Raw genomic sequence first — 144,179 nt, 5'->3', positions numbered from 1 at the left:
GTAGTAGCCAAGTAGTAGTATTTTGACTGGAATAGCTGCTTGTATATATATGGTTGAATTTTGAACTCTGCTTAACCAACACAGGAAACCACTGAAAAAGAATTAATATTTAAATTAAAGTAAAATTGGTAATTATACAAAAAATATTGAGTATTGTTGCGTATGCCAAGAAAAAATGCACACACGTACGTGTGTACAATTCCAAATCCCCAAATTTCCCAATGGAAAATTCCCGGCACATTTCCAGAGCCATACCTGACAATTTTCCGGCCTCTTTGCTAAACTAATGTAATTTAATTATTCCTTCATGCTCTTCCCTGTGAGGGGTACAAACATTAGGAGCAGGAAATTGCAGATGAAAAGACACACATAGGAGTTAAAAAAGATAGCTTGTGTGTGTGTGTGTGTTTTTTTTTTGGCAGAGGAGAGAATAATATGGAGGCAAAATTGTGAAAATAAGAGAAAAAAAGAGGGGAGGGGGGCGATGTATTGATTTTTGGTGGAGCCAGGGAAAGAAAAGAGAGAGAATAAAGAAGTGCTCTTTGGCCGATGTGTCCAAATGAAGTCTCACGGGAGGCTCTTAATGGTGGGGGGGTTGGGGTTAAGGGGGGTGAGGTGGGGCGAAGGGGAGGGGGTGATGGGGGCAGGTGCCTACCCCTGACTAAGGCATGGAGCTGCCCTAAGGCTAGGGCTAATGGTATTGGCTGAGCTTGCTTTAAGCAGGCTCCTTTCCTAATGGCCGCGTATGAGCGTGCCACAGGACGGACAGCTATTGATTGGCTCAAATGCTCTCTACTTGACAACAAGTCCAAAAAGTCCCTCAAGCATATACAATCATCTCGCCGTAAATGATGTCAGATGCTAAATAAGGTGATTAAAAACACACAGTCACTCATGAAATGCAAAATGCAATGTATTAAACTATTTCATGAAGGAAAAAGAGCACTCGACAATTGTACTTTATCTAAAAAAAAGAAAAAAGAAAAAAAGAAAGAAAAACAAATAGATAAATACAAAATAGTCTTAACATGATTAAATAGAATGTAAAAAGGAAAAAAAAGTTTGGGCATTATTTAAAGCTGCAGTCCACTTGGCTCTTGCTGGTGTGTGTATACTTTGGCCATCGGTAGGTAGTACTTTATAAAGTCATGCAGACACACAGAAGAAGAATATTATACACTAGAATAGCAACTACTGCAATTCAGTAAAATGTTTAAAAAAAAAAAAGTCATTTTATTACAAATACAGTGGGGCAAATAAGTATTTAGTCAACCACCAATTGTGCAAGTTCTCCTACTTGAAAAGATTAGAGAGGCCTGTAATTGTCAACATGGGTAAACCTCAACCATGAGAGACAGAATGTGGAAAAAAAAAACAGAAAATCACATTGTTTGATTTTTAAAGAATTTATTTCCAAATTACAGTGGAAAATAAGTATTTGGTCACCTACAAACAAGCAAGATTTCTGGCTGTCAAAGAGGTCTAACTTCTTTTAACGAGGCCTAACGAGGCTCCACTCGTTACCTGTATTAATGGCACCTGTTTTAACTCATTATCTGTATAAAAGACACCTGTCCTCAACCTCAGTTGGTCACACTCCAAACTCAACTATGGCCAAGACCAAAGAGCTGTCGAAGGACACCAGAGACAAAATTGTAGACCTGCACCAGGCTGGGAAGACTGAATCTGCAATAGGTAAAACGCTTGGTGTAAAGAAATCAACTGTGGGGGCAATTATTAGAAAATGGAAGAGATACAAGACCACTGATAATCTCCCTTCATCTGGGGCTCCATGCAAGATCTCAACCGGTGGTGTCATAATAATAACAAGAACAGTGAGCAAAAATCCCAGAACCACACGAGGGGACCTAGTGAATGACCTACAGAGAGCTGGGACCACAGTAATAAAGGCTACTATCAGTAACACGATGTGTGCTAGGGACTCAAATCCTGCACTGCCAGACGTGTCCACATGCTGAAGCCAGTACACGCCCGTCAGCCGTTCGCTAGAGAGTATTTGGAGGATCCAGAAGATGACTGGGAGAATGTGTTATGAACTTTTTGGTAGAAACACAGGTTCTCGTGTTTGGAGGAGAAAGAATAATGAATTGCATCCGAAGAACACCATACACACTGTGAAGCATGGGGGTGGAAACATCATGCTTTGGGGCTGTTTTTCTGCAAAGGGACCAGGATGACTGATCTGTGTAAAGGAAAGAATGAATGGGGCCATGTATCGAAAGATTTTGAGTGAAAATCTCCATCCATTAGCAAGGCCATTGAAGATGAGATGTGGCTGGGTCTTTCAGCATGACAATGATCCCAAACACACAGCCAAGATAACAAAGGAATGGCTTCGTAAGAAGCATTTCAAGGTCCTGGAGTGGCCTAGCCAGTCTCCAGATCTCAACCCCATAGAAAATCTGTGGAAGGAGTTGAAAGTCTGTGTTGCCCAATGACAGCCCCAAACCATCACTGCTCTAGAAGAGATCTGCATGGAGGAATGGGCCAAAATACCAGCAACAGTGTGTGAAAAGCTTGGGAAGAGTTAAAGAAAATGTTTGACCTCCGTTATTGCCAACAAAGGGTACATAAGAAAGTATTGAGATGAACTTTTGGTATTGACCAAATACTTATTTTCCACCATGATTTGCAAATACATTCTTTAAAAAAATCAAAGAATGTGATTTTCATTTTTTTTTTCCACATTCTGTCTCTCATGGTTGAGGTTTACCCATGTTGACAATTACAGGCCTCTAATATTTTCAAATGGGAGAACATGCACAATTAGTGGTTGACTAAATACTTATTTTCCCCACTGTATATGACCCTGATTACTGTCAATATATAACTTGCCTATATGTGTAGCTTTTAAAATGTTAAATGATGATAACCAACCAAACCTACGCCTTAAGCTAAACTGACTTTCCTAATCCTATAGACTACCACAAGATTGCTTTGAATACATACTATTACTTATTGTATTACTTATACTTATTTTCTGATGTCAGTTTGATATGGGTTGTGCGGTGGCAGAGTGGCTAGCATGTCCGCCTCACAGTTCTGAGATCAAGGGTTCAAACCCGGGCTTCGGCCTTCCGTGTGGAGTTTGCATGTTCTCTCCATGCCTGCATGGGTTGTCTGGGCTTTCTACCTCCATGGTAGGCTGATCGAACACTATAAATTGTCTCCACATATGAGTGTGTGCTGGTGTATATATATGGTTGTGTGTGGTTGTTTGTCTCCTTGTGCCCTGCGATTGGTTGGCAACCGATGCAGGGTGTACCCTGCCTACTGCCCATAGTTAGCTGGGATTGGCTCCAGCACCCTCGTGGGGATGAGCGGCTCGGAAAATAAATGTATGAATGAATTGTTTGATAGGAATGACAAGTTACAGCCTCTTTATAAAAGCGTGTTCACTACTGGCTAACTGCTGTTTATTGTGACGTGAGTTGAGCTGAGTTGAGTACACTACAACCACACCAGAGGTGGGTAGAGTAGCCAAAAATTTGACTCAAGTATGAGTACCGTTACTTCAAAATAATATTATAAAAGTAAAAGTAGTCATCCAAAAAATATAGTCAAGTACAAGTAAAAAAGTATTTGGTGAAAAGAATACTCAAGTAATGAGTAACATTGTGAGTAACTGCTTAAGATGTTAGATTTTTTTTTTTTTTTAAACAAACGTTTTTTCTCAGCACAAAGTTGTCTATATGAACTGTTATTATTATACTGTAGTATAACATATTACATAACCACACTAAGCCAAACAAATACAAAAAAAAAGTGAGAGTAAAAAATCAACTGAAATGAAGCATTATTTAGGCAATGAGCATGAGTGCCCTCCTTGTGGAGAAAAGATATTTCCTATTATGAAATTCAAAGGACCCTATCTCTGGTTTTTCGTGGTCAGTCGGGGCCAAATAAAAACTGGAAGAGGTCAAATCTGCACTTTCTAGTCATGTTGACGACGGTGCTCTGTCAAATACTTAATTTTTTACACTGCTTTGCTTTAAAGACACTATATGATTGAACAAGCCAGCATGATCATAGAATGGCAAACTTGAGTCTGATTGGTACAATGAAGTCATGCGATTTTAATTGCGACATCTCATTGGTGAAACTGGTAGAGCCAATTGTTGGCGTCTCCGGAAAAGCAAAAGTAAAATCTAACTTGTAGAATAATGAGGAAAAATGACTAGTGTAGCTCCAAGTAGCAGAGTAAGAGTAGAGTTTATTCTACACAATTCTACTCAAGTAAAAGTAAAAAGTATGGCTTGGTAAAACTACCCTTAGAAGCACATTTTTCTCAAAAAGTTACTCAAGTAAATGTGATGGAGTAAATGTAACGTGTCACTACCCACCTCTGCACCACATAGCACTTGCATCGCGTTTGCGTTCATAAATCATAGCAAAAAAAAAAAAAAAAAAAAAAATCATAGCACTCATTTTGTAAGTGTTCAACAAAACCCCTCTGTGATGTCTGATAGAGCTTCAAACAGCTTTTACTTAAAACGCAAAACAGAAGTAAAACAAATCTTCCTCTGAACTACAGCGTAGTACAAAACTGTAAGCTCTCGGCTCAAAAACTGGAATTTTCTCTTAACACACCAGGAAAAAAAATACACGACCACTTTAAAAGCTGTGCGATACGATATTGACTGTATTTCCTGTCTTTGTTCACGCTTGTGTGTTGATGCAGCGTGAAATTGTCACTTTGCATACATGAATACGAGTCATGGTGTCAGTCAAAAGTGCAAAAAGGTGCTTTCCTTTCCCGCCGCGGAGATTGCAGTCAAACAGTGTGACACATGCCTCGTATTGTCTTTTCAAAAAGGTGCAGCGTTGGGAGAACAATGCCATATATTTGCTTTGTTGTCATGCCCCGCCTTTCTACAACACAATACACACACACGCGAAATTTTTTTTGCTGCGTACAAGATTTTCTCTTATTCACAAGGGGCGCTTTTCTAGACCGCTCCAGGCATCTGCTTTGATTGCGTAATTCCCTGGGGAGCAACAACACAAAACAAAAATACTGACTGAATTCAGACTTATAATATAGCGAACAAATAACATAGCAGCTCCACTCTTCAAAACACACACAAAAAAACACAACATAGTTCTACCAAGAAAAGGAATTGGGGAGTAAATTCAGAGTTGAAAGCTGGAGAAAGTGCAGGAACAAGACAGCACTCTGAAAACAATCAAATAAAGTCACTAGAAGTCAGCAATACAACACAGGAATGTTAATAGATAACAACATAGTTGTAATATTACAAGAAAAATATAGTAACTTTACTGTGACTAGAAAAAAATGTTTTTTGGGGGGGAAATGCAATCGTATGTTAAAAGACTCCCCCAAATTAATAATTGTACGGGTATAATGTCATAAACTGTATGACCAAGAAACAATCTGGAATTCTCTGACAATTAGAAAAATTAGTAATAAAGGGTAAAATAACCCCCCCCCCCCAAAAAAAATCACAATAAATAACTGCTAATTTTTTTTTTTTTTTTACAAGGGTGAGGTCTCAAAAACAAGAAGTAAATAATATTTTTTAGTATTTTTTAAAATTATTATTAATAATTGTTTTTTATTTAAAAATAAAATACTAATATTAAATGTAACTGTAATGTAACATGTCCTAAGAAATGGAAAATATTCATATTATTTCAAAAGTCACTCCATGGAAAAGTATTGTGCTATTAAAGAAAAAAAAAACATTTGTACTTTTAAAAAATTAGGACATGGAATTTGGCCCCATTTTTTTTTTTTTTTACTATAAAACACTTATGTAACAAAAAATATCATAAATAGGAGTGGAAAAAAATGTTGTAATAACAAAAGATTAAAATTCAAGGTAAATTCATCAAGTAAGAATATGTTTAATGAAATCCTTTCCAGTGTCACTAAAAAGAAGGGAGAAAATAAAAACTGATTTTATTTTGACAATATGTCATTTTAGAAACAAAACTCTCTAATTTTATGAGAATGAAGTCGTAATAGAGCATAACGATACAAAACCATAGACTTCACTATCAGTTGACGGGACACAGGGCTTGGGGCCGTTCGGTATGGGGCCTATTTTCAAAAACTTAAAATTCAAATATTTTCAAAACTAAAGCCACTAGCGACCTAAAACCAAAACAGGCACGTCCCTTAGGCATATATGAGTCTCCGTGAGCAGCGACATAAAAAAAGAAAATCAAAGTCATTCCCTAATAAAATCCCGGTTAATTGTTTTTTATGCAAGCTTAAAGCTTAAAATGGCTATAAAATTCTCAAATTTTACGCTATATGCACAAACATCACCAAATGCAGTGATAGTCACCTATATTTTTAGGATCAAAAGCAATATTTAACATATCTTATAAGTTTTTGCCCAAAATAGCAACTTGAAAATTATTCTAATTTAGTGAAAGTTTTCAACTGCTAATAAACCACTCAATTTTCACATCAGAAACTTAATACTTGAGGAAAGCATGCGGAATCATCTTAATTTTACCCAACAAAAGCAAAATTAGCATTTTTTCTATATACAATCACAACTTATTAAGGTTGAATTCCGCCATTGTGTGGAGATACAAAATCCAACTTGGCAGCTGTCACAAATCAAAGAGCTTTTTAAGTTGAAAATTCTTGTAAATAAATGCTTAAATCGCTGAATTTCTATGTATATGGATGTAAAACAGTTTAGATTCTTGGCTAAAAGCAAACTACGGGCAGTTATCGTTCATTTTACCTAAATATTTCAAGCCAAAGTTACGGTATTGTGTAATCCAACGTGGCTCCCGTCACAAAACAAAGAGATTTTTAAGTTGAAAATTCTTATAAATAAATGCTTAAATCACAGAATTTCTAGAGATATGATATCCATTGATTTTTTTTTCACAACATTTCAAAGTACATGCATGGTGTTATTTAATATAATAATTACCTTGAATCCTCGACCAAATCACTCTTGACATACTCCTGCCTGCTTGTATGCAGTACCACCTTTGTCCTATTTCCACCGAAATCCGGCGTTGGAATGCAGCATGTGTTTGAATTTATCACAGAGAAAGCTAGCTCAACATTCTGCCTGGGTTGGCCCCCTACGGGAAGGCGTGGCGCAATGTCTGTGGGAGCTGTCTTGTCAACTGATGGTGGAGTCTATGATAAAACCTAATGAGAATTTCGAGAACAGTTTTGATTTGAAAAGATCACCTCATGATGTAAACATTTGTATTACTGGAAAAAGCCACATGACAGCTCTTATCTTGAAAAATGTCTAAGTTACATCCATTTGAAAACAGCACGACTTACAGTGTATCACAAAAGTGAGTACACCCCTCGCATTTCTACAGATATTTAGGTATATCTTTTCATTGGACAACACTGACAAAATGACACTTTGACACAATGAAAAGTAGTCTGTGTGCAGCTTATATAAGAGTTAATTTATTTCCCCCTCAAAATAACTGAAAATATAGCCATTAATATCTAAACCCCTGGCAACAAAAGTGAGTACACTCCTTGGAAAAAACGTACATCCCTAAATGTCCAAATTGAATACTGCTAGTCATTTTCCCTCCAAAATGTAATGTGACTCGTTACTGGAGTGCTGTCAGCATTGCTGCAGAGATTGAAAAGGTTGGGGCTCAGCCTGATAATGCTCAGACCATACGCCGCACTCTACATCAAATTGGTATGCATGGCTGTCACCCCAGGAGGAAGCCTCTTCTGAAGACGGTAGACAAGAAAGCCCGCACGTCTCATCAGACCATAAGATATGGTTCCAGTAATCCATGTGCTTTGTTGACATGTCTTCAGCAAACTGTTCGCGGGCTTTCTTGTGTACCATCTTCAGAAGAGGCTTCCTCCTGTTGTGACAGCCATGCACACCAATTTGATATAGAGTGCGGCGTATGATCGGCACACTAACAGGCTGACCCCCCACCTCTTCAATATCTGCAGCAATGCTGATAGCACTCCTGTAACGAGTCTCATGACATTTTGGAGGGAAAATGACAAGCAGTACTCAATTTGGATATTTAGGAATGTATGTATTTACCAAGGGGTGTACTCACTTTTGTTGCCAGGGGTTTGGATATTAATGGCTATATTTTGAGTTATTTTGAGGGGAAAACAAATTAATTCTATTATATAAGCTGCACACAGACTACTTACTTTTCATTGTGTCAAAGTATCATTTTTTTAGTGTTGTCCCATGAAAAGATATACTTAAATACCGTAATTTCCTGAATATAAGGCACACCGTGTATAATATGCACCCCAAATTTGTAAAATCTAGGGAAAATTATTGTACCCGTTTATAACGCGCACCCTAATTTTAGCACCAATAAATAGAAGAATACAAGAAAACAGTGCTCGTGTACAGATACACAAATGTCATTTTACTGACTGGTGAAACACAGCACAAGCATAGCACATTGGTAGTTCAAAACATTACCATAAACTGACAATATTTACGGTAATAATATGATTTGACAACTTCTCCAACTTACTAGGATCTAGGAGAAAACAAAACAGATGTGACTTTTCTTTTAAAGGCTGCTGTATAACTTGCTCGTTTCATCATGATGAATAAATGTTTCTTCCATGGATTGATACGGTAAAATGAAAGTGAGAACAGAAGTCGGAAATCCGTGAGAGCTCATCGCTGTCAATACGACAGTAACAATAGGAACTATTGTTATTTGGGTTTGAGTTTCCCGAGGGACAGATATAGTTGACAGACACAGGAAGTCTGTGTGCTTACGTTTGTTATGGTCCGAGTTGCGGAGCTGCAATAAACGTAGACTCTAATGAGTTCAAGAAACTAAATTCGGTGCTTTATGAAGAGTGAAAAAAGCTGAATTTAAAACAGACAAAATTATTCGGCCGATTAGAGTGAAGTATTACCGAAACAAAATGGTGACGTCACGTACCGTAATGGTCGGCAATGGGTCGCCGCATACATTTCTTCACCACAACGTGGCCGTGTCAAAAAAAAAAATTGGTTTATATATATATGTAATATATATACACTCACCGGCCACTTTATTAGGTACACCTGTCCAACTGCTCGTTAACACTTAATTTCTAATCAGCCAATCACATGGCAGCAACTCAGTGCATTTAGGCATGTAGACATGGTTTAAGACAATCTCCTGCAGTTCAAACCGAGCATCAGTATGGGGAAGAAAGGTGATTTGAGTGACTTTGAACGTGGCATGGTTGTTGGTGCCAGAAGGGCTGGTCTGAGTATTTCAGAAACTGCTGATCTACTGGGATTTTCACGCACAACCATCTCTAGGGTTTACAGAGAATGGTCCGAAAAAGAAAAAATATCCAGTGAGCGGCAGTTGTGTGGGCGGAAATGCCTTGTTGATGCCAGAGGTCAGAGAAGAATGGCCATACTGGTTCGAGCTGATAGAAAGGCAACAGTGACTCAAATAACCACCCGTTACAACCAAGGTAGGCAGAAGAACATCTCTGAACGCACAGTACGTCGAACTTTTAGGCAGATGGGCTACAGCAGCAGAAGACCACGCCGGGTGCCACTCCTTTCAGCTAAGAACAGGAAACTGAGTCTACAATTTGAACAAGCTCATCAAAATTGGACAATAGAAGATTGGAAAAACGTTGCCTGGTCTGATGAGTCTCGATTTCTGCTGCGACATTCGGATGGTAGGGTCAGAATTTAGTGTCAACAACATGAAACCATGGAGCCATCCTGCCTTGTATCAACAGTTCAGGCTGGTGGTGGTGGTGGTGTAATGGTGTGGGGAATATTTTCTTGGCACTCTTTGGTACCAATTGAGCATCGTTAGAACGCCACAGCCTACCTGTGTATTGTTGCTGACCATGTCCATCCCTTTATGACCACAATGTCCCCAACTTCTGATGGCTACTTTCAGCAGGATAATGCGCCATGTCATAAAGCTGGAATCATCTCAGACTGGTTTCTTGAACATGACAATGAGTTCACTGAACTCAAATGGCCTCCACAGTCACCAGATCTCAATCCAGTAGAGCATCTTTGGGATGTGGTGGAACGGGATATTTGCATCATGGATGTGCAGCCGACAAATCTGCACCAACTGTGTGATGCCATCATGTCAATATGGACCAAACTCTCTGAGGAATGCTTCCAGCACCTTGTTGAATCTATGCCACGAAGAATTGAGGCACTTCTGAAGGCAAAAGGGGGTCCAACCCATTACTAGCATGGTGTACCTAATAAAGTGGCCGGTGAGTGTATATTTCTGTCTCCATCCATGTGCCCGTTTATAATGCGCACCAAGATTTTACAAGTTGATTTTGGGGAAAAAAGTGCGCGTTATATTCGGGAAATTACGGTATCTGCAGAAATGCGAGGGGTGTATTCACTTTTGTGATACACTGTAAAACAAAGGTATGAACTGGCTCCTAATACACTGTAAAACAAAGGTATGAGCTGGCTCCTAATAACACTCCAAAGTTGTTGTTTTTTTTTTTTAATTTTCTTATTCGATTCGCCTGCCTTTGAGTACAATATATGTCCAATTCATTTAAACTGGGAGAGTTGGTTGTACATGCTCATCTGTCAATGCCATTGATGTTGCTTGATGTCCAATCAATTTTGATGAGGAGGACTGACAGCGATCATTCGTAGCCAGCCTCTCCTGGTCAAATAGATTGGATGTCCAGCAGAGTCAGTGGCAGCCAATGAGTTGAATGTGTGCTCTCTACGTTACTAAATGTTTGGAATGAACTCCAAGTTGTGTTTGACCGTCAAAGTTTTTTTTAATTCCAAAGCGTTCACCTTTGGGGACGTATGACATCATCGGCGAGCCATTGAGAACATTATTTGGGCATCCAAAATGTTGAGGAGGCATTTGATTATTTGACTAATACAACAAGCGTCATCTGCTGCTTTGTCAAGTGTAGCACGACCATTCCTAGCAAAGTAAACAGTGCAGAACCAATGAAAGTTGAACTGAATGACTGCTCCTTTCCCTCCAATAAAAAATATCCGCATTTTTTCTGGCGTCCAAACTGGCAAAAAAGCTCGCGCTCAGTGTGTTTTTCTTTTCTTTTCGATTAAATGCTCTTTCTCTGGCTGTTTGTGCTCTACAGTTGGAGTGTGCTACATCGCTACTTTCTTCTCTACAGGGGCCCCTGGGCTCCCCAAGCAATAGGAGTAAATTAGAGTGCACCTGTTCCAGCTCCAAGATAAGCCATCTCCAGAGGATTTCCTCTGAGTAAAATGAAGTGAGTGAAGAATAAACAGAATATCACAGCATTACTCCGCCAAGGTGAAGTCGGCTACTGCTCTGGGGACACCGGCTTGCTCGTTTTTTCTTTTTTTTTTTCCAACACCCAACAAACTATCTTGTGTAAACCTCTGCATGTGAGACTGGAGGAATGTTTTTTTTTTCTCTGTACAGAACCAAAAAGCAGTCAGATACATGTTCTCCCGACTGTATTTCAACTCACAACCTTGACTTGAAAAGTTCTTGCTCGTGTTCGGCCTGCTGTGGGTTGCCTTGTACTTTTTACTCCCTCCGACTATGTTTTGAGACCTTTTGAGTGCTCGTAAAAAAACAACAACATAAGATTAATAATACATTTTTATTATCATTTTCAGGTAGCACGGTGAACTCACAGTTAGCAGCACTGCATCCCAGTTCTGTGGTTTGGGCGTCGAATCACAACTTCAGCAATCCTTTGCGAACTTTTTTGAAGGTTAACCTTCAATCAATATATTGATACAGTTGTATCAATATATCTACACTGTTGGCCAAAAGTATTGGCATCTTTGCAATTCTGTCAGATAATGCTCAAGTTCTCCCAGAAAATGATTGCAATTACAAATGCTTTGGTAGTAATATCTTCATTAATTTTGTTTGCAATGAAAAAACACAACAGAGAATGAAAATCAAATTAAATCATTATCATTTTACACGAAAACTCCAAAAATGGGCCGGACAAAAGTATTGGCACCATCAGCCTTTAGACAAAATAACTGCGAACAACCGCTTCCGGTATCCATCAGTGAGTTTCTTGCAATGCTCTGCTGGAATTTTAGACCATTCTTCTTTGGCCAACTGCTCCAGGTCTCTGAGATTTGAAGGATGCCTTCTCCAAACTGCCATTTTCAGATATCTCCAGAGGTGTTCTATGGAATTCAGGTCTGGACTTATTGCTGGTCACTTAAGAAGTCTCCAGTGCTTTCTCTCAAACCATGATCTAGTGCTTTTTGAAGTGCGTTTAGGGTCATTGTCCTGCTGGAAGACCCATGACCTCTGAGGAACGCCAAGCTTTCTCAAACTGGGCCCTACATTATGCTGCAAAATGTGTTGGTAGTCTTCAGACTTCATAATGCCATGCAGTCAAGCAGTCCAGATCCAGAGGCAGCAAAGCAACCCCAAAACATCTTTAACCTCCGCCATGTTTGACTGTGGGGACAGTCTTCTTTTCTTTGAAGGCCTTGTTTTCTTTTTCCTGTAAACTCTGTTGATGCCTTTTTCCAGAAAACTCTACTTTTGTCTCATCTGACGAGACAACATTCTTCCAAAACGTGTTTGGCTTTCTCAGGTAAGTTTTGGCAAACTCCAGCCTGACTTTTTTATGTCTCAGGGTGAGAAGTGGGGTCTTCCTGGGTATCCTACCATAGAGCCGCTTTTCATTCAGACGCCGAAGGATAGTACGGGTTGACACTGTTGTACCCTCGGACTGCAGGACAGCTTTAACATGTTTGGATATTAGTCAAGGTTCTTTATCCACCATCCGCACAATCTTTCGTTGAAATCTCTCATCAATTTCTTTTCACTTTTCTTTTCCGTCCACATCTAGGGAGGTTAGCCACAATGCCATGGGCTTTACTAGCCTGGTACTCCAGACTCACCGCTGTTCCAGCTATTGAGTCTGGCCACCATTAAGCGGATAAAATTTCCAGGGCGGAGCAAGCCACAGCAAACAGACAGCGGAGTGGACCAATCATCGACGGGCGGGACGAGGGACTTGCGCGCGGAAGTAAACATACGAGGAGAGCGGAGTTTATTCAACATGGCTAGCGCGAGACAGACTGTTGTCAATGACTTGTGTCGATGTGTTTTTGGTAATTTAAAACTGATTTTTACCGTGGATTGGAACATATTCTCGGCTCTCCTGTTTGCCATCTGTGTTGTTGTGGAGACGACTTCCGATGCGGAAGAATGACTTTGCTCGTTAAGAACACGTCACGCAAATAAACAAATCTGATTTGTCGATTGATTTTGTACTTGCTCAAGAGGCCGTTAATTGGCTTGGTCCCAGACTATACTCTCAGTGTTTGAAAAACACAGGGAGAACAGTCTGGTCGTGCCAGGCAAGGGCTTTACACTTTTTGATGACACTGCGCACGGTAGACACAGGAACATTCAGGTCTTTGGAGATTGACTTGTAGCCTTGAGCTTGCCCGAGCTTCCTCACAATTTTGCTTCTCAAGTCCTCAGACAGTTCTCTGTTGTTATTTCTTTTCTCCATGCTCAATGTGGTACACATAAGGAAACAGGACAGAGGTTGAGTCAACTTTTATCAGTTTTAACTGGCTGCAAGTGTGATTTAGTTATTACCACCACCTGTTATGTGCCACAGGTAAGTAACAGGTGCTGTTAATTGCACAAATTATAGAAGCATCACATGATTTTTTTTCACAGGACTTTTGTCCATTTTTTGCCCATTTTTGGAGTTTCGTATAATGATTCCCCCCCCCATTCTGGGTGTTTTGTCGCCCTCTGCTGGCGCTTGGGTGCGACTGATTTTATGGGTTTCAGCAGCATGACATCAACAATGGCGAGCTACTAGTTTATTTTTTTATTGAAAATTTTTACAAATTTTATTAAAACGAAACATTAAGAGGGGTTTTAATATAAAATTTCTATAACTTGTACTAACATTTATCTTTTAAGAATTACATGTCTTTCTATCCATGGATCGCTTTAACAGAATGTTAATCATGTTAATGCCATCTTGTTGATTTACTGTTATAATAAACAAATACAGTACTTATGTACCGTATGTTGAATGTATATCTCTGTCTTGTGTCTTATCTTTCCATTCCAACAACAATTTACAGAAAAATATGGCATATTTTATAGATGGTTTGAATTGTGATGAATTATGATTAATTAATTTTTAAGCTGTAATTAACTCAATTAAAAATGTTAATCGTTCGACAGCCCGAATATATATATATATATATATATATATATATATATATATATATATATATATATATATATATATATAAACACTTAATTTCTAATCAGCCAATGACATGGCGGCAACTCAGTGCATTTAGGCATGTAGACATGGTTTAAGACCATCTCGTGCAGTTCAAACCGAGCATCAGTATGGGGAAGAAAGGTGATTTGAGTGACTTTGAATGCGGCATGGTTGTTGGTGCAAAAAGGGCTGGTCTGACTATTTCAGAAACTGCTGATCTCCTGGGATTTTCACGCACAACCATCTCTAGGGTTTACAGAGAATGGTCCAAAAAAGAAAAAATATACAGTGAGCGGCAGTTCTGTGGGTGGAAATGCCTTGTTGGTGCCAGAGGTCAGAGGAGAATGGCCAGACTGGTTCGAGCTGATAGAAAGGCAACAGTGACTCAAATAACCACCCATTACAACCAAGGTAGGCAGAAGAACATCTCTGAATGCACAGTACGTCGAACTTTGAGGCAGATGGGCTACAGCAGCAGAAGACCACGTCGGGTGCCACTCCTTTCAGCTAAGAACAGGAAACTGAGGCTACAATTTGCACAAGCTCATCGAAATTGGACAATAGAAGATTGGAAAAACGTTGCCTGGTCTGATGAGTCTCGATTTCTGCTGCGACATTCGGATGGTAGGGTCAGAATTTGGCGTCAACAACATGAAAGCATGGATCCATCCTGCCTTGTATCAACGGTTCAGGCTGGTGGTGGTGGTGTAATGGTGTGGGGAATATTTTCTTGGCACTCTTTGGTACCAATTGAGCATCGTTGGAATGCCACAGCCTACCTGAGTATTGTTGCTGACCATGTCCATCCCTTTATGACCACAATTTACCCAACTTCTGATGGCTACTTTCAGCAGGATAATGCGCCATGTCATAAAGCTGGAATCATCTCAGACTGGTTTCTTGAACATGACAATGAGTTCACTGTACTCAAATGGCCTCCACAGTCACCAGATCTCAATATACAGTGCCTTGCAAAAGAATTCGGCCCCCTTGAACCTTGCAACCTTTCGCCACATTTCAGGCTTCAAACATAAAGATATAAAATTGTAATTTTTTGTCAGGAATCAACAACAAGTGGGACACAATCGTGAAGTGGAACAAAATTAATTGGATAATTTAAACTTTTTTAACAAATAAAAAACTGAAAAGTGGGGCGTACAATATTATTCGGCCCCCTTGCGTTAATGCTTTGTAGCGCCACCTTTTGCTCCAATTACAGCTGCAAGTCGCTTGGGGTATGTTTCTATCAGTTTTGCACATCGAGAGACTGACATTCTTGCCCATTCTTCCTTGCAAAACAGCTCGAGCTCAGTGAGGTTGGATGGAGAGTGTTTGTGAACAGCAGTCTTGAGCTCTTTCCACAGATTCTCGATTGGATTCAGGTCTGAACTTTGACTTGGCCATTCTAACACCTGGATACGTTTATTTTTTAACCATTCTATTGTAGATTTGGCTTTATGTTTTGGATCATTGTCCTATTGGATTGGATTGTGCCAGCCATACAAGATGTTCAACATCATTAGAATCTTCCTCGTGCCTTTCTTTAACAATTATGTTGAATTATGTTGATATATTACCATATTTATTGTAAATTTTAAAAAGTACATTTATTTGTTAAGTACAATGTGTGGTGTTTCAATCCTGTCATGTTCATGAGACTGGTTGAAAACAGTTCGCTGGTATTGAAATGCTACATGACGGTATTGGATAACATGTCCGAGGGGTTCAAATCAGTTGCATGTATTTGGGAGCAACATATTACACTATTCATTTTCATGGGCCACCCCAGGCTTTGTTGTTTTAATGGCCTTTTTCACAGCAGTCATGTTGACACAGTAAAACAGTAAATAGGACACATACCGTTAGAAGGATTAGTATGGTGGATCTGTTTGCCTTTAGATGTCAGGACAGTTTTTTTCTCAGATTAGAAATGCAGTCTGACAGAAGATCGTTTCAAAGGGGACAAAAGGAGAGAAAAGAATAGAATAACAGCATAATGGTAGTAAACGACAGCAACAACATGAGATAGTTTTACATACTGTATTAGGATTTTACATATTGTTGGACTGGGAAGGCACTGTGACAAGGACAGGATGGCACAAGACAGGACAGTAGTAATGAGATGCATTCTAATTTTAATACAGTCATATCGATTCCTCAAACATTCATCACTGGAAATTGCTGAACATTTGTGAACAGGACAGTTGTAGTAGTGAGTCAGACATTGGATTCTACATAAATGTAGAATTTGACAACAATTGTACAGCAAATTGGACAACAATTGTACAGCAAATTGGACAGGACGACACTGGACAGGTGTTTGTTTGTTTGGTTTTTAAGGAAAACCAGTTGTAGACTACTCAATGGCTCCCATTGATGGTGATAAGGCCCAAGCAATTTGAACTGGGTGAGGCTGGCAGCGAATTATTGCAATCCTACAAAAATTAGTAAGAATGGCATTACAAGTATGTCAGAGCGTTACGACGTACCTGATTTCGACTTCACGACGCTGGAGTATCGTCCGCCATTTTGTCTGCAGTCGTTTTTGTTGTTGTTGTTGTAGTCGCGTAACAGGACCTTATTCTTCCTCCATAGACTTCATAATATATTGACGGGGCGCAGGGCCCATTAATAGGGGGCTCATCTCAGTCAAACCTGACCGAGTGGAAACACAGACAAAGAGCTTTTTACGTTGAAAATTCTTGTGAATAAATGCTTAAATCCCTGAATTCTTTATAGATATGGACGTAAAACAGTCTTGATTCTTGGTTAAAAGAAAAAAAAAAACATATACAGTGGGGCAAATAAGTATTTAGTCAACCGCTAATTGTGCAAGTTCTCCCACTTGAAAATATTAGAGAGGCCTGTAATTGTCAACATAGGTGAACCTCATGCATGACAGACAGAATGTGAAAGAAAAAAAAAAAAAAAACAGAAAATCACATTGTTTGATTTTTAAAGAATGTATTTGCAACGGAGGCCAAAACGTTTTCTGTAACTCTCCACAAGTTTTTCACACACTGTTGCTGCTATTTTGGCCCATTCCTCCATGCAGATCTCTTCTAGAGCAGTGATGTTTTGGGGCTGTCATTGGGCAACACGGACTTTCAAGTCCCTCCACAGATTTTCTATGGGGTTGAGATCTGGAGACTGGCTAGGCCACCCCAGGACCGTGAAATGTTTCTTACGAAGCCACTCCTTTGTTGCCCTGGCTGTGTGTTTGGGATGATTGTCATGCTGTAAGACCCAACTATGACTTATCTTCAATATCCTTGCTGATGGAAGGAGATTTTCACTCAAAATCTCTCGATACATGGCTCCATTCATTCTTCCCCTTACACAGATCAGTCGTTCTGGTCCCTTGGCAGAAAAACAGCCCCAAAGCATGAGGTTTCCACCCCCATGCTTCAGAGTGGGTATGGTGGTCTTCGGATGCAATTAAGTATTCTTTCTCCTCCAGACACGAGAACCTGAGTTTCTACCAAAAAGTTCTATTTTGGTTTCATCTGACCATAACATATTCTCCCAGTCCTCTTCTGGATCATCCAAATGCTCTCTAGCGAACCGCAGACGGGCCTGGATGTGTACTGGCTTCAGCAGGGGGACACGTCTGGCAGTGCAGGATTTGAGCCCCTCATGGTGCATTGTGTTACTGACAGTGACCTTTCTTATTGTGGTCCCAGCTCTCTGTAGGTCATTCACTAGGTCCCCCCGTGTGATTCTGGGATTTTTGCTGGTTTGGTGACCTTCGAAAGCTGTTTGATCTTGGCCATAGTCGAGTTTGGAGTGTGACTGACTGAGATTTTGGACAGGTGTCTTTCATACCAAAAATGAGTTAAAACAGGTGCCATTGATATGGGTAAAGAGTGGAGCCTCCTTAGACCTCGTTAGAAGAAGTTAGACCTCTTTGACAGCCAGAAATCTTGCTTGTTTGACCAAATACTTATTTTCCACTCTAACTTGGAAACATATTCTTTAAAAATCAAATAATGTGATTGTCAACATGGTTTACCCATATTGACAATTACAGGCCTCTCTAATCTTTTCAAGTAGAACTTGCACAATTGGCGGTTGACTAAATACTTATTTGCCCCACTGTATATGTCGAATGTGCTGCTAGTCTTGAAGCCATTTTGGCGCCACCTTATCACAACGAAGAACTTTTTACGTTGAAAATCCTTGTGAATAAATGCTTAAATCCCTGAATTATTTATATATATATATATATATATATATATATATATATATATATATATATATATATATATATACATTAGGGCTGTCAAAATTAACGCGTTAACGCGCGATAATTAATTTTTTAAATTAATCACATTAAAATATTTGACGCAATTAACGCACATGTCCCTCTCAGACAGTATTCTGCCTTTTGGTAAGTTTTACAGCAAGGCGTTTTGTGCTGTCTAACAGCGAACTCTTGTGGTCGCTTTGCGACATGGTTTATTTTTTTCTTGCTAGTTCAATATGGCTGCACGACGTCTCTGTTGTGCTTATATGATCCTTGGAAAAGATTTGTCTGTAAGTATGGTTGTTGTAAAGAATGTACATATTATGTTAATAAGCGAAATGTTATATTTTTTGTATGAGACGCTTTTTGTTTATGTTTAGTCAACCTGTATAGCGTGGTAAGCTAACGTTGTTGCTAATGCAGTGCTTGTTTACTTTTTTTTTGTAGTTTTACGTAAACGGTCTAAAGAGGACAATGGTTTGAGGCCATTTTATTAATAAATCAGATGAAAAAGGAAGAAGTCTAATTATTAAGGCGTCGTTCACTAGCTGTCTAGCTTTGGAAAAAGTAGACGCTTCGGAGTGAGGACAGCATAGACAGATTTAAAAAAAACAAAAAAACAAAACAAAAAAAACAAAAAAAACAGGCAGTTACCATTTACGTAAATATGTCGAATGTGTTGCTAGTCTTTAAGCCACTGTGGTGCCGCCTTGTCACCACGAAGAGCTTTTTACGTTGAAAATTCTTGTAAATAAATGTTTAGATCCCTGAATTCTTTTATATGGACGTAAAACAGTTTCGATTCTTTGTAAAAAGAGTAAAGAGCATATATTTTACATAAATATATCGAATATGCTGCTAGTCTTTAAGCCACTGAAGCGGCAGCCTTACAGCAAGAGCTTTTAACGTTGAAAATTCTTGTGAATAAATGCCTAAATCCCTGAATTCTTAATAAATATGAACGTAAAACACTCTTTATTCTTGGTTAAAAGCAAAAAAAAATTGGCAGTTAGCATTTATTTTACGTAAATATTCATGTCAATGTTCATTTCTCCCATTGATTTTTTTTCACAACGTTTCAAAATGCAAGCATGGTATGAAAAATATGATCATTACCTTGAATCTTCGAACAAATTACTCCTGAGACAATCCTTCCTGTTTGAATGCGGTACAGGTTTCGTACATTTTCATCCTAAATCTGGCGTTGGACCGCTGCATGTGTTGAATAACTGCGGCCGACTGAGAATAACTGAAGCGGAGTGTGGGACGGCCCTCTGTTTGAAGGCATGGCGCAGTGTCTGTGGAATGTGTCCCATCAATATAATTATGAAGTCTATGGAACCTCACAGTATCTTTTTTTTAACTTATTTTATCAATATGACTGTTCTGCCCATTGGTGAAAATTGTATTTGATTGTAATGTTGTCCTTTGTTTTGTGATGCATGCCTTTATTTTGGCAGAGGAAGCGCAGAGCAGGTAGTATTTCCACACGCGAGTAAGAGCACATGTACACACGAAGAAGAATGTATTTGCGCACACGAAGAACAGCGCACGCACACACACGCGGAAGAGCGCATTTGCTCCCACGAAGAAGTCACCCAACCGAGAGAGAGAGAGGGGAAACATTTTAGCTTCAACATCTTGGCGAGGACAGTACAATGACATATAATTAGGGCTGTCAAACGATTAAATTTTTTAATCCAGTTAATTACAGCTTAAAAATTAATTAATCGTAATTAATCGCAATTCAAACCATCTATAAAATATGCCATATTTTTCTGTAAATTATTGTTGGAATGGAAAGATAAGACACAAGATGGATATATACATTCAACATACGGTACATAAGGACTGTATTTGTTTATTATAACAATAAATCAACAAGATGGCATTAGCATTATTAACATTGTTAAATCGATCCATGGATAGAAAGACTTGTAGTTCCTAAAAGATAAATGTTAGTACAAGTTATAGAAAATTTATATTAAAACCCCTCTTAATGTTTTCGTTTTAATAAAATTTGTAAAATTTTCAATCAAAAAATAAACTAGTAGCCCGCCATTGTTGATGTCAATAATTACTTACACAATGCTCATGGGTGCTGAAGCCTATAAAATCAGTCGCAGCCAAGCGCCAGCAGAGGGCGGCAAAACTCCATAAAACACAATAATGCGCGATAATTTTGACAGCCCTACACATAATACATGTTTTTGGATAGTTATTTTGAGATTTAGGGCTTATTTAGGGGTACTTAAAGAGTTCATTCCAATTCACGCGGAAATTCGGGTTACGTCACCAGCGTAGGAACGGAAATCATTTGTCACCCGAGAACTACCTGTATCTCAATGTGCCTTCATAAGTAAGATCTACCCACGCTGCTTGTGGCCTTATTGGCTTTTGAAAAAAACAGTTCAACCGAAAGGACAGACCTCGAATTATTAAAGTATGCAAATGGAAAATTTCTTAGACATTTGGTAAGGGAGAAAAGTAATATTTAAACACAAAATGTGACACTATATTTGAGCGCAGCCCATTGTATTACATCATTCATATTTATTTAGATACAATTTTATTGACTCGACCGTAGGTGCATTTGATAATGAGTATTAATGACATCCAAAGTAGAGGCGGGCAATCTGAAATATTTACATTTGATCAGTTAAAAAAGTACCAGCATTGATAAAATGTCAGCATGTCAGGAAGCCGCTTTCCTGGAATTTTTGGCTTTATTTACGTTTGTATGACATCATTAGATAAAATTTTATTGACTCAACCAAAGGTGCATTTGACAATGAGTACTAATGACATCCCGAGGAGAAGCGGGCAATGTGAAATATTTACTTTTGATTAGATAAAAAAGTATCAGCATTGATAAAATGTCCCCATGTCAGGAAGCCACTTTCCTGAAAATTCTGGCTTTATTTACATATATTCCACTATTACATATTTAAACAAACAAACAAAAATCTTTTTTTCCCGATATGTCTTAAAACAGATTTTCCCCCCTGATATGCATACTGTATGATAAAGGTTTTGTCTATACCTTCAAAACTATTACTAGTGACCTCAAATTTTAGAATCCATGACTTTCCAATAGCCCTTACCGTTTTGTGAGTAGGGCATACAGTGATCCCTCGTTTTTCGCGGTTAATAGGGACCAGAACCCACCGCGATAAGCGAAAAACCGCGAAGTAGCGCCCCCCCAAAAGAATTTTTTTTTTTTTTTTTTTTAAACTGTCCTGTTCAGCTGCTTGGATACAGGATAATTTTATTTTATGTATATTACATTCTTTATATATATTTTTTGTATATACAGTACACTAGTTAGAAAAGTAAATGCAATATTAATATACAATAACATGCATAAGATGAATAAAATGTACTCACCACACTGATGATCTTGATAAATGAAGAAAAAAACTCCAGAACAATGGATATGAAGGTAAAAATGATTTATTGAGAAGCTTGAGAGTCACGCAATCTTTGCGGGCCTTAAAGCCTCGCCTCTTCACTTCTTCCTTGAAAAGGAACGTCCTGGATGGCATGAAAAGGAACGTCCTGGATGGCATCTTCTTCCAAAAAAGGCCAGTCTCGTCCATGTTAAACACCTGCTCTGGGAGATTGCCATCCTCTTCAATTAATTTGGGAAATTGGTCCTCAACTTAACAAACACCTGCGTCATGGTCCACCGAGGAGGCCTCCCCATGCAACGTAATGCTGCGAAGTCCCAACCTCTTTTTAAAATTTTTCGAACCAGCCCTTGCTGGCAACAAAACCACAATTTTTTTTCACCTGAAGCACTGGTAATAGTCTGTGGTTCATCTTCGTTGTAGTCGGCATCACCACCACCTTCATTCAACTCTCCTTCAGGAAAGAGGCTATCATTCAGCGCTTTGGCTTTTGCCCGAATTATGTTTGTGTCGAGACTCACCTTCTTTTCCCGACAGTCCGATATCCACACGCTTAGTGCCTTTTTACATTTTTATAATCGTCTTGTTGCGAGGAGTCACGACTCGCTTAGTGTCCCTGGAAAACGACATTGAGGTGGTCTTTCGGATTTTGGCCTCGTCTTTTTTTATGTAACGAACGGTTGATTCGTTTAGTCCGTAATGGCGTGCAACAGACACATAGCCATGTCCAACTTTAAGCATGTCCAGTAATTCAACTTTCTCGTGCACCGTCATCATTTTTCTTTTCTTCTTGGGTTCGCTAGAGGATTGAGCAGGCGGAAGACGCTTTGGAGCCATTTTCCTTCGATAATAGCAAGGTTAAACATCTTGGCCAATCAGCTTGCCATATTCCCGAGTGACGCTGGCCAGCGAATCAGAGCGGTGGAATATGAGTTGGGCGGGCTCTCCTTGCCCTCTATTAGAGAACGGGCAGATTTTACACCATACTTTCTCCATTATCTTAATTTTATTATGCATGTACTGTAAATATATTTTTTTTGACTGAAAAAAATCCGCGATAGACTGAAACTGCGAAATTCGATGAGCGAAGTGCCGAGGGATCACTGTATTTAGCTTGTATTATTTAGCTTGGCCCCCTATACATCAAAGTTTTCAAACAGTTTCGTCGAGGCCGAAGTTGACAGACGCTCCAGTTAAATATGCTCACAAAAAAGGGCATATTTGACAATGAACAAACATTTGTGTCTAATCAACTTGCAGAATAAATGTTGCCGGGCACTCAGCATGACCATCTTCTTGCACGCTTTTTCTTCATCTTTGAGGAAATAAAAGCGTTCACCTCAGTGTGAGGCCCAAAGACCACTGACTGGAGTTGACTTGAATTCAAAACTCTCTCCGTCGGTTGTCACATGAAAGTGTTGGGTAATTAGAGAGGGGGAAATATGTAATTCTTTGCCCATTTGATCATCTTTCTGATTCAGTCTTCTATCTGTTCAAATGTGCCGCTCCCCTACCATTAGCACCCCACTACCCGTCACAATGCCAGTCTGTTTTAGCTTCTTTGTTCCCCCAACAACACATTATCGTTATTGCGGCTAATTGCATGCCGCTCACCGTTGGCGGGGCCTTTTCGCTGCTACTAATTGCCATTTGGGTGAGGACGAAGCACGCTACCACGCCGCGACCGGCCGGACCATCCTCAAACGTGGGTTGCTTGGGTTGTGTCGCGCAAGGGGTGGCGGAAAAGGGGTGGGCCAAAGGCGTTGCGTGGCGGCGGCGAGGAGGGAGGGTCTGTCGTTAGATGGAGGTCAGCGGGAGTGGAGGGCCCTGAAGATTACAGTTGGCTAGGCGCGACCCCTCTCTGACAGGATCTGAGCCCGCCTTCCCAGCAGAGGCGGACCATCGCGTCGGGCCAAGCTGCCCATTAGCCAGGCTAATATTGTTCACAGGCGCAGTGCTAGCTGCGAATCAAAGCTGGCGTGCTAGTTAATATGCTCGAAAATGACCGGAGAGGGTCTTTAAATGATTCTTAATAAGACGGTAGCGCTGTGAAGGAACCTTCGTCTTAATATTTCTGCTTTTATGATCTTTTTTTATTGTCTTTGTTTATTAAAAAAGCTGAAGACAGTTGCTCATTTGACATTAATGCTGCCGCATTTGTGTAGGTGGATGCTGGCCTTGAAGTTGAATTTAATAGGAATTTAACAATAAGGAAAAGGTTGATTTGAATTTTATATTTAAAATATATCAGGGATGGCACTAATCGGTTTAATCATGGTGTAGTTGTTTTATTAGCAGTGCTTTCATGGTCAAAAAGGCTTTAATTAAAGTTGAATTTGTTAGTAATTTAGCAGTTAAGACATATATTTTTGTTTGTTTGTTTTTGTACGTGTAATACAATAAAGGCACACTTCTGTATCCAAAAATAACTTTTTTTGGTTTTTTTTTGCTGTTCCCTAACCAGTGCCAAGATGCATGGTGGCCTTTACCAGTCGAAGGGTCTTTTGCTTACATTGAAGTTGTTTGTGTTTTCTTTTATTATTATTTTTGTTCATTAAAGGAGCAGAAAGCGAGGGATCTTTAAATGATTCTTAATTAGACACACGTGCTGTGAAGGAACCTTCATTTTAATATTCCTATTTTTATGATCTTTTTTTTAATGATCTTTGTTTATTAAAGCATAACTCGACTCTGTAATTGGCAGATTGGCACAAGCTCGACTGATTTCCCTCAATCCCAATGGAAGTTTTATGACACAATATCAACTTCCAACTTTCTGTTGTGGTTTGTTTCAACTGATGTTTTTGATCTTCTGAGTTTTGCAGTAAAACTTGCACTATATTACTTGTATGGAGGAAGTCGGCGTGATGTCACGATGACGTCACCTCGCTTAACAACGTGTCGCCATTTTGTGAAGGGGGTACGCACAGCTTAACATTCCATAGACAGACGTCTGAAATTCATATATTTCATGTGTATTTTGCGTCTTTTTTTCCTAAAAGCGTCTTAATCGTGGCTTACTATTATCACGAGTCACTGCCGACAGACGCGAGGAGGCGATGCAATTTAAAATTAGCGTTTATTGGCGTACAAAGCTGCCGATACAAAGTCGCAGCTGATAGCTGGATAAACAAAGGAATGGCCTGCAGTGGAGTTCAGAAACATCTACAACTACCTCATAAGGTCACCCAGTAAGTTGACCTTTATCATTTACGTGGAATATGTACTGTGTGGAACTGAGAAAATTGGTAGTATATACGAAGTGATTATTTCTGCCGTTACCGGTAATTCGCCTCCAAGCTTTATTTAGCCGTCAACACGTCACGGCAAAAAAAACAATTCCCACCAGGCCAATAATATACTGATTGACTAATCAGAGCAGTTCACGGCAAAAGAAAAAAAAACGCTTTGCGAGTTGCCTGTTAAGGTAAAAATAACCACTGCCTAGTCTATGGAATCGTAGCAGTTAATTGGGGCAAAATATAATCGATTAAACTCACCAGTAATAAAATGTCGGCTGCAAACATAAATGTGCTTGGATTTAGGTTCCCACAGGCGAAAACAGTAATTGCGCTCAGCCATTTGTTACTCCTTTTTTTCTCACGTGGAAGAATGAAGAACTTCAAATACGGCTCCGAACTCTTCCTTGTGTGACAACCCGCAACACAGCAACTTTTAGCCATTCCGACGGAAAAAAGACGGCAAATAAGACGAAAGTTCAATGCGTTTCTATTATAAGTGACTGGTATTTTACCCCATTGTCAATATGGCGACGCTTTGTTGTGGCTGGTGACGTCATTAAATGCCCGGATGTCCGTCTGCCTCTATAGTGACTTTTGATTCAATTCATTCACTGACATTGATGGTGAAAGCCGTCCCATCTATTTGAACTGGCTTTTAACTGGAGTCCAAATGGATTGTCTATCACTGTCAATTACAGCTAATGAGTTAATGACTTTAAAATTGGCAGATTTGCGTCTTTTCTGTTAGTTTCCCTCAATCCCAGTGGGAGTTTTGCACCACAGTACTGACTTCCGACTTCAAAAAGGAGCCCCCTGCTCCGCAAACGCGACTTAACCGACGACAAAGCCTACGTCGCCACCAGTGAAAGTTGAAGAATGTTGGCTTCCTTTGTCTGGAAAAAAGATAATGCATATATATGCCCGCACTTGTGGCTTGTTCAAAAGACCAAACGAAAAGAAACGGTGTCATTATTCCGGGAAGCGGGCGACTCTATCTATTTGCTAACAAACTGCATGTGTGACAATGAGAACGAGAAGAAGAACCCATTTCCACAACACAAAACATACTTCCGGGCCCTTTAGCAAGCTCTCTTCCTCGCATAACTTTTGAGACGTAGCCATCAAAACACAGCTGTATTCATTCATATTTCATACCTCCTCCTTTACCCTTCGCTTTAACGCTGTTCTTTTTCGATCAAAGCCGTGCACAACAGGAAGCATTCCTGCCAGCACTGAGAAGAAGAAGAAGAATCAGCAAGGCCTACTGTACGCGCTGAAAACTTCACTCAAAAACTTGATGGCACTTTTTCTGATCACCAAACTATACCAAATACTTTCTAGTAGCAGCAGTACAGCTTTTTAGGTGATGTATTGAAGTCTTTGTTAGATTTGGGAAGGGGTGGTGATGAGGGGGTTTCCATCATGTTTGCTTCCTGCAAGTGATGGAATGAATGAGGAGGCAGCCAGTTGGCATGAAAAGCTCAAGAGTGACACCATGTGGTAGCAGAGTGGCGTGCAGTTGACAAAGTAAGGAGCTCAACTCTTCTTTTTTTTTTTCAAATACTGAATTAAAATTCCGCCACTAACAACAAGTCTTATAAGACGTACAGTAGTACCTTCCAAAGACCTCCCCGACATTTTAGACGCTCTCTGAAGATGACTTTGCCTTCCACTATATCCGTAGCCTGCGGGAATGGAGTAAGAGTCACACTTGGCGGCCATTGATATGCGGCGGGTGCCACCCCTCCAGGGGAAAATTATCATTCAGTTGGTAACAGGAGCCACAACAATGCCTGGAAAATGACTTTATTACGCACCGCACTTCAATAAAACTTTGCGATATGACCCGTTGAAAAGTAGATTATGCAGATGAGAGGATGCCGCGTTGATTGACGGCCTTGCTAATGTCGTCTTGGATGGACCAACGAATCGAAAGGCGCTTGTCACAAAAACCTGGCTCCTTAGAAAAATTAAATTGAGATATTTTGACTGAAAGGTTGCAGTATGTGTCATTATCTTAAATGTGCCGACATTTGGGTACATTATTTGCTTAAGGTAATAAAGTAAATATGTAACGTGTGTAGTCTTAGGGTTTAAAGCAAAGGCGTAGGTTTGATCTCAACATTGGTATAGGGACTGTATAACAGCATAACCTGCATGTACACCTTTTGCTGGGGGCGGGACATTAATAAAACCAAACAGATTGGGTGAACAGGGTTCAGGGCTACATTTCTCACAAATATGAACCTGATTAATTGATAGGCTAAATGATCAATGCAAAAATAAATATGTATGGACTTATACCAACTTTCATGTGTATTGGTCAGGTCATACACTGTTTGATTCAAACTTTTGTTTTCAAAAACTACGAAAGAAACATTTTGAAAACTTCCAGAATAATAAATGTCTGGATTTTATCAGCAAATTTAAATTGCAATATTTCAACATAAATTATATTAACATTACATACATACCTTATACCTTGACTGTGAATAATGTATGATTTTCTGAAAAAAATGTCTGGATGGGCTGCAAATAAAAACATTTTAAAATAAGTAATGTGAAAATTAAATAAATACATTTTAAATAAATGCATCAGTCAATCAAACGTGCATTTGAGGGGGAAAAAATGGACCGGCACATTCAGCATGTGACAAAAGGTAAATGTAATTCTTAACATAATGAGAATAATTCACTTCTTAATGGTAGGGTCAATTCTTTCCTTACAGCTTTTGGGAAAACAAAATTACACAAAATTATCTAAATAACTGAACTCATTATTATATGCATATAAGGTTGCTTAAAAGTTGGTGGGGACAATTTGAGTATCCTAATAAGTTTGTAGTGTTATGTCCCTACAGTCCCTATGCAAACATACGCCCTTGATTTAAAGGAGAAAAGTATTGATTTACTAGAATGTTATAAGAAAAATGGTCATACCATTATTTATTTAAAAAAAAGAGTAATAACTTTAACCCTTAAAATGTAGTGATGCATCACATTAAAAGAACTATATTTTTTTAAAAGTTACAATAAAAAGCAGAATTGAACAGCAATATATATATATATATATATATATACATATATATATATATATATATATATATATATATATATATTTTTTTTTAATTTATTATTTTTTTGATGGCTGACCCTTCATAACCAAATGTGATTATTTTAAAACTGTCTGCAGTTTTTATCAACAGCAACAACAAAAAAATGTTTCAGGTGGAAAGGGTTGGAAAAAATAATGGAAACACCTAACATTTTGGCATCCTAATCAATGAATATAATTCTTAATGAATGGCATGAGGAACATTCTAATGAAGTTTAGCATCTTGTATGGCCGGCCCAGTCCCCAGACCTCAACATTATTGAGCATTTATGGTCAGGTTTGGAGATTCAATTAAGATGCCGATTTCCACCGCCATTGTCTCTAAAAGAGTTAGAGGGTATTCTGACTGAACAATGGCTTAAAATTCCTTTGGAAACAATTCGAAAGTTGTATGAATCTGTACTTGGAAAATGGATGCTGTAATTGTCACAAAAGGTGACCCTACACAATATTAAATTAGTTTTTATTGATTTTTTTAAAGGTGTTTCCATTATTTTGTCCAACCCCTGTATATGGCGGAAAACACTCAGGTGACTTGAAGTTCCGCTCTGAGACCCTCAATTTGGCCAACTTTCAAAATTGTCCAATATGCATGTGCGTTACATCATTGGAAAGCTTCAAATCTCAATTTTCAAAGGGGAAGAACAATTTTGAACAGGAGGGCATTTAAAAAAAAATTTAAACCGCAAAATCCTATCTGGAAGTGAGAGCATGAAAGAACAGAATTAAAGAAGCCATGACTTTCACGAGATATTATCGCGTACTCACCTTGTTTCGATCCAAAAACTCCATGTAGCATGTATCACTGAGTGTCAAGACACAGCTGTGAATGGCCACAGCTGTATTTTTTAGGGGATTTTATGGGTGAAACATGCTAATATAACAAGGGTCGCGATGCAGAAATCGCAGACATCATGGAGTGGTCGAGATGTTCTTTTTCATATATTTACCCTTTTAAACGTTTTTTTTTTTTCTTTTCTTTGTTTGGATCGATTATTTACCATCTAACATATCGGAGAAAATGCGACAGTAACAACAACAACAACAACAAAAAATACAGTTAAGCGATAGTTATGAGGTACTGTAGATCTCTGTGAATAACTTTTTAAAGTAATTTTTAAAAAACAAATTATTAGACATCAAATGATAATTCTAAGCTAAATATGACATACATCTTGACGAATAAATATAATTCATTACCTCCATTTTATGGCTGGGTTGAAACAAAAGCGGTTGCGCGACGTCTGTAAACGGGGGTTTCCAGGGTAAAACGGACAAATTAAAAATAGTTTGGGGGCTTGATGCGCCATGAATCTTCTATGGCAGCATATAGACATACTGTTTTATCAAGCACAACAGTTGTTTTGGCTTAAAATACAGCAGTTTCTTTTAAAGAGGAGAGGAGTGCAAGAGCAGAAACGGCTTTTTCAGTCTTGTCTGTGTTTTCTGCCATATATGTATATATGTATATACAGTATATATACATACATTTTAACCTAACAAGTACCAATGTGGGGGAAAACTTGTAATATGAAAAATAAATGTTAAAATCAATGAAGTAATTCAACAATAATCCAACGTACTGTTGAAGTCAGCTCAGCAAAGTGAAAAATAATCATTTAGCAACCAGTTAGTTTGTTGTAACTTGAAGAGTATAAAGAAAAATCTAAAATTTTAACTTTCAAAGTGTCAAACAGCACTAAAATGAAACAAATTAACACCTCGCCCTCCGTAAACGGAATTCCCTTTGAGCAAGGACACGTAACAATGGGCCATTCTAGGCTTCCCGGTCCCTTTTCCATCGCCAATGGACGTGACCTCGGCGTGGGGGAACAATGGGGGCGAGCCCGGAACTTTTGGCTTGTCGCCACCACACGCTTTGTTGTTATATTTAAGGATGACATGCTCGCCCGCCATTGTCTTGGCCGCGATTATTCCCCGCCGCTGTCTTTTGGCCCCAGTTGTGGCTCTTTGATGAAAAAGGTCGCCCGCTCAATTGGAAAACAGTCATTAAAATGCGCTGGGTAGTATTCACCAGTGTGCTTTGGAGGGGTTGGAGGGGTGGGGGACCAACTCAACTGAGCTGGTTAATCAAAAGTTAATTATATAATTTTCATGCAGATGAGGGGAACATTCAAATGAATCCCAACCCTACAATCATTAGAAAAAATAAATAAAGAAAACGGGGGCCTAAAACGCTATAAAATGTTCAGGGACCGAGAGGCTGTAAACAATATGAAGTTTAATTTGAGGTAAACAAAGTGAATATCCACCAGGGGGGTCCGGGCGAAGGAGAAAGTGAGGTTAAATCAAATTTGGAAACACAGATAGCGGCAGGTTTTTGTTTGCGTCCTGTCGGTACGTGCAATTAAACCGAACCTTGAAAAGAATGGCAGGCTTATCTGTAAACAGGAATTAACCTCTCCTACGTGCTCCAAATTGCAATCATCAAACCTATTTATTTATTTATTTTAAATTACCTTTTAAAACTCTCATCATGAATCTGAGAGGGGGAAAAACCTGGACATCATTTTCCGCTTTAAAGAAGTTTCTTTGGAATGAAAACGCAAATTGCCAGCATGAATATTAAAGCCAGGTCGAATACATAACGAAAGAGCAAAAAGCATTGTGCTTTCAATTGCAATGGAATGTGGCTTAATTCCACTCGCTTCTTCTTTTCCCTCCGCGACGTTCACCTTTTCCCAGTAGCGCCGCTAGTTCATTGGTGTGCGTTACGACAATGCGAGTGCCTCATGAATGGCGGCCCCCTCACGCACGGGCGATTAGCGCGGGGGCTCCGTCTGTGGGGGTTTTGCCGCCAAATGAGTTCTCTTTAAAACATATGCCCCCCGCTGATACGTTTCCTCTCCCGATATGAAAATTCCACGTTTTTGTAATGAAGCCCGGCAATTTGCTCGATGGAGACGAGGGGAGGGGTTGAGGGAAAAGGGGATTCGGGAGCGTTCACCGCAAGTTACGCTCGAGTTGTAAAAGATTCGTCGAGGGAAGTTCGGTGGATAGTTCAACCCTTGGATTTTATTATAAAATCACACGAAAAGAATGAAGAAAATGTGAGAAAGTCGGTTAAGGACCTTCATGTAGTGCTTGACTACCATCATGTGGCTTCTTCAAGCGTCAAGTTCTTTTGTTAGCAGCTATGCTAGTATGCATACCTGTCAACCCGAGGCCGTTGGAAATAGTGACGTATGCCCTTACAAATTGGTGACTCATCGTACAACGTCATACAATATGAAACAACAATAAAACTCATTTTTAAAAATAATATGAATAGATTGTTAACATTGTAACATATAACCTGGTGCAATCAAAGAACAATCAATATCTTCAGCTACATCATCATTACTAAAATTTAACAGTGACTTTTGTTATAATTGTATGTAGCACTTCTGTCTTTTAAAGGCTGCACTTCGCAATTCAGTTTTACCTGAAGGTAGTTCGTTAGTGTGTCCAATTATAGATTTAAAAGGTCAATTGATAAAATTAACTTACCAATGCAACCTTTGAGTCAGGGAACATTTCTTTTGCTAATTCTGAGAAGTGATTAGCAATAGTTGCGGGCAAATTGTGTTCGGCAACAAATTGGCAGAATAAAATCTCAGTCACTTTTCATTCTGCAGACTTCATCTTTATCACCAGTGTTGTTAATCTTACTTTTAAAAAGTAAATAATTACAGTTAAAAATTACTTCTCCCAAAAAGTTATTGAGTTAGAAACTCAGTTACCTGAATGTAAGAGTAATTAGTTACTTGGCAAAGTAACTGGTGTTACCTTTCATGTTTTTTTTGGTTTGTTTCCCCCCCCCCCAAAAAACAAAAAACATAGCAAGTTATTTAATGTTGTGAATCAACCGTTAAAATTGCTCCCGTTTTTGCATTAGTTCCCTTCTGTCTACTTTCGACGTGAAAGCTTTTAAACTTTCATCAATTAAAGATAGATTCAAGTCAAGATTTTGCCGATTTAGGAATATTTTAGTTAAAAGTTACTTAGGTTAGCTAGGAAGGTTCACTACAACAGAGCCTTTCTGAGAAGTCTACTGCTTTAAAATGTCGGCTGTTTACCAACGCCGCCTGTCATTTCGCATGTAGTTCTATATGTGTGTGATATCTAGGCGTAGATTGTAGGCTGTTGGCTACAGTCAGGAAATATTGGAGCCACCTAGCCTAGCATCGTGTTTGCTACAGCGTCACACCAAACACTCTTCTCTTTCCGTGACTCTGACTTTTCTCGTGTCATTCAACCAACATAACGCATAATAACGCATGTTGTTTCGTTGCCAGAACGGTGACAAAATCCGAATGGAGAAAAAAAACCCGTAATGCACGGAAAACGTACAGATCTTGAATGTACGGCGTACACATTTAAAAATCAGTGCTCACTTGTACAAACTATGCCGAAACCGTACAACTTGACAGGTATGAGTATGCACTCAAAAGAATCAGGCAGCTTGTAAAGTTTACTAAAAGACAGTGTGCATTTTCAGCAAGAAAACATCATGTTTCCAAGGTGAACATGATTGAATCATGCAGTCTCTACATAAACATGAACAGTGAATGAGGAGCTAGATTAGATCATGTTGATGCAACACAATGTTAACGTGCCTTTCCAACCAATTGCAATAGTCTTGTCATTTGTCGCGAGATTTAAAAGTAGGGTTGCCAACTCCCTGAAAAAATAAGTGACACCTCATTGGTAGAGCCGGCCGGCCCAATAACCGTCACTATTTAATTATTATTTTGTTTGTGAAAAGTGTTTTTTGTTGTTGTTGTTTTTTTTTTATTAGATGGGGCTTTGCAAGGCACAGGCCTAGCCAGTAAAATTCCTCAACTTTATTTTTATTTCTTTCTTTCATAATCTCATTATCCACATTTTTTAGGCTCACTGGAGACTCCAAACCGTTCGACCAACCGACTAAATATTGCCATGTAGTGTATTTGTTGAGCTTTCAGTAAAAGATAATGTAGTGACAAATCTGTTCTGCCCAAAAGCATGATGGGAAGTGGGTAACCCTGACTGTGTGTAGCGGCTGCAAATACTATATCGTGTCTGTGTTGTGTTCAATGTAAGGTGATAAGAAAAAGATCAATTCATGTTAGTTTACCCAACGTTGCTTTCCTCAAAAGTTAGTATTGTTGTGGAAGACATGTCAAAGCTTTAGATAAGTAAAAGCATGGTCAAAATGAATGCCTGCATCCACTTAACTCACTTGTCACTGCCTCTTAACTCTATATGCGTCGAATGGCGCCATTGTAATCTGTTTGCGGCAATGCATGAATGGGTCGCTCCGTGCATGCGTTAAATATTTTAACATGATTAATTAAAAAATTTAATTACTGCCCGTTAACGCGATAAATTTGACAGCCCTAGTTGTGCCTTATGTTGGTTGAACATGTGTGCTTTATGTTAAAAGAACACAATTGCTTAATACTGAAGGAAAGCAATTTCATCAGGTGCAAATTATGTATTTCTTTAATGTCGGTTCAACATGTATTTTGGGGTGAACATGAGTGCCTTATGTTGGCTCAACAAGACTGCGTTATGTTCGCGCAACATAAGTGCCTAATGTTGGCGAGACGTGTGCTTTATGTTAAAAGGACACGATTGCTAAATGCTGAGGGAAAGCAATATTATCATGTGCAAATTCTTTCCATAATTTTTTTATGTCAGTTCAACACCCCATTTTTTTGAGTGTGAAATACAAGAATGACAGAAAAATCCCAACTTTCCGATTCTGTTCATAGTGACATTTTGCCGTCACAATGGACATGCAAGCCTCGTAAGAATAAAATCATTTTATCAAGAAAGGGAAAAAAAAGCTATGAGTGTATTAACTAAACAAGAAAAGTGTTTGATTTTGGTAAAATAATATAATAGTACATACTTAAAGGAAAGTCGTAACTTTATGAGAATAAAGTTGCAATGTTACAAGAGAGTTAAGTTTTAAGATTTAAGTTTAAAGGTGCAGCAAAAAAAAAGGTGTTGTTGCCAAATTTAGGAATCTGAAAGTTTTGAGTTACTGAGTATTATGAACTGAAAATTTTATGTAACGTGAAAATACTAATACATGAAGGAAACTAAAAGCGCGTTCTTTTCAATATAGACCTTTGTACTTGGGAGGCGGATACAGTAAATATTTCCTTTTTCTACCTTTCCCAACCTATTTATTGTGTAAATTCTATACATTTTGCCATGCATGTTTTAACTTTAGCCCAGAGATCAGATGGTGTCAATGACAATGGAATTTGGCCAAGTGTAACACGTGGAGTGATGTCATTGATTTGTGATAAATTATCTTAATCAACAGCTGCTGTCTCACTAGGATCGCCGCCGTCACGGCTTCGTCATGCTTGTCGGTCGCGGCTGCCTGACAAAAAAAAAAAACCCAAAGACAAAACAAAAAAAACAACAACAGCAATTTCGTCCACTTAAGGGGTGTCAAAGGTTATTTATTTCCCCCCTTTCTTTTATTACACACTTGTAATGGGCACGTGACAGCCAGGCTTGGCTTCAGGAACTCAAATTAAATAAGTAAGTTGATGAGGTCTCAAAAAGAGTTTATTACAGTTTCACATGGATTTGACTGAGACAGACATGCCTATCAATGACACTGGTGCAATAAATGCGTCGCCCTCGGGGGAATCCGTCCCTGCTGTAGATAATCATGTAAATTGTCTTTTTCCCCCCGTTTTCATTTATATGAGAACCTTTTCTTTCGCTCAAAATGATGGGAATCATCATCCATCTGCAGAGATTGGAATGAGATCTCTTTAATATTTCATTTAATTTGTCGTAAGCACTTCAAACAGAGCATATTTGCAAAAGCGTCCGTCAATGTCGGCGAAGAAAAAAGCCATGCATATATTTAACGATGCAAAAAAGAGACAAGGAAAAATGACATTTAAAAAACAAGGTAATTGAGCATTTTGTATATTGTCGCAGCTGCTCATGGAGCATGGCGGCGCAGCTCTGCTGCGGTGTACATTAATATTGCACAATTGAGGGAGACATCCGCCATCAATTATGTATAATAAACACTTACTACATTGTATGGTCGACGTCTCTCATGGGTTTGGGCACTCGCCTCTTCGGGAAGAGACACCACGCCCCCTGTACCCATCATCTAAAGTGCAAGATGGTGGAGACAACATTTAAAACCGAACATCTACTAAGCTCTTAAAAAAATCTACTAAAATTACATCTATATTTTTCAAGACAAACACTGTCAAAGAGGCTTCAATGAGTTATTTGATGATGCATCATTGGCTGTGGAAGACCACAAATACTCAAAAGGAGACACAGGGGAAAGTAGCATTTTACTATTGATCATTCATTAAATATTAGAACAGAAAAGAAACAAAGAAGGGAAAAATTTGAGAAATAAATCTCAAAATACTATTGAAAATGAAAAATAAAATCAATGAAGAAAAATGTCGCAAAATATTTTGGAAAAAGAGCTCCAAGAAAAATGTGAAGGTTTTACATGCAGGTTTTATTTAACATCAATATAAAATCAGACAAAAAAAAAAAAAAAAATGCAAATATCTAATATACTGTAACAACATGTGGTACATTATCAAATAGTACATATCATTAAAAACTAAAATACATTAATTTTTAAAATACCTTTTAGTTTTATGTATATATTTTAATGAATATATACATATATGTACAGTATATATGTATATATATATTTATGAATTTGGAAAATAATGCAATGTAAAAATAAAGATTTTTTTCAATTGTGAAATATCATCAAAAATGAAAAATAAAGTAAGTATATTTAAAATCTGCAACACAACAAAAAATATATAATATACAGTACAGGCCAAATGTTTGGACACACCTCATTCAATGCAATTTAAATGAAGGTTCCAACTCCATTGATAAAGCAATAAATCCCACTAATCAACCCTGAAAAGGCATACCTGTAAAGTCAAAAGCCATTTTAGGTGACTCCCTCTTGAAGCTCATGAAGAGAATGGCACGAGTGTGCAAAAAGGAATCAAAGCAAAGGGTGGCTACTTTGAAGATAGTAGAATATTGCATACATGTTTTTAGTTATTTCACCTTTTTTTCGCTAAGTACATAATTCCACACGTGTTCATTTATAATTTTATTACCTTCAGTGAGAATTTGCGTTGCAATTAGTCATGAAAATAAAGAAAATGCATAATGAGTAGGTGTGTCCAAACTGTTGGCCTGTACTCTATATAATATTGTATAATGGTTATTAAAGTATGAAACAGGGAAATTGCAATAATCTAAACCAAAAATTAAAACTATGTACAGTATATGGCGGAAAACACTCAGTTGACTTGAAGTTCCGCTCTGAGACCCCCAATTTGGCCAAATTTCAAAATTGCCCAATATGCATGTGTGATACACCATTGGAAAGCTTAAAATCTCAACTTTTCTGTGGGAAGAAAAATTTTGAACAGGAGGACATTAAAAAAAAAAAAAAAAAAATCATTAAACTCCTACACCCTAACTCAAGGTGAGAGCATGAGAGAGAGCATAATTAAAGACACCATGATTTTAACAAGATATTATCGCGTATGTACCTTGTTTCGATCCAAAAACTCCGTGTAGCATGTCTTACCAAGTGTCAAGACACAGCTGTGAATGGCCACAGCCGGACTTTTTCTTAATATATCAAGAGTCAGAATGCAGAAATCGCAGACATCACAGACTGGTCGAGATTTTCTTTTTACCCTTTTAAACGTTTTTTTTCCTTCAATTTTTCTTTGTTTGGATCGATTATTTATCATCTAAAATATCGGGTAAAATGTGACAGTAACAAACAAAGATACAATTAAGCAATAGTTATGCGGTAGATATCCGTGACCTATTGACAGACACTATTTTTTTTTCATTGTGACGTAATTTGTTTAAAACCTTAAAACATGCGAATTAATAATTTTATAAAGTCGTTTTTTTATAAACTAAATATTAGACATCAATTAATGATTCTAAGCTAAAAACGATAGACATTTCGAATAATGAATATAATTGCTTACCTTCTTTTTATGGCTTGGTTGAAACAAAAGCGGTTGCGCTGTGTCTGTAAATGGCGGTCTCCAGGGTAAAACGGACAAATTAAAAATAGTTCGGGGGCTTAATGCGCTATGAAACTGCTATGGCAGCATATAGACATATTGCTATATCAAACACAACAGTTCTTTTGGCTTAAAATACAGCAGTTTATTATAGAGTGAGTGGTGCAAAACCAGAAACTGCTTTTTCAGCCTTGTCTGTGTTTTCCGCCACTTATATACATACATACACATATATATTATATATATATGGCGGAAAACACAGACATGACTGAAAAAGCATTTTCTGCTCTTGCACTCCTCTTTAAAAGAAACTGCTGTATTTTAAGCCAAAACAACTGTTGTGTTTGATAGAACAATATGTCTATATGCTGCCATAGCAGATTCATGGCACATTAAGCCCACAAACTATTTTTAATTTGTCCATTTTACCCTGAAAACCCCTGTTTACAGATGTCGCGCAACCGTTTTTGTTTCAACCCAGCCATGAAAACAAGGTAATTATATTTATTATTCAAAATGTCTTTCATTTTTTAGCTTTAAAATCATTAATTGATGTCTAAAATTTTGTTTAAAAAAAAAAAAAAAAACTTAAAAAAATTATTCACTCGCATATTTTAAACTTTTAAACATATTACGTCACAATGAAAAAAATGGGGTCTGTAAAAAAGTCACGGATAGCTACCTCATAACTATATATATAATCGCGTGCTCTCACCTCCAGATAGAGTTTTGATATTTAAAAAGCATTCTTTTTTTAAAAAATGCCCTCCTGTTCAAAAATTTTCTTCCCCCAGAAAATTGAGATTTTAAGCTTTCCAATGATGTATCACACATGCATATCAGACAATTTTGAAAGTTGGCCAAATTGGGGGTCTTAGAGCGGAACTTCAAGTCACCTGAGTGTTTTCCGCCATATATATATTCAACTACAATGAATACAAAATTTAAAAAATGAATTATTGAAAAAACAAACACCGTCAAGAATTGCCAACTCACCCTAATGGTCGCCTCAAGCTCTCCCACACTTCTCTTCCCACCCGGCAACCACCCGTATGACCAGTGCTGAGCCACGGCCGCCTGAACCAGCAAGGCCAACACTAACACGTGCACCGCTGCTTTACAGCTGGACTCCATCTACAAGTTTTGGAATCAAAACAATCAACCACATCATCATCAATACAGAACTCGCCAAAGAAATCACCTGATTGTGCACGCCACTCACCTCTGTATGGGCCTAGTTAGCATGTGTTGCATCAAGGAAGAAACATTTTTTTTTATAGGTGTCAGGATTATAATCCCCTCTCTGCAGGTGTGACACATTCACACACTAATGGTACCCCCGATGCCGCTAATGGAGGATCCTAAGTGCTCCAGAACGCCGTCGTCGCCGTCACCTTGAGGATTCAAGCAGCATGAGACCTGCATTATATTTGTGTGCTTGTGCACCTGTTGGGAGCAAGACAAACAGCGCAGACATTTCTCTCCCATGTATTATTTATTAGAATCAACTTTGTACAAGAGACTCCAAAAAGGCAGAAAGTTCATGGAAACAACTTTTTTTGTAGCAGCTTACAAGGCCTCAAAGCTAGTACACTTATATTGAACAATAAAGCTTGGTGACGAGCACAACACACAAAATGACTTACCTAGAAACGCAGTGGTACAAAGTTCTTCCTAGCTTACTACACGTTAAATGTAAGCAGGAGTCTTACCATTGCAAAAATAGACATTTTTTTGCAGAAAGGTGAAGCATTCCCTGTTTGGTTATATGCAAAACTAAATTATAAATGCTTTTGTTTTTGCTCCCATTTTTAAATCTAAGACTTTGTTCATACGCAAACAACTTGGTTCTTTCAAGCAGAGATCTAAACCATTTGTGTAAATTAGGGCTGTCAAAATTATCACGTTAACGGGCGTTAATTATTTTTTAAAATTAATCACCTTAAAATATTTGACGCAATTAACGCAGACGTTCAGACAGATTTAAATGACAGTACAGTGAACGCTCACTTGATGTGTTTTATGGAGTTTTGCCGCCCTCTGCTGGCGCTTGGGTGCGACTGATTTTATAGGCTTCAGCACCCATGAGCATTGTGTAAGTAATTATTGACATCAACAATGGCGGGCTACTAGTTTATTTTTTGATTGAAAATTTTACCAATTTTATTAAAACAAAAACATTAAGAGGGGTTTTAATATAAAATTTCTATAACTTGTACTAACATTTTTCTTTTAAGAACTACAAGTCCCTTTATCCATGGATGGCTTTAACAGAATGTTAATAAAGTTAATGCCATTTTGTTGATTTATTGTTCTAATAAACAAATACAGTCCTTATGTACCGTATGTTGAATGTATATATCCATCTTGTGTCTTATCTTTCCATTCCAACAATAATTTACAGAAAAATATGGCATATTTTATAGATGGTTTGAATTGCGATTAATTGCGATTAATTACGATTAATTAATTTTTAAGCTGTAATTAACTCGATTAAAAATTTTAATTGTTTGACAGCCCTAGTGTAAATAGAAAAAGTTTGATCTTTGAGTTAAGCTCATGAAAAATGGAAGCAAAAACAAAAGTGTTATTTTTATTTTTTCTTCAGTGAAGAACAAAACTATTTACTGTTGTCAAAATGTGTGGAAAATTGCAGTTCAGATATTTCCTAAAACCCTTATTTGTCCGTTATCAAGCACATCCGTTATAATAGTCGTTAAATTATTCACCGAAAAACATCATACACACTACGTGGTTGCTTAACTATTAAACCGCTGATTTAAAAGCAGTAAAAGTTCAAAATGTCTGCCGGTTGTCGTTAAAAACTAAACAGCGTGTCACTTGGTGACAAATATTTCACGATTAGAAGTGGTTTTCTCAGCCTCTAATCAAACATGCATGCTGGAGAAATGACAAGCGCGCTTAAAAAAAAAAAAAGCGAAATATGATACTTGGCAGCTAAAGAAAAAAAAAAGAGGTTTGAATGACATGTTTGCCTTGGAGTGATTGGACATTATTTTCAATATGGGTTAATGGCATTTTGCAGTGTCAGGCACCCAAGCACTAAGTAACATGGCCACGGGCAAGAGAAGAAAGTTGGTGGCGTTGAATCAAACCACAACAGACAGCGGCTGTTAACTTATTCATACCAATCCGAGTGAAGACTTTTACCCACAGAATGGAATTGTTTGAAAGACGAGGTCCTTAAATGACACCTTTACAAATGTTAACCTACTAACACATGTGAATGTATTTGCTAAAAAGTGAAAGTATGAGCGTGAAGAAAAGGCATTGTGGTTGATAAGTAAGGAAAGCAGGAATAGTTGAGAATGCAATTCAATAGTGATGCCAGAATTTTAGGTAGGAGCTAGAAGGTAAGCAATTCAATAACTACAAATACAAGTGCCTCTTAATGAGTTACAATTTTGTGAAAAATTCCGTTAACTTTTGCACAATATTAAAAATTATGATGTCATTGGCTGCCATTGACGGCATTGGACATCCAATCCATTTTGACTGGCAGGGTTGACAGCAATTATTCGCCGCCAGCCTCTCCCAATCAAAATGGACTGGAAGTTTGTCGCCATCAGTGGTAGCCAATGAGTATAGATGCACACGTTTACAGTGCTGCCTTGAGATAAGAGTTTAACATTTTCCATGCCCTCTTAAGTCCGGACAGCGGTACCTCAGGAACCACTATAAGCACATATTGAAAATAAGAGCATATTTTCAAGTAAACTGTTATTCTAAGACTTTCGCAAAAGGACAGATATGTTTGCCTATTTTACAGTATGATACAAAATGTAAAACTTTAGAAAATGTACATTCAACAAACCAAGAAAGAACACTCATTTGCATAAGATAATTGCGAAGCAGACGGGAGAATGAGCGCGTTATTTAAAGTTGGCGTAGTCGGAGAAGATGTCGACAAAATCCTGCACCACTCGGTAGCAGAAGTCGTACTGCTCCTGGAAAACAAACCCAAACAAAAAATAAACATCGCATTAAGACGGGCGGCGTTAACATGCGCGACGCAAACTCGGCGAGTGGGTTTTGTTGTGTTTGTGTCTCATTGGCAAACATTACCACAGTCTGCACCATATGCGGACGCTGCATGCGTAAACTCTTGACGGTCTGGAAGACGTCCAGAAGGCCCTCAGCCTTCACGCGCTCCAGAATGTTGCTGAGGGCGATGAAGGTGCCCGTCCGACCCGCGCCGGCGCTAAACATGATGAGATGGGAAACCGTGTCACACTTGGGGACGCTGGATGATGGAGTCAAGATAAGGGGCTGTTGAGAATTTCCCATTTCACCCCAAAAAAGGTCAGATTTAGATTTGTGCCGAGGGAGTTTTGAAGTCAATATTTAATTTGTGAGTCTTTTGTCAAACACATATGATTTAGAGCAGGTAGGACTGCTCATACTGTCTCTTAACGTGCCTATGACAACAAAAAGCATGTTTATTTCCAAGCTGTATGAATGAAATGGACCGCTCGGATGTGTGAGGAAGCGATCGTTTCATTTGTTCAATTTCTTAAATCCCGCGCCATGAAAATGAGTGACTTCCGGCTCCAGTCTCGGGTTGAGGACGAATGCGAGTGTGACGTCACCCGTGTCAGCATCTTACAATACAGCACTGCTTTATAGCAAGCAGTCCATTCAGCTGATTTTGCGGATTAATTTGTTTATTTTTCGCATCATGCCAGCCAAATGTGCTGCAGGGTTTTGTTGCTGCACCAGAGAGAGGCATGTAAGCCTATTAGGGTTTCAAAAAGTTCCCGTTCACCCCTAGATTGGCCAAAACAAGTCCGACAACTGTGGGACCATTGGACTTATGAGGAAGGAGTAAACATCGTGTTTTATATTATGTCAAACACTGGGATTATGACACACGTTTTAATACGAAGGTGGCTTGCATTTTGTGGCTGACAATGCTCCTTGTCCACCGAGAATGCCACTCGGCCAACGACCGACGGCTTGTCGGACACCCCCTTCAGTCCTCTTCGCGTGCCCGCCGGGAGAGCACTATACTCGGCCTATGCTCACGCGGTTCTCCATATCATCCAGCCCCCTCTGTCCTCTTCGTGTGCCCAGCAATAGACCACTAGCCTTGGGTCGGGCAGCTACGCGCTTCTCTGACCTCGGCCGGTTTGTCCGGTGGTTATTCTCCAGCTGATTCCCCGGCAAGCAAGCTCTTGGCCTGCAGCAGGGGAACAACGAGCTGTAACTTGCTCGCCGCCGGCGGGGTTGCCGATCCGTGAAGACAATCGACAACCCCGCCACCATGTGGCATGATCCGGGCTAGTTTTGTGTGATTTTTCACTTCGAAAGGCGAGAATAAGACTTTGAAATGCCGCTCGGTTCAGGTTAGCATGTCGGCTAGCTGTAAGCCTCCTGGTTTGTGTACGCTTTCCGAAGCTGGTGCAGGGAAATGACAAATCCGAACTAACTCTGGTGGCGTAAAATATTGTTTGGGAGGTGCAAGAAGTCGACAATTTTGACCATTATGGAGTAATTTTGCTATGTCGTACTGGATAAATGCATTTTTAATATTCCATGTTCCATTTAGCACAAGACTGTTCATTGTCATGACCATACAATTGATTTAGCAATTGGGGAAAAATACGTAGATAAAAAGAATATGCTGTAAAAATATTTAAGTAGACAGATTGAAACAATGACATTTTGCTGCTCTCTTTGTCACATTTTCCTTCTTCTGAATAATTCCACTTCAATGGGCTGAATTCTAAATCAGATGAAATCGTGACCCTTCGGACGTCATCCTCCAGCTGGGGATGCTAGAGCGCTATAATGACAGGCAGAGGATAAATGGCAGATTGAAAGACTAATTTCTCGTCATCTGCACTTTGCCAAATTATTGTATATCGTCGAATCTTCACAAAATATGATTCTAATTCACATAAAAACTAGGGCTGTCAAACGATTAAAATTTTTAATCGAGTTAATTACAGCTTAAAAATTAATTAATCGTAATTAATCGCAATTAATCACAATTCAAACCATCTATAAAATATGCCATATTTTTCTGTAAATTATTGTTGGAATGGAAAGATAAGACACAAGATGGTTATATACATTCAACATACGGTACATAAGGACTATATTTGTTTATTATAGCAATAAATCAACAAGATGGCATTAACATTATTAACATTCTGTTAAAGCGATCCATGGATAAAAAGACTAAATGTTAGTACAAGTTATAGAAATTTTATATTAAAACCCCTCTTAGTGTTTTCGTTTTAATAAAATTTGTAAAATTTTCTATCAAAAAGTAGCCCGACCTTGTTGATGTCAATAATTACTTACACAATGCTCATGGGTGCTGAAGCCTATAAAATCAGTTGCACCTAAGCGCCATCAGAGGGCGGCAAAACTCCATAAAACACAATTAACAAGTGGGCATTTCACTGTACTATCATTTAAATCTGTCTGAGCGGGGCATATGCGTTAATTGCGTCAAATATTTTAACGTGATTAATTAAAAAAAATTAATTACCGCTCGTTAACGCGATAGTTTTGACAGCCCTAATAAAAACGTTATTTAAGATTTTTTTATGCTGTCGTGGGGACTTTAAATACAGTTTTGGGTCATTCCAAAATTTGAGGACATGTGAGCTTCAAAATTCTTGAAAAAAAATCTTGGCTTTTACTGATTTTCTGCTACATAGTGACACCAGAAATGCTGTTGGATGGGTCAAGTGACCCACGGCCTATTAAAGGCTTCATTAGCTCACCTTACAGATTAATGGTGAAATTGATATTGCATGATTTATTGGGTATTAACAATACTTCACAGTCATAGGGTTCCAAAGCCGTTCTAATGTTAGTTTTTTTCTTCTAAGCTAGCTGTTTAGCTACCTGTTATTGCTGACCCAGAGGGCAAACTTGTAGTAAAGAAAATATAAAATGATGTTATTCTGAGTAAGTGCATAACAGGGTTGCATGACGTAAAGAGAGAAATTTCATCAAGGCTAACTATTTGATGAAAAATAGAAGCAAGGACATAAATTAGCTCTTCCCATTCGTTTGGAAAACTTTTTGTTGCGATATACAGTTTTTTTGTACCCCAATTCTCGTCCATTTGTTTTTCTTGGAAGTTGCAGGCTTTTCTGTCTCATTTTTGGCCTCTTCCTCCTTTCGAAGTAGCTGTCCAAACATGTTTGTTTTTTTATTGACTATTTTTGGAAGCTCACAGACTTACTTTTCTTCCACTGAGATGTAAGCGTTTTAACAGAAGCACAAGTGGATGCACCTGATTTTCCTACTACCGCTTCTTTCAGACGTTCATGAACAGTAAAACATTTCAGTGTATTCTGAGATGATAAAAAAACACAATGAATGGTTGCTGCTAGCTGCAACCAAAGCCAAAAAACTATGTGTAGCCTGAACCATCTGTCTTACACATTGACACACATGTTCCGTTTTCCTGTTGCATTTGCCTCCACTCCTTGACATACTCATCCAATCCAGAAACCATCAATAACTTGCATGTACTGTAGCTGGAACTTACCAGAGGTGGGTAGAGTAGCCAAAAATTTTACTCAAGTAAGAGTGGCGTTGCTTCAAAATAATATTACTCAAGTAAAAGTAAAAGTGGTCGTCCAAAAAATGTACTCAAGTACAAGTATAAAGTATTTGGTGAAAAAGAATACTCAAGTAATGAGTAACATTGTGAGTAACTGCTTCTATTTTTGTTGATTTAAACAATGGTATATTTTTTCTGAGCACAAAGTTATCTATATAAACTTTTGTTATAATTGTACTATACAACAACCCATTACATAACCACACTAAGCCAAAGAAATACACACAAAAAAAAAATCATTATATTCCGACAAGAGAAAATAACATAAATGAAGCATTATTTGTGCAAAGAACACGAGTGCCCTCTGGTGGAGAAAATAGTTCCTACTTTAAATAGTGAAGTGTTCCCTCATAATTACTATAATGAAATTAAAAGGATCATATCTCCGGTTTTCCGGTCAATCGGTGCCTAATAAAAACTGTGAGAGAAGCTGAATCCGCGCTTTCGGGTCATGTTGAGGGCACCGCTCCATATCAATTCTTCATTTTTTACGGTGCTTTAAAAACACCCCATGATTGAACAGGCTGGCGTGAAGATAGAACGGCAAGCTTGCGTCTGATTGGTATAATGGAGTCATGTGATTATTGTTGCGACGTCTCATTGGTGAAATCGGTAGAGCTACCATGGTAATACACCAAGGACGTCTCTATTCTTGGCATCGCTGGCAAAAAATCTAATATGTAGACTAAAGAGGAAAAATGTAACAACTCTTGTGTAGCCCAAAGTAGCAGAGCAAGAGTAGCGTTTTTTACTTCACAAATCCACCCAAGTAAAAGTAAAAAGTATAGCTTAGTAAAGCTACTCTTAGAAGTAATTTTTTCTCAAAAAGTTACTCAAGTAAATGTAACAGAGTCCATGTAACGTGTTACTACCCACCTCTGGAACTTCCATACATTTATTCACCCTTGATCTCAGAAATGTGAGAATGTTGAGCAAACCATTCTTTCACCGTGCTACCCTTAGAATTCACAGTCAAATTAAAGAAACTTAAACAGCAACTCACTTTACAACTGCGAAGTCGCAATAATATTTTTGGGTAAGCCTCTAGTCTACATTATTATTACCACTCTTTTACTGTTATTTATTTTGTGCACTAATAGCAATTCATTTCATTGTGGGATTTCATAAAAATATAGAAAAATAAATCAACTAAAAAATGAAACTTGTTGATTTTGTATGAATATTTTTTAGTTATTTTCATGGAACAACACTGAAGAAATTGCACTTTGCTACAATGTAAAGTAGTCAGTTCACAGTTTGTATAGCAATCTAAATGTACACTCCCCTCAATATAAGTGAGTACACCTATTTGATAGGCCGTTTACATGGTGACGCTGCGACACCAAAATGCAACAATTGTGTTGCAGAATGGCCTCACCTTTACATGGTGATGGCGAAAACGGAAGACGCAAACCTTTGATTCCAACCTCCAGAGCAGAACGATTCCATTGCGTGGATTGCCCCGGAACCATATGAATGTAACGCTCTCGTGCTGATGACGTCAGCACTCGCACACGTCGCTTTGTGCATGCGCAGTCGCTGCTAGTGAACGTTCAAAACAGCAAACATGGCAGAACGGTGGCTTTAATTTACTGTTTTTGTAATATTTTTAATTTAAACATATTTTATTTTCGCATTTTTGTGCCTTTTGAAGCTAAAAAAAAAACAAACAAACAAAAAAAAACAACGCATGTACGCCATTGCTCCGAGTTATAATGTTATACGATCATTTAAAGTTGTAATGAACAACAAACGTACAAATAATACGAGAGAAAAATTAATTATACGGAAAAACCGTGAATAAAACAAAAATAAAACGGGGGAAAAGAAAAAAAAAACATCATTACAGCGAGTGGGTGGGGTATGTTGCCTTCCGGGCTGAGGAGGTTGTTGTCAAGGAAGTGCATCATTGGCTGTCGCCCTGTAAAACTGCACGGCCCTCTAGGGCTTGGCATGAATACTACATCGTTTTCACGCGCAACTGCGACATCGTTCGAATGGAGACGAAACCAAGACGAAACCATGTAAATGCAAACATTAAATTTGTTGTACTCTTGGAGCATCACTGTGTAAACGGCCCCAGATACTGTGCCCAATTAGTTCTTTTCCCTCCGAGAGTAAATGGATTGTTAACTCCTTCGCTGCCATTGATGTTGATAGATGTAACTGCTATCAGTCTCTCCCCCATTAAATGGATTGGACGTCTATGGCCGTCAATGGCATTGAATCATGATCAGTCACAGCCAGCCATCTCAATGAGTTAATGTTACAGGTTGGAAGCTATGAATGGAGAGCAGGTGTGTTCATTTCTGTTTTAAGCAGCCACTTAAGTGACCAAATATGGCTCCTTATCCTTGAACATGTATGCCTTTCATCCATTTGAATGCGTGGGTCGGCGAGGGAAAAGGTGACCTCTGAGTAGGCTAATGGTGCTAATAATCCCCCCCTCCATCCTCTACTTAAGGAGCGGCTAATCCGAACGCTAACACTAATCAGCGTAGAAGCTGAGTGTTTGACAGAGCCGATGTTTACTCGCGATGGTGGGACAGAGGCGTCGACAGCAAGGGAGCGAGCGAGCCTGTTGATGTGCAATTTGGACGAGAGCGGCAGACGCCGGGGGATCGCCGAGGGTTAGCCCCGCTCCCGGGAGGCGTCGGGAGGGGGGAACGGCTTTAAAAAGCCCCTCTTAGACAAGCAGTGATGAAGGCAGAGAGCGGAGTGATGACACCATTTCCTGTCGTTAGCTCATTTTATCAGATTAATCATAGTGGGGAGTCAGAGGATATTTCACTTTGAGAGGTTTTAATTGACTGCGAATGGGTGGATTGGATCGATCCCACCGGGCCGTCGTCACTTTAGAATCACTTCACCTGAAGCTAGGTTCTGATCAAAGCATCCGCTGAGAAGTCTTTATAAAGGATCACATAAGTGGTTTAGGCATAAGAACGGCGGCTCCACTGAGGCAACACAGGGACTTTCTTGTAACAGTCGTTCGAGAAAGGAGAAATAGATCGTTTAAAAAGAAAATGCCTTCTAATATCGCCCACAACTGCTCGGAAGCATCCTTGGCGACGAGCCGGGCGAGTCTCACCTGCAGTGCACGACGATGGGACGGTTTCCAGACTGCTGCTGCTGCCTCTGCACCGAGGCCACAATGTCAATCATCCCACGGCCCTCCGCCGGTATTCCGATCTCTGGCCATCCGTGGAAGTGGAAATGGCGGACGTGTTGAGACCTGTTCTCCTGTTGGGACACGGGGGAGACAATTTCACTGAAAAAACAAAACTACATTGTAGGGTAGTGACCCCAATTCCAATGACGTTACGACTTAGATAAAACATACACTAAAACAGAAAAGAGTGAACTGTCCTTTTCAATGGACTACAAAGACAAGATATTTTACATTGAAACTGGTTAACAACACCAATTAAGTCATGTGGAACTGAAGATACTCATTTTTTAAGTTTCTGTTTCCGATTACAGTCCCTGACAAAAGTCTTGTCGCTTATCCATTTTGTAGAAACAATTGCTCATAACTAGGGCTGTCAAACGATTAAAATTTTTAATCGAGTTAATTACAGCTTAAAAATTAATTAATCGTAATTAGGGCTGCAGCTATCGAATATTTTAGTAATCGAGTAATCGACTGAAAATTCTATCGATTAATCGAGTAATCGGATAAAACAAATATATTTTTAGGTGAAGAGCAATTATAAATATACATGAGAAAACAAGACATTTCATCTAATCTTGAACCATTTTCAGTCAATCAATGTCTTTATTTTCGATTTATATTGTTAAAAACGGCCAACAATTGCATCTCAGATGTAACTAGAATAAAAAAAAAGACTAATTCACTGCTTTCGCTCAAAAAACCTTTAGATCTTATAAAAAAAAAAAAAAAAAAAAAATATATATATATATATATATATATGTATATATACATATATACCTAAAAATGCCGTTATGCTTGATAACACACATCACTTAAAGGTTAGGAATTTTTCCCACGTGTTTCAATTGAATTTCTATTTGTGGCAAGCCATTTTTAAGTTCTAGTTAAGTTTTAAGTTAGTCTAAACCAGGGGTGTCCAAACTTTTTGCAAAGGGGGCAAAATGTGGTGTGGTAAAAATGTGGGGGGCCGACCTTGACTGACGTCCTTTACGTAGAACAATATATTTAAGCAAATTTTAGCAAGCCATTCCGTGTGTCAAATTTGCTTTATTATTTTTTTAAATTAATAATTTCAACAATCCCGCAATTAGTCGTTGTGGCGTTCTCTTTCAACTCTCGGGCTCTTGTGAAATACTGCTCCTGTAAAATTAAACTAACTTCAAGTTGCTTCAATTTCTCACTATTTATCTTCCCTGTAATCTTGTCGTACATGTCAGCGTGTCCTGTTTGGTAATATCACCTCACCTTGAACTCTTTAAAAACAGCGACTGTCTCTTTGCAGATGAGGCAGACACCATTGTTGCGTATTTTAGTGAATAAATAGCCCAATTTCCACCTATCCTTGAAGCGCCGGCCATCGCAGTCAACTTTCTTTTTTTTTTTTCCTGATTGTCGCCATTTTAGAAAATTGGGAGTAAAGGGTTACACGGGGTAATGTTGCTCAGAGTGCTGCTGCCTCTTAGTGGGTAAATGAGGAGCAGCATTTAGTGTGTAAGCTACTTCATATGCTGGTAGCAGTACTGCTGACCAATATATTACGTCTGTGTGCAAGCCAGACGTTATTGATTTTATGAGCGAGGCTGGGGGCCGGATGAAATTTGACCAAGGGCCGCATTTGGCCCCCGGGCCGGACTTTGGACATGTCTGGTCTAAACTGTAAGTCCTGATAGGATTTTAAGTTTTTGCAGTGTTCAAAATAAATGTATGATACAGGCTGTATTGGAGCACATTAGGGACCAGTGCTACTTGGTGTTTTATCCAGCAATGACTACTGAGCTAAAATTGATAGTTAGCATTGTTGAGTTTTTATTTTACACCCTTATCACTCCACATCGCTATGTTATGTTAAAGCCTGTATGTAAGACACGTTAGCCACGCATCGACAGTGGTCATAATTAATAGAAAGCTAGCCCTCCGCAGGGCTAACGTTACGTTAGCAACGTACAGTAACGTTAATCTTATTTATTAGCGCTCTACTGCTTTAAGATGGCGGCTGTTTACTAACGCTGCCCAGACGCGGCCGAGTCTGTCATTTCACATCTAGTTCAACATACATGTGATCTCTATGAGACTCATCAGACGCTACCTGCTACCAACGTAGCATCGTGCGGGCTTAATTTAGCAACGTCGGTGTCGTTTGTAGCAGCTGTCGGCTGCAGTAATTTTTTTTTTTTTTTTGCTTCTTCCTTTACGCTCGTGTCATCAGCCCCTTGTCCAGCATTATAAGTAGTCCGAGCAAAACGTGTGCTTAAAGCTGTCAAAATAAACGATTACTCGAGGTGAATAAAATTACTCGGATCAGTTTTTGAACTCGAGGTACTCGAGTTGCTCGAGTATTCGTTTCAGCTCTAATCGTAATTAATCGCAATTCAAACCATCTATAAAATATGCCATATTTTTCTGTAAATTATTGTTGGAATGGAAAGATAAGGCACAAGACGGATATATACATTCAACATACGGTACATAAGTACTGTATGTGTTTATTACAACAATAAATCAACAAGATGGCATTAACATTATTAACATTCTGTTAAAGCGATGGATAGAAAGACTTGTAGCTCTTAAAAGATAAATGTTAGTAGAAGTTATAGAAATTTTATCTTAAAACCCCTCTTAATGTTTTCGTTTTAATAAAATTTGTAAAATTTTCAATCAAAAAATATACTAGTAGCCTGCCATTGTTGATGTCAATAATTACACAATGCTCATGGGTGCTGAAACCCATAAAATCAGTCGCACCCAAGTGCCAGCAGAGGGCGACAAAACTCCAAAAAACACAAGTAACAAGTGGACATTACATTGTGCTGTCATTTTAAACTGTTTGAGTGGGGCATAATTGCGTCAGATATTTTAACGTGATTAATTACAAAAATTAATTACCGCACGTTTACGCGATAATTTTGACAGCCCTACTAATAACCTGACTTTTAATTATTCAATTGGTTTCAGAAATGGCTCATATGAAAGGTAAGACCCTCCTAAATGATGTTGAATGTACAAAAATATATTTGTTTCACTGAAAAAAGATTTATCATTTAATGAGGACATAAAGGTCAAATTTTGGTATGAAAAAAGTTTTGTCTCCTACAGAAAGTAGTGTGAAAATTGAACAAAAATGTACTTAAAATACAAAAATATGTTACATAACAGAAGTAGTGGTGCTGTGAGATCCAAAATTAATATTTTGTATGACTTCCATGCGGTTTGGCAAGGATTCATATAATTTATTGATGAAGTCATCAGGAACATTAAAAAAAAAAGAAGCAGTCTTGCATGCCTCCCAGAGTTCATCAACATTCTTGGGTTTCGTCTTCCATGCTTCCTCTTTCATCCTACCCCAGACATGCTCACTGATGTTCATGTCTGGTGACTGGGCTGGCCAGTCCTGGAGGATCTTGATCTTCTTTGCCTTGAGGAACTTTGAGGTAGAGATTGAAATATGCGATGGTGCACCATCCTGCTGCAGAATTTGTCCCTTTTTATGGTTAGGAATGTATGAGGCAGTTAAGAATTGTTGGATAACAAATATATTTTTGTACATTCAACATCTTTTGGGAGGGTCTGAGCTTTCATATGAGCCACTTCTCAAACCAATTGAATAACTAAAGGTCAGGTTATTAGCAATTGTTTCTACAAAATGGATAAGCGACAAGACTTTTGTCAGGGACTGTATATGCTGGCGGACTAAGCTACATAGCTGTGAAGTAATTCTCTGCGATGTCTAGTCTGACAATAAACTTCAACCAGGAGTGGCAATAAACAGCTTGAAGCCTTGTTTATTAAGAATGTTTACAGTCTGACAAACTGCTGCTTGTTGTAAAGTGAGTGGAGTCAATGCCACCATAAAAAAGAAAGATAAAAAGAAAGGCTAGCCATGTGCTGTGCATTAATCTGAACTCTGCAGGAGATGAGTGTTATTAACTGCACCTAACATTGTTAGAGTGACTGATTCATTACCATCCAAAATAGTAATAATTTACCTCTATCACTTTGTCTATTACACCATGTCTCCGTACAAAACAACACATTAAAGAGGCATGATATCACAGTCAAAAGTGTTAATTGTGACTGCAACAAAGCATTCAGGGAAATGCCTGATCCTCTGATTCTATAACATGTCATAGTCTCTTTTTAATGCCTCCACGTCAACGTGACAAAATGACACAACCTGGAAATCCCAAACGATTGACTACTCATTATTACATAGCTCTGTCTAAATCAGGGGTGTTCAAATTCCAAACTAGTCCATAAAGGGCCACAATGGGTAGGTCAAGAAGACACCTTTTGACCAATCTGGTGGTCAAGAAGACACCTTTTGACCAATCTGGTGTCTCACAAGTTGTTTCAGCAGAAAGCTCGGTGGTTAAACTGTGCTGTATTGGTTGGAACAAAAACCTGCGCCCACTCCTTGAGGACTGATTTGGACACCCTCTGTTTCAAATGCTTCATGTGGCTTGAATGTTTTCCGTCACGTTTATCTGTGTAAACAACTGTCCTCTGCTGAGTAAACATCACATAGGATCTACACATGCAGCCTGTCCTGAAAATCTCTGCAACACAATACCTTAAAGTAATCCAGGTATCTCACAAAATGGCACAGGTACAAAGAAAATTAATTTTTGATTTATGATTTTAACTTGGTCTATACATTACATTTTGTCGTCATAGTTCGTCATAGTTGGTCGAAGTCGGTCGCAGTTATTCTCAAACACATACAACGATCCAACGCCGGATTGAAGTTGAAAAAGTACGAAAGCTGTACCGCTTACAAACAGGAGTGATTTGTTTGAGGATTCAAGGTAATTATTATATTTTTCGTACCATGCATGCATTTTGAAACATTGTAAAAAAAAAAATCAATGGGAGAAATTAACCGCTACGGCATTGGCGTCATAATTCGCAATATTTGTGTAAAATAAATGCTTACTGCCCGTTTTTTTGCTTTTAACCAAGAATCGAGACTGTTTCATGTTCATATCTATAAAGAGTTTAGGGATTAAAGCATTTATTCAAAAGAATTTTCGACGTAAAAAGCTCTTTGTGGTGATAATGCGGCGCCACAGTGGCTTAAAGACTAGCAGCACATTCGACATATTTATGTAAAATAAATGCTAACTGCCCGTTTTTTGTTTCTTTGCTTTTGCCCATTTTTTTTTTTTTTTTGCTTTTAACCAAGAATCGAGACTGTTTTACGTCCATATCTATAAAGAATTCAGGGATTTGAGCATTTATTCACAAGAATTTTCAACGTAAAAGCTCTTTGTGGTGATAAGGCGGCGCCACAATGGCTTTAAGACTATCAGCACATTCGACATATTTACGAAAAATAAATGCTAACTGCCCAGTTCTTTGCTCACTTAACAAAAAATCGATACTGTTTTACATCCATATCTATGAAGAATTCAGGGATTTATGCATTTATTCACAAGAATTTTCAAAGTAAAAAGCTCTTTGTGGTGATAAGGCAGTGCCACAGTAGCTTAAAGACTTGCAGCACATTCGACATACAGTATTTACGAAAAATAAATGCTAACTGCCCGGATATCTGCTCTTTTAAATAAAAATTGAGACTGTTTTACGTCTATATCTATAAAGAATTTAGGGATTTATGCATTTATTCACAATAATTTTCAACGTAAAAAGCTCTATGTGGTGATAAGACGGCACCAAAGTGGCTTAAAGACTAGCAGCACATTCTACATATTTATGTAAAATAAATGCTAACTGCCCATTTTTTTTGCTTTTAACCTAGAATCGAAACTGTTTTACGTCCATATCTATTAAGAATTCAGGGATTTAAGCATTTATTCACAATAATTTTCAACGTAAAAAGCTCTTTGTGGTGATAAGGCGATGCCACAGTGTATTAACGACTAGCAGCACATTCGACATATTTATGAAAAATAAATGCTAACTGTCCGGGTCTTTGCTCTTTAAACAAAAAATCGAGACTGTTTTACGTCCATATCTATACAAAAATTCAGGGATTTACGCATTTATTTACAATAATTTTCAACCTAAAAAGCTCTTTGTGGTGATAAGGCGGCGCCACAGTGACTTAAAGACTAGCAGCACATTCGACATATTTACGTAAAATAAATGCTAACTGCCCATTTTTTTGCTTTTAACTAAGAATTGAGACTGTTTTACGTCCATATCTATTAAGAATTCAGAGATTTAAGCATTTATTCACAAGAATTTTCAACATAAAAAGCTCTTTATGGTGATAAAGTGGCGCCACAATGGCTTAAAAACTAGCTGCACATTCGACATATTTACGAAAAATAAATGCTAACTGCCCGGTTCTTTGCTCTTTTAACAAAAAATTGATACTGTTTTACGTCCATATGTATAAAGAATTCATATATCAAATGTAAATCAAATATAAAGAATTAATGCATTCATTCATAAGAATTTTCAACGTAAAAAGCTCTTTGCGGTGATAAGGCGGTCCCTTTCCACTTGGTCAGCTTTGACGGCGATAGGCCCCCTATTAATCAACCCCGCGCCTCGCCAATATATTATGACGTCCACGGTTTATCCCGTTTGGCCTACGATCTCAGGTATGCTGTGAGTTTGACACCCTGGATTTAGTGTCCATAGCTCATTTTTTTGGAATGTGGGTGGCAACATAATTATGGACATCGCATACTTTTACATGCTGCCATCAATTTGTTCATTCTTAACAGAAGACCTTAAATAACAAAATATCAGCACTCCAGGAGTATAATGTTAAGCTAAAAAGGTAAATATGATGTTTTTGTATTTGACTCAAAACCCATTTGACATGAGAACACAGTACATACTTGTCTGCAAGTCAGCAGCAGGTCTTTGAGGGTGAAGGTTTCACCCTGCGAATCTCCACTCAGCTCCACAGCGTAGTCTCCAAATGTCACACTGCCCTCTGATGGCCAATATTGGAAACACTTTTCCTGTTTGGAAATATTTAGTTTTGAACATGAGTCAATGAAGGGGAAAGACATACAGAAAATGCAGTGAAACAGTAAAATAGTAGAAAGCATGCAGCGTGCTGCACCTGCTCCCTCTCCTTTAGTTCAGTAAGCATAACGATTGAGTGGCACCTCCACTCCCACACCATCCTCCAGAAGTCCTCCGCCGTATGAGACAGGGGGGCCTGGGTTGCGATGAAATAGTCCTTCTGCCTGTAGCCCTGGAGGGCACAGCACAACACTCAGGGAATGATGTTTTGCATGGTTTCAGAAGGAGCCGATGAGCTTTATATTTATACTTCTATGGGAAAATCTATAGAGGAGGTCGCGGTGGCGGCGTGGCGAGGGGGTTCTTACGTCAATAAAAGAGGCATTGATGTAGTCGGTGAACTCCTGCCCTCTTTTCACTGAAAGAATGACTCGGTTGAAATCATCTGTGCCAGGGAAAAAAGGAGAACTTTTTCAAGCCAATAAAAGTAGGAAGAAGAGGAAAAGTGTCACTTGGGTGCAAAAAACAAAGAGAAAAGATTTTTTTTCTTAGAGATGTCTGTTTTTGCAAATCTGGCTTATTATAGTGTGTGGTTGACCTATGTCATTTTTTAAAATTGGCCTACGCGTGGAAAATAATGAATAGCAGCGAGTGATAAGATAAAAGTGATTCTTGATGTATCCATTCATTAATATCTTGACACACAATCATTCACACTCAATTCAGAATCTTTAACTTTTTGGCTTGACTTACTCGACAGACATTTGGATGTCTGTTGTAGTCAATGGCAGAATGTGAGTCAATAGATGTTTTTATGATTTATGACAATCATTCGAAGACAAATTTTATTTAAATTCAGCCAATTAACGAGTAGTCGCTCCGCTGGTACATGAAGGCAATTGATAAGTCAGTCGACAGGCTTCACTCAAATGTGACATGCGATTTTGTAATTAGCTACGCGTCCGTCATCGATACAGATCACCCATCACTTTGATGCGACTCGGATGTGATGTATTATGGAACCGCATAGAGGAGGAGAATCAAAGATTTCCTTACACGGGATGATCTGAAGCACGCGGTTCTTCTTCATGTTGGCTGGGAGGTTTCCCGTTCTCATGTTCTCCTTCATTATGCGCACATTGGTCAGCTTCTGATGAGGGGGATGACATGAGAGCAGATTGATGAGATAGGCAGCAACTCTATTAATAAAGATTAGTGAGAATCTTGTGATATTGCAAACAAATAGCTCCTATTTGTGAATGATAAAATCCAAAGGTGTTCAAAAAACATTTTACATATAGATGACATTTATTTGAAACGCTGATTATTACGTTCATGATTTACAAATTAAATTAAAACAAATTAATTCCACAAGAATTTTAAGAATCACTTTTAAAATACATGCACATATAGCACTGCTTTTTATTCAATAATTGATTTAATAAAAATACGAAATAATTAATTGGTGAAATGGACAAAATGGCCTCAACAAATTTATTATATATACATTACGGGAATAACTGTTAGTTATTGATTAATCACAGCGCATAATTAGTGATTGTTTTAACATCCCGATGAAAGATCCGCACACATCCATTTATTTTAAAATTATATGTGGCGATACAGTAAAAAGTGTACAAAACATCATTTACATCTTTGACTGTCTTTGTTTTCATTTGTTTTTGTTTGTCTTCTTCCTATTGTTTTTAAATATGCTGAAGGATGAATTTGTCCTTTTAAAACTTTCTTCATCTATAATTACTGTATCTTCTGTTACCTATTTGGGTTTAATAACGCAATTAATTAAAGTTTAAATACATCTTTTTGGATTATCATTAAAGCGTACCTAATGTTGTGACCCGGGAGTGTACTAAAACATTTATTGCTTCAACTAAACAACAGCAAAAACAAAGTTCTAATCAGTAGAGAAGAGGGTGGGGGAGAAGGTAGAGCTGTGAGTAAAACATGAAAACTTCCCACCGAGCTCCCGTTAATTCTGCATGGCAGATGGAGGCGCCTTATAAAGTGTTGTTATTAATGTCACTGCCGCTCAGAGCGCCACCCTGGGCCAGATCTCAGGGAAAATACCGCCATGTTGGGACAATTCATTACTGAAATGCTTCCAACGTTCGCTTTCGTTCTCCGCGTACCCGGAACTCCTCCTCCAGGCCCAGTCTGTCGTGGGGGGCCCTGGTGTTGTGAAGCCCGTGCAGATGTCCCTCCAGAGAGCACACATCCAGTTCGGTGTCTCCGTACAGGTAGTACTCCAAAAGGGCCTGGTAGATGAAGGAGTACTGCATCTGTGAAGGAGCACGAAGGGAGTCAGGACAAGAGATTGAGAGTTTTTTTTTCCCCGACTCTTCCTCTTGCAGTATCACTGACAGTTTGTTTTGCTATCTTTCTTTGTTTGTTTGCCTTGCCGCAACAACAACTGAGCTCAACTGTCAGTCGGCAGGCGCTGCGGGTCAGTAGGGGTCAAAGCTTACATCGGTCTGGATGAGTTGACAGCGCTGCTCTCTTATTCTGCTCACAAAGCCAAAGACGTCCACTCTCTGCTCCATGTGCATCATGTCGATCATGCTGTCAATGACAATGAATGTGCCCGTTCTCCCCACTCCCGCGCTGCAACACACAAACACAAGACGACAACACTTGTCAGGTAACTTAAGACAGGTGGAAAGAACATCACTTCACATAAAAACAACATACAGTGCAAAGGTCGTAGGTCACCTATAGATTTCATATTGACCCCCACACCCCACCACCACCACTTCTTCGATGTATTAGAAGAACATGAGCAGGGGGAAAAAAATTATTTTCGGAAAAACTATCTGAAAACTTCCAATTCTTCTTCCTATTGTGGTTGAAAAAATAAGAAAACAAAAAAGCACTGTTAAAAAAAAAAAGCAAAAAAAAAAAAAAAAAAAATTACATTTACGGTAAAATAGTGCCAGCTGTTGTTGCCAGAATTATAACGTTAAAAAAAATGTGAAAACTGTAAAATATTTTATATCAAATTAACAGCACACTACAGTCTGAACAACATTATATTTATTTATGAATTTATTCATTTTTATCTGTCCTGTTCAGTTGCTTAGACACGGACAATGGGAATCTCCGTGTACAAGCTCCATTTTAACTGTTGTTTTACATAAAATGACTGAAAATACGTTATACATCTGATTGTATAGTGTTTGATGCTGCTGCAATGCCTGAATTTCCCCTATGATGGAACAATAAAGGATTACTGTATCTTAAAAAAGCATGCATGTGTAACCCGTCTGTTGGTGGTGATGTTAAAGCACTCCCTTTCCTGCCCCCCTTTCCAACTGGGTTATGAACCCACACAGTCAAAGTGGCAGTCAGGTGTGGTTACTACTGATCCAATAGCACAGTCTAGTATCAGCCACCGTACGCTGTTTAAATTCTCAGGGAGTATATTTTCCCTAACCATCCACATGCGCAGCCGTAGCTCAGTAGTTAGCACGTTTGACTGCCAAAATAACGGTGTGGGTTTGAATCAAGGCTGGACAACGAGGAGAGATGAAATGTGACATCATCAAGACTGCGTATCATAGCAGTATAACATTTTTACTACCATTATTTCCAGTTAAAAAAAAATCTACCATAAAGTTTAAAGTTACTGAAGCACTATGCCGCTTAAATGTGCATTTTATGTTTAACGATAAATTCTGGCGACCGCAGCTGCCAGTATTTTATTGTAAATTTAATTTTATTTTATTTTTTTCAGTGATGGTAGGCTTCTTTAAACATTGCCATAAATAATATTGCCTGTAATATTTTACAAAGCCATGTATTGTATATACAGTACTGTGAAATACACAAAATCATTATTTCTATAAAGGTGAGTTTGTCTGTGCGCCTGTCTGTGTGTTCATGCTGAACGCCGAAATGGCTGGGTGGATTATGACAAAATTATACAGTTATACTTTAGGTCTCTGGGAGTGTTCTTAGATGGGTTTGATCTTAGGCCTCCATTTAGTGCAGAAAATTAATTTTAAGCTCCATAAATTAGCATAGAAAATCCCTGACTGTGGAGGCGACAGTTTTTTGGGCAAAAGATGCGTCTCTTGCAATTGCAATGTTGCAGTTATCTTTCAAACTTTACGGTTTCATGTACACATTTAAATGTGCTCTCATGATCTGTTGTGGATTTGAGTACTCCACACCAAGAGGCTGAATTTTGAAAAAAAAAAAAAAAATTCTGAAACATTATTAAGGGTTTTATTTCAGCTGCATATTCATACGGTACACTGTGATGTAAAATTGATTGCACACAAACCCCTTTATGGTGTCCTTTTACTATTACAGTGATCCCTCGCTACTTCGCGGTTCAAACTTTGCGCCCTCAATCCATCGCGGATTTTTTTTCAATTAAAAAAAAAAAAAAGTACAGATGAGCTGTCCCGAGCCGATCGCATAGTCCCACTTAAGTATAACACCATTTACCATTCCCTCCTTCCCTTCCTCTCCCTGCTCTCTGTTCGTCAGGCAGTGTACTGGAATTGCTTATTAAAGTTAACGATGATAGACAGATGTTTGGGTTTGATGTTGCCAGAGACACGAATTTCATAGAGCCACATGCATCAATCATCGTGTAACTTGTTAACGAGTTGCTGTGGCAACTCATTGTGTGGACTCTCTCAAAGAAGCATTTAATAAAGCCAAGCATTATTCTACTACTTCATTCTAGTTCAAAATAATTCGGTGGGACAGTAACATGTTTAAAACTTATCGTAATTATTACATTTGAAGTGCCTAAAAACCATTAATTAAAATATATATACATTAAAAAATGTTTTTAATTATACTTTGGGGAAAAAAATGAAAAAAACAAGTCTTATATGTATTTTTTTTTCCCATTGCTAAATCTGAATAAATACATTGAACACACAAAAAAGCAACAACATTTTTTAAAAGGGGGAGGGGGTGTTGGTGCACTAATTTGCAGTTTTTCACTTATCGTGGCGAGTTCTGGTCCCAATTAACCGCGAAAAAAGAAGGATGGTGCGTCCCCTCTTGCCATCCCTGAAGGCCGGTTGATGGGTGCGCAGGTGGCTCCTTTGCTGGGCTGCGGGAGGAGGGATGGGCTTTGCTGAACCCCACCCAACGCTCGCCCTCCCTCCCTGGGCTGGCTGGGGGGGAGCCGTGGCCCTGGGTTGGCGCCTGCGTGGCGTCTTCGCTCGTCTGTGTGGCTGTCGCGTGCTTTTTGGGGCTCGCGTGCGGCTGGATGTGACAGGGCGCGCACGGGTGGGGCGTCCCGGTGCCAGGATTGGCGATGGGGCGGCGTAGGGTCGGTCGCCGATGGGCTTACACTCACAAGGGATTCACACGATTACTGATTTCAGATCACAGAGCTGATTTGTGTACACTCTACCCCTTCAAATCACTTAGCTTAAAGACTCCCCCACCCCCGTCCCCCTCTTTCCCTGGTCAACAGGCCCCGCACATGGCAGCAACCAGAAATACATCTAGCTGACGATAGCACCAACATATTAGTAGTTAATGTAGACGTTCAATGTATTTCTTGTTGTTGTTTGTGTTTCTTTTCTTTCTTCTCTTGTGTTTCTTTTCTTCTGTTCCCCCATAACCCCTTCCTGTTCGCTGCTTTGTCATAATAAACGACTCAATGACGTATGTTGAATGATCACAATGGGAGTACGTCATACTCTCAATGTGAAATATTAAAACTGTTCAGACCAACCGGGCACTAAGACTTCCATTCTCTGTATCAAACAGCTGAACAGGAAAGGTTTTTGAAAAAAAAAAAAAAAAAAGGAAGGATCACTGTACTACATTACAGCTGCATCTCTAAGGAAAGTATGTTTTATCTGCGATTTGCTTGTATTACGTTCATGGTACACAAACCCCAGCAATGCTGGGCCATACTGCTAGTAAGCATATGTAGACATCTGTGAATAATACAATCCTGTCATGTCTCGTAATTATTGTTAATGTTTTGTGTTTGTTCATGTAGGATTTTCTGCTTTTATTTTGGTAGTGGCGTTCCTCCTTGTTTCACCTTTACTTCCTGCTCTTCCCAATCAGGCTGATCATTTGCACCCGAGCCCTTTGTCGGTTTGTCTGGTATCCTGCCACATCCTATGCCACCACTTTGTGTAAGCTTTTCAACCAAGATTAAGATTTTTTTCATTACTTTGTTGACTTTGCTCAGTTTTCTGGTGTCCAGCAAGTGCTGTGATTTTTTTGTTGCCTCCTATTTTCAACCTTATGGACTGAAAAAGAAACCTTTTTGTTTGAACTGAACAGTCGTGCATTTGGGTCCATGGTGCATCTTTTGTCAAATCCTTCCTCTTTCTGAACTAAAAAAATAATTTTGCATGAACCAGCTTTGATTGTTTATTATTACTAACTGATTAGCAATACATATTAAGGATACCGAACACGATTTCTTACTAATGATTTAAAAGGGCATTATGTTGGTGACCACTGCTCTGAAAGCAGTCCTACTTAATTACACAACGTGTAAGTGAAAGATAAGCGATAAAAACATAAACTAGAGCTCTAAAATTACAGTATTCACTAAAAAGGACAAAAGTGTCACCTAAATCTCTGAAGGGTTGAAGCTGTTAAAGCTGCCAAGTGGTTTAACAATGCTTTTCCTGTAAAAGGTATACAATCCAGATGCCCAACTATTTTCATCCATGTAATAGATATCGTTACATTGACACACTTGGTGGCGATCGGCCATGTGCACTTATTAAAGCAAGCCGCAGCAATACAATAGATTTATAAGGTTCATTTCAGCAGGTGGGTGGTGTAGCCCCAAGCGTTCAAGAACAACACTGAGCACCTGTTGCAGCAGTTGGCTTAAGCAGTCACACAAAAGGTGCGTATGCACAGAACAGGCAGGAAAAATGTCCTGGTTACAGTATAATGAAATAACTTCCAATTATCCCTTAAGGACTACAATGCTTACTTATTTCTGTATTCTGTAAAGCCAGTTTTATAATTGCAACATTCTGCCACTTTTTAATGACTTGCAAAAACAGATGTCGAAAGGTGGGGGGTGGAGTCCTAATTGTGTTATTGTTACCTGCAGTGCACCACAATGGGTCCAGCGTAGGACGGGTTGACAGCCTTGACCTTCTTGAGGAATTTCAGCATGCCGATGGGCGAGAATGGCACCCCGAAGTCTGGCCAGCTGGTGAAATGGAGCTGAGTGACCAGACACGGGGCCCGGGGCCCATCGCTGCCCTGCTGTGAAGCACAGACGGGCCCAGTTCAAGCGCGCAAATGACTAATGTTCACTACGTGCACAGTTAGATGATTTGGGTGAGTAAGTCTGCTTTGTTCCAATTAGACTTGTAGCATAGTGTTAGCCTCTTTCACATACAGACCCAGCTAAATTGAGGCATTACCACACTGACTGCCATTGATGACGATGGGCTCTAGCAGCGATCATTCGCTCAAATGGATTGGCTGTCCATTGCTGTCAATGGCATTGAAACATGTAAACATTACGGCTTGCCACAGTGAACAGGTTCTGCAGCCAACCGCTACAATACATTGCCAAATTGATTCTGTGAGAACATTAAACTCATTAGTATATTAGTATTTGTTTTTGTAATCTTGCATACAACCCCTTTTAATATCCTATATTGTTTTTCAGCCGCCATTTTTACTTATTCGTTCTATTTTCTATCCTATTACCGTGTACTAAACTGTTTCAAAGCCCCTTCAGGGAGCATTACTTTTTACGTCTTCTCCATGCAGCTTTATTAGATGCTTAATTTTTAATAAGAGATTGCGATTAACATTATGTATTTTTAATGTCATTTGATAACTACAGTTTGCTCAAATATTAAACAATTTTACTGTGTGCCTAATTAGAGACAATGCTCCCCTAAAATATTGCACAGAAGGCCAGCTGCAGTGTAATTAAATTTTAGTAGTGTGCTCTGGAAATCCATACATGGCACATTTTTAATAAAGCAACAGTTTTTCCAGGGATTTTAATGAAAAGAAATGATATGTGGATGCATCGATTTGACTTACATACTGAATGCAGAATTTGCGAACCGTGTAATCCACCAGAACGGTGACGTCCTCCATGGCCACCCTCATGTTGCCGTACATCCAGCAGCCTTTTTCTGGCCAATACTGGAAGCACTTGTCCTGATTAACCAATGATTAAGAAAAAAAAAAGTCAGCTCTGTGAGTTCACCTCATGCAAAAAAGCATTTATTTTCCTGCGTGTAACATGGGATTCAAAGGCACTTGACTTTGTGCGTCCCTGTCAGTCAATAAGATCTGCACAAGCTGAGCTTCAACTCATTAACAAGCCTTTCAGACTAATTATCATGAAGCCTCTGTGGGTCTTATCAACAATTATTGCATCATTGATCCCTGACGCTTCTTCTCCTCCTCCTTCTGCTGTATCAAACCTGCCACTGAGCTCACAATTGATCAGCCCTTTTGAGGCTCAGCTCATGCAAAAGTCATCTGCTGGGTGACAATGTGATTAGATTGTCATCTGGGACAAAGGGGTAAAAAAAAAAAAATTGCGACTGAGTGACTTTGGATCATGGAATCTTGACACGGGAAGGTTTTTGTGTGGTGCGGCTATTTACTGTAGATTAGTGATTGTCAAACCTCTTTTCTTTCTTTGAGATTGGTCAGCATCACTATCGTTGCCGTCTTCTGCTCCCAAATCATCCGCCAGAAATCAGCCACTGTCTCCAGCTTTGGACCTAAAGTATTAAAAAAACAAAAAAATATATTTGAGAAGAAATATGACTTTGGTGGCTAGTCATATTCAATCACAAACGATTCCTTGGCATGTCATAACCACTAGAGGGGGACATGGATAATAAACCAAACAATGGAAAGCTTTATCTCAGCTCCCTTGACAGGAGTAATGCCACTATTGCAAAAATAATGACGAGCAATCAAGGAAATTCCTGCTTTGCAGCATATTAGACAAAGGTACAAAAAACTAACTATGTACACGAGTACAAAGTAGTCTTGAGATATAGCTGATTAGGGTTAAGAAAAGATAAGGGTCAGATAAGAACTCAGATATTTGAGCAACAACAACTGTATACGCACAATACAACAATACTAACAGGCAAAGAGTCTTTATCCTCTGGATAGAACAACTAGTTTAACTGCAGATTGTAAAATCTCCATTTATATACTGTATATATATATATATATACACTGTGTGTGTATATATATATATATATATATATATATATATATATATATATATATAAATATAAGGGCTGTCAAACGATTAAAATTTTTTAATCGAGTTAATTACATCTTAAGAATTAATTAATCTTAATTAATCTCAATCGCATTTCAAACCATCTATAAACTATGCCATATTTTTCTGTAAATTATGGTTGGAATGGAAAGATAAGACAAATGATGGATATATACATTCAACAGACGGTACATAAGGACTGTAATATTTATTATAACAATAAATCAACAAGATGGCATTAGCATTATTAACATTCTGTTAAAGCGCTCCATGGATAGAAAGACTTGTAGTTCTTAAAAGATAAATATTAGTCCAAGTTATAGAAATGTTATATTAAAACCCCTCTTAATGTTTTCGTTTGAATAAAATTTGTAAAATTTTCAATCAAAAAATAAACTAGTAGCCCACCATTGTTGATGTCAATAATTACTTACACAATGCTCATGGGTGCTGAAGCCTATAAAATCAGTCGCACCCAAGCGCCAGCAGAGGGTGGCAAAACTCCATAAAACACAATTAACAAGTGGGCATTTCACTGTACTGTCATTTAAATCTGTCTGAGCGGGGCATGTGCGTTAATTGCGTCAAATATTTTAAAGTGATTAATTTAAAAAAATTAATTACCGCCCGTTAACGCGATAATTTTGACAGCCCTAACATATATATATATATATATATATATACACAGTGCCTTGCAAAAGTATTCGCCCCCCTTGAATCTTGCAACCCTTCGCCACATTTCAGGCTTCAAACATAAAGATATGAAATTTAATTTTTTTGTCAAGAATCAACAACAAGTGGGACACAATCGTGAAGTGGAACAACATTTATTGGATAATTTAAACTTTTTTAACAAATAAAAAACTGAAAAGTGGGGCGTGCAATATTATTCGGCCCCTTTACTTTCAGTGCAGCAAACTCACTCCAGAAGTTCAGTGAGGAGCTCTGAATGATCCAATGTTGTCCTAAATGACCGATGATGATAAATAGAATCCACCTGTGTGTAATCAAGTCTCCGTATAAATGCACCTGCTCTGTGATAGTCTCAGGGTTCTGTTTAAAGTGCAGAGAGCATTATGAAAACCAAGGAACACACCAGGCAGGTCCGAGATGCTGTTGTGGAGAAGTTTAAAGACTGATTTGGATACAAAAAGATTTCCCAAGCTTTAAACATCTCAAAGAGCACTGTGCAAGCCATCATATTGAAATGGAAGGAGCATCAGACCACTGCAAATCTACCAAGACCCGGCCGTCCTTCCAAACTTTCTTCTCAAACAAGGAGGAAACTGATCAGAGATGCAGCCAAGAGGCCCATGATCACTCTGGGTGAACCGCAGAGGTCTACAGCTGAGGTGGGAGAGTCTGTCCATAGGACAACAATCAGTCCACTGTACACTGCACAAATCTGGCCTTTATGGAAGAGTGGCAAGAAGAAAGCCATTTCTCAAAGATATCCATAAAAAGTCTCGTTTAAAGTTTTCCACAAGCCACCTGGGAGACACACCAAACATGTGGAAGAAGGTGCTCTGGTCAGATGAAACCAAAATTGAACTTTTTGGCCACAATGCAAAACGATATGTTTGGCGTAAAAGCAACACAGCTCATCACCCTGAACACACCATCCCCACTGTCAAACATGGTGGTGGCAGCATCATGGTTTGGGCCTGCTTTTCTTCAGCAGGGACAGGGAAGATGGTTAAAATTGACGGGAAGATGGATGCAGCCAAATACAGGAACATTCTGGAAGAAAACCTGTTGGTATCTGCACAAGACCTGAGACTGGGACGGAGATTTATCTTCTAACAGGACAATGATCCAAAACATAAAGCCAAATCTACAATGGAATGGTTCAAAAATAAACGTATCCAGGTGTTAGAATGGCCAAGTCAAAGTCCAGACCTGAATCCAATCGAGAATCTGTGGAAAGAGCTGAAGACTGCTGTTCACAAACACTCTCCATCCAACCTCACTGAGCTCGAGCTGTTTTGCAAGGAAGAATGGGCAAGAATGTCAGTCTCTTGATGTGCAAAACTGATAGAAACATACCCCAAGCGACTTGCAGCTGTAATTGGAGCAAAAGGTGGCGCTACAAAGTATTAACGCAAGGGGGCCGAATAATATTGCACGCCCCACTTTTCAGTTTTTTATTTGTTAAAAAAGTTAAAATTATCCAATAAATGTTGTTCCACTTCACGATTGTGTCCCACTTGTTGTTGAATCTTGACAAAAAATTAAAATTTTATATCTTTATGTTTGAAGCCTGAAATGTGGCGAAAGGTTGCAAGGTTCAAGGGGGCCGAATACTTTTGCAAGGCACTGTGTATATATATATATATATATATATATATATATATATATCAGGGGTCGCGTTAACCGAATATTTTCTGTCGTTGTCCGATTTTTTAAAACGGTGACGGAAAAAACTGAAGTCCATCCGTCATTTTGACAGGTTGCAATTCACACCCCAGATCACAGGGTGGCGAGTGAGCATATTAATTAGCTGTTGTCTCTCTTGATGCATGACGTCGTTGGCCTTACTCTGAAAAATGTCAAGGCAACTGAGTGTCCGAAGTTTCTTCAAAAAGCCCCAAAACAACGATGGTGTTGATAAAAGAGGTGAAAAAAGAGGGACTGCACAAGCGGGCACGCAATTCAAGTCCATGCGCACCAGGAGGAAGGTGTGAAACTATGTTCAGGCCACAGCAGGTGAACTGTTAATTTCATTGTTCCATATGCTACATCTGGTAGGCTACCTACCTACTGGGGCCAAGGGCTGGGCGATATGGCCTTAAGTACGTATCACGATAAATTGAGCAGATTTACCTCGATAACGATAAATGACGATAAATTCGCCCAAGCAAACTGTTATATAATTTGAAAATTTGAATCAATGCATGGAATACAAATTAACAGTTTCTCGTTAAATTTATTTACCAGCTTTCAATTTAACAATTGCACATGCAGTCTAAACATTAAGTATTAAAAAAATCTTGTAAACAATAAGAATTCTTGTGTGAACATTTATAACAGCTTGTATGACTTGAAAAATATCATCACTTGAATTTCATTAAATTCATTCCGCATTGTTATACACTAGATAGTGGCATACGTTTAGATATTTAGAATAGATACAAATACGACACATCCACCCGCCCCCCAGAAATTATACTTAATTTAAAAATAAAATGTTTCACAAACCTTTCCTTTCTTTTATTCAGCTCAATTATTTACATCTTATGATTTTGGAAATCCTTACAGTATGCAATAAATAATATTCCTGTTCCCAAGCACTGTGCTTACTGTACTGTAATTTTTACAAAAAATAAACAATACATAGTTACTCCCTGTCATCTAAAACGAGCCACTTACAAGACTAGCACTGTTGTGTATTACAAATACTGCTTTGAACACATTTTCACAGACAAAAGCAATGACACAGGCTTAAAGAGGTCAACTTTAATTGTGTAAATCACACTTAATGACGACACGATCTCCTGGTTGAAATAGACGACATTCACTTAATTCTAAGATATGTAATGCTGAGGCAATTTGTCAACTTTACTTTTAAAAAGAAACGTGCACTGTTTATCCAGTAGATGGGGCTCTTGCAGTGTGTCAAACAGTGATTCAATTTAGGGCAATTGTCTTAAAAGTGGTTCATTGTTTCAGAAAGCCTCGGTTTTTCCATCCCTATCTGGAACCTGTCAAGAGTTTACTTGATGTCGGGTGAAAGTTTGGCGAAGCTAACTTAAGCCCGACTTCATCCCGTTTACTTGTAGCGTTAGCAGCTAGCGTTAGCCTACCAGGCTTCTGTTTGATTGGCTTCCTGAAAACCATGCGACTCCCAACGTAAGCACACTGTCTGCTTTCTTAAAGGGGAATGAACATAGCCGAACAACACAGAGTCAAAGCGGGATGAAAAGACTATATTTTCTTCTTTTATTAAATTACCGAATTTACCGACATGGTCAAAATTACGTCGGTCATCGTGAAGAATTTCGGTAACGGTAAATTTTCGGTTTACCGCCCTGCTCTACAGGGGCCACAGTCAGCTGTTTTTGTCACTGCGGAGAAAAAGTTACATATTCATCTGCTTGATGTGTGATGGCACGGTGTGGATTCTCTGTTAAGCTTGTTCGGACAGAATATTAATTTAAAATGAATGAAAACTAAATACTATTGAATATGTTGAAGCGGTATGCAATGTTAAGAGTCTTGTTAGCTCGAATTGCTGTGTCCAGCCGCTGTAGCGCTGCTGCTCTCTGTGAACTCTCTATTCAAGCCGGAACGCGCGCGGCTCTTAACTGTCTCTGTCACATGACTGTGTCCTTGCCGCTAACGCGCTCGGCCAAATGGATACACAAGTACGGAAGGTGAATTATGCCAAACAAAGGGTCACCACAATGTCATTATCATCATTTTAAAAATTTAAGTGATGGGTAAAAATAGATTATGACCAGATTTTTATTACCCTTTCAGTCAAAATGACAGACAACGAAAAAGTCTAGCGCAACCTCTGATATATACACACACATGTATATATATATACATATATATGTGTATATAAAAAGGCAAAAGGATTTTTTCTCACAGCATTTGGAAATTTAAAGTTTGTATACAATTACACTACATGAAATGTAAAAAAACAATGTAAAAAATGTGACCTATGTTTTTGGGGGGGGAATGAAAAAGAGTTCAATTCAATCAATTAATATAAACATATTTGATGTGAAAGACGTTATAGAATGGACCAAGTAATAACGTGTAGAACATGAAAAGTAAGGTCAGTTACTTTGCCGAGTAACTAATTACGCTTACGCTGAGGTAACTGAGTTACTAACTCAATTACCTTTTGGAAGAAGGAATTTCTAACTATTACTAATTACATTAAGTAGGATTAACAACACTGATTAGTGGATATTGTTCTTCATTGTTTTTCTAAAATTGGAAATCACGTTGTATAACATTCAATACAGCACATTGGATCAGGCCAGTTTATACACAAGGCCTAATATTTAAAGTAGGGTTGGACCACAATATATGTAGAGGGCGTGCCCAATCTTTCTTGTGCTAGAGTGAAAGCAGTTCATACACATACAGTATATACCGTACACTCCTATCATCGTATGTACCATACAGAGGAATCTGTATACTGTGATTTCCCAAATATAACGCACACTTTTTTTCCCCAAAATCAACCTGTAAAATAGTTCCTATTGTTACTGTCGTGTCGACAGCGATGAGCTCTCACGGATTTCCGACTTACGTTCTCACTTTCATTTTACCGTATCAATCCATGGAAGAAACATTTATTCATCATGATGAAACGAGCAACTTATACAGCAGCCTTTAAAAGAAAAGTCATATCTGTTTTGGTTTCTCCTAAATTCTGAAAGTTGGAGAAGTTGTCAAATCATATTATTACCGTAAATATTGTCAGTTTATGGTAATGTTTTGAACTACCAATGTGCTATGCTTGTGCTATGTTTCACCAGTCAGTAAAATGACATTTCTGTATCTGTACACGAGCTCTGTTTTCTTTTATTCTTCTATTTATTGGAGCTAAAATTAGAGTGCGCATTATAAACAGGTACAATAATTTCCCCTAGATTTTACAAGTAAATTTGGGGTGTGCATTATACACGGGTGCGCCTTATATTCGGGAAATTACGGTAAGTTGGTTGGCAGTCATCATTTTGGCCATTGAAAATGTGTGAACTTTTCACTTAAAATGAGTTTGATTTTCAATTACCTTGCGCAGCAATGAATTTCTTCTTTTGCTTAAAACCCTGCGCGAAAGAGCACACTGTTAGCGGCCAGACCTAAACATCCCATTTCAAAACTAATGAGCAATTATGACTCACATCTATATAAGAGGCGTTTATGTAATCGGAACACAAATGTCCAATGTGGCTCAATACGACTCTGGAATGGTCATCTGAAACCGAGAGAGAAAGGAAGTAAATCACATTTCAATAAAGTCAGACCTGTTTTCAGGTTAGGGGGCTCACTGACATGGTAAAATGTTGGGGTATCTGTTTTTGTCTCTGTTATGCTCCTTGCTGGCCTCCTCAAAGGACCCGTGGTGATAGTAACACGGCAGCGACTATAACGAGAAAACCTCATGAGAGGGAAAAAAATACAGAACAACGCTGGCTGTCGTAAATTTTTAGTGCCATTTTCTGTATCTGCGTAATGGCCAACAGGACAAAAGGTTAGCGTCCGGCACGATCGCACAGATAAACCTACGTTGAACTCCTCTCTGAAAAGTTTGCCGTCGTCGGCCGAGCGGACGCGGTACTCCTCTTCCAGTGCGTCCAGCGGGATGGGGAAGTACCTCTTGGAGGGTGAGGGGGATCTGGGGAGGAGGACCACTCTTTGCTCTCCTGTGTTTAAAAAGGAATATATGGCGGTCAGAAGGCTAACGATTCCCAGTAGGCACCATTACGAGCAGGCGTTGCACCTGCAACAACAAGCCGGGCGGCCATTAAGATTTCCCACTTCTGCGGATCCATGACAGAAATGATTTCTCCAACTCGTAAACAGAGCGCCGCCTCGGACCGCGTGGAACTGCCTTGGCTCAAAATGCGGCCTTTCCGTTTATTTATATATATTTTTTTCCACTTAAAATGAAAGTTTATAAGGCTCCCTACGTGCTGGGAAAGCTAAGAGGCCTTCACAAACTTCCCAGTTCCCTGAGACTACACATGGGAAATTGTTCCAATGTCATAAAGAATGTAAATGCATGAATCAAATATCGGTATTAAAAAAAGAGAACGCAACAGAGCATTATATTTTCATGGGGTGGTGATTACTTTGAGTACCTTGTTCCTCCAGGAAGCCATTTGGAAGCTTTTTATCAACAGACGTAACAAGAGCTTTCCTGTGGTTCTTGAACCTTAGAAACACACAAAAGAGAACTGTGAGGTCAAGTTAAATATGTGCATTAGCAATTCTTGAAAAAGAATAAAATGTGCATAAGTAAGGCATCAGTCATAAAAGGTCATGACACATCCAGATTAATATCCACCATGTGAGCGAGATAAAGTTGTTCATCTTCATGCTGTCAGCTGAAAGACAAAAAGGTCCAAGTCACCAGGACCTGAGCTAACCCCCTTGTTCTGATTTGCTATGCAGCTGTTTAACCACAATCCACTGCTCACATTTGACTGCCAGAACTGCCCCGACCCCTCCAAAAATGAAGATGTTTCCTTAAAGGAAATGAATTTTAAAATCAAACCCCAGAATGTTAATCATGGTTAACATTGATTACCGTTACTACGAATTTAATCAGTATGTAGTCTTTTGTTGCAGTTTCATGGCACTAATATGCAATGTTGTTACTGATGAGCAATTTAACATGAATTATATGTATATTGGTCATCATGAATAAATTGTACTCACACAGATAAAAGTTCATCATTTAAAACGTTATTCATAAAACAGACTACAGTGGTACCTCTACACAGAGGAGTGGCAAGGGTCCCCGGGGGCCCCAGGTAACAAGCAACATGGGGCCCTTCGAGCGTGTGCAAGTAAGGGGGACAGTTGGACTTGGAGCAAAAGCTTATTTAATAAAAGTATAATAACTAGGGCTGTCAAACGATTAAAATCTTTAATTGAGTTAATCACAGCTTTAAAATTAATCGTAATTAATCGCAATTCAAACCATCTCTAAAATACGCCATATTTTTCTGTAAATTATTGCTGGAATGGAAAGATAAGACAAGACTGTACATAAGTACTGTATTTGTTTATCAAAACAATAAATCCACAAGATGGCATTAACATTATTAACATTCTTTCTATGAAAGGGATCCACGGATAGAAAGACTTGTAATTCTTAAAAGATAAATGTGAGTGCAAGTTATAGTAATTTTATATTAAAACCCCTCTGTATGTTTTCGTTTTAATAAAATTTGTAAAATTTTCAATGAAAAAAAAAAAAACTAATAGCTCACCATTGTGGAAGGTAGTGATTGAAATACACCACAAGGCGTCAAGGGTGAATTTTAAATTAATTAGAGATGTAGCCAAGTTTTTCTAGTGCGTTTTGCCCCTCGATTGACGCCGTAGTTTCCGGGTTCATTGTACCTTGCGTTCATTTGAATGTTGACTTCACAACGTACAAGACCTCTGATAGTTTGTATATTGTGACGTAATATTGCCATCTTGTGTATTTGTTGAGCTAAACGAAATGTTTGAATAGTGTTTGACCAAAGTCTGAGTATTATTTTGCATAGCTATTATGCTTGGGAATGCCAGTTGCCTTTGCATTGAGCGCTTTTCTTTTTGTGAACATTATTTTTTTTTTAAGAGATAGGAATATTATTTTTGTTGTGCTTTCAGTAAATGATACTGTAGCGACTTAACTGTTCCGTCCAAATGCATGATGGGAAGTTGGGCAACCATGACTGTCAGTGGTGGCTGCAAATGATATATCTTCTCTGCGTTGTGTTCAATACAGGGTGTTAAGAAAAAGATTATCTCCTGTATTCTACCCCACGTCGCTCGCCACAATAGTTATAATTGTTGTGGAAGAGATGCCAAAGCTTATGCCAAGAAATAGCGCGGCCCCAATGAATGCCTGAGTCCACTCTCGCTTGTCTATGCCTCTTAGCTCTCAATATACAAAAAACGGCGCCATTGTAGTCTGTTTGGGGCAATGCATGAGACCCACTCATGCGTTAAATATTTCAACCTGATTAGTTAAAAGAATTGATTACCGCCCGTTAACGCGATAAATTTGACAGCCCTAATAATAACGCCTCGGTCTCATAGAGCGCTTTTAGCCCTATGCAGTTGCCTGGTTTGCCTAATGGGATTTTACGCCTCTGCCTCTACATACGAAGTTAATTCGTTCCAGGACTGTTTGTAAGTCGAAATGGTCGTTTGTCGAGCAGGATTTTCCCATAAGAATACATTATTATCATATTAATTTGTTCTTTATAAATGCTGCTGGTACTATTGCAAATAGAAATTACATAGAGCAAAACAATAAATTATGAATAAAAATCAGAAAAATAATATAATTATAGTAATAATAATAATACCTGTAATAATGTAACGAATGGGGTTCTAATGTGGCGGATATGTTTTGCATGGTGTACCTGAACGCACCGCGTGGCTGACTTGACAGAGTGAGGGAGGGCGGACTTTTTACTTTCACTTTGTTCAGCTAGAGCGTACAATAGGCATGTTGTGTTGCACAAGTTCTGAAATAAATTATTAAAAACCTGACGATGGAACGAATAGTATGCCAACATACACTCGCAAGGGATTCACACAAATACAGGGTTTTTGACCACATGGCGGATTTACGTACACTTCACCGCTTCCAATCACTTATCTCTCAGACCCCCCGCTTCTCTTCCCTTGGTCATGATGCCCCACACAGGGTGTAAACCGGAAATACAACTAGCTAACGATAGCACCACCATATTCAGAGTTAGAGTATTGGCGTTTAATGTATTTCTTGTTGTTGTTATTGCTTTTTGTTTCTCCCTCTTTTCTTTTGTTCCCCCATAACCTCTTCCTGTTTGCTGCTTTCTCCTAATAGACGAGGTTGAATGATCACAATGGATGTATCTCATTCTCCCATGTGATACATTAAAACCGTTCAGATCAATCAGACACTCAGCTCTCCATTCTCAGTTTCAAGCAGCTGAACAGGACAGGTTAAAAAAAAAAAAAAAAAAAAAAAAAAAAAAAACTGACGAAGCTGGTGATTTTTTGGCGATGTTACCACAACAATAATTGTCACCTTAACTTATAAAGACTGGCGAACAGAGGTAGGTGGAGGACCGTCGAGATTCTAGAAATTCTACGGCCGTATTATCAAGTCAGTTCACGGACACGCCAACCATGCTCATATTTTGTATCATTTACATTTTCCTTTCAGTGGTAAGCTTCACCTTTTTTCGCCACCTGCACTAACATTCTTGGAACCCATGTTGATTTATCTCACAATAAAATCCGCGGTGCGTCAGTCTTGCGGGAAAAAAAAGTAACTGCAGCGTTGTCATAAATCGTCGTATTTCGAGCATGTCATCGGAAACAAATGGCGATCAAATTTTATGTCGGATGTCGAAAAGATCTTATGTCGACGTACTGTATTGTAAATGAAGTACACGTTACGTACCACGTTTTTCAAAATATCAGGCGCCCCTTCAATCAGTTGTTTTCACATATAAAGTGCATTGAATTATGAATCATTTGTGCATCGACATACTGCATTTGTCAATTTGTTCATCTTTTAACAATGTATTTATCGTTTTTTTTTTTGTTTTGTTTTTTAAATTTATTATTTGTTTAATTTATGGGTTTGATTGATTTGCACTTAACTGGTGAAGCATAATGTTGTTATCAAACAAAATAGGTTCAAGGTCATTAAGAACAACCAGAATTTATACAAAAGGTCCACTGCCAATTATTGAGAAAAATAAAGGATTTTAAGTGCAAATTATAGTCCGAAATACAAAGGTATTTGAACCCTCCTTTGTTTCACTTCAAATATTAATGGTGCAAAGTAATCAGTTTTTTTCAATTGGAGAAATAAAACTTTTTAAATTTATTTGCAAATGATCTAAGAAAGTTCTGGCTTCCGAAATAAACCAATTTTACTAGCGATACATTTTTTTTTTCCAAGTAAAGTGTAAACATTTGTGAGTGACTTAAGGGATAAAATGTTTATAACAAATAGTAACACTGGATATGAACTTTATAGCAACATTAGATATTTCATATAATAGGGCGGTAATGTGACTTAAAAGGCCAGCAAGTATGATAAAATTACAATTTGAGGTGAATGGTTTGCTTTGCGTTCCCAGTTTACACAGAATGATGGCTTTGCTCACCTGAGACAGTAGATGATCAGTAGGACGGCGAATATGAGGACAAGGGACAAGATCAGCGTGGACGGCAGCACATGAGCACCCTGGTGGGTGGGGTTCCCTGGGCACAGGTGACAACATGGGGCTATACCTTTTTGCCCTCACCCAAATTTTTTCCCCCCACATATGGTCACGTTCATATTCAGTGCTTACCTGCCGTTTGGTTGTCATGAGATGAAATGTTCACGGCTGCAGAGACCCCTATCAGAAACAACACCATCGTCTCTGTAGGAAGAAACAAGCAATACCGATCAGGCTTGCAATTTCATAGTAAATCCACTTGAGGGCGTTGAATCAATATGCAATGGAAGTGAAGCATGGAGGTTTTGACAGTGATTGGGAGTCATTTAGCTATTCTCATCCATTGTGTAGAACACCAGTAGTAGACATATATGTACATTTTATTTTATTAAAATCCACAAACATCTATTTCCTATCAATTGTCCATCCGTCCTTTTTTCTCCTCCGGTTCATCCTCATTAAGGTGACAGCTAGGCTGGAGCCAATCCAGGTGGCTTTGGGTGAGAGTCAGGGTACACCTTGGACTGGTCTCCAGCCAATCACAGTGCACCCGTTAATTATTACAATTCCCATTAGATATGGTCTAATTTCCCTCCCTTAGACTCCTAAATTACTATGGTCAGAAAAACTGTTCACTTGAACAAAAAGGCAATGCTGAATCTAATGAAAGGGAATTAATTAAAAACTGAAGAAAAACACTAGAGCTTTGCATGTGTATTGTTGTCCAGTAAGCATGCATGCTATATTCCTTATTAAGGATGGTGATATGAGGGCTTTAGGACAGAGGAGGAGTGCTGGTATCTGGGTTATAATCTTGACCAGATGGTGTTTTCCTCTCAAGGGCTGAGTCCTATTTATTCCTGCCTGACACCCTCCTTTTCCTGCTGCTTCCCTGACATCACTTGTACACAAGATTCATTCTCACTTGTCCTTTTTCTACTTTGATGCCGACAGCTGTTAGTGCTGCTTTATTTATTTGGGTCTACCTTAAAAGGGAACGCACACGTTAAGATCCTTGACAATGACACGAGAACTGTATCTGTCCTAACATTTTTTTCCCCCTTTTGTGTCTTATTATCTCCAAAATGTAGACACTTCATACTGCCATTTTTTGTCATTTTAGATTTTGACTCCAACTGAGCAGAGCCGCAGAATAAATTGGACCCCAATTTACCTAAATGGCTTTGAAGCAACATCTCGGTGTCCTAATTCATCCTCTCTTATAAGACCCCCTTCTTGTTATAGAAGACTGAAATCACTCATCGTGCCAATTTACTTCTTGTGGGTCATCCAGGGGCCTAATTTGTGATGTTTGAGAGCGCGCCTTGTGCAGAAGCCTGAGGGGCTTTCAAATAAACGCACATGCAGGCCCCTTACAGGAAAGTCAGCCACATGTCAAAGTGTTATCAGACGAGAAATGAGGATGGAGTGGGTTGCAGTGTTAAGGAGCATTGATGCAGACGAGAGATGTGTTCGGAAAGAAAGCAATATGATCAGCAAGGGCTTCCGATGCATATAGAAGGTCACAATGCATTCAGAATTGCATAGCAGGGATGGCTCGATTTACAATTCTGGGGCATCAAACTCATTTTTGTCTTGAGCCACATTGTTGTCAATGTTTGGGCATTATGACTGAGAAACCATATAAATGTACAGTATGAACTCATCATACATCATATACACAACACAGTTAATGATTAGTTTTGCAATCAGAAGCAAGTAAAAGCCTTTTGTAAAAAAAAAAAAAAAAATCCTTTATTTTTTTGTAAGGGGAATTGGTAACGAAATATTCTTATGTTTATATTTATAAAAGTGATAATATGCAATTTTGGTATTTTAGCAAGAAACATTAAGTTGATGCACACAATTGCAGCGCGCATAAAATGATGTGGCTTGGCCTTGAGTTAGACACCTGTGGTTTTTATCGTCTAAAGTTGGCTAAGATATGGCCCAGGCGTAATTAATTATAAACACCACACACCCATTGTGCATGACATTACAAGATATTACATCACATGTTCTCATTTCACATGTATGCATGCCTGCAGATGTGACACAGCCAAAGTCCACGTGTCGGGTGTGTGGGTGGATTCCCTCCCTTAGTGCTAACAAGCTCGATGGGTCGGCATTTGAACCGGACCACCCTATGTGCGAGTAGGCGCTTGGTGACCCGCCACCTTTGTGCATACCTGCGGGTTACTGGACACTGCCTGTCGTGTTCAGTAACCTGGAAAGGGGAAGATAGTTAGGTGGGCATGTGTCAGAAGCTTAACTCGTGACGTCCAATCCATTTTGACGGGGCGGGCTGACAGTGAATGATTGCTGTCAGCCTCAGCGAATGAATAAAAGATGGGGGGGAGGAATCATTAACTTTTAACTCCTCACTTTTTTGTGGAAGACTACATGTGACCTAAACTCACCCAGACTCTATCTCCAGCGGCCCACAGATAAATTGAGTTTCAGACCCCAAATTTAGAGCATCTTAACAGATCTTTCAATACCCACAAAATACAGTGTCTATGAATTCATACACCCTGAATCCACAAAATAAAAGAATTGACTGTCTTCTTTACTGTTGGGTACCAAAACCTGGTATCCATTTTGGTGCTGGATCCCAAGCAGTGTTGTCAGATTGCTCATTACTGATCACGCCTCAAAAAAGTAATCTAGTTACTTTACTGATTACTTTATTATCAAAGTAACCAAGTTACTTTCGAAGTAATATATTGGTTACTTTTTACCAAGTTTTGTGCCTTTGCTGCCTCAACATAAGAATGACAACAGAAAAATGTCATCACATGCAATTGACTTTCTGATAATTGAATTTAAATGGGAAGATCAGAATTTGTCACATAAGGCTTAATCTTTGAGTCAGAGGGGGATTAATTAATCAGCTGAGTTGATTTCACCCTACATTGACTCGCGCCGGCTTTGCCATTCAAGGGCCCTGAAACTAACAAATAACTGAAACCTGCATGGAATTTGTTGAAATCAACTCCATCGACTAATCAAACCCCCGCTAAATGGAAGGTTAAGCCCAATGTCAACAATTTTGAACTTCGGGTTAGGGTTTAGGAGTTAGGGTTAACAGCATATACGTGCCAATGTAAAACAATGCAAATGACTGCACAGTAAACAACAACACATAAATGAATTGAGTAATAAACAATGCAATAAACACAAAGGTGGGGGAAGGCACGAATGGGTGCGCACAACCCGGAAGTACGCCGTACACACACGCGGTCAATTTTGCCACAAAACGTGGCGGCAACAAAGCACTTTACACTCAATCGGACTTACAATGAATGACCTAAATGAACACGTTACCTCACGGCATAAATATGCAACACGAATATGATGCTTGCTGACTTAGAGTGATGACTTCCCGCTGTTGCAACAGGAAAGCTACGAAACGGCCTCGCACGTAGCGGCTCAAACCTATCGCTGAGACCCTCCAGAATGAAGGAAAAATATTCGTACTCAAAATACTCAAACGTTCATTCATGGACACCGCTGTTACCGTTACTGAGGCGGGAAAGGCGTGCGTTACTATGCGTTACCATGTTGGTTGAATGACACGAGAAAAGTCTGAGAGAGATGGACTCACAGAGACGAGGAGCAGAGCAGGAGTGGGGAGGAGGCAAGGGACTTGTGACGCCATTACAAACACAATGCTAGGTGGCTCCAGTGATACCTGACTGTAGCCGATAGCCTACAAACTACACCCACGTGATGCTACAGTAGATATCACATATACATAGAACTAGATGCAAATGACAGACACAGCGGCATTAGCAACATGTATAAAGAAGTACATGTATAAAGAAGTAGATGCGTTAGTAAACAGTCGCCATCTTAAAGCAGAATACTTCTCAGGAAGGCTCTGTTGTAGAGAACCTTCCTAGCGAACCTGAGTAACTTTTTATCTAAAATGCTCCTAAAACGGCAAAATCTTGACTTTAATCTTTAAATGATGAAACAGTTTTAAAACTTACACATGTCGAAAGTAGACAGAAGGGAACTAATGCAATAACGGGAGCAATTTTAACAACTTTAACGGTTGATTCACAACATTAAATGACTTCCACACATAGCAAAGGTTACTATCTAGTTATCGCAATATCTGCAATACCCCTGTGTCTAGTTAAATATAGGGTAAAGAATTGGGCTAGGGCCAATTGTCCCAAAAACCCTTTAAACTTCACATTGTGTGACCTGTTTTTTTGTTTTGTTTTTTGTTTTTGTTTTTTTTGAGGAAAAAAACATGAAAATTATCATCAGTTACTTTGCCAAGTGACTAATTACTCTTACATTCAGGTAACTGAGTTACTAACGCAATTACTTTTTGGGAGAAGTAATTTGTAACTGTAATTAATTACTTTTTTAAAGTAAGATTAACAATACTGATGGACACACATACAGCAGATCAACATTCCCTCACACAACAGGTGGCTGCACTCGGCTCGAATGTGTACCCGCGTTCGTAATGCCTTTTTCAGTCCCAAAACACTTAGCGCTTGTGACTCGAGACCAAAAAGGGAAGTAACTATAAGCGGTTACCATGGAAACGAACGAACATTTTCTATTCAAATTGCTTTTTGTACATGACTACAATATTCTTCATTCTACATACATTATGAGGCAATAACAAAATAGTAAGGCACGAACATTTAGGAAACTAACTTTAATCAGATTACTGGTTTAGAAAAACTAAACGCGTTAGAATGCCCGTTACTGTTCCCAAGTGTGGTAACTGGACCCAATAAAAGCGAACATTTGCCTTATTTGTTTTTTTTGTTGTTGTCTTTTTTACCCCGTGCCATGTCCTCTTATTGCTTGTTTGTATTCATAGAGCTGTGTACAGCAGTGTTCTTCACTAAGCCTAAATTGTTTAAATGTGGGGGTGCTGAGGGATCACCTGATGTTGGCCAGATGTTGTGAAGTTTGGTGTCACCATCTAGTGGTAGGGGTCCGAACGGCTTTGCTTAAAAACACTGTCAAATAACTCTCTAGTCAAAACAATTTGCGCTGATAGGCTGTTCCGACAATATTATAGACCATTAATGTGAAAACAGCTGAGCTTCTACTCTTATAAATATCAGCCATTATACAAAGCGATTCATCTTGTAGCTTCTATTTTACAGCTATATTGTTGCTTTGAACTAGAAAAAGTCTCATCGGGCTTGCCATCAGTGAGAACCAATGCAATTACTTCCAGCTCCGGTACCAGCTTGGCATGAAACGACTCCTGTGAATTAAATTAGGGAAAAGCGTCCCATTCGTGCATGATGCAACGCTAACAATGAACGTGCTGCAAGCTGCTCCGAGCTTGAGGCTAATTCTTCCTGCACCACTCAAGACAAGCAGATGAGCGCGGTGAACAGCGATTGAGGTCAAAACCACATCCGCAGATGATGTTTAATCCATTCTAAAGGCGAGAAGGTTTTTTTTCTTACACACACACTTAACCTCTCCGAACAGAAGCCCAAAGCTCATTATTGCAACAACAAAAAAAATATTCATTTGAGCGCAGATATGCTGTATATCTTTATGCAAAAACCAGTGTGAAGAGTTTTAATATTTAAAATAAAGCATGATGAAATTGACTCCATGCTGACCTCTGGACCTCATTTAAACAGCTCTTATAAATAATGGAGCCATAGGAGGGAAAGAAAAAAATACGTACATAATGATGTCATTTACACATAAGACACATGCTGATACAAGCTACTCATTATTCTAATATATGCTACGGAATTTAAATATCATGAATAAAGTTAAATATTGATTTAAATCAATGTCAGGGAACTTAATCATGCTTCAAATTTGCATTCAACGTGTTCAACGCTGTCCTGTGATAAGCATGTTTAACCTTAAACATGTTGTGACTCATAAAAATGTGGAACAACATGTTTTCTTAGTGTGATTTCGTTGTAAGTGCATTCAGCGCTTCCAAGTAAATAATGCATACCTGATATTCATTTCAAGATGCAAAATAGTATTTATTACATGAAATCTGCACTTCTTTTTTCCCACCCTACTACTGGCTCACATGCTATTGTTGTTTTGTTAATCCCGCACACATGGCAGGTAATCTACCATAAACTCTTTTTATATTCTTCTCTTTTTTTCATGGAAGCTGTCTCGAAAAGTAATAAGCTGTTTACACCTTTTACAGAGGCGCCGCAAAGAAAAGCCGCTGGAATAGTTCACGTTGGATCCTCAAATGTGCAAATTAGAAACACAAAACGAGCACGCCAGAATTTTGACGCCGCATATGTGTTGCTTGGTGAAAGGTTCAACAAATAAATCCCTTCACAAATCCTGATTACGAGGGCTGAAAGGTGCAATGAGCCTGTAAGGTTTTATGGACTACTTAGGAGTAAGTACTTCATGTGAAATTGCGTCTAATCACACCTGGAGCCAGATACTGTGTCACCCCTTCTTGACTTATGAATAACGCAATCTGGATACAATGTTATGCCCTTTCATTAAGAAGGCATTAAGTGCATATTAAGCACGTGTTGCCAATGCAATGAAACAATTCGCGCCGAGGTCGTAATCAGCAGACACGCCAAACTTTTTATTTCCAATACATGGCTGTGATGGAGTAGGATTTTAAGTGGGTGTATTATATTAGTTTATTGCTTTAACATACACTAATGACTTTTCCAATCACCACTAAGACATCTAATACAATCCAGTATGAGTGTTTAACAAAATAATTTAACAGTATGTTTAGCAGTGTGGTAGTGTAGGTGCTAAATAGAGTTGTAACATTTTGCCCCTCTTCTGTAGCGAAATAGATCAAGAGATTATATGTTTATGAATATGGGACAATTACTGCACATGCACATTAGGTAGTTAAGTCATTTTGTGAATTTGACATGAATGAGGTGAAATTATTTAATTATGATACATCTTATTGACTTGTTTACTATGCATAACCCTAATGTGAACAAATACAAATAGTACCCGGGATACGACGGACCGAATTTACACAATTTTGACTTTAGGACGCCTGAGTCCTCGTTTTTTTTAGGGGTGTCAAATGATTAAAATTTTTAATCGAGTTAATTACAGCTTAAAAATTAATTAATCGTAATTAATCGCAATTAATCGTAATTCAAACCATCTATAAAATATGCCATATTTTTCTGTAAATTATTGTTGGAATGGAAAGATGAGACACAAGATGGATATATACATTCAACATACGGTACATAAGTACTGTATTTGTTTATTATAACAATAAATCAACAAGATGGCATTACCATTATTAACATTCTGTTAAAGCGATCCATGGACAGAAAGACTTGTAGTTCTTAAAAGATAAATGTTAGTACAAGTTATATAAATTTTATATTAAAACCCCTCTTAATGTTTTCATTTTAATAAAATTTGTAAAATTTTCAATCAAAAAATAAACTAGTAGCCCGCCATTGTTGATGCCAGTAATTACTTACACAATGCTCATGGGTGCTGAAACCTATAAAATCAGTCGCACCCAAGTGCCAGCAGAGGGCGACAAAACTCCGAAAAACACAACAAGTACACATTTCACTGTGCTGTCATTTTAATGTTTAAGTGGGGAATGTGCATTAATTGCGTCAAATATTTTAACGTGATTAATTTAAAAAATTAATTACCGCCCGTTAACGCGATAATTTTGACAGCCCTAGTTTTTTTTTTTTTTTTTTTTTTAAATGTATGTTGACTTTTGTTTTGTGATACCTGCTTTAATTTTGGCGCAGGAAGCATAGAACAGGAAGCGAGCGCATGTACAGACGCGCCCGCCCCACACACGCACACATAGAGCAGCCAAGTGACAGAGGTGACAGACTGCGCGCAAATTTGTTGCTTGTGAAACCTCCAGAGGTGACGGCTGTATATACCCCTTTTTGTACTGTTTATTGTGCATTTTCGATTGTGGTCGAATACTTGGGGCGAGTTTATATGATTGTTTTTGATGATGTGCGGACGCTAACTGATACACGCTAATTGTTTGTTATTGCTGTATTAGCAGCTACTTATAAACACAAATTTGAATATTGAAGATGAAATTAATTTAATTTTAGTTCAGTTTCATTCTGCAAGTGTTGATGTCATGAGCAGCTGACTAAAGTCAGCAAACCACACGGATGTCTGACATTGTCATTTCAGAGTTTAGCTCAGTGTCTAGCTAGGACTTAGCTCCAATGTCTTGGCGAGGACAGTACAATGGCTGTGACGTAGGCTCGAGCGTTTACGTCACAGCAACACGGGATCATGCGAGATTTGCGACAACGCAGCCATATTGGAAGCACGTCTGCATCACGGGACATTTAAACTTAAAACGGCAAATACAATTCAACTACGAGTGCCAAAGATGGAAAAAAGTAAGGAAAACTCGCCAGTTCGATACAGAGACAAACTTGTTACCACGGCGAAGGACAGATATGTGAGCAAACTTAAGGATGTGAACAATGTTGACCCTTATGAGCAAGCCGAACACAAATGGAATAAAGATGTCGACAAGCTTCCACCACTACGCGAAATGGACATTATGCTGTATTTAGTGTTTGGTGTAAGTTACGACACTCATCAGCAATTCCGAAACTACAAATCGCTGCAAAGCTACGAACAGTTTTGCTGCGGATGGGTGCAGGACCTGCACATTATGACCGTAGCAAACGGCAACACCATCGTTCTTGCAAAGGTAGGCAATGTGTGTTTACATTTTCATTGTCATGAACATCTGAATTTGTGCTGTGCTAAGCTGTGATAGTTAAGTGACAAATCAATGCTGTGTTTTAGAAAACAGATTTACCTTGCTCAATGTTCCCATGCCATTCTTCAACGTTTGGTAAGTTCAGATATGACCTTTCCCTCGCCTTTTCTCCATGTAGGGATCCGGAAGAAACTCAATGGGGTTCCGTCGAGCTGTACATTCTCCTTTCTGTTCAATTGGTTGTTGCAATTCTTTACCATACAATAATTTCCAACCATTTTTAAAGAGCGACCTGTATCGAAATGCCTCACTGTTATGTTTCCCGGAGATCTGACACCGAACTTCCTGCTTCCAACATGGCGATAGGGGATTTCCGATTCCGCCAAAATGTAAAGTACAATTTAAGATCCTAAATGCAATTTATCCCACTAATGACTTTTTGAGACTTAAATTTAATTTTCAGACAAATTTTTGTGTGTTTTGTGAAAATGACATTGAGGATACTGATCATTTGTTTTTTCATTGTGACCTAGTGCAATTGTTCTGGAAGGATATGCGGAGCTGGCTTCAGTCCAAACAAATTATCTTTCAACGTGGACGGTAGAGTCTATTAAATTTGGTGTGTCTGGCAAAAATAAGGATTTGGTTTTTGTTGTTAATGTGATTTTACTACTTGGAAAATTCTTCGTTCACAAATGCAGGTACTTTAAAACAACACCTTGTTTTAAATATTGGATGAATGAGTTTCATATATGGTATAGATCTCTGAAATTGATCAAGCAGCAAAAAGCTTTCAATTTGGTTTCATTGTTTGAGAAAGTTAATATTTCTTTGTACAGCCCTGTGTTCGAGTGTGTGTGTGTAGTGTAGTGACGCGTGTGTATGAATACAAACATGGCAAACAAGTAGAAATGTGTATATTATGATGGAGAGTGTTATTTGTGGTTTCTTGTTAGAATGTTGAAAATGTGTGAGCCCGTTTTTGTTTGTAAATGTGTATAAATGTGTAAATAAATAAATAAATAAAACATGGCGACAGAGGCGGAAACATCGCGAGTGCCACGTCATAGGCTCGAGCCTAATACAGGTTTCTGGATAGTTTTTTTTTTTTTTTTTTTTTTTTTTTTTTAATTTAGAGGGTGTTTTGAGGTATTTCAAAGGGTATTTCAGATTTACGCAAAAATCCGGGTTATATCACCACCGCAGGAACGGAACTTGTTTGTAAACCGGGTACAATAGGAAATAAATAATGTTATTTGTCAATTTGGAACAATAACGTAATTTGGTAGTCAAGGCAATTTTTTTTTTATACTGTGATGCAATCCTGTAAGTTTAAAAACTTTTTTTTAGGTCCTGTAATACGTACATTAGACTGAAAAAGGACAAGTGAAAGTGCTTTCACTGCCATTGACGGTGATAGACGTCCAAACCATTTGAAATGAGAGGGATTACTTTCTAGTGCAATTAATGGCGATGTATGTCATATCCATTTGAAATGGAGGAGGGGGGGAGGGGGGTGACAGCAATTACTCCTCCCAATTTAAGTGGATTGGATGTCTATTGCTGTCAATGGCAGCAAATGACTTAACCATTTGAGTTTATGTCCTTTTGTGTTTTTGTCTGCTTTTTAGCTATATTTTCAAAGAAAACAGTAACTCAAATGGGACACATTGCTTTTTTTCTAGACCCATGACGCAAGCTGTTGAGTTGACAGTTCAACAGCAGTTCAGTTCCCCCAAAGTGGAATATTTACTCCTTGTTCGATGCTAATAAGGGCATATTTTTCAAGCTTTCAAGAGTTGAAATGTAAGAATGTACACTGCATCTGTTACAAAAACACATTACCATTGTAAACAAATAGAAGCCATTTGTCATCATTTGCAACGAAAACGCAGTGGACTACGACGTAATTCTCTCTATGATCTCATGTATTTCAATTCTTTTTCATAAACTAGTGCCCAAGCATTTCTTTGTGGATAATGCAGCCAATTATAAATCTTCAATCACATCTTTTCAAGTCCAACATGCCTTTGTGAGGTATCTATGAACTTAATTGGTGTCCAGCGTCAAGCAGTACTGCATTCACACATTGTGCACCGATCAATATCCTCTCACAAACAAGTGGCTGCCTCTTCATAAAGACGTTCTTTTTGTTTCCAAAGCGAGAGGGAACAAAGATGTGTTTAAAAAAAAAAAAAAAAAAAAAAAAAAAAAAAAAGAGAGAGATGATGTAGCGAGAGTACAAACATTTCAGTGAAGTGTGGCAATAGGGAGGAGGATGAGAGGAAGAGGGAGATGTGAAGGAATCAATGTCTTGATTTTTAGTTCACGCATAAGTGGATATATGGAAGACATAGGTTTGAAAAAGGAGAAAATCTCAGAATGTTCAGAAGAGAAGCTTCATCACAAAAAAATCAACTCCACTAGACATGACGCATCACTACAACTAACGCTGTAATAGCATCTGCTGCCGTTGTCAATTATTCAAATGTTTTCAAACACTTACACGTCCAAACAAGCCGATGCAGTCTGGTATCAATGGAGCCGTCCGTCCATCACAGACATGCGATCCAACTTGTTCCAGCGCTTGTTGCTTTTTTTTCCTCCCGTTTTTTGACAAAGCTCACATCCTTTCGGAGATTTTGGTTACAGATAAGGGAAAATGGCCACACCACTACTTCAGTTTGGGATCAAGACACACAGGGTCACAGGAAACTGGAAAATGAAGAAAGGGAAAAATTATCAGAAAACAGACAAAACATTGTGGAGCATAATTATCAGAAGACAAGTTCACCTAACTCATTCACTGCCATTGACAGCAATGGACGTCCAATCTTGGACGCCCTCCCAGTTCTGGATTTGAACTGAGAAGACTGGCAGTAAATGTTCATACTCCAATAACATTGACAGACGTTCAATCCATTTTAACAAAAAAAGTTAATATAGATTGAACATGGATCCCTGTAAAGAGCAATGAATTTGGTTGTAATTCAAAAAGTATTTGATTGTTTCTCATGGAATATTTTCAACTTTCTTGAGACAAGACAGATAGCATGATAACATTATGCTATAATGAATTTAAATGAGAAAAGTTTCCTGTGCTGCACTACGATCATTTTATGGGGTTGTAATCGTCATTTTTATTTTCCATGTAAGAATGCTCATAAAGGTCAAAAGGTGCACAAAAGAGTAACAAAAAATATAACCAAACTAATAAAATTCAAAGTGTGTGGTTTGCATGTAACTGCACCCCCGATCAACTCCAAAAAACAAACAATGATTATTCTGTCAAGATATTTTATTATTTTGCATGAATGTGAGAAAAGCCACACACACATGTATGCGCAGCCACACACAAAGATGTTTTGTTGAAATAAAGTTCCATAAATTTGGGAACAGGTAATGGAAGGCCCAATATTATTCTTTAACACCCTTCGAAAGCCAATAAAGGAAAAGGCTTATTGGTGTTTTTACAGAGTGAACAGGAAGTTGCTATAAAAAGGGTGGAAGGTTCCTTTAAAAGCACATTTGTGTGAGTCAGTCCAGTCAGGCAGCTGTAATACATTACGTTCCTCCTTGAGCATGTATTATATATAATAGTGAGTGACTCATGAAGGTCGGAACACAATCATGTTCTGGCCGCAAAGCTCACGTGACCTTTGCCCTGGCCGACAAACACAAATCCTTTTAGTGAATCAGTCAATCAAAAATGAAGCACGCAATAACTGGTTGAAAACAGGGAACGATACTGACTTGTGGCTCAAAACAAAATATTTTACGAAGAAGGCTAAAAAGATGTGAATAATGAACAAAGCAACTAATCTGAGCGTATAATAGAATTTGAAGGCTCGTGCTAGGTTGCTGCAATGTGTGTATTATCATTTACGACCAAACGCCTGAGCTGAATGATAATGGCAATAAAAAATGCATAAGCTCTAAGTTATTCATATTTCACTTCCTCAAAAAGTCCTGTGGGAGGCTTGCATTGAAGCCATCTTTATATCCCCTTCTACTTCCAGGCCCGCACACCCATTCGCACTTACAGGCAACGTGTACGTGTAGCGGGGGCGCACGCGTGCACTTCCTTCCCATACAGCTCAGCCCACTGACTAAGAGGCCAAACATGCAGCTCATTAAAGTTTTACGGCGTCGCACTTGCTGATTCAATCATTAATTCATAAAGAAAACAGGCGGCCAAGACAGCCGATGGTGATGGAATAACCATTTGTTTCCAGCTAAGTGGTTCGATGACATTTTTTGAAATAAATGTAAGCACACATTTTTGGCGTGTATTACATCCACCACATGATAAAAGCAACAACGTCTTCGCCAGTCCTGACAAAAAAAACATGTACCGTGTTATGACTTGCTGCATTTGTGAGCGAAAACTATTGCTTTGGCGCCATCTTGTGGCATCCTAGTGCCAATGAATTAGGTTGATGTGAGTTAAGGAGCTTCATCTTGACAAAAGGAGTGCTAAACTGTATAGTTGACTATAATGCAAATGATTAATTCATATCAGTGATATGTTTTCGCACAGTACAGCAGCAACCGAAGCTGAAACAAGCAGTCTGGGGAAGGCTCCCATCAAACATGAGAAATCTTTCATTCAGACCAAAATGAGAGTGTAATTGAAACATACAGAAGCGACGTATGTAGTGCTGCAACGATTAATCAATTAACTCGAGTATTCGATTAGAAAAAAATATTCGAATTAAATGTTGTTGCTTCGAGTATTCGTTTAATCAAAGTGGCGTTGTAATGGTTTATTTTGAAAGTGTTTACATTTAGTTTAATTGATTAGGGTGGATACGCTGCCCTCTGGTCTGCCTCATTTCACATGGCTGAATCCAACTGCTCCCTGTTAAGACCAATGTAAGCTAAGTTTTTGTTTGAGCTGAATGTTTTTTAATGCATTTGTAATTTAGTTTATAGGTATATTTAGCCATTTTTTGTGGGAATAGAGTCTGAACCATTTGTCAAGAGCCTTGTAAAAAAAAAAAGTTAGCATTTTATAGCATTTAAGCTAACAGACTTTTGCTATGTAAGTTAGCCACTTGTTCTATTGTTGTATATAGAGCCTCATTTATTTTTTATTCCGTTTGAGGCTCAGCTCAGGTATTTTAATTTTTCATGTTCCTTATCCGATTACTCGATTATTCGAACTAACTAGTTAATCGATTAATCGACTACTAAAATAATCGATAGCTGCAGCCCTAGACTAAAATTATTAACATATGATATCATTTCACATGTTATTTTGGTGTTTTGGAGTGACACTGATGGTTTGGTAAACTTGTTAGCATGTTTTTTTATGCTATAGTTATCTGAATAACTCTTAATAGCTATGGCCATGTTCGCGTTCTGCCTTTGGCAATGTGTGTTCAATTGTATTATTTACTTTTTTATATTGAAATGCATGCTTTTAGTTTGTGCTGCTTTCTCGCCCAAGTGGGGGCGCACTCGCACTTGTTTACGCTAAGAAAAGCACTCACACGCCGGATAAAGACTGACAGCTAAGCAGAGTCTGAGCGAGAGAGAGGGAGAGAGAGAGAGTGAGGGAGAGAGAAACACGGCTGCGAACCTACGTTCATTGTTTATGCTTGTAAAATATCTCTACAGAGGCAACGCCTGTGTGTATCATCTTTTCTGTTGTTGTCGTGTGTTTTCCACCCACGATCGGACAGTTAGAGCCAGTTGTGTGGTTGTTTGAACGATGTGCTAATGCTAGCGAAAGCATGCTAACCATTTGTGCTGTAATAGCAGCTAATGATCATTTATTTACGTTGATGCGAACCTGTTTGGTATCGGGGACGAAATTGATTTGTATTATTTCTATTTTTTCTTTTCACTCTTCAAATGATGGTGTCATTACGACGGCCAAAATAAAGTCAGCAAATTATACGGACGTCCAGCATTGTCATTGGGGGGTTTAGCTCGCTGTATAGCCAGGACCGAGCCGTAGCGTCCTGGTGAGGACAGTATATTCACATTTCGTTGTTCATGTATCATGTAACATTATCATACTGTACACTTATTCAGCATTTTGTTCTCTATTGTATTTTTATACTAAATTGCCTTTCAAGATGATATATCTGTTCTGTGTGTTGGATTTTATCAAGTAAATTTCCCCCAAAAATGCGACTTATACTCCGGTGCGGTTTATATATGTTTTTTTTCCCTCTTCGTTGGGCATTTTATGGCTGGTGCGACATACTCAGGTGCGACTTATAGTTTGACAAATACGGTATCTATCAGTTTATTCATTTATTTTCATTATTGTCTTTGTCAGTTTTGTTATTTGTTACCCCCCCCCCCCAAAAAAACAACATTTTTTCTGCATGTGTATATACAGTATATTCATAAAATATTTTAATCCATAGAATTCTTGCATTACAGGAGACTAAAGCCCCTTTCACATACACTTGAACACCATTTAAATCCTGGTATTTAAACGGGCAGCCGTCGTATGTGAAAGCAATTTCCCGGGTCAACTGACACGGAGATTACGCGGACATTTAATGGGTCGCGTCTTGGTGTAATGCCCGAGACTTTCATGGGACGAGGCGTATGTGAAAGCAAATGTTAAATTCTCAGGGCACGATGGCTGATGACTTAAACATTATGGCGGGCCGATTGTCGCTTCCTCTTTCTTCGCAGTAAGACGAAAAGCGGTAAACAAACATCACAATTAGCAACATAGCAAGCTGGAAATAGCTAAATTAAACTGAAAACATAATGAAAATAAATTGCTACTGGATCGTAGACCCGAGGAGTCCATCGTTCATCATTAGAAATGAGTGGTTTATTTTGTTGCCGATGTTAGGGTCCGCAACTGCGGAAACAAGGTTGTACCTCAAAGCAGAAAACTGAGGGAAGCGTTCAAGGGTTTATTAAATACAAACAAAAATATATGCGATTGCGGAAAAGGGGGAATAACACAATGGGTCTGTGACAGTAGGTCGACGGGGATCAATAATACTAACCTAAGTGGTAGGCAGAGAGCCGATTAGACGACGAAACAAACACACAATGTAGGGGATTTCAAAACAAGGGCGGCAGACGAAAAAGCTAGCGAATGCACGAGATTCAAGAGTACAACTTAACATCACGGCACCCTTCTTTTGGATTGCCTGGGCTTAAATACAGTCTTGATGAACTTGAATTGACTGTAGGTGCCACGTCGGGAACTCTCCCACAAAACACGATTTGACCAACATTGTGACAGCCGATACCGATCAAAAATGACGTAATGTCTGAATTATAAAATCGCGCCAGCAGCCCTCGCCGCACAGAGAGCGCCAGTGGCCAACACGGGACAAGTCTGTGAAAGTGTCCAACCCGAATCATTCCCGGGATATCTCTACATACGTGAAAGCAATGACGCTAGTAAATCCTGTGTCACCTTGCACGGGAATTTATCTTTGTGAAAGGGGCTTAATAGAAAATCGAGTCAACATAAATGAGGAAAGTCTTACATTTTAGTGCTAAAAAGGAAATTGTGGCAAATCTCTGACCTTTTTTTGTTCACCAACTTGTATTTTTTACAGTATGTGTCCAGGAAAAATGCCACCCTTTCAAAAAACACATAATTGCGACCTAATGTGTCAACTAAGCTAAGTTGGTCTTGTAAGTATATTGCATTTCATTCAAAAGGAGCAACTACCGCCCAGAGAAAGAGCTGAGAAAGGTTATTTTCATGCTTTCATTACGGAGGATGAGCACAGTAATCTCCTCGCTTTGGGTTTAAGGACTCAGAAATGACAAGCAATAATAACTAGAATTGTTCAGTGAAGCATAGCCCTGTGCCAGGAACGAACAACCCTAAATGTATCTGACTGACAAAAAAAAAAAAATCTAATAATCATGTCATGCTCCAAGTGAAACTGTTGAGTGGCAGATTTTACACGGCACCACTGAAATGCTGCTAAAAAAATCCATCACAATGGTTCAGGCTAACGAGCGCCTCTAGAAATAGGCAAATCGAAATTCTGATCGTTATATTTTTCGTAATTGATTCGAATTACAGTCCTCACTTTAATAATACTGTTCGTCTATTGGGCAGCACAGTGAAGTAGTTGTTAGCATATCTGCCTTTTATGGTTATGAGGTCCAGGTTTGAATGTCGGCTTGGGCCTTCCTGTGTCTTTTCTCCAGAGGTGGGTAGAGTAGCCAACTATTTTACACAAGTAAGAGTACTAGCGTTACTTCAAAATAATGTTACTCAAGTAAAGGTAAAAGTAGTTATCCAAAAAATGTACTCAAGTACAAGTAAAAAAAAAAGCATAATATGAAAAGAATACTCAAGTAATGAGTAACATTTTTAGGAACTGTCTATTTTCGTTAGATTTTTTTTTTTTTTTTTTTTTTTAAACAATGGAATTTTTTTTCTCTCAGAACAAACTTATTTAGTATATGAACTGTTGTTATAGTGATACTGTACAATAACCCATTACATAAACACATTAAGCCAAAGAAATAGGAAAAAAAATCTTTAAAGAGAGAAAATAAAAGTAATGAAGCATAATTGGTCCAAAGAGCATAAGTGCCCTCTAGTGGAGAAAATAGTTCCTAGTTTGAATAGTGAATACTGTATAGTGGTACCTCGACATACGATCGCTTTGACACACAATCTTTTCGACATCTGACGTTAAATTTGACTCGCCATTTGTTTCTACGTCCGACGACATGCTTGAAATACGACGATTTTTGACAGCGCCTCAGTTTCTTTGTTTTGCCGGAGGACGGACGCGTAGCTGATTTTCTTGTAAGAGACATCAAAATGGGTTCCAAAAAGGTTAGTGCAGGTGGAGAAAAAAAAAAAGAAAAGGTGACAATTACCATTGAAATGAAGATGTCAATGATAGCAAAATATAAGCATGGTGTGTGCATCAATGAACTGGGTTGACAACAGGGCCGTAGAATGTCGATTTCGGTTGGTCTTCATAAGTTAAAGTGACAATTCTTATTGTGGTAACATACCCAAATAAATCACCAGCTTTGTCAGGTTTCCAATCATGTTTTCCATCAACTTGTACAACACAACGCCAGAATCAAAACAGAAAGCAAAATAGAGCCGCACTCTCTTGCCCACCGTCACATCAGCCCCGCGGTGGGTTCAGGTACAGCAAAAAAAGTCTGCCACCTTAGACCCCGATTCGTTACATTATTACAAGTATTATTATTATTACTATTACTAGATTAATAATTTTCTAATTTTTATTCATAATTTTTTTGTTTTGCTCTTTGTAATTGCTATTTGCGATAGTAACAGCAGTATTTATTAAGGATTTAGTGTAGGTTTTTGGGCTGTGGAACTAATTAATGGAATTATAATGTATTATTATGGGAAAATCCTGCTCGACATACAACCATTTCGATTTACAAACAAGGTCCTGGAACGAATTAACCTCATATGTAGAGGTACCACTGTAGTTCCTTCATAGTTACGATTATGAAATTAAAATATCTCCGGTTTTCTATGGTCAATCAGTGACAAATAAAAAGTGGGATAAAGTTTTAAATCCGCGCTTTCAATTCATGTTGAGGGCAGTATCAAAACTTTATTAGTTACGTACGGTGCTTTAAAGACGCCACGTGATTGAACAGGCTGGCATGATCATAGAACGGCAAGCCTGCACCAGTTTGGTGTAATAAAGTCATGTGATTATTGTTACGTCTCATTAGTGAAATTAGTAGCGCTACTCTTAGCAATAGCATCGCTAGCAAAAAAATATATATATATATATATAATATGTAGAATAAAGAGGGAAAATGTAATGAATCTTGTGTGGCCCAAAGTAGCAGAGTAATAGTAACGTTTTTTCTTCACAAATCTACTCCAGTAAAAGACGTGTATGTACAGTGCCTTGCAAAATTATTCGGCCCCCTTGAACCTTGCAACCTTTCGCCACATTTCAGGCTTCAAACATAAAGATATAAAATTTTAATTTTTTGTCAAGAATCAACAACAAGTGGGACACAATCGTGAAGTGGAACAAAATTTATTGGATAATTTAAACTTTTTTAACAAATAAAAAACTGAAAAGTGGGGCGTGCAATATTATTCGGCCCCCTTGCGTTAATACTTTGTAGCGCCACCTTTTGCTCCAATTACAGCTGCAAGTCGCTTGGGGTATGTTTCTATCAGTTTTGCACATCGAAAGACTGACATTCTTGCCCATTCTTCCTTGCAAAAAAGCTCGAGCTCAGTGAGGTTGGATGGAGAGTGTTTGTGAACAGCATTCTTCAGCTCTTTCCACAGATTCTCGATTGGATTCAGGTCTGGACTTTGACTTGGCCATTCTAACACCTGGATATGTTTATTTTTGAACCATTCCATTGTAGATTTGGCTTTATGTTTTGGATTATTGTCCTGTTGGAAGATAAATCTCCATCCCAGTCTCAGGTCTTGTGCAGATACCAACAGGTTTTCTTCCAGAATGTTCCTGTATTTGGCTGCATCCATCTTCCCGTCAATTTTAACCATCTTCCCCGTCCCTGCTGAAGAAAAGCAGGTCCAAACCATGATGCTGTCACCACCATGTTTGACAGTGGGGATGGTGTGTTCAGGGTGATGAGCTGTGTTTGCTTTTACGCCAAACATATCGTTTTGCATTGTGGCCAAAAAGTTCAATTTTGGTTTCATCTGACCAGAGCACCTTCTTCCACATGTTCGGTGTGTCTCCCAGGTGGCTTGTGGCAAACTTTAAACGGGACTTTTTATGGATATCTTTGAGAAATGACTTTCTTCTTGCCACTCTTCCATAAAGGCCAGATTTGTGCAGTGTACGACTGATTGTTGTCCTATGGACAGACTCTCCCACCTCAGCTGTAGATCTCTGCAGTTCATCCAGAGTGATCATGGGCCTCTTGGCTGCATCTCTGATCAGTTTTCTCCTTGTTTGAGAAGAAAGTTTGGAAGGACGGCCGGGTCTTGGTAGATTTGCAGTGGTCTGATGCTCCTTCCATTTCAATATGATGGCTTGCACAGTGCGCCTTGAGATGTTTAAAGCTTGGGAAATCTTTTTGTATCCAAATCCGGCTTTAAACTTCTCCACAACAGTATCTCGGACCTGCCTGGTGTGTTCCTTGGTTTTCATAATGCTCTCTGCACTTTAAATAGAACCCTGAGACTATCACAGAGCAGGTGCATTTATACGGAGACTTGATTACACACAGGTGGATTCTATTTATCATCATCGGTTATTTAGGACGACATTGGATCATTCAGAGATCCTCACTGAACTTCTGGAGTGAGTTTGCTGCACTGAAAGTAAAGGGGCCGAATAATATTGCACGCCCCACTTTTCAGTTTTTTATTTGTTAAAAAAGTTTAAATTATCCAATAAATGTTGTTCCACTTCACAATTGTGTCCCACTTGTTGTTGATTCTTGACAAAAAAAATTAAATTTCATATCTTTATGTTTGAAGCCTGAAATGTGGCGAAAGGTTGCAAGATTCAAGGGGCCGAATACTTTTGCAAGGCACTGTATGTCTCAGTATGGCTTATTAAAGTATGGCTTAGTAAAACTACTCTTAGAAGAACATTTTTCTAAAACATTTACCCATGTAAATTTAAGGTAGTACATGCAACGCGTTACCACTAGGGGTGTGACAAAATTAGGAGTGGGAACCTCTTGGTACCGCACGATACAATACGATTTGCGATACAAAGCTCACGATAACGATGATCTGACGATATAGCGATACATTGGTCAGGAAATCATTCTAGGATATTCTAAAAAAAAACTAATAAACAGAAAAAACAAGTTTCTGCTGAGAATTGGAATGAGTTTATCACTAAGGCCGTCAGTGGCAGCCAATGCCAGGCAATGAGTAATTTTGGGCCATTTAAGGTCATTTACCTGTTGATTTTCAGTTACTTCCTGTTGATTTTGGGGTATTTTATGGGTCACTTGCTGTTTATTTTGCGTTACAGAAGAACAAGTGACCCGGGAATCACCCAAATGAATAGGCAGTGACTCATACTCAACAGGAAATGACCTGTAAATGCCCTAAAATTAACAGCAAGTGACCTGTAAATGCCCCGAAAATCGGACCAAATGACTGTGAATGCTCTGGTTTTGAATGAACGAACGAACGTTCCCAGTCTAAATGGATTGGGTGTCGAGCACCGTCAATGGCATTTATTTATTTTTTTTCTTAAATTGACACAGTTTTAAAACAATATCTTGATTCTTGACAGGAGCATTACGATAACCTTTTGGGATACAAAGTATCGTGATATATCACCATTTCGATATTTTGTCACACCCCTAGACAAAATATCGAAATGGTGATATATCACGATACTTTGTATCAACAATGTATATCGAAAATAAAGACATTGATTGACTGAAACTGGTTCAATATTAGATGAAATGTCTTGTTTTCTCATGTATATTAATAATTGCTCTTCACCTAAAAATATGTTTTATCCGATTACTCGATTAATCGATATAATTTTCAGTCGATTACTCGATTACTAAAATATTCGATAGCTGCAGCTGTAATTGACGGTGTTCGACGCCCAATCCATTTAGACTGGGAATGTTTTTTCATTCGAAACAAGAGCATTCACAGTTATTCTGTCCGATTTTCAGGGCATTTACAGGTCATTTCCTGCTGAGTTTGAGTCACTGCCTATTCATTTGGGTGATTCCTAGGTCACTTTCTGTTCTGTAACTAAAAATAAACAGGAAGTGACCCATAAAATACCCTAAAATCAACAGGAAGTAACTGAAAATCAACAGGTAAATGACCTAAAATGGCCCAAAATTACCTCAGTGCCTGGCATTGCTGCCACTGACGGCTATAGACGTTCAATCCGTTTGAAGTGGGAGGGATGGCAGCGAATGAACGCGTGTTCATTCGCTGCCATCCCTCCCACTTCAAACGGATTGAACGTATACTAGTGGTAAACTCATTCCAATTCACAGCAGAAGCCTGTTTTTTCTGTTTATTAGTTGTTTGTAGAATATCATTAAATGATTTCCTGACCAATGTATCGATAATCGTTGTATCGCCATATCATCAGATCATCGTTATCGTGAGCTTTGTATCGCAAATCGTATTGTATCGTGAGGTTACAAGAGGTTCCCACTCCTAGTTAACACCCACCTCTGCTTTTCTCCCCATGCTTATGTAGGTTTTTGCTCTGAGCCCACATTCCAAAAGCATTGATTTCAGGTTCATTGAACTTTCATTTGTCCAGAGGCACGAACGTGGATATTCATAATTTTACTTATTTGTCAGTGTGCCCTGAAATTGTCTGGCATTGTGTCCTGTTTTGGCCCAAAATAAGTTGGAGTAGGTTCCATCTTACTTCTCAACCTACTGGGTTTAAAACTTTGATACCAAGTACTTTACAACCTAAAAAAAAATACACTAAGGCAGGGGTGCTCATTACGAACTGAAAACAGAATAGTTTAATGCCTAATAGTTTCTCAAACACAAGAAAGACGTTATATTCCTAAAAAGTATATTTGACATTCTTGGGGCCACTATAACATTAGGCAGTTTGAATGTTTTAACTGTACTAAATTTTAAGAAAAATAAAACTACTCATAAATAGTTATTCACTTAAATGTTATGATTTAATTATAGCACTTAGAATTATAGCTAGATGCAAATACTGTATACTTATCTTAAAACGTCTTTCTTTTGTATACCACTGGAGGGCGCCTATGAACACACTTTGAGAATCACTGCTATAGAAAATGGATGGATTTGTATTATTGTGGTTGCTCATCATATTAATTACTATCACTGAAATGAAGCTTCTCAAAATTTGTATTATAAATTTTGCATTGACAGATATTTTGATACGGCTCTTGCACTGCATCACATAAGATTGTACCGATGTGCCTTATTAAGTATCATGTGCTGTTTAATCTATTCATCGCTCTCATTATTGTGCTATAAAATGACCTCAAACTGATAAGCCACTTATACGTCAACTCAATTTGGATATGTTTTGACATAATCAACATAATTTCCTGTCTAACTGAGATAATAGGATACTGATCTAATAAATGAAATGAGTCTTTAGATTACGTCGTGGGTCTAACATTAGCGCACTTATATTCCCAAGGACTTTCAGGAAGTGGGCCACGCAGGAGCGGAGGGGGTGCCATCTGACTCAGTTTTTAATCTAGGCTGCCTAAACAGAGGACAGGAAATGAAGGTTACGTCGTTTGTTGTGAATGAGGTTATGAGCAATTTATAATTCATGAATGATCTTCCTCATGTCAGGATACAGTTACAACAGTCACCGCTGATCTTATAAGAATGTAGTTCATAGACAAAATTCTGTCTTTTTGAAAGAAAATAATGCTTAGCTTCAAGGCCGTTTCAAACTAGCGGCAGCCTATTGTGAAGGGTTCAGCGGCAACCCATTCACTGTGTATGTGGGAGGGGACTTCTCAGCAAAAGTGAGTGGCAGCCGTCATTTTGGACATTCTTTGGTCCTTCGGAAAGTTTTGAGTGAATTTTCACAAAGGGGCGAGGCCATAAATAGAGACTTGTTCTGTTTTCACAGCGTCGCCACGCTGACGTCAACAACGCATCCAATAGCAGAGGGCAGAGCCATATAAAAAGAGTCGCGACACTCCCATAGGGATCCATTATACGATTTTACTTCCGGGTTTTCCGGGTTATGGAGCGTCGGTTAGTTCCAAACATGGCTTCGATGAGGACGGACCGCATTCATACGAATGGCTGGCTGTCAAGTATATTTGTAGGTAAGTTGATGATAAAAAAATAATGTATATGTTGAGCTTTATTTGTATGTGCGTGGCGTAGCTATACATATATTTTATCTTGGTGACGAGCAATTTTCTCCTACTCTTTAAGATGACTCTGCTCACTGGGAATGTATCGTCAGGGATAAATTCATTAAGTTGCAACCTCTTTTAAATTGTCAACCCTTTCAGAGGCCCCTTGTGACGTTCACACCCCTCCATATTTGTGAATATTGGTAGACGATTGGCTTTCAGGAGCTAATTAGCTCGATTTTGTAAGCTTTGAACTCAGGTATCACCCTCATGGAAGAGTACCCAAGTCAATGCATGACAACCTGTATTACCTGTAAGTTAGCGAATTATTCTTTTGTTGTACATAAATCCTTATTTAATTATTTTTTTATACCGTTTGAAGCTCAGCTCAGATATTTTAATTTTTCATGTCCCTTATCCGATTACTCGATTATTCGATAAACTAGTTCATTGATGAATCGACTACTAGAATAATCGATAGCTGCTGCCCTACATTGTTTTCCGAAAGCAAGAGGAAATTTGACTACCCGAGGAAAATATCAACATAATGAACATATAACTTTAGATTTGAACCCACAACTGGGGCAGCAAATGTGCTTTCCACTGTCTATTTCTACTAGTTTAATTAATCATCACTCAACGACAAACATTCAAAACAGTCAAGACAATAAAATTTGGTGATGATCTACCATCTGACAGTGTCACTCCAAATTGAGCAAAGGTGTGTTTGCTTTGTACTATGCTAGTGAATGGGTAGGTGTACCTAATGGAGTGGTCAGTTATATTATGGGAGTTTTCTAAAACCTCAAATCCATAAGCGGAGTTAAGGGGGGTGGCGGGGGGCCAGGCCCCTCGGTGGCCAAAAAGTGTCATTGCATTGCATTGCATGTTTCCTATATATGATTTTAAAAGTTTTCTGGTAAAATATTGTCTATAGAAGTTTTAAAGCAATAAACTAAACACAAAAATGAATGAAATGAACAAAAAAAGATTTTAAAAGTTTTATAATGGGTCAAAATTATTTTTCGAACAGATCATGTGACTAGCACCTTAGACGGTCATTTGCTTTGCATAGTCAAAACCACCCGAGAACCGAAGAGGCAAGATGGATATACGTAATTTTTTCAAATATAAGATTTCAAAAGCGACAACAACTACTGAGCAAGAACCAAGGATTGAAAATTTGGACCATGAATCGCCAGAGAGCACCGCCAAAATGGTGAGCAGAGTTTCAATTTGCCCCACTAAAGACGCTAATTTTACAACAGAGCCACCACCAATGTCTTGCCAATGTAGTTACGTCGGCTTCATTAATTGAAGCCAGAAAAGAAGCGCAGTTATATATTTTGGACATTAACGTTTACTAAACTGGAGAAACTCCAAACAGGTCTTGAATTACAGTAATAACAGTTGTAGGTCATCCTACGGGTGAAACTGTAAAACATTGCCTTTTTTTTTACATTCAGCACGTAAGTTTTTTTTGTTTTTTTTTAAACCTCGTAGATAACTACCCAGATAGCAGACCGACGTTGAAAAGATGTTGGATCAACATTCCACTGTCGATCTTATATTGTTGAATAAACATTACTTTTGCACCCTCAATGAATGTTGTTTCAACGTTGAAATCCTTACAAAACCTAAACGTCATTTCGATCATTAATAATATTGGAACAACGCTGAATCAATGTTATGTTCTCGATCAAAACGCCCGCTCATCCATAATTCAATGACTTTTCAATCATATTTCCCGGTCAATCATAAATCAACTATTTGTCAACTAGGAGTGGGAACCTCTTGTTACCTCACGATACGATACGATTTGCGATACAAAGCTCATGATAACGATGATCTGACGATATGGTGATACAACGATTTTGGATGCATTGGTCAGGAAATCATTTTAGGATATTCTACAAACAACTAATGAACAGAAAAACAAGCTTCTGCTGTGAATTGGAATGAGTTTATCACTAGTAGACGTCCAATCCGTTTGAAGTGGGAGGGATGGCAGCGAATGAACATTCATTCGTTGCCATCCCTCCCACTTCAAACGGATTGGACGTCTATGGCCGTCAGTGACAGCCAATGCCAGGCAATGAGGTAATTTTGGGCCAGTTGATTTTCAGTTACTACCTGTTGACTTTGGGGTATTTTATGGGTCGCTTCCTGATTATTTTGAGTTACAAAACAGAAAGTGACCTCGGAATCACCCAAATGAATAGGCAGTGACTCAAACTCAACAGGAAATGACCTGTAAATGCCCTGAAAATCGGACAGAATAACTGTGAATGCTCTTGCTTTGAATGAACAAACATTCCCTGTCTAAATGGTTTGGGCATCGAGCACTGTCAATGCAGCCTTAGAAAATGGAAGACATGCAAGACCACTGATAATCTCCCTCGATCTGGGGCTCCATGCAAGATCTCACCCCGTGGCGTCAACTGAGACGCTATTGTGGTGGAAGATTCTGGTAGTAACTTGTTGGTTCCTTTTTAAATTTTAAACAGAGACACATTTTTAAAACGATACCTCGGTTCTTGGCAGGAGCATATCGATAACATTTTGGGATACCAAGTATTACGAAATATCACCATTTCGATATTTTGTCACACCCCTATTGTCAACATTACTGTAAGTTCATCAACTATAAAACAATGTTAACCCAACCGTCACCTGACATACCATAGAACAACGTTGTTTCAACGTCACTTCGCGTCAAAAATTTTGATGTCAACCATACTGATGATTTTGATGGAAAATTAACTTTTATACAATGCCGGTCTGCTATCTGGGTACATCCACAAAACACGGAAATCAAGCAAATCAGTGCAGCGCAGTGTCTCCGCACAGGGGATACAATTTTTGACAAGGGTAACTACATTGGCACGACACTGGCGTGCGTACCATATTCAATGAATGATGATCTTGGCGCAAAGTATACAGTGGGGCAAATAAGTATTTAGTGAACCACCAATTGTGCAAGTTCTCCTACTTGAAAAGATAAGAGAGGCCTGTAATTGTCAACATGGGTAAACCTCAACCATGAGAGACAGAATGTGGAGGAAAAAAAAACAGAAAATGACATTGTTTGATTTTAAAGAATTTATTTCCAAATTAGAGTGAAAAATAAGTATTTGGTCACCAACTAACAAGCAAGATTTCTGGCTGTCAAAGAGGTCTAACTTTTTCTAACGAGGTCTAACGAGGCTCCACTCGTTACCTGTATTAACGGCACCTGTTTTTAAAAGACACCTGTCCACAATCTCAGTCAGTCACACTCCAAACTCCACTATGGCCAGGACCAAAGAGCTGTCGAAGGACACCAGAGACAAATAGACCTGCACCAGGCTGGGAAGACTGAATCTGCAATAGGTAAAACGCTTGGTGTAAACTGTAAAGAAATCAACTGTGGGAGCAATTATTAGAAAATGGAAGACATGCAAGACCACTGATAATCTCCCTCGATCTGGGGCTCCATGCAAGATCTCACCCCGTGGCGTCAAAAGGATAACAAGAACGGTGATCAAAAATCCCAGAACCGCACGGGGGGACCTAGTGAATAACATACAGAGAGCTGGGACCACAGTGACAAAGGCTACTATCAGTAACACAATGCGCCGCCAGGGACTCAAATCCTGCACTGCCAGACGTGTCCCCCTGCTGAAGAAAGTACACGTCCAGGCCCGTCTGCGGTTCGCTAGAGAGCATTTGGATGATCCAGATGAGGACTGGGAGAATGTGTTTTGGTCAGATGACACCAAAATGGAACTTTTTGGTAGAAACACAGGTTCTCGTGTTTGGAGGAGAAAGAATACTGAACTGCATCCAAAGAACACCGTACCCACTGTGAAGCATGGGGTGGAAACATCATGCTTTGGGGCTGTTTTTCTGCAAAGGGACCAGGACGACTGATCTATGTAAAGGAAAGAATGAATGGGGCCATGTATCGAGAGATTTAGAGTAAAAATCTCCTTCCATCAGCAAGGGCATTAAAGATGAGACGTGGCTGGGTCTTTCAGCATGACAATGATCCCAAACACACAGCCAGGGCAACAAAAGAGTGGCTTCATAAGAAGGATTTCAAGGTCCTGGAGTGGCCTAGCCAGTCTCCAGATCTCAACCCCATAGAAAATCTGTGGAGGGAGTTGAAAGTCCGTGTTGCTCAACGACAGCCCCAAAACATCACTGCTCTAGAGGAGATCTGCATGGATGAATGGGCCAAAATACCAGCAACAGTCTGTGAAAAGCTTGGCCTCCGTTATTGCCAACAAAGGGTACATAACAAAGTATTTAGATGAACATTTGGTATTGACCAAATACTTTTTCCACCATGATTTGCAAATAAATTATTTAAAAATCAAACAATGTGATTTTCTGTTTTTTTCCCCCCACATTCTGTCTCTCATGGTTGAGGTTTACCCATGTTGACAATTACTGGCCTCTCTAATATTTTCAAGTGGGAGAATTTGCACAATTAGCGGTTGACTACTTATTTGCCCCACTGTATATATTCGTGTAAGTTAATTTCATTGCTGACACTACGTTTCGGGGTCATCAACATGTTGTGCCCCCCTGCCCCAAGAGTCAAGGTCTGTTTATGCTCAAATCATGTCATGTTTTAAGGCTCCATCACGTTGTTATGAACGCAGCCTACAGGCCTCACTTGTGTGCACACTGGATCACGTGTTACAATCTACACGCACCCCCAAACCCTCTTCATCCCCATCCCTTTCTAGTCCTGTCTAGACAAGCGCACATCTTACACCTACAGACTATTTCCGCGTCCCTTGTATTATATTGTCTTGTCTATTTAAAGCAATGTTGGAAATCATCTGATTTGCTCCACTAACCTATTTCCTTCCACGCCGACATCTGAAGGAATGGCAGCGCTGATGACAACATCCGTGGCGATGCCTGCTACCTTGACGCTATATCTACTCGAGATGTTAGCGTTGCTACGTGGAGCGAGTGGAGACGGGTAGAATTAAAAAATAATATATGTAGACAAAAATACCCATCGCTTGTTTTGCAGCGATCACGTTCTCCGCATCTTACCGTGAAACATGACCTCGCCTCAGTCGGCAGGGAAGGATGATGGTACTTCTGGTTCCGTATATACGCATTCGGGTTGTGGCTGTTATCCTTAGGGAATACAGAGAAGACACGGGCGAAACGATGAAAAATGTTGTCAAAACGTGCAAGTGATCATATTTGCGTCATATCTACGTGGTAGGATGCGCCAGCTGCCTGAGCTTAACCGCGTTATGGCAGCCTGTGTAGAGCCTGGAGAGTCCCCCTCCTCCTCCCCTCACCCCAATACGCTCATCTTCACACACCACCATCCGCCTGTAGGAGGACTCACTGACTAGCTCACAACAATGCCATATTATTTAAACATTAAAATTATTTAGCATTTTATTAAAGGCTCCTAAATATATGAACAATGAGTTTGCTTTTACAAACCGTGGTGAGTTCAAGAATGGATTTTAACCCTTTAGGTGCAGGTGTCACCAAACTGGTCAACCATTCAAAGTTTTTTTCCCCCTCCCTATTTTAATAGAATAAATAAATAATAAATAAATAAAACACAAAAAACTCACACACATTTAAAGGAGCATTATGCTCCTTGCACTTCAATTATTCATTAAATGGGCCTAATATTTCAATAGACATCCCAGATAGCAGACCGAAGCGCCTAGGTTTGCGTAGGGACGGTAGGGACATAACACTACCAACTTTTCAGGATGCTCAAATTATCCCCACCAACTTTTAAGCAACCTTATTTGCATTATATAATGACTTCAGTTATATAGGTCATTTAGATTGTCTTCCTCTATGTTGTAAGAATAGAATTGATGCTACCATTGTTAAGTGAATTACAGTACTTTCATTATGTTCGGACTTACACTCACCCCTTTTCACTCGCTGAACGTGCCAGCCCATTTTCCACCCTCAAATGCACGTTTGATTGGCTGAGGACTTGAAACCCCCCCACACCCCACACACACACCCATTCAAAGCCAGACAGAAATACAACATGCCGCCTCCCCCGCCCCTCTTCAAAGACGAGGGATATTAGAAGTTATTTTCCGCCAGCAGCAGCCACTAAAAGTAATGTAACAAGACGTCAATGTTGTGGAGGGGGGGGCCACTCCACTAATTTTGCTACTGCTACATTGCTTCGGAGTCGATTTTACTCAGAGATTTCTTGAACTAAGAACAGCTAGCTGAAAATAAGCTTAAAATTTATTTTAAGCAAAAAGTTTGTATATTTAATCTCAAAAACTTGTCAGAAATGTTCTCAATTCAAGAATATTTTTCAAAACATTATTTGAAAGTAGTGCTGCAACGATTAATCGATTAACTCGAGTATTCGATTAGAAAAAACATTCAAATTCAATTTTGCTGCTTCGAGTATTCATTCAATTAAAGTGACTTTTTTGTTGATTTGAGTGGATATACTGCCTTCTCACATGGCTGAATTCAGGTGCTCCCTGTTAAGACCAACTAAGCTAAATTTTGTTTGAGCTAATTTTTTTTAATGCATTCGTAATTTAGTTTATAGCTTTATTTAACCTAATTTTCGTGGGAGTGTGTGTCTGAACCGTTTGTTAAGAGCAATGTAAATAAGTTAGCATTTTGTAGCATTTAAACTAGCGGACTTTTGCGATGTAAGTTAGCCAATTGTTATTTTGTTGTACAAAGAGCCTCATTTATTTTTTATACCTTTTGAGGCTAAGCTCAGGTAATTTAATTTTTCATGTTCCTTATCCGATTACTCGATTATTCGAAGTAATGGTTTATCGATTAATCGACTACTAAAATAATCGATAGCTGCAGCCCTATTTGAAAGAGAATTTTTTTCTTGATTTAGGTGAAAAATGACCAACTTTTACATGTATAAGCCCAATACTAACAAATAGTAATATTTAGTGGAAGTGGAAGAATCTGACGCATTAATCTGTTAACTAGCCTTTAACACTCAAAAAAAGATGGAGAAAATTATTTGACTAGATTTAACACGGCGGCACGGTGGCTGAGTGGTTAGCACGTCAGCCTCACAGTTCTGAGATCAAGGGTTCAATCCCGGGCTTTGGCCTTCCTGTGTGGAGTTTGCATGTTCTCCCCGTGCCTGCGTGGGTTTCCTCCGGGAACTCCGGTTTCCTCCCACATCCCAAAAACATGCATGGTAGGCTGATTGAACACTCTAAATTGTCCGTAGGTATGATTGTGTGCGTGAATGGTTGTATGTCTCCTTGTGCCCTGCGATTGGCTGGCAACCAGTTCAGGGTGTCCCCTGCCTACTGCCCATAGTTAGCTGGGATAGGCTCCAGCACCTCCGCGACCCTCGTGAGGGAAAAAAAGCGGCATGGAAAATGAATGAATGAATAGATTTAACAAAAATTATAAGATGTTATAAATTTTCAGTGTGAAAGTTAGTATGGGTCAATACAGATTTATTTTGCATTAATCATTTTGACTATCAATGATTTAGGTTCAGATTGGTGAGATATGTAGCACTGACCCCCATTCACCAAATATGTTTGGTCTTATTAATGTCCTGTCCCCAGCAAAAAGTGTAAATGCAGATTATGCTGTTATGTGGCCCCTACCAATATTAAGACCAAACCTACGCCCTTGAGCAGACCGATGTTGAAAAGATGTTGGATCAACATTCCGCTCTGGATCTTATGTCGTTGAATCAACGTTGACACCCGATGTTGATTTGTCATCACTTTTGCACCCTCAGTTAATGTTGTTTCAAAGTTGAAAACTGGAAAGTTTTTTCGATTATTAATAATATTGGAACAACGCTGAATCAATGTTGTTTTCCTTTATTTTCAACCATGACGCTATTATTGCTTTCAAAGGTGTCTTTATTTAGAGGTCCTGCTTTATTTACAGACAGAAGAAACAGCTAGGCTGATAGATAATACTATACTAAATGAATAATAAAAATAAAAACTTTTCTAGATTTCAAATTATTATAAAAAAACGCTTAGTAAACATATTTCAAACTTAAGCCTCTTCTTCAGTCTGAAGAGCTTCACTGCGAACCTTGCCACCAACCAATACAAGGAGGTTGCATCAGGCTCAAGGAGAAAGTTTCGACTTTAAGAAAGGCACTTTCGAAGTTAGGAAAGGCACGAACGACGACAGGGCGAACTGGAGGACTCGATCGCCGCGCTTCGTGTTCGTTCCCACGATCACGACGCTAGCCGCTAGCGAGGTCACGCTTGGCTGCGCCGCAGCTGGAAAATTGTCGCCTCTGGGTACATACACGCCAGTATGCCACCCAAGAGAGGCCCAACACCGGCTTCGGAGGAGGTCGACGATATTAAAACCTCCCTCAACTCTCTGATCGAAGAAGTGACTGCTGTCAGAACGCAGCAGGAGCAGCTGTTGGGGCTTCTGGAGGAAGTTAAACAACTACGCCTCCAGAATGCCGAAAAAGACAAACGAATTGGGGACCTCGAACGCAGGGTGGAAGACCTAGAGCAGTACACCCGAATGAATGATGTGGTCATCACTGGCATAAAAATCAAGCCGCGCTCTTACGCGCGTGCGTTGACCGCGGACATCGGGGAGCCAAGCGTCCAGGAGACGGGTTCGGTGGAGCTACAGGTGGCATCCTTCCTCCAATCCAAGGGGATAGAAATGGACCTGGAGCACATCGAGGCGTGTCATCCCCTACCCAGGAACAACGACAGACCACCAGCCGTCATTATGAGATTCATTAATCGAAAAAATAAGGTGGCACTGTTGAGGCAAGGACGCAAATTAAAAGGCACAGACGTCTTCATTAATGAACATCTGACACGAAGGAACGCAGACATCGCGAGGAAGGCAAGACAACTGAAAAAGCAAGGTAAAATACAACACACATGGGTAACAAACTGTAAGATCTACGTTAAGCTGAACGGGACACCAGAGGAAGCCAAGGTACTGATCGTGAAGAGCATGGAAGATCTAGACAAGTACAACTGACAGCATGCACTGAGAATATCAATCATATAACATGGACAGGTTGAAGTCAATCTTCCATCACAAACAAATGGAACTGGAAACATATAGTGAGTACAACACAGCAGATCAAGATATCTCTATAGACCCTGAATACAATTTTTTTTCTTCCTTTGTTATAAATTGTAATTATTTTTCTTACGAACAATATGGAACAAATATCAAAACAAAGGGCAAGCTGTCAATAATACATTTCAATAGTAGAAGTATGTATACGAATTTTGGGTCCATTAAGGAATACTTGGAACAATTCTCTTGCCAATTTAGTGTTATTGCCATATCTGAAACCTGGCTTAACATTGACAAAGGTATAAATTTTTGGTTGGATGGATATGAATTCAGATATATGAACAGACAGAACAAACTGGGGGGTGGGGTAGCCTTATTTATACACAAGTCTATACAATTTAATGTTGTAACGCATATGACCTTAGCTGTTGATGGAATATTTGAATGTCTAACGATTGAGATAAAAAATGAAAAACAGAAAAATGTTATAATCAGTTGCATATATCGGACACCTAGTTCAAGTATTGATAACTTCAATTGTTGGGTAGAGAAATTGTTTTCATCTGTGAATCAAAAACGGTTATTCATTTGCGGGGATTTTAATATTGACATATTAAATCCAACCAAACTCAAAAGCATTGATGATTTCACTGACACAATGTATAGTTCATCTTTATACCCAACAATAACAAAACCAAGTAGAATAACATCACACAGTGCCACTCTTATAGATAATATATTTACCAATGTCATGGATGGTCAGGTCAATAGTGGCCTGATTTTATGTGACATAACTGACCACTTACCGGTTTTTGCCATATATGATTGTGATCTTCAGATAAAAAAAGATACAGTGGTTACTATAGCCAAGCGAATATTAAATGAAGAAACAATAAATGCCTTCAATTACAGTCTTGCACAGCAAGACTGGAGCCCGGTTTATAGTGAATCCAATGCGGATCGTGCCTACGATACTTTTCTAGATATATTTACCTTCTTATACAACAAACATTGTCCTGTTAAAGAATATTGTATCAAGGAAAAAAAGACAAAAAGTCCTTGGCTCACAAAAGGAATTATGAATGCTTGCAAAAAGAAAAATAATTTATATAAACAGTTCATCAAAGCAAAAACAAAAGAGGCGGAACAGAGATATAAAACATACAAAAATAAGTTGACGGACATCATTAGAACAAGTAAACAAGTGTACTATAAAAAAAGATTACATGCTAATAAAAATAATATGAAAGCAACTTGGGATACACTAAATCATTTAATTAAACAAGGATCTCCAGCTCGATCATATCCTGATTATTTTACCGATGGATATGGGAACATCCATAACATGAATGATATCGTTGATGGTTTTAATAAATTTTTTACAAATGTTGGCCCTCAGTTGGCTGCTGAAATTCCATGCCATACTGTTAATAACTGTCACAAAACGATTATAAGAAATCCATCTTCGATGTTCCTCACATGTACAGACGACAAGGAAATTATTAATATTGTGTTAAAATGTAAAAGTAAGTCATCTGTGGATTATCATGATATTAACATGTTAGTAGTAAAAAAGATTATATTTTCCATTGTAAAGCCCTTAACATATTTCTGTAATTTATCACTTCAGTCTGGTTGTTTTCCTCAAAAAATGAAAATTGCTAGAGTAATACCATTATTCAAGAGCAACGATAAACACAATTTCACAAATTATAGACCAATCTCTCTATTGCCACAATTTTCAAAAATTTTAGAAAAACTTTTTAATTCTAGACTTGAAAAGTTCATAGAGAAACATCAAATACTAAATGCAGGACAATATGGGTTTAGAACGCATAGAACTACTTCAATGGCAATAATTGAGGCAGTAGAGGGAATTACTAATGCACTTGACCAGAATAAATATGCGGTTGGGATTTTTGTTGACCTCAAGAAAGCTTTTGACACATTAAATCATTCAATCTTACTTGAAAAATTAGAAAAATATGGTAGCTGGGGACTGGGTGAAAAGTTATTTAACAGGCAGGGAGCAATATGTCAACATCGGCTCTTATTCATCAAATAAACTAGGTATTTCATGTGGGGTTCCACAGGGGTCAGTGTTGGGGCCTAAACTTTTCTCTTTGTATATAAATGATATATTTAATGTATCCCAAGTTATAAAACTCATTCTCTTCGCAGATGATACAAATATTTTTTACAGTAGTGATAGTTACATTGAACTTGTAACTACCGTGAACAGGGAACTAAACTTGATTAAAGAATGGATGGATATAAATAAATTATCATTGAATATAAGTAAAACTAAAGCAATGGTTTTTGGGAATGCAAAAATTGATACAGAACCAACATTTAGTATTGAAGGTATACAAATTGAAAATGTTAGTGAGAATAAATTTTTGGGAGTTATAATTGATGACAAACTGTCTTGGAGACCCCACATCAGACATATAAAAACCAAAATTTCAAGAAGCCTTTCAATTTTGAACAAAGTTAAAATATATCTTGATCACAATGCACTCCGTATTCTGTACTGTACCTTGATTCTCCCATATCTTACGTACTGTGTGGAAGTGTGGGGGAATACCTATCGCAATACGACAAATCCTTTAGTCATAGTACAGAAACGAGCAGTTCGCATCATTCATAAGACTGGATTTCTGGATCACACCCATGAACTATTTCTTCAATCTAAATTGCTTAAATTTCAAGACCTAGTCGATTACAACACTTCCATAATTCTATATAAAGCTTTCAACAACACATTACCCGCAAAGTTACAAACACATTTCACCATTCGTGAAAGAGCTCACAATTTAAGAGCTTACGGGGAGTTCGTACTTCCTAGATTTAGAACGACTCGTAAGAGCTTCTGTGTGTCTGTAAGAGGAGTTAAATTATGGTACAATCTGAGTTCATCACTAAGAGAGTGTAAAAATATTCACATATTTAAATTTCATTATAAACAATTAATTTGGTCTAAGTATATTCAGGAAGGGTCTTAAATGTACATCACTGTTTATGTAGGTCTTTTTACCATACTGGTATGGATATACGCAATATAAGTGTGTGTGTATTTGTATATATTTACACACACAAACACACACACACACACACACACACACATATCTATATATAAATATATATATATATATATATATATATATATATATATATATATATATATATATATATACACATATTTTGGGTTTGTTGTTCTTGTTTTTCTCTCTTTTGACTAAGGGAATCGATATTGAGGGTTCGGCCCTCCCGTTACATGTGTCAGGGAAGGATGTATTCTATGTAACTAAACAGAAACAGGTTGCAGGAAAATAGTTATTTATTTTGATGATTATTGAGAAATCGGGGTGGGATTTAATAAGTTTTCTTCGTCCCACTCCCTTTCAGGCATTTTGTTTTGTTTTGTTTTGTGTCTTTTTTTTTTTGTCTCTGTTGTTTCTTGAAAGCAAAGATCTGTATTTGTGAAGATGAATGTAACTGCCTGGAATGAAATGAAATTAAAAAAAAAAAAAAAAAAAAAAAACGCGGTCTGGGGCATAGCCAAGCTACTTCTGCACAACAGCAACCAATGCATATTCTGAGATGTCCATTTCAGTCTGCCTCTTTAATGAATCTGATGAATACAAACAAAACAGCATTCAAAGTTCATTCATATCATGGAATTTAAGCAGATATCATACTTCAGTATTTTGAGGGGAAGTGCAACCAATCTCAAACCAAATTACGGCTACATGGGAACAGAGCTAGCTACAATGGGAAAATGCCCGCACTGTCTTTGTGTTCAATAAATTAATTTAGACTAGGCTCAGTTGTGTGATATCTAGCGATTTTAGCACTTTAATTGGAAAGGAATTTAAGTTTGCCTGAACTTCTACTTAGCTAACATCCAAGCTAAGTAGGTCTTCGCTTGAATGCCAATCACAGCAAATGCACATTTTCTTACAATTTTGGCAAATTTGTCACAGTGTTTTAGGCAAAGGGTTTTATATACTAGTACAAGTAGTAATGACAAACGCGGTTCTTTCTACCGTAAGACATCATTGATATTAAAGGCTCTGAAAAAAATGCAGCGATCTTACTTTTAAATATGGCTGTCCTTAAATGAGGCGTTTCCAGTGGAGTTCGTTCGAGGTGAGTCGCTGTCTTCCCGGTCAACCAAGAACACAACTATTTTTCGACCAAAACTCCTGCTCATCCATAATTCGATGACTTTTCAATCATATTTCCCGGTAGCTATAAAAGACGAACTCAATAGCTACCAGATGTTGTGGAAAATTTCGATGTCAACCATACTGATGATTTTGATGAAAAAAATCAACGTTTATTTAATGTCCGTCTGTTAACTGGGATAAAAGAAACATGTTTTTTGGAAATACTTCTAAAACGGTTCTCAATGGTTAAATCGAGATTTTCCAATTTTAAAAGATGATTTGCCACCCGCAAGTTTGTTATTGTTTTGATATCGTGTTTACAACAGATGTCCCGCCTTTCACCATTAACCAATTACGAAATCAGTTCTTCCTCTTCGTCCAGGTTGCCACAAGTCAGTAGACCGCCAGAATGGAATGTACCAATAGAGAGACAAAAAAAAAAAAAAAAAAAAAAAAATGCATTGGAGATGTAATCTTCTTCTTAGTATTTAACTCACTCCATTGGGGATTGACATCCAATTGTTTTAACAATTGAGGACTGGCTGCGAATGCTCAAATTTGAGTGCCATTGAATGTTCATTCGTTCCTCCCACTCAAAATGGACTTAGCGTCTATTGCTGTCAATGGCAGCCAATGACTAAAATGAGTGTCCAGTAAGGGGTTAAAAAAAAAATCATAATTCTTGCGTGAAAAGGTTAAAAGACATTTTGTGTTGAATCCTCGCAGTTTCACAGAAATGTACTACTCATCTTTGGTAAATAACAGCTAATGTATGTAAAGTAAGTATGGTATAATGCCTCATTTTCTTGGATTTAAAGGTCTCCTTTTGTAATGCCTGTGTAAGGTGGTATTTGCACTACCCCCTGTGTAGCTGTTGTATATAAATGAGGCCAAGGCAAGGCTCTAGCTTTGAAGACCCCACCTGTGTTAAATGGCAATCAGGTAGTGAATGACTCAAGTGAAATGAAAAAGCCCTGAAGTATGGCTGAGTTACTTATGATTTTATTTTTGAAGGTGCAAATAGCACATAGACAAAAACAAACGTACCGAATCATATATTGTCCATGCATATTTCATTTTCCATTTATATTGAGGATTTAAAAAAAAAAAAAAAAAAAACACTGACTGACTGGCGATCAGTTCGTGTTGGCCCCCTTTCACCTGATGTCAGTTGGAGAGGGCTCCAGCACCCTGTAACCCTTACCAGAATAAACAGATCTGAAAATTAATGGATGGATGAACAAAAAGTTGATTACATTCAAGATCAACAGGTGGACACCCACATATTTATTAGTAACGCTGACATCCATGCTGTGCACACATTACCGATTGCTTTTTCCCTTCTTTTTTTTTTTTGAATGCAAACAACCCTCTCTACAGCAAAGAACAGAGAACGCCAATGGGTCTCATTGGGTCGAACTGTAATTTGCATTCAAGTGCTGTGGTTAACCTGCAGCTTTTATTCCACAGAAGAGAGAGGCAACCACTTGTGTGGCTCTCAGGAGTTCTTGTCGGTTAAAAGGTCAGCATTTTTATGGAGATACGGCTGACGGCATGACATAATTGTTCTTTTTCACAGTCCAGCCATCCATTTTCTATTGTAGACAATGTTAAGCTGGTGTAAGTTGAATATACAGTATATACAGTGCTGGTCAAAAGTATTGGCAGCCCTGCATGATTAAATCATTATCATTGCAATGCAATGATTGCAATTACAAATGCTTTGGTCGTAACATCTTCATTTATTTTGCTTGCAATGAAAAAACACAAAAGATAATGGGGGGGAAAAAAAAAAAAAAATATATATATATATATATATATATATATATATATATATATATATATATATAATACACAAAACTCCAAAATTGGGCCGGACAAAACTACTGGCACCATTTGAAAAATCATGTGATGCTTTTCTAATTTGTGTTATTAACAGCACATATTACTTACCTGTGGCACATAACAGATGGTGGCAATAACTAAACCACACTTATAGCCAGTTAAAATTGATTAAAGTAGACTCAACCTCTGTTCTGTGTCCTTGTATGTACTACATTGAGCATGGAGAAATGAAAGACGACCAAAGAACTGTCTGAGGACTTGAGAAGCAAAATTGTGAGGAAGCATTGGAATCTCAAGGCTGCAAGACCTGAATGTTCTGGTGTCTACCGTGCGCAGTGTCATCAATAAGTGTAAAGCCCACGGCACTGTGGCTAAACTCCCTAGATGTGGACAGAAAAGAACAATTGACGAGTGATTTCAACGAAAGATTGTGCGGATGGTGGATAAAGAACCTCGACTAACATCCAAACAAGTTCAAGCTGTCCTGCATTCCGAGGGTACAACAGTGTCAACCTGTACTATCCGTCGGCGTCTGAATGAAAAGGGACTCTATGAGAGGATACGCAGGAAGACCCCACTTCTGACCCAGAGACATAAAAAAGCCAGGCTGGAGTTTGCCAAAACTTACATGAGAAAGCCAAAAACGTTTTGGAAGAATGTTTTCTGGTCAGATGAGACAAAAGTAAAGCTTTTTGGGGAAAAAGTATCAACATAGTTTACAGGAAAAAAACGAGGCCTTCAAAGAAAAGAAGACGGTCCCCACGGTCAAACATGGCGGAGGTTCCCTGCTGTTTTGGGGTTGCATTGCTGCCTCTGGCACTGGACTGCTTGACCGTGTGCATGGCATTATGAAGTCTGAAAACAACCAACAAATTTTGGAGCGTAATGTAGGGCCCAGTGCGAGAAATCTGGATCTCCTTCAGTGGTCATGGATCTTCCAGCAGGATAACGACCCAAAACACACTTCAAAAAGCACTAGAAAATGGTTCGAGAGAAAGCTCTGGAGACTTCTAAAGAGGCCAGCAATGAGTCCAGACCTGAATCCAAATAGACCACCTTCAGAGAGATCTGAAAATGGCAGTTTGGAGAAGGCACCCTTCAAATCTAAGACCTGGAGCAGTTGGCCAAAGTAGCTTGGTCTAAAATTCCAGCAGAGCATTGTAAGAATTTCATTGATGGATACCGGAAGTGGAATTTCGCAGTTATTTTGTCTAAAGGTTGTACTACCAAGTGTAATGCTGAGTGTGACAATACTTTTGTCCGGCCCATTTTTGGAGTTTTGTGTAAAATGACAATGATTTCATTTTGTTTTCACTCTTTTGTGTTTTTTCATTGCAAGCAAAATAAATGAAGACATTACTACTAAAGCATTTGTAATTGCAATCATTTTCTGGGAGAAATTGAGCATTATCTGACAGAATTGCAGGTGTGCCAATACTTTTGGCCAGCACTGTACATTAACTACAACACATATTTCATGTACCGTATTTTTCAGACTATAAGTCACACTGGAGTATAAGTCGCATTTTGGGGGGAAATTGATTTGATAAAATTCAACACCAAGAACAAACATGTCATCTTGAAAGGTAATTTAAAACAAAAAAAGAGAATAGAGAACAACAGGCTGAATAAGTGTTATGTATGTTAGTGGTATATGACAAATAAACAACGAACTGAGAACGTGCCCAGTATGTAAATTTAACATAGCTATTAAGTTTATTGAGGTATCGATAGCATAAAGAACATGCTAACAAGTTTACCAAACCATCAGCGTCACTCCAAATTACCAAATTAACATATGAAATGTTATAGTGTGTTAATAATTTCACGCGTAAGTCGCTCCAGAGTACAAGTCGCACCAGTGGCCAAACTATGAAAAAAAAAAAAAAACTCCGACTTTTAGTCCGAAAAATAAGGTAAATCATTTTTTTTTTAAAATGTAAGACTGCGCCAACATATGACAGGTTCTATTTGTTATGTCATATGGAGCCACACCTCACTGGAAGTGACTATGGATTAGCATAAGGAAGTTTTGTGTGAAGAGTACAATTTACCCCCAAAAGGTTAAAATGGAATAAATGTGAGTCATTACTTTCTCACCCCTGACGTGTTGAAAGCAATTATAACGGTCGACTTTACACTATGTCACACTGACTCCATCTAATTATCTGATTGGGGAATGCTCTCTTGCCTGTATCACATTGACAGCAATAAATGTTGGCTCTTCTGTTGCGTCTCTGTTGCATCAATCCTTGAGGGAGCGAAGGACGTCTCTAGTCTGGAAGCAATGGACATCAACAAATACGGAGATTTTCCCTTGGAGATGCTTTGACAGGCCTTTACTTGCTGCTCATTTGTGGGTATTGATGCTTGCACTTTGTCTCTAGGAAGTGAAACTCCTGCTCTACTGGCTTAAAAGAATTTGCATTTCTTTGACTTCAAAAAAGAAAAGAAAAAAAGTCTTGCAGTGTATAAGTTCTGTAAGTGTCTGACGTGTACCATTTGGTTGACTGAGTAAAATGGTTGCATTTTCTTAATGGTAAATAGTGTTTTTAATCGAGCTTTTTAACAAATAGTCTGGTTTCAATCACATTTGGGTGTTTTATTTGTAGTGCATGATGAAATAATTACAATCTCAATCTTCATCTCTTTTTTTGTCTTGATGAAAGCCTACACGGCCGAAACATGTCGGCATTTTTTAATTTGTACAAAGCTATGACTGAATAAAGGCTTTTTATTTTTGTACTTCTCGAGTGCCTCTGTTTTTTTTAAATTATTAGCTTTTTTGATCCCCACACCGAAGAGCACCAGAAGTGTACTTGGTACACTCAGCAGCACTCCATGCACCTCTTGTCATACTGAATATAAAAAAACCTTTTCAGTAACACTAATAACTGTAAGAAGTCCAGCAACAAATAGGTGAGTAGTACCAGATTATATTCATTCATTCATTCATTTATCTTCCGTGCTGTTTATCCTCACAAGGGTTGCGTCCCTGCATACCTGTCAACCAGAGGCTGTTGGCAATTTTACAAATAGTGACGTATGCCCTTACAAATTGGTGCCTAATCTTATAACGTTTTATATAGCGTTCAATTTGAAACAAAAATAAAATTCAATTAAAAAAATAAAATAAAATATTGGTAATTTTGTCACATATAACCTGGTGCAATCAAAGAACAACCAATATTTTCAGCTACATCATGATAACTAAAATTTAACAGCGACTTTTGTTATACTAGTAATTGTATGTAGCACTTTTGGCAATTTCTATCATGTCTTTTGATGGCTGCACATTATGGCACTTGAGCTCGCAATTCAGTTTGACTTGAAGGTAGTTCATTAGTGTGTCCAATTATAAATTAAAAAAGTCAATTGATGAAATTAACTTACCGATGCAATCTTTGAGTCAGGGAACATAATTCCGAGAAGTGATCAGCAAAAGGCAAATTGTGTTCGGCAACAAATTGGCAGAATAAAATCTCCACTTTCATCACTTGATTCATTTCACTTTCATCATTCTTGATTCAGCTCAAGCTGCGTGCAGACACACTCCTCCGAGCTCCCAAGAGCAACTTATCTCAACCGATAAGCGCTCAGGGCCAACTCAGGGCCAGCAAGCTCGACTCCCAGTATGGCTCCAAAGAATTTGAAATCTGGAGACTTGGATGAAAAAAAATCCTCCATACAGAAATTGGAGGTCTCCTTGACTGGCTTCATTCAAAACCAGAATCAAGAAATCGTCAGAGAGCTCCAGTTAATGCGCGCTGAAAACGAGAAACTCAAGCCGGTGGTCAAGGAGAGAGATGTTCGCATCAAAAGGCTGGAAATTTTGGCTGACGATCTCGACCAGTGTCGACGCGCAAATGAGCTCATCATTTCGGGATTACAACTGACGCCTAGCCCAGGTGATACAGTGGCGCAACTGGCAATTGCTAAGCTGAAAGAGTATGGAATAAACATGGAACCGCTGGACATCTGTCGCTGCTTTCTGCTCCCATCTGGGGGGAGAGGACCGGCGACGGTGCTCATGAAGCTGGCAGACCACAAGACCAAGACTGCCCTGCTTAACCAGCGCCTCCACCTGAAAGGGTCGAAAATTTTTTTGAATAACTTGACTCGCCGAAATGCCGAAATTGCAAGAAAAGCCCGTCAGCTCAAGAAAGCTGGGAAAATAGCCAACACCTGGGTCTCGGATTGCAGGATCCTTATCAAGATGCAAGATATGAAGATTAAAGCTATTAGGAGTCTTGACGAGCTGACCCCACTTGAAAATTAATAATGACATCTGAAACGACACTTCGATTAAAACTGAATGAACAGATTGAAGAGTGCCATGTTGACCCAAATGAATAGCTTGATCTGGACCACAACTTCTACAATAGCTGGATAACTGTAAATACTACACAGCGGACCAGAATAACAACTCCGTGGATGTGGACGGCAAGCTGAAACTTAACGGCAGGAGTCTCTACAAGAACTTTGAACACATTAAGGATTATCTACTAAAGATAACAAAGGCTCTGACTTTAATTTGCACGGATATAACATGGCACAAATGAATCGGGCATCTAAGGGGGGGGGGGGGGGGGGCTGTTGCAATAATTATGATTGACAATCTCCTGGAATGTATTACAATTGAGCTCCTTATCCCCAACTGTAAAAACATAATTATCTGCTGTGTCTACCGAGCTCCTGATTCAAATGTCCAGCTTACGGAGTATATGGAAAAGATACTGTTTAAAACAAATAATAAGCATGTCTTTTGTTGTGGAGACATTAATCTTGGGTTAAAATATGTACAACACGTTGTTTGATTTTCCTCATACATTCATGTCTGATGAAACTGTTACAGTGATCTTTGTGTGCGTACCTTAGGAATGTACCCTTTAAAGAGACTTATAAGAAAAGCATTTTGAGTCGCTACTCACACCAGCTGTGATAACACATAATCACTTTTGCCACACACATAGCCACAAGAAAATGTTCCCACAGCAAATAGATGCTAGAATGTCAGGGACATGACAAAGCCGTAACCTTGTACGCCCTGAAATTCAGACCACTAAACTTGTGCAAGAGACTGCTGTGTCAACAACCGCAATCGAGCTGCTTGACTGGACGCTGAGTTATTGTAAACCCAGATTGTTGATTGTGTTATTGTACAGTTTGTGGCCATGTGATGTATGTAACTGTACCATGTCTGATTGTGCGTCTTTAGCTGTATGGGGGGGATGGGAAACTGATAAGCATATGCTTCCTCCCATCTGCCTTTGTCTTCTTCTTCGGTTCCTTCCTTCGGGCAAATCATATCACATTTTGTAATTGTCAATGATTTTCAATTGTACCGATGATGATGACAATAAATATTTCATTCATTCATTCACTTTTCATTCTGCAGACTGCATCTTTATGAGAAGTGTTGTTAATCTTACTTTAAAAAGTAATTAATTACAATTACAAATTATTTCTTCCAAAAAGTAATTGAGTTAGTAACTAGTAAGAGTAGTAAGTTACTTGGAAAAGTAACTGGTGTTACCTTTCATGTTTTATTTTTTCCATTTTTTAAAAAAACAAAACAAAAAACATAGTAACCTTTCTTATGTTTGGAAGTTATTTAATGTTGTGAATCAACCGTTAAAGTTGTTAAAATTGCTCCCGTTTTTGTAGTAGTTCCCTTCTGTCTACTTTCGACATGTGAAAGTTTTAAAACTGTTTCACCATTTAAAGATAGATTCAAGTCAAGATTTTGCGGATTTAGGAGTATTTTGGATACAAAGTTACTTAGGTTCGCTAGGAAGGTTCACTAAAACAGAGCCTTTCTGAGAAGTCTACTTCTTTATGATGGAGGCTGTTTACCAACGCCGCCGAGTCTGTCATTTCGCAACTAGTTCTATATGCATGTGACATCTAGTTTAGCATCAAGTGGGCGTAGATTGTAGGCTGTCGGCTACAGTCAGGAAATACTGGAGCCACCTAGCCTAGCATCGCGTTTGCAACAGCGTCACAAGTCTTTCCTCCTTCCCACTCCCGCTCTTCTCTCTCCGTGTCTCTGACTTTTCTCGCATCATTCAACCAACGTAGTAACGCATAGTAACCAGTCTTGGGCACGTTACTTTAAAAAAGTAATTAGTTATAGTTACTCACTACTTCTTCCAAAAAGTAATTGAGTAACTGAATTACTCTATAGTAAAAGTAACGAGTTACCAGGGAAGTAATTATTTCCGTTACTTGATAAAGAAGTTGTTGTATGTCAAAGAATTTGAAATTTTCTGAGCAGTATTCGAGTCAGTTGAATCAAGAAGAACAGACAGGTAGTTGTGTTATAGAACCTTGTAATATTTATTGTACCTCACCAGCAACAGATTTATCCTACACTTGAAGTGCAACAAAAATAAACAGTAAACAGTATAATAACAATCAGCAGTAAACAATATAAAATGAGTTTAATCAATTAAATCTAACTCTCACACCCTGAGACAACTGGTCAAGTAGACGTAGCCTACTGTACTTCAAGTATTTTGACTTGAAATAGTGTTTATATCTCCACCTCGTAATGGACAAATTTTCCTCTGAATGCTTTGCCATCATATTCCTCTGCATCTGTTTTGCATGTGTGTGTTTGCCACACGCGCTGTTCCGGTTTGTGTGTGAAAACACAGGCTCTGATTGGCTTACCATGACACATGACTCTAGCCCTCAGCCAATCACAATCACTTCCATCGCATCTATCCAGGTGGTGCATTCAGGTAGCCTCGTCCGCCTACTCCTCCTGTCACCCTCAAAGCGTCTGCCGTCCTCAAGATGGAAGCAGCATTCTTGCTGGATGACAGTGGGGGATGGGAACGAGGCTAGCATTCAGGTGTAGCAAACACAGAAACGTTAGCAAGCTTTGGAAAGCATTGTCTAATTGAATGAGCAGGGACAAACAGCCTGGAGTCATAAGAAGTACACGCTGTAATATTCTGATACAGAATTATCCGAGGCACCCAAAAGTGCACACGGCGCCAATATTGTTTTGCTCACATGATGCGGGAGTGAGTTAGAGACACGGCCTGCCGAGAGCCGTACGTTTCTGTTAATGTTGAAGTTATATGTGTTATTAAAGAAACAGAGTGCCAGCATGTCCTGTGTGGTATATCTTTGCTAAGAAAAAGCACAAAACAAAATAAAACAAAACACGTGCCCTATTCTCGAACCTGAACGCACCCCAAGTCTTGGATGACAAATAAACTGAGCAGAGTAGACTCGCTACGGCTGGTAGTTTCTTCAGTTTATTCAGAGTAAGTAATGTACCGCTTTTGACCGTCAGTAATGGTAACGGCGTTGTAACGGCGGAAAAAATAATTAGTTAGATTACTGAAAAAAAACTTTTTTTTTAATAGTTAGATTACTGAAAAAATAACGCCGTTATGTAACGGCGTTATTCATAACGGCGTCATTCCCAACACGGATAGTAACGCATATTGTCTCATTGCCGAAACTGTGACAAAATCCGAACGGAGAAAAAAAAACGTAATGCGCGAAAAATGTACAGATTTTGAACGTACGGCGTACACATTTAAAAATCAGTGCTCACTTGTACAAATTACGCCGAAACCGTACAACTTGACAGGTATGCTAAGGTGACAAACAACCATTTTTGCACACACTCATACCAATGGAAAATTTGGAGATTTCAATCAGCCTACCATGTATGTTTTTGGGATTTGGGAGGAAACCAGAGTACCTGGAGAAAACAGATGCATGGAAAAACATGTAAATTTCACACAAGAAAGACGAACTACATCAACAACTACAGTGGACATTGATAGTATAATACAATAGAAAAAAACAATAGAAAAGTGCATCTAAATATTTACACACCATACCTTATTTAGCAAAATAAGTTTGTCAAAATGTTAGTCGTCCCTGTAATGCAGTGCACGTTGATACTACTGCTACCTAAAATAATTGTTAGAAAAATATATTTGGTCAATACATTACTAATATCTCTCAGTAGGATTCAATGCACTTGTACATCATAAAGAACTATTACTTAAAAATGTACATCGTATGCATTCATAGTCGAGTGCATAAGTCAATAGTACATTTTGCCAACAAGCACACGCAGTGATTGGCATCTTGATGATTCTGCAGAGTCAAAGAGGTGAGCTCCAGTGGGAAAACATGAGAGAAAAAGCATAAAAACTCATCTACTGTCAATGTAAAGGCCCCATTGCACTTCTGATGTTGCCTCGGGAAAATATGGAATAGCATCTAGATTAAATACATGGTGCTGTTTATTGCTAGGAAAATATTGACTCGGAAATCTTCCTCCACAATATTCTGTGTCTCCTATCGATTTACCCATGACACGGAAACAAATCATTCAGTGGCAACGACCGCTGCTTTCTGCTGACCTCTCATAGAAGCGAGCACTGAGTCAATGAGGTGATGCTATCTTTGATGAGAGGCAATAAAATGGTGCCAAAAAGTTACGATCACTGGCCCAACAAACTATTTACACACATCAATGCTCCCATAAGATTTGAGCATCTGTGGACAAACACTACAATGACAGACCTCCTAACTTCTATCACCTTTAAGTGTTACCCGTGCAATTTATGTCATAACTCCCATCGATTCTCCCAGAATAATGGAGATAAATAAAAAGATTCATATGAAATACGTTACAAATTATTTAAGTTACCCTTTTGTCTGACTGGGTCCATTGTACGCACACAACAATAATAAAAAAAAAAACAAAAACAAAAAAAAAAAACATATGGTGTAGTCACTCTGAAGAATAAAAACATGCCTTGCAGTACACATTGTATACCAGAAGAGGCCGGCGTCGCTCTTCACATAAAAAAACGAGTTCCTTCCCAACACTGAGTGTTTAGTTGAGTGACCGATATCATTGACCTAATTAATTAATTTTAGCCTCAGAAATTACAGTTCATTTGTTAAATGAATTTACATGCCCAAAAATGCAGAGTTAATCCTTCACCACCAACTCTCCCATCTATCTATGGATTCTACGCTAATGGCAGCCAATGAGCTTGCATGAAACTAAAAAAAACAAAGTCAGATTAAGAAAAACAAAACAAAACAAAAAAAACACACACACACACACAAAGCTCTCAAAGTGCAAAAAACAATGACGAACATCTTTTTTTATGCCGTTTGCTCAAGTATTTCTTAAAGGTTTTAATTAATTAATTAATTAAATAAATATTAATTAATTAATATTATAAGCCACGTTAACATGAGGCAGTTTAAAATTATCACCTCAATAAAATATTGATTCTTATTAAACGTGCTGAGATGGAATGTTATAAATGAAATGCAAATGATTCCTTTTTAATATATATATATTTTTAAATGTTGTATTTAAAAAAATAACTAAAAAAATAACAAACAAAAAAATATATACTGGATTTAAAGCCTGTATGACATTTTTTACGTACCAATAGAAGGATGCCTGTGAATATTCTTATCCATAGCAACAAAAGATTTCGGTTTGTCTTGGAAGATGGACTAACAAATCCGGAGCATAAAAAGGAAAAATTAATGAAGTTAAAAGTTTCCATACCTAAAGTCAGGTTAGTGCTATCCTACATAGCTTTGTTGCATGAACCAATGAAGCCTCTTCAGATGAGAGGCGAAATATCTTCCAAGACAACCAGAACTGTTGTGATCGATTGAAAAACCTGAGAGAATCCACTAGAGAAGCCCACATACTATTTTTCAACAAGTAGTACCAATCAGTGATGGGTAGCCCTTTATAGGGCACTCACTGGCTGTCATTGATGAAGTGAGATGTCCAATCCATTTTGACTGGGAGAGGTAGTCAGCAAATGATCGCTGCTAGCCCTCCTGGTCAAAATGGAATGAACGAAACATGAACATTCACAACGAGTCCTCCCAGTTTAAATACAGTGCTGCTCGAAAGTTTGTGAACCCCACAGCGATGGTCAGATTTTTTGTAAAAAAAACTAAAATAACCTTATTAAATGTTAAGTTATACCCAAATCCACAATACTGACATTCCAAATAATGGACTGAAACAAAAGAAATAGTTATATTGTCATTCTTTATTTAACAAAAGTGGTTGATTTAAGAAAAACTCAGATATCATGTGTGCAAAAGTATGTGAACCCCTTCAGTTAATAGGATATTGCGCCTCCTTTTGCAGAGATTACCTCAACCAAACGGTTTCTGTAGTGACTAATCAGCCTCTCACATCTACTTTGGGGGATTTTTGCCCATTCTTCCTTGCAGAACGCAGTCAGTTGAGAGAGGTTTGATGGGCGTCTGGCATGAACTGCTCGCTTCAGGTCCCGCCACAGCATTTCAATGGGATTTAGGTCAGGACTTTGACTGGGCCAGTCCAGAACACGAATCTTCTTTTTCAGCCATTCCTTGGTTGTATTGCTGGAATGCTTTGGATCATTATCATGTTGCATGATCCACCTTCTGCCAAGCTTTAACTTCAAAACAGATGGCGTCAGGTTATGTTCTAGGATTTGACAATATTCCTCAGAATTCATGATTCCCTGGACTATGTGGAGTTGTCCAGGTCCTGAGGATGAAAAGCAAGCCCAGATCTTGACATTCCCACCTCCATGCTTCACTGTTGGGAGAAGGTTCTTTTGGTGGTATGCAGTGTTGACTTTTCGCCAGACATGGCGGTTTTGGTTGTGACCAAACAGTTCAATTTTGCACCTACATCAGTTGATGAAAACTCTTTTTAATTTAGTCTCGACAACACAACTGTTAAAAAAACAAAAAAAAACTACTGAATTGATTGATTAGGAAATCAGGTTGAAATAATAGAAAATTCCAAAATGTTGAGGGGGTTCACAAACTTTTGAGCAGCACTGTACATTGGACATCTTTCAGTCATTTTCAGTGATAGGCAATGGGTTCAACACTATTAAAAAAGTGTTATTTGAGGACATAACCGTGTATATTTCTGTTTATAAGTCGTGTAAATATTATTTTTTTGTTTTATTACCATTTTATTTATTCACATTTTTTATTTATGCATGAACATATATCTAAAAAAAAAAAAAAAATCCAACAACGATTAATAATGAAAAAAAAAATAAAAAAATCCAACAACGATTAATAATGAAGAAAAAATAAAAAAAAAAAAAATTAAATAAAAATAAAAATACGTATGTATATATATATATATATATATATATGTATATATATATATATATATATATATATATATATATATATATATATATATATATATACACATACACATACACATACACATATATACAGTGCCTTGCAAAAGTATTCGGCCCCCTTGAACCTTGCAACCTTTCGCCACATTTCAGGCTTCAAACATAAAGATATAAAATTGTAATTTTTTGTCAAGAATCAACAAGTGGGACACAATCGTGAAGTGGAACAAAATTTATTGGATAATTTAAACTTTTTTAACAAATAAAAAACTGAAAAGTGGGGCGTGCAATATTATTCGGCCCCCTTGCGTTAATACTTTGTAGCGCCACCTTTTGCTCCAATTACAGCTGCAAGTCGCTTGGGGTATGTTTCTATCAGTTTTGCACATCGAGAGACTGACATTCTTGCCCATTCTTCCTTGCAAAACAGCTCGAGCTCAGTGAGGTTGGATGGAGAGTGTTTGTGAACAGCAGTCTTCCGCTCTTTCCACAGATTCTCGATTGGATTCAGGTCTGGACTTTGACTTGGCCATTCTAACACCTGGATACGTTTATTTTTGAACCATTCCATTGTAGATTTGGCTTTATGTTTTGGATCATTGTCCTGTTGGAAGATAAATCTCCGTCCCAGTCTCAGGTCTTGTGCAGATACCAACAGGTTTTCTTCCAGAATGTTCCTGTATTTGGCTGCATCCATCTTCCCGTCAATTTTAACCATCTTCCCTGTCCCTGCTGAAGAAAAGCAGGCCCAAACCATGATGCTGCCACCACCACGTTTGACAGTGGGGATGGTGTGTTCAGGGTGAACTGTGTTGCTTTTACGCCAAACATATCGTTTTGCATTGTGGCCAAAAAGTTCAGTTTTGGTTTCATCTGACCAGAGCACCTTCTTCCACATGTTTGGTGTGTCTCCCAGGTGGCTTGTGGCAAACTTTAAACGAGACTTTTTATGGATATCTTTGAGAAATGGCTTTCTTCTTGCCACTCTTCCATAAAGGCCAGATTTGTGCAGTGTACGACTGATTGTTGTCCTATGGACAGACTCTCCCACCTCAGCTGTAGATCTCTGCAGTTCATCCAGAGTGATCATGGGCCTCTTGTCTGCATCTCTGATCAGTTTTCTCCTTGTTTGAGAAGAAAGTTTGGAAGGACGGCCGGGTCTTGGTAGATTTGCAGTGGTCTGATGCTCCTTCCATTTCAATATGATGGCTTGCACAGTGCTCCTTGAGATGTTTAAAGCTTGGGAAATCTTTTTGTATCCAAATCCGGCTTTAAACTTCTCCACAACAGTATCTCGGACCTGCCTGGTGTGTTCCTTGGTTTTCATAATGCTCTCTGCACTTTAAACAGAACCCTGAGACTATCACAGAGCAGGTGCATTTATACGGAGACTTGATTACACACAGGTGGATTCCATTTATCATCATCGGTCATTTAGGACAACATTGGATCATTCAGAGATCCTCACTGAACTTCTGGAGTGAGTTTGCTGCACTGAAAGTAAAGGGGCCGAATAATATTGCACGCCCCACTTTTCAGTTTTTTATTTGTTAAAAAAGTTTAAATTATCCAATAAATGTTGTTCCACTTCACGATTGTGTCCCATTTGTTGTTGATTCTTGACAAAAAAAAATCAAATTCATATCTTTATGTTTGAAGCCTGAAATGTGGCGAAAAGTTGCAAGATTCAAGGGGGCCGAATACTTTTGCAAGGCACTGTATATATATGATACCGTATTTTCGGACTATGAATCGCAGTTTTTTCATAGTTTGGTGGGGGTGCGACTTGTACTCTGGAGTGACTTATGTGTGAAATTATTAACACATTATTATATCATTTCACATGTTATTTTGGTGTTTTGGAGTGACACCGATGGTTTGGTAAACTTGTGAGCATGTTCTTCATGCTATAGTTATCTGAATAACTCTTAATAGCTATGTTACTTTAACATACCGGCCACGTTTGCATTTCGTTGTTCATGCATCATGTAGCATTATCATACTGTATACTTATTCAGCATGTTGTTCTCTATTGTTTTTTTATTTTAAATTTCCTTTCAAGATGACATATCTGTTCTATGTGTTGGATTTTATCATGTAAATTTCCCCCCAAAATGCGACTTACACTCCGGTGTGACTTATATATGTTTTTTACTCTTCGTTGGGCATTTTATGGCTGGTGCGACTCATTCTCAGGTGCGACCTATAGTCCAAAAAATACGGTACTCGTCATTGTAATTTAGGCTTCGATTCCACATACGTATGCATTCATCCCATTTTGGGTGATGTAGGTCACAGTTGTTTACCAAATGTTAATATTGTGGCCTACGTGACACAAAATATGAAGTATACCTTCGTGAACACTAGGCCATTGTGGTTTTTAATTACCAAAAACCAGAGGTGGGTACTAACACGTTGCATTTAATCAGTTACATTTACTTGAGTAAGTTTTTGAGAAAAATGTACTTTTAAGAGTAGTTTTACTACACCATACTTTTTACTTTTACTTGAGTATTTGTGAACACGAAACTCTACTCTTACTCTGCTACTTTGGCCAACACAAGAGTCATTCCATATTTCCTCTTTATTCTACATATTAAATTTGACTTTATTTTGCCAGAGATGCCGACAGCGACTCTACCAGTTTCACCAATGAGATGTCACAAACAATAATCACATAATGGTGATTATACAAATCAGACGTAACAATACAATCACATGGTCCCACACAAGCCTGCAGTCGGAAGTCATATGATCACGCCGGCCTGTTCAATCACGTAGCATTTTTAAAACACCGTAAAAATGAAACTTACTCAAGAGCGTGGATTTCAAGTTTTCTCCCAGTTTTTATTCGGCACCGATAGACCATGGAAAACTGGAGGCATGATCGTTTTCATTTCAGGGTAGAAAATGTTTTCTCCACTAGAGAGCACAGATGGTGTTTTGGATGCATTTTCTCCTTGGAAGTCAATACTTTTTTGGTGTATTTTTTTACCTAATATGGTCATGTATTAGCTTATACTGTTGTACATTATAACAATAAGTTTATATAGATGATGTTGTGCTGAGAAAAAATGTATACCGTAATTTTCAGACTATAAGCAGCTACTTTTCCCCCTCATTTTGAATACTGCGGCTTATAGTCTTGTGTGGCTTCTTTGATGATATATTGCTTTAATAGGTAACACTTTATTTGACGGCGGCGTCATAATACTGCCATAAGACTGTCATAATTATGACTTGACACCATCATGGGCATTAATGAATACCTATGACCGTTGTCATTAAATATCATCCAGCAAATTATGCCACTAACTCCATTTATGTCCAGCTCGGATCTTTTACATCCATTCAAAAGCGAGATAATTTTCCGGATGACACAAAATGACATCTGCCATAAGAATTTATTAATGCTCATGGAAGTGTCATGTCATAATTTAATGGTCTTATGATAGTCTGATGGCGCCACTGTCAAATAAAGGATTAGCAAATACCATAACTAGCAATTAATGAAACAACTGGAACAGTAACTGAAGAAATAATTAGCACAGAAAATGAATTTAAATTGTTATTTACATCTGTATCGCTGCAAATGATAATGGGAGCATGTTAAACGACAACAGTGGCAGCAGAGGTTGACTGTCTCCTCAGGGAGCAGCGATAGCCAAATGAAGCTTTTTGAACCAATGAAGCTTCATGGTGGGTCATTTGGTCATATGACTGTCTTGTGATGCCACTGTGAAATAAAGTATTACCGGTAGGGTTGTTCCGATCATGTTTTTTTGCTCCCGATCCGATCCCGATCGTTTTAGTGTGAGTATCTGCCGATCCCGATATTTCCCGATCCGATTGCTTTTTTTGCTCCCGATTCAATTCCAATCATTCCCGATAATTTTTCCCAATCATATACATTTTGGCAATGCATTAAGAAAAAAATGAATAAAACTCGGACGAATATATACATTCAACATACAGTACATAAGTACTGTATTTGTTTATTATGACAATAAATCCTCAAGATGGCAATTACATTATTAACATTCTTTCTGTGAGAGGGATCCACGGATAGAAAGACTTGTGACTTTGTGTATTGTGACTAAATATTGCCATCTAGTGTATTTGTTGAGCTTTCAGTAAATGATACTGCAGGCATGCCCCAATGCATGATGGGAAGTAAAACCATGACTGTGCGTCGTGCTACCAATGGATATATCTTCTCTGCTTTGGAAAATACCTTAAGGTGTTAAGACAAAGATCAGTTGCCACCTTGCTTCCCCACATTGCTTCCCATGATGTTTCTAATCATAGGGAGAGGGATTGCATGGTAATAGCCAATTGAAGAAAGGCTCCAAAGGCTGCCAAAATTTTCTCTACTCATTTTGCGATGCCTTTTATCTCTCTATATAGGTAAAACGGCGTCATTACAGATTGAGCGTGGCAATGAGTGAGAAGGTCGTGCAGCGCATATATTAATAGTGTTAAATATTTCAATGTGACACATTTTTTAATAAATTAATTGCCGCCGCTATCGGGATATTTTTGATAACCCTACCTTAAACCTAAATTAAAGACTCTGGATGAGTGTAGCATATTATGTCTGTAACATTAAATACAATTAGAAAATGATTTAATTAAAATATATTTTTTTTTTAAAAAAAAGGCATGGCCGATATTTTTTTGCCGATTCCGATACTTTGAAAATGACGTGATCGGACCCGATCGATCGGCAATTACCGGTTAATATGTTTTGTTGTAAATATCCCAAAATACAGTGAGGACAGCTGCGGCTTATAGTGCATGCAGTTTATGGATGAACAAATGTCGTTTTTGTGTCAAATTTGGTGGGTGGCGGCTTATACTCAGGTGCGCCTTACAGTCCGAAAATTACGGGACCATTGTTTTAAAAAATATACTCAGAAAGTTACTCGTTACTTGAGTATTCTTTTCCCTGTATTCTTTTTTACTTGTATTTGAGTACATTTTTTGAATGACTACTTTTACTTTTGTAATATTATTTTGAAATAACGCTACTCTAATATGAGTAAAATTTTTTGGGTACTCTACCTAACTTGGCCAAAAATACTCACTTGCCCTTTAAAGGATATTTGGCTTAGTCCACATGAATGAAAGCCTGTCAAAAATAGTACTCTCTTGAGAAAATGTTCAAAGTAATAATTCCGAATGGTTAAACATGGCTAAAAAGAAGTTGAGTGCTGTGTAATAAAACTTAAAAACTACTCACCCATTTCCTCCTCGCTGTAGCGGTGTACATTCTTTCATTATAGCTTTGCCCATATTGCACTGAGACCTTGCAATGAGATCATTTTTCCTCTGCAATCACCGGTATTCTTGACCCCCCAAAAACCCAAAGACGGAAAGAATTTGTGCCATTCAAAAGGTCTAACATTTTCTTCTCACAGCCAAGTAAAAATTTGTCCCACCTGCATTTTTGCCACAGTGTGACCTTAACCATTTTTTTGGTTTAACATAAGAATTATTGCTTTTTTTTTTTTTTTTAAAGGCCTGCATAGCGGGGCAGTGAAGCAAGTCTACACATGAGCGCCGTGCCCTTGTACCTGCAGCAGCTTGGCAATGGCAGGTGTATTGTCCTCAAATAGGCCACTGTGACAAGTCGTTCACCGGTGGCTGTAGGCGGCGGCATAAATTTGTCTTTGTGTCCCGCCTGCCGGTTCTTAGGCCAGGCCACGACAAGAGAGGCTGCTGTGAGCTTTATGACAAAATGCTTCATCCCCCATTAACCTTCACAGAGTGGGTATCAGAAGGGGATTTCGGGCAGAATAAAGCACCAGTGTGAGAAGGCGCCGTCCTTCATTTCTCCTCTTTCAGTGGGTCATCCTCATCCCTGAACTGGACTCGGCCAGAAAGCGCTGATAAGAAAATGATTGAGTATCATTGGACCTTGGTTACAAACCAATTCGTGGTTCCCGCTTGCTCTGTGGAATACAAAGAAAGTTTTAAGAGATTTTTTTTTATTTTTTATATGTGTAATATGAGCTTTTTTATACTGTACTGTATGTGAGGGCCATACAGACCTGAAATCCATTTACAGCTTGCAGGTACATGTGCCACAGATTATAATAACAACAGAAATGGAGCAACTGGCCATTACACCTGAAGCTAGTGTAAATGGAAGAAAATGTGCATTTGGTCACCCCCTTTGCAGCTTTAACAGCATCCACTTTTCTGAGGAGACTACAAGATGTTGGAATCTCTGCCTTTGGGAAGTTTAATCACAGACGGGGGACTTGGCTAGCTCACCAGTGACATTCTTGTTCATCCATTGGTGCCTGATGAGGTTCTTCCACATCAAAATCAACCAGGCATGACTCTTGGATTTGGAGCAAAATGATGCTGCTACAGAAATTTGCTACCAAATTCAAAAATGCTATTTTTCTTAACCCTTATTTTCATATCAATGGGTGTTTCTCAATATTTTTGATCGAAGAGAACATGCATCCAAATTGAATTTTTAAAAAGAAAATAAATGGAAATTGTTTCAAAAACATTTGTTTGTTGATGATTTAACAGAAAAATGGCATCAAAAGGTTAGCGTTTCTGTCAGAACTTGTGCAAATATTGATGAAACAGGGACAGCGTTAACACAAATTTTAATTTTTCCAGCGTGAAGACAGTCTACACTCACTCCCTCATAAAAGTGCTCATATACATTATTGGGGTCTTCCATTGTTTTCAGAGTCCCTCAAGACCAGTGCGAGCATGTTTCAACAGGAAAATGTGCAAATTGCGATAGGGACGCACAGAGTTCTCAGGAGTGTTTCAAAGCTCCTACTTTGTAATTGTTACTACAATGCCATAAGAAAATCACATTTCTAAAATTCATAACATTACCATAATTTTCAATCATATCCATGCTGATCACATGTCAGTATGTCAGCCAAATGAACCGGCAACTGGAGTCCCAGCCAGGGAGGGTGGTTAGCTGAGCACATGCACACATCAACACAACACATCAGACACACGTTGGAAGAACTTTTTGCTGTCCGTGGAATAAATAAATAATAAATATCAGTGGAAAACTACACAAGCCTTTTATTATGCTTCTTGTTAACACTTGTGTACGTAAATCTGACGTAAGTAGATTGTTTTCCTCTTTGAGATGAAGGCAGGTTGTTTTTAGTATGGGGTTTTGACAGTTGCCGTCATATTTTCAGGATCAACTTATTGCCGGAATGTTCCGGCCTACTTTCACCCCTGGCTTCAAGTAATAATTACAGTATTGGCCCGAATATAAGACGGTGTTTTTTGCATTGAAATAAGACTGAAAAAGAGGGGGTCGTCTTATATTCGCGGTCTAGACATTATACCCATCCACGACGCTTGATGGCGCCAGATATCATTGAAGTGATGTTCTCTGATGACGGATCCCAGCTACTCTCCCCATTCACGACGGTAGATGGCGCCAGATATCATTGAAGCGATGTTCTGTCATGACAGATCTCAGCTACTCTTTTTAGTTTAACCAGTTTGCATTATTTTATTGCGATGTTTTTCCTTATTCAGATTTGTTTCAAGACTACAGTTACAGTTAGACTTCACTTTGATGGTTAATACAGTTATTGCAATTTTGTTATTTTATCTCAATAGATTGGTTTTTTTACATTTCAAAAACCAGAAGCCATTCATTTGCTAATGTGATTGCACTTTAGTTTACATGTTTAAATGTTCAGATATTAAGATTTGAATAATGCAAAATAACATGCTTTTTCTCTCAAATATATTGTTATAATCATTTGTTTCGGATATACTGTAATTATTTTCTGTATAAAAATTTGGTATTCAGAAAGTCTTTTTTCAAACTTGAGTCTTGAAAAAGATGGGGTCGTCTTATAATCAGGGCCGTCTTATATTCGGGCCAATAAGGTAAGTATCCTTATTACATTGGATTATGGATGGATGAGGAAAAATATGAATTCTCTTTGGATTGGCATGATGAATTCGGACGTATACTGTACTTAATATTTATTTCGTTATCATTTTTATTCCAGTCAATTATCAAACAAGTATATGTATGGCTAAAAAATAATGGAAAGAAATAGTGGTCCATGAGGAAAGACAATTTTTTGTGATAATTAAAATGTTTTTCTTTAACAATTTGAACAACCAAAGTCAACAGACAAACTGTTTTCAACGTTTGACTGTTACATAAAACGCTATTAAGGGATTGATCACACCCATCGTTAGATGAAATCCAAACATAGGTTAATCAAGCGAACTGTTGAAAAGTGCCATGTGGCGCCGGTGGCGTGGGACCGACTCATCTGTCGACCTGCCATCTCGTCGACTCTCTTCATTAGAGTAGAGCGCTGTCCATTAGGTGCTGTAATCCTCCTCGCCCAACACAACACACGCGACCTTGAGGTGGAAATTCACTCGGTCAGTAAACAGCTCCCGAGCGCTCGATCCGACGTAATAAATGTCAGCTGTGCTTTAGCTCGTGCGGGCGGCGGTGAGGGAAGTTGTTCAACAGCAGTATTAACAAAGTCGCCTCTACTCGTGATGTTAACGGAACACAGTGTGACTTTCCTCACTGTCTCTTACAGCAAGCAATCATTTCTGTCTTGTGGCTTAATTGAGCCGGATGCTCGTTAATGATTTCACTTAGAGAAGATCATCAAGATTCAGACAGACACCTGTTCTTTTGTGTCTGTGGATGCTTGGCACCAGAAAACCATTAGCGGCTCCATTTGTTCGCTACAGACAGTTGTGACCTTTCCGATTGGCACGAATGACAGCTTTTCTTTCGTTAAACGGGGGAATGATCTATCATTCAATATGCGCATACATTGCATATTTTAGTGAAACACTAAACATGAACTGTCCGTTCCGGAATTCTGATGTACACGTTAGTGGTGTTGCTGCAAAAAGTTCTATTCGGCATCTGACACTAGCATGTATAGACATCACTTCAATGTAATGTGCTAAATTACTAATCTTGAAAGCTAGCCAACACAATGGGTGATATTTTCACAATATCACAATTGTTGTGGTGCCAGGTTACTGTAGCAACATGAGAAAAAGGAGAAACCGTTGTTGGTGTCACAATGACATGTATTTTTCAGTAAAGACCTCTGGCAGGTTAAAAAGTAAGCATTGTTGTCTTTTCAAAGGCAGAATTGTGATAGAACTAATTACATTCACTGCCTGATGTGGCAACTGAGACAAGCAACATATTGAGCGGGAAAACAAAAAAACAATAAACTATTTCATTTATGGAAAAGAACTTGGTTTAAAATTTTGAAATTAACAAGTTCATTTATATTTCATGGACTGTACTGATTGTAATGCTCCATTATGAATAAGGAGCTTTTTCCAGGGTAAAATATTATCAAGTCAGTGCAAGGCTAAGGGCTGCACATGTTGAGTGCCCTTGACAAATAATGTCCAGTTCTAACCTCACCCTTTCTGTTTCTGATTGAGTGTTATTCCTCAGGCAGGATGGTTTACTAACATGCCAAACCGACTGTTTCATATATTCGCTGTATAAGAAGAGCGAAAAACACCTTTACCGTAAAAAAAAAAATAATAAAATACATTTTGTGACGTTCTTTGTTCCCCATTTAATGAAGAAACTGAGTGTATTTCTGACAAAACTCCAGAAATGGACCTATCAATAAGAACCGCTTTGCATGAACCATTGTATTCAACCAGATGGTCGCTTTCTGATGATGTCACATTGGCAGCTCCCGCCTCTTTCCTCTGATTGTCTCAGAAATCAGAAGGCCGAGAGCTGGTTAGATCACTCGTGGCCGAGAGCTGGCTATATGACTCTAGGTCAAGCGTCGCCAACCTTTTTGACCAAGAGAGCCAAAACATCCAATATATTTCAAAATGTGTTTACACGAGAACCATACAGAGTGTGTGTGTGTCAGGTAACGCGGGTAGGCAGGTGGAGTGGACAATTGCAGGAAAAAAAAGGCGAGGCAGACCAGCAGTGCAAAATGATTTAATTAAGGTAAAAAAAAAACAAAAAAAAAAACAAAGTACCAACCAATACTGTGGAAATCCAAAAAATAGCAATAAATAATGATAATAAAAATACTTCTAATAATAATAATAAATAAGCAAACAAAACTCAGGTGACTAACAAATGGCTGGGTATCAAAAACTTTGGGGAACACAAGGGCTTGTACGTAGAAAACTGACCAGAACAGATCCTGACGTGCACATGAACATTGACAATGTCGTGACAAAACTCAACAAAAATGGGGAGCTTATATAGACACAGACTCGGGGTGACAAGTCAATGAGGAACAGGTTGGTGACGCAGGAGGATGTAGATTGGAGGATACACTAGGAGCAGGTGCAACAGGTGAAATCAATGGGCAATCACAGGGACAATTCACACTAGGAGGAAAAAAACATAAAACCTAACAGTGTGTATGTATTATTTTTATATATACACACTGTATATACAGTATATTCTAGTGATGCAACGATTAGTCAATTAACTCGAGTATTCGATTACAAAAAAATATTCGAATTATATTTTGCTGCTTCCAGTATTCATTTAATTAAAGTGGCGTTGTAATGGTTTACTTTGAAAGTGTTTACATTTAGTTTTATTGATTAGGGTGGATACACTGCCCTCTGGTCTGCCTCATTTCACATGGCTGAATCCAACTGCTCCCTGTTAAGATCAACGTGAGCTTTTGTTTTTGTTTGTGCTAATGCTTTTTAATGCATGCGTAATTTAGTTTATAGGTATATATAGCCGTTTTTTTGTGGGAATATGAGTCTGAACCATTTGATAAGAGCATTGTAAAAAATGTTACATTTTATAGCATTTAAGCTAGCGGACTTTTGCTATGCAAGTTAGCCAACTGTTCTTTTGTTGTCCATAGATCCTCATTTATTTTTTATACCGTTTGAAGCTCAGCTCAGGTATTTTAATTGTTCATGGTCCTTATCCGATCACTCGATTATTCAAACTACTTCATCACAAAATCGACTACGAAAATAATCGTTAGCTGCAGCCCTAGTATATTCAGTGTTCTGTTGCCAGCTTGTCCGAATCAGTTTTGTGAGCACTGTTTGTTCTTGTGAATGTAATTGAACGCATCACAAAAGAGCGAGAGTGAGGTAATGCTCGGCTTTTACTTTTAGTTGTGACTGAAATAAATACTCAGAAAACAACAACGAAAGTCTAACACTGTTACATGGGATGTCACAATCATTGGTCAGTTGCGCAATCACCACTTGGAAAATAACAAATGGAAACATAGTGTGGGGCTGCGTATATTTCCTTTAAGTGAAAATCACAACCAAGGACAACCAGGTCCACGTGTGCATAAGATAGGCCGAGATAGGCGGAGCCTCTCAGGGCATTTGTTTTGAGAGTGTCGCTCCTTCTGGAAGTGGCGACAATTTAACAGGCAAAAAAGTCATGACAATTAAACCAATAGCACGCCTGTGTGACTTGGGGTACCATGCGGTTCACTTTCGTTTAAGTTTCCCGTACGCAATTTTTATATACTCTAATTTGCTCGGCATTGTGTTGGTAGGGCCCACCCCGCTGCTGGCTGAGCAGAGACCTGTGAGCTCTGTAACACCCATTTCTGTGCAATCCGGACCAACAAAGTGATATTTTTATGACGTACGTTTGAAGTGTTCAAGATAAATGTGTGAATGCACCATCAGCTCATCACAGCTCATTCATGTCAAGCAAGTCGGCCAGTTCCACAATTAAGATTAAGGGTTGTTGAAGAGTCAGATCGCTATCGCTCGCGAGATATAGGTTTCCGACCCCTGCTCTAAGTTGTCAAGACGTATCTAGGTGATGTCTCAGGCAGGGCGTTTTGCTCTGTGGTATAATGGTTTAATCTAAATAAGTTCCGGTGTAACAATTATGGAAAAGAAAGTTGTTGTGTTTTAAGATATGTGTGACATTACTCAAGAGTTTTATGAGATATGAGCAGTCGGTTGGACAATGTTTGCATTGAAATGAAAGAACTGTGTCGAACAAATAAAACTCTTGATGAGGAAAAATGATAAGCATGACAGCTGCTAAAAAACATGCTGAAAGTCTGTCTGTATGATTTATTTTTATTTTTTGCAGGAAGACTCTTTAGTATTAGTTCTGAATGGACAGGTGTTAAAATCTGGTTTACGTGAATTTGTGTGCATTTAAATAAGCACAGCACACCATATTCAGTACAGTATTTGTTTATCCCTTAAGGGACAATGACGCAATGTGGTTTTCACTAAAACTGAATATACCGTAATTTCCCGAATATTAGGCGCACCTGAGTATAATGCGCACCCCAAATTTACTTGTAAAATCTAGGGAAATTTATTGTACCTGTTTATAACGCGCACCCTAATTTTAGCACCAATAAATAGAAGAATACAAGAAAACAGAGCTTGTGTACAGATACAGAAATGTAATTATACTGACTGGTGAAACAAAGCACAAGCATAGCACATTGGTACTTCAAAACACTACCATAAACTGACAATATTTACGGTAATAATATGATTTGACAACTTCTCCAACTTACCAGAATCTAAGAGAAAACAAAACAGATAGATGTGAATTTTCTTTTAAAGGCTGCTGTATAACTTGCTCGTTTCATCATGATGAATAAATGATTCTTCCATGGATTGATATGGAAAAATGAAAGTGAGAACGTAAGTCGGAAATCCGTGACAGCTCATCGCTGTTGACACGACAGTAACAATAGGAACTATTGTTTTTTGGGTTTGAGTTTGAGGGACAGATATAGTTGACGGACACACACAGGAAGTCTGTGTTGTTACGTTTGTTATGGTCCGAGTTGCGGAGCTGCAATAAACGTTGACTCAAATGAGTTCAAGAAACTAAATTCTGTGCTTTATGAAGAGTGAAAAAAGCAAAATTTAACGCAAATGAAATCATTCGGCCGATTGGAGTGAAGTATTACCGAAACAAAATGGTGACGTCACGTACCGTAATGGTCAGCAACAGGTCGCCGCATACGTTTCTTTCACACAACGTGGCTGTATCAATTTTTAAAAATCGGTATATATATATATATATTATATATATATTTTTATATTTATATGTATATATATGTAATATAGATATATTTCTGTCTCCATCCATGTACCTGTTTATAATGCGCACCATGATTTTACAAGTTGATTTTGGGGAAAAAAATGTACGCATTATATTTGGGAAATTACGGTATACTGTATGTTCAGCCTCTGTTAATTCAAGGTTTCTCCTAAGAACCTGGAGGATATTTTCAATGGTAGAGCAAGAAACCCATTGATTTGGAATGATATCCAATCCAAAATGTTTGAGGTGTCTTCGACCCGATGTAATACAATATCATTCATCAAGTTTTTTTTTTTTTTTTTTTTTAACAGCATTGAGTATCTATCTCACTTCTCTGTGCCACCCAAGTACAGATACACATCATTCTGTTGTATGAGGCAGCTGACAAGTGCAATTTAAAACTTATTGAAAAGGCCTTGATGAAATGTGATCTCACTTTTTTTTGCCCGCAACAAAAGGGAGGAATTCAATTCTGAGTCGGCCGTAGAGAGGGATTCATCTTTTGACTGATGTTACAAAGAGAAAAGGCACTTTTGTTGTTGGCAGCACTGCATGATGTGAGGTGCCTGGGTCAATCAGCTTCTGCTGCATCACTGTCGGAGTTTCCACTGCCCACACACACAAACTCATAAACAAACAGGAAAGCTCCCAATGCGCACATGCTAAACTAACCATTAAATATTTTTTATGCACAGACTTCTACTTGGGTGCAATCCCAAAGAACCGCTAGCAAGTCAAAACTTGGCCGCTATGAATGATGACCAAAGGCGGTTCCTAACCTCAGGGAGATGGAGAAAGATCTGCCACTCAGGCAGGAGAAACATGTGTCTACAATAAGGTAGTAGGCCCATGCAAGTTATCTCCCGTTTGAATCCTGTGGCTGTCGGCAGGGGGATAAAACGCGATTAGTCAAATGACTGGGGAGTGAAAAGGTAGAGGGGGGAAGAGAGGTTTCTTCTCTTGTCATCTGCTCTCTTACCAATTAGGAAGTGGGGACCTTCCTCGGGTGAAAGCGTAAAAGGACGTAATCACCTCATCCATCAACAGACTTGTCATTGAAAGGCCAAATCCCATTACATGTGGAATTCTGTGAGATGAAAGCATTGCTGAGATCCATCCACGTAAAGGTGTATATTTACCACACAACTGTTGCATATGACCAGCCGGAGGAGTCTGAATTAAATTTGCAGCGGAATTGCTGAAGTATTAATGTTGATTTAAAGGTGCGGTGTTCCTTAGAACAGCACATTCAACACGAAAAGACAAACGTTTAAGAGCGTACGCACAGTATGGTGGTATCTGCTGTTATCTGGCTGCAGATGACAGAGCTTGAACTGTGACACATCCAGGTCTGGTCTGGTGTTAGTGCAGCATCGTTTGGCGCGCCTGCACAATCCGCATGAATTAAATATGGCAGGAAAATGTTTGAGTATAGCTAATAACACTGGCTGTGTTGTGCTGCATTTTAACACTCAAGCAGAAATGTTTTAAGCTGTATTTGGTTTTGAATTGCAAAAAGTATGATACAGTACCTTCTTTCACGACGTGTAATTGACCGGTGTGTCCTCGTGCATCATAACAAGACAAAGAATGCCTACCTGAAAGAAATGTGAATTGTGTGACCCACCATGTCATGACCTCATCTATAAATCATGACAAAGGCCAATGTGTATCCAGTGTCGAAATGAAAAATTGAGCAAAAGAGAAACACAAAAGGGTTAAGCTAGGTAAAGCAGATAGAGGACGTTCTGCAAAAGCAGTACTTGACCCAGCCTCTTCTTGTCGCTTGCTGCCTCAAGCCGTGAACAGGTTTACGGCCATTAATGTGTTATGGCTCCTCTAAACCTAAACAGACATTAATATGGTCTTAAAAGTGATCAAATACAACACTTTAAAGATTTAAGCTTGATACTGCTGGGCGATACAGTATATTTCTAGCTTTTGCATGTTCTCACAGAATGAAGATTGAAGGATTTTCTGGGCAAAGTAATTAAAGGGATCCACGGATAGAAAGACTTGCAGTTCTTATTAGATAAACGTTATCATGAGTTAAAACAATTTGATATTCGTTTTTATACAATTTGTAAAATTAGTTTAACTAGTAGCTCGGCATTGTTGTTGACGTCGCAGGGTGGTGACGTCACTGGGTTTTGCTGCCGGACTTCCAGAGTATGACTCTAGCGACATAAACATGTCATCTGTTCAACCCTTTCAATTTGAACCCGAGAAGCACATTAGTGAGCATGACAGCACTGTCGATATGTCACAAAACGAGCAGCAAAACCAAAATGAACAGGAAAGACCCTATAGAGCCTACCCACGTACCACGTGTTCGCTGTAGGGTTCCGCCCACTTGTCCGTCAAAACATAGTGTTAACCTATTACGGCTACGTACATTTCTCCTATTTACGGCGTGTTTTTCTGCTCCTTAACATTAATAATCAAAATGGTGAAGGCGTGTGTGGCTGTTGGTTGCACTAACAGAGAAGATGGAAGGAGAGACTTGAAGTTTTACCGTATTCCGAGGGATCCATAGAGAAGAGCGAAATGGACGGCTGCAATTCGACGTGAAAACTGGACACCAAAAAATCACCACAGACTATGTAGTAGTCATTTTATATCCGGTAAGATGCATTTAATATATATTTAGAGGGTTTTGGCCTGACAACCACAATTAAGATCATTGCTAGGCTAATCGCCGACAACATACGACGTAGTACGACATAGTTTCAAATTCAAGATGTTTGTGACTTCCCTTTCTTCCACCATCGTTATTTTTTGAATAATATTTAGCTGGTACCAAGTAAAAGAAACTGGCCTCGTCTACGGGGCTGACAAATAACCACAATTAAGATCATTGCTAGGCTAATCGCCGACAACATACACGTATGTATGTAGTGAGTGCTATCGCTAAACCATATAAACATTAAAAGCCTTAACTCCATTGACAAACGACATGAAATACATTAGACTTGACAGTGGATGTTAGCAATAACAAAAGAATTCGAATTGAAAATTTCGTAACTCACCTTTCCAAGCACAAGATAGATTCCTGCCAAACGAGGACCTGTTTCACCCAACCAGCAACGAAGTATTTATAAGTGTCCAAGCTCTTGAAGTTTTTCGTGAGAATAGGCTGATTTTGTGTGGACAAGATCATTGTAAATATCAGCGTAGCAGATGTCAGGCAGACAGGACGAAGACAGTGGGTCGAAAAACATCGATTTGGGCATCAAATATGGATCTGGCGACTGTATAGAACGAAGCTTTTCCTCATAACGCCTTTTATGCAACAGATCCAGTGAGTTTGCGGCATCAGAAAGCACCGGGTCTTCCATGAAATGCATTTTAAATTGCGCCATCAATTGAAAACAATGCTAATACAGAGTCGTTTTGACGGACAAGTGGGCGGAACCCTACAGCGAACACGTGGTACGTGGGTAGGCTCTATAGGACGAGACGAGAGTATGACAAAATTGGTGTTCTACCAAAATGTGCTGCACCACCAAAACATCTACAAGAGGCAAATTTGACACCCAAAGTACTACTGTGCGCTTTCAGCTTGTTTTGTTTAGATTCATACGGACAGAACATATTAAGATGCCTTTAGAAAACACTCAAACGTAGTAAATAGTGTTGCATTGGTATCATTTTTTTGGCTCTGATATCAATACCGATACCTGGCTATGCAGTATCGGCTAATACCATACCGATACCACTTTGTTTGAAATTTGTATTAATATATATTTATATATACAGACACAAAGGCCAAAATAGTGCAAAATTCGTGAAATTAAAACATGTATAATACTAGTCCAACAGTAAGAAAGTAAAAATACAATGACTGAATAATGAATAAACTTTTTTAGAGTTTTGGCTTTCAAAGGCCAAACAGTGCAACTTTCATTAAATTATAAGTAATAATAATTGACCACAGCATCCTGTCTCTCTATTAGCCTCCCTCCCTGTGCACCTGCAGCAACAAACACTTAACCACTTAGCTTAGCTCTTTTGTATAGACTTGCCACCTGTTCTTTGCAATAAGGAATCGTTCCGAATTGGGAATTATAAGTTGCATTCCGTATTGAACAAATACGGAATATACGTATATAAATAGATTTGGAGTTTTGGGGATGCCCCTTTTTTTCATCGCCTGTATGGCTTTGGGTGCGAGGGGGGCGTCCCTTATTTCTATTTCTGAAAGGTGGCAATCAGACTTTTGAAACAGGTCTCAAATTACTGCGGCATTTCTTTCAGTAAAAGACAATTAAAGTAAACAAGGTAAACTGACCAGGGTTTGTTGTTCCGGTTCAGCCCCCTTTCTCTTGGTAGAAGTTGCTGCTGTTGTAGCCTTAAACTCTCTGTGTTCGTGCAAGTTTCGTCTTCAAATGTTTTATCAGGTTTGAGGTATTGAAACTGGCCGATTGAACTCCACCTCTTGAAAGTTTCAGGCAGCAAATCTTGTATGGCGCCATTGTACTCGACGGAGATTATAAACTGAAATATTTCCAGACCGCTGACATTTTCTTCTCATAGTTTTGTTTTCCCTACATATGAAAAAGCTGCCCCGGCATTGGTTAAGAGCGGCTATTGGCCCGCTCTCATTGGTCTGGAGCAGGCCAATAGCGATAGCTGCTTGGCATGCAAAGTGATCACGTGTCATCACACAACAGAGAGTGTAGGGAGCGTCAGGAGAAAAAAAGGCTGTGGACGTGTTATAATATTGGACCGGCAAATGGTATCGATACCACCATTTCGCGCCCGATCGGTCCCCCCTGATACTGGTATCGGTGCATCTTTAGTAGTAATATCAAATAAGGGTAGTTTAAAAAGGGTACGGGACTAATGTGGTTAACCTACAGTATCAACAGTCTAGTTGTGTTGAGTCCATTTTGTCTACACTTGTAGATTAGTTGAAAATTGTTTTTCTTTTATCACAGACAATTGTTTTAGTTTGATTCATTTACCTGACATGCTGCGGCAGCTACTTCCGCCTTCATCAACAATCTTCTTTAAAGCTACCACAAGAAAACACAATGCTTCAAAATATAAGAGGCAAACACATGCGAATAGTATTTTGACGCAATTAAAAGGTCATAAAAGACTCAATAAAAACACAAATAGTATGTATTCGCCACTTTTAACCAATGGCAAGGCAAGGCAAGGCAAATTTATTTATATAGCACAATTCAACACAAGGCAATTCAAAGTGCTTTACATCACATGAAGATCATAAAAATCACATTTAAATCAACACAACGTAGAAACGAAGACAAAAGATCGCATTTAATCACAGAATAAAAATAAATAAATAAAATAAAAATAAAACAAAAACTACTACTACTAATAATAATTAAAATCAGCAATGGAGATAAAAACAAGAGGAATAGAAAGCAGGTAGATTGAAATATATAGACAGTTATAGATATGCAGTGCTAAACAAAAGCGTTCTTAGCCCTGATTTAAAAGAGCTAACAGTTTGAGCATACTTCAGACGTTCGGGTAACTTGTTCCAGAGGTGAGGAGCATAATAACTAAATGCTGCCTCACCCTGCTTGGTTCTTGTTCTTGGAACATGCAGAAGACCGGTTCCAGACGACCTTAGGGGTCTAGATGTCTCATAGGACTCTAACAAGTCAAGCATGTATTTTGGTCCAAGGCCATTAAGTGTTTTGTAGACGAGCAGTAGTATTTTATAGTCTATCCTTTGACTTACTGGAAGCCAGTGTAGCGATTTCAAAACAGGTGTAATGTAGTCCAGCTTCCTTGTATTTGTGAGGACTCTGGCTGCAGCATTCTGTACCAGCTGCAACCAATGTGCGCATATGTTGGACGTCTCACCGCATAGAAGGAATTGCAGAACACCGGTAGTATTCAGCTATTGCATGCGTAAAACATGGCGCATGTACTAAATATGATAGATTTTTAAATCAATGGCAATACTTTATGTGTTTCTAATAACATATTTTAGGAAAAGACAACAATTGTGGCTTATTCGGGCCTACAAGTCTTTAAGTCCCAGGTTCCCTTTCAAATTTTTTTTAAATTAATTAATTAATAAATGATTAAAATATTAAATATAAATTTGTTTCAAGTTTTCAATGCAGTAATAATAGTGTACCGGGCCTATTATGAACGTTAAAAAAATATATTTGATTTGAT

The 144,179-nt window shown here is 38.5% G+C and overlaps 2 protein-coding genes and 1 long non-coding RNA gene across 8 annotated transcripts; 1 reads left to right on the top strand and 2 right to left on the bottom strand.

The window, feature by feature from the left end:
• Nucleotides 1-29,458: 29,458 nt before the first annotated feature.
• gnrh3 (gonadotropin-releasing hormone 3) lies at nt 29,459-38,693 on the bottom strand. Its single transcript, XM_057848035.1, has 4 exons — nt 38,549-38,693; nt 38,323-38,460; nt 35,310-35,390; nt 29,459-35,012 (listed from the first exon to the last, which is right to left on the bottom strand). The coding sequence occupies exons 2-4, from the start codon at nt 38,458-38,460 to the stop codon at nt 34,959-34,961; spliced, it is 273 nt and encodes a 90-aa protein (XP_057704018.1). The 5' UTR covers nt 38,549-38,693; the 3' UTR covers nt 29,459-34,958.
• Nucleotides 38,694-41,145: 2,452 nt separating this feature from the next.
• LOC130922847 (receptor-type tyrosine-protein phosphatase epsilon-like) lies at nt 41,146-104,016 on the bottom strand. 4 transcript variants are annotated; one of them, XM_057848033.1, is made up of 22 exons: nt 103,933-104,016; nt 103,762-103,848; nt 103,557-103,661; nt 86,435-86,643; nt 75,351-75,422; nt 75,162-75,258; nt 71,130-71,203; nt 70,555-70,691; nt 70,321-70,411; nt 70,170-70,243; nt 70,058-70,094; nt 63,690-63,787; nt 63,093-63,212; nt 62,131-62,294; nt 57,539-57,674; nt 57,203-57,352; nt 56,109-56,202; nt 55,421-55,497; nt 55,150-55,284; nt 54,920-55,045; nt 48,027-48,178; nt 41,204-41,548 (listed from the first exon to the last, which is right to left on the bottom strand). In XM_057848033.1, the coding sequence occupies exons 5-22, from the start codon at nt 75,415-75,417 to the stop codon at nt 41,224-41,226; spliced, it is 2,154 nt and encodes a 717-aa protein (XP_057704016.1). In that variant the 5' UTR covers nt 75,418-75,422; nt 86,435-86,643; nt 103,557-103,661; nt 103,762-103,848; nt 103,933-104,016; the 3' UTR covers nt 41,204-41,223. The 4 variants fall into 4 exon arrangements, with proteins under 4 accessions (XP_057704017.1, XP_057704016.1, XP_057704015.1 ...); XM_057848032.1 differs by adding an exon at nt 86,728-86,889 and having other exon boundaries at nt 103,762-104,003; XM_057848034.1 differs by lacking the exon at nt 103,557-103,661 and having other exon boundaries at nt 41,146-41,294; nt 41,413-41,548; nt 103,762-104,003.
• On the top strand, nt 61,110-76,836 carry LOC130922849 (uncharacterized). 3 transcript variants are annotated; one of them, XR_009064587.1, is made up of 4 exons: nt 61,110-61,192; nt 61,842-61,923; nt 62,137-62,369; nt 76,342-76,836. It is a non-coding gene; the product is annotated as an uncharacterized LOC130922849 (long non-coding RNA). The 3 variants fall into 3 exon arrangements; XR_009064585.1 differs by lacking the exon at nt 76,342-76,836 and adding an exon at nt 75,135-76,294; XR_009064586.1 differs by lacking the exon at nt 76,342-76,836 and adding an exon at nt 62,433-63,229.
• Nucleotides 104,017-144,179: the final 40,163 nt, after the last annotated feature.

This window comes from Corythoichthys intestinalis, chromosome 10 (genome assembly GCF_030265065.1).
Source record: "Corythoichthys intestinalis isolate RoL2023-P3 chromosome 10, ASM3026506v1, whole genome shotgun sequence".
NCBI lineage: Eukaryota > Metazoa > Chordata > Actinopteri > Syngnathiformes > Syngnathidae > Corythoichthys > Corythoichthys intestinalis.
This window is presented reverse-complemented; position numbering and strand designations above follow the sequence as displayed.

Bases quoted from the DNA above. Each gene is read 5' to 3' on its own strand.
- LOC130922847 (XM_057848033.1), bottom strand. From the start codon at position 75,417: ATGGTGTTGTTTCTGATAGGGGTCTCTGCAGCCGTGAACATTTCATCT. The intron at 70,244-70,320 runs GTCAGTGAGCCC...TCTCGGTTTCAG, and splicing joins ATACCCCAACATTTTACCAT to ATGACCATTCCAGAGTCGTA. The intron at 56,203-57,202 runs GTACGCGGAGAA...CCCCCTCATCAG, and splicing joins GCCTGGAGGAGGAGTTCCGG to AAGCTGACCAATGTGCGCAT.
- gnrh3 (XM_057848035.1), bottom strand. From the start codon at position 38,460: ATGGAGTCCAGCTGTAAAGCAGCGGTGCACGTGTTAGTGTTGGCCTTG. The intron at 35,391-38,322 runs GTGAGTTGGCAA...CTTGCACTTTAG, and splicing joins AGCTTGAGGCGACCATTAGG to ATGATGGGTACAGGGGGCGT. The intron at 35,013-35,309 runs GTAAGTGTTTAT...CAATCTCTGCAG, and splicing joins GACGTCGACCATACAATGTA to ATGGATGATGATTCCCATCA.